Here is a 101580-nt window from a genome sequence, read left to right as displayed (position 1 = left end):
TCCAGACCCAAGAGAGGGTTCTTGGATCTTGTGCAAGAAAGCGTTAAGTGCGAGTCCACGGTGCAAAGCAAAAGCAAGTTTATCAAGAACATAAAGTGGTGAAAGTACAGCTACTCCTTAGAGAGAGCAGGGTGTTCCCGAAAGTAAAAGATACACTTGTTTATATAAAGGATAAAAAAAAAAAGATCATGGGAGATGTGCTCTGTTGCAAGGGTTTGTGATAAATGATTAATTACTATATTATGTAAGAATCAATATCATCTTTATGAGACAGTCTCACTCTGTCACCCAGGCTGGGGTGCAGTGGCATAAACATGGCTCACTGCAACCTCCACAGGATCAAGTGATTCTCCTGCCTTAGCCTCCAGAGTAGCTGGGATTTGAGGCATGTGCCACCACATCTGGCTAACTGTTGCATTTTTAGAAAAGAAGGGTTTCACCATGTTAGCCAAGCTGGTTTCGAACTCCTGACCTCAGGTGATCCGCCCACCTCGGCCTCCCAAAGTGCTGGGATTACAGGCCTGAGCTACTGCGCCCTGCCCAATAAAGCAAAATTAGGAATGCTTCTGTTCTCAAAATATCAGGATATCTGGACACTTGGAAGTCTGGGTCTGTTTAGTAAATATTATCAATCTGTTGCCTTAACTGTAAACATCTAGAGACTAGGAATACCTAACTTTCTGGGAATGCAGCCTAGCAAGTCTCAGCCTCATCTTCCTAGCCCTCACTCAACACAGAGTGGCTCCAGTTTATAACCCCTCTGACATAGTCTCTCTCAGATGTGAAAAGTTGCTGCAGCACCTGGAAATCACAGCAATGGACATCCCTTCATAAAAGCTTCTGGAGAGGGCCTGGTGGTTCACTCCAGTAATCCCAGGCCACTAGGAGGCCGGATCCCTTGGGCTTGAGTTCTAGACCGGCCTAGGCAACGTGGGGAGACACCGTCTCCATTTTTTAATTATATATATATATGTGTACACACGCATACATATATATACACACATACATATACATACATACATATTATAATGCTTCTGCGTTTGGCAACTGAGATTATTTGGTGAGTGTGTCTTTCTTCATTCCTAAAAACCTGTCACATTGCTCTCACAGAGCTTTGTGATACCTGAAGAGGCAGGCAATGGGATAAAGATCAGCATTCTGGGAAAAGGTTCCACAATTTTATTAATTATACACGATCTGTGCCTGCCCTTTTAAACAAATGGGAGGAATCAGACAACGACCTCGGCTTTACACCTGTTCTCCAAGAGGCCCCAGTAGTTTCCTACTCTAAGCCGCCCCAGGAAAGCTCCAGATCAATTAATCCGCCGGAACAGCCCGGGGTTTGAGGTGGCCCCTGGAATCCGCCCTCCCGCCGCACCTCCTCCTCCAAGCAGTTCCTTCCTTCCGGCCAGAAGCTCAGGGCTCCGCCCACTTCCGCAATTCCGAAGCCACCACCGGAAACACCTGGCCTCAGCCAATAGTCAGCTTCCCAAGGAAAGGTTACCTCTGACCTCAGAGTAATCAGAGACAGTGGGACGCACCCCTCGCGATAGGTGAGGTTGAAGCTGCCTCCGCCATCTTGGAGATGGGAGAAGGGCGATGGCTGTGGTCCTTCTGCTAATGCAAACAACAAAACGGGCACACTAGTCACTCCCGAGGGAGGCCACCATCACTGTAACTGTTGGCCAAAGCTACAAAAGAAACGAGGGTGTCCAACCGAGCGCGGCGACACTGAAAGCAGCTTCCCCTGCCTTCTGCGGCGGCAGAAGTGAAGTGCCTGAGGACCACCGGAAGGATGGTGCAGTCCTGTTCCGCCTACGGCTGCAAGAACCGCTACGACAAGGATAAGCCCGTTTCTTTCCACAAGTGAGGACCCTGCGCACCTCGTGGGGCCGGTCCCAGCCGGGGTGGGGGCGCGCGGCCGGCGGGGCCGGGGGCGGAGCCAGGCGCGTGTCCGCGCGAGGGGCGGGCGGGGTCTGGGGCCGGCCGCGCGGGGCGTTTCCCGCCGCGTCCCGTGGGGAACCGCCGCCCGGCTGCGCGTTCTCGGCGCGCGTCGCCGTGAAGGCCGTTTCTTGCGCTCCTGAAGCAGGCCCTGGGTGCAGGCTTCGCTCGCGGCCTGGGTTGACGACTGCGGAGCCCGCGGGCAATGCCCCGGGTGGCGCGGATTTTGCCAGCACCAGGGTCACAGACCAGCCAGGTGGAATAACGTCTTAGGGGTGAATTTGAAATAGAAACAAAGGCCTTTAAACGAAGAAATTACTACCTTTTTCGCCCTTACGGTGGATGGGAAGCCAGCATCGTAGCAATTAAGGGTTGATTTTTTGCCTGGGAAATCAGGGAGAATTTTTGCCCCCAATCTCTAAGAACTAAGCTTTAAGGACCCTAAGTTTTGGAGAAAGCTTCAGGTACTGCCAAGATAAATCGTTCTTTTCAGCCCACAATATTGATAATATGGACAGTTACAACATGGATCATAATAAAATGGCTCACACTGACCTTTATTTATTATGGCATTACGTGTGCATAGAGGAAGCCCTTGCGGAGGAAACTCACCACAGCTTTCAGAGCTGTTTTATCCAGTAGATAGCGCAGTTAAGAGTGCTAGGATCAAAAATATTCTCTTGAAAATGGGAAAAACGTGCAAAGTTGAAATTACTATCAAACGCTTGTAAAATGTGACATAATATTTTCATTCATCTGAATTTTAATTACATTTATGTTAAGTTTTCTTTGCAAGATTTCCTCATGACTATACGCGGATGATAGCTAAGAAATCAGATCCAGGGGTAAACTATACAAGTTAGCCATAGGTAATTAGCTAATTATCTTTTATAATTAGGTAAGTAATTACAAAAGCAAAATGTTAAATAGTCTTTAAATTTATTTATATGTTTTGGTGTGGGGCCATCTATGTTTACTAGAGGAGTTTCCATGCATTTTTTAAATGTTTGCTATCATGTGAGATGGACCCTATAGAAATAAGAGTGTGTAGAATATAGGGAGGTCTCCAGAGTAATGATGTTACCCCCTCGAAGTGGATAGAACATGTTCAGGATGTCCCAATATTATCTCTTGATTTAATTGGAATTTCTGTAAACATGTACTTTAAAAATGTAGGAATAGGTCAGGTGATGGTAATAGGATTACATGCACAGCTCCCCAGCCCACATTTCTGATGGCGTGGCAGAAGGAATCATAAAATGGAAAATGTTTCATCAGCACTGGAAACTAGTTAAGGATGGTATTCACAAGTCAGAAGTAACTGTGTTTTTGGCCAGGCGTGGTGGTTCACGCCTGTAATCCCAGCACTTTGGGAGGCCAAGGTGGGCGGATCACCTGAGGTCAGGAGTTCGAGACCAGCCTGGCCAACATGGCAAAACCCTGTCTCTACTAAAAATACAAAAATTAGCTGGGAGCGGTGGTGCACGCCTGAGGCAGGGGAATCACTTGAACCCAGGATATGGAGGTTGCAGTGAGCTGAGATCTCGCGCTGCACTCCAGCTTGGGTGACAGAGGGAGACTGTCTCAAAAAACAAAAACAAACAAAAAAACACTGTGTTTCTACTAGATGTTAAAACAGATGTGAATTGAATCAAAAGAAGGGCTAACCTGAACCTTATCCCTTATCTAAAAGAGCAGGTGTTGGGAGAAGATGGGAAAGATCTTAACAGAGAAGCTCACAAACAGCTGTAAATTTATTGTCCTTGAGACAGGAGGCCCTGCGTACTGAATTTTACCAGCTAATGCTACCATAGTTTATACCTATAGAGGCCATTTCCAGCTGAGATATTTTAGTGGTAACACTTCTCCCAGCTTCTACATAGTGGCAGTAGAGAGAGCTATGTTGTACAAAGAAAAGGGACTCATAAAGATCTCTTAATAGCAGAGTGAAGCTCTAGCATACTGAACATGGAAGAGAAACTGTAGAACATAAATTCACAATGTTCTTCTCTTTGTTTTTTTTTTTCTCCTAATCCCCCCAGTTTACCAGATCCTTAACTTGGAAGAGTAAAACTAATAAATGTAAACTCTCACTTTCCTCCTTTACCTGAGCCTGATGGACATCCCAGTTGATTAGAAAATACTTTTCTCTCATCATTACCTGCCTTTAATTTAATTCAAATTTAACCTATTCATATTTGTCAGACTGATGCTAAAAGAACTAGAATAGAAGCCTCTTTTTCCCAGTACATAGATACAAATGTGCAATCTTTGTCTTTCTGTGCAGCACACAGAAAATTACTGGTAAAAAATAAGAAGACAGATTATTTTTTTCTTTTTGAGACAGGGTATGGCTCAAATATATCTTATATTTATCAAATATATCAAATATATCTTATATTCACTTATATTCAAGTGAAATAATCTTGGCTCACTGCCCCCTTGATCTCCCTGACTCGAGTGATCCTCCCACCTCAGCCTCCTGAGTACCTTGCCACAAACCACCATGCCCAGCTAATTTTTGTATTTTTTTTGTAGAGTCAGGAGTTTGCCATATTGCCCAGGGTAGTCTCAAACTCTTGAACTCAAGCAATCCCTTGGACCTTGGCCTCCCAAAGTGCTGGGATTATAGGCATGAGCCAGAGGCACATTTATTCTATAGCATGTATTTGAGCCTTTTAGTGAACTCAGTATAAAAAAGTTAAACATTAATAAATGACATAGGCTGAGCACGGTGGCTCACACCTGTAATCCCAGCACTTTTGGGAAGCCAAGGTGGGTGGATCACGAGGTCAGGAGTTCAAGACCAGCCTGACCAAGATGGTGAAACCCTGTCTCTACTAAAAATACAAAAATAAGCTGGGCGTGATGGAGGGCACCTGTAATCCCAGCTACTCGGGAGGCTGAGGCAGAGAATTGCTTGAACCCAGGAGGCGGAGGTTGCAGTGAGTTGAGATTGTCACACTGCACTTCAGCCTGGGCAACAGAGCAAGACTCTGTCTCAAAATAAATAAATAAGTGGGATAAATAGATAACTAAAGCTAATCTTGAATCCAATATAATACCATTGTAACATCTTTAATACCAATATAAGATATATCCTAAACTGGAAAGTTTGGATGCCTTTATTTATTTTAAAAAATCAGGTCAGATAATTGAATTATGCCTTCTTCTTAGGTTTCCTCTTACTCGACCCAGTCTTTGTAAAGAATGGGAGGCAGCTGTCAGAAGAAAAAACTTTAAACCCACCAAGTATAGCAGTATTTGTTCAGAGCACTTTACTCCAGACTGCTTTAAGAGGGAGTGCAACAACAAGTTACTGAAAGAGAATGCTGTGCCCACAATATTTCTTTGTACTGAACCACATGACAAGGTAATATGCATTTTAAAATATTGGGTTGCTTTCTGTTTATAAAATTAATGTGTTCATTGATTAAAATTTTGAAAATTCAGTTAGCATTAAGAGAATAAATACCTGGAACCTTGTAGTTAACAGTGATACACTTCTGAAAAACCCAAAATGTAGTTTATTAAAGATAAATATCCTCATAGTAAGAAACTCAGTCCAGCTTTGTAACTTATTTAAAAATCACTCTGTACCAGCAGTTATATATTGATAAGTTATGGCTTTTCTTTATCGGTGACACTTTAGTTTCAAAGCATTTTTTCTCCTCAGTGCTTAGTATTTAATTAGATCTAATTATTCATTTTATTTCTTTCTTACATTGTCCTTCTATTTCTGGTAAAAAAGTTTATTCAAACTGAAACCTCTTATTTTGGAATGTTTCTATACCACTGATTCACACACACACAAAAAAAAATCTAGCATTTCTTAAATTCCACAGCTTCTTTTATTTTATTTTTAGTTTTGTTTTTTTTTTTTTTTTATGACAGAGTCTCTCTCTGTTGCCCAGGCTGGAGTGCAGTGGCATGGTCTTGGCTCACTCCAGCCTCCACCTCCCGGATTCAAGTGATTCTCCTGCCTCAGCCTCCCGAGTAGCTGTGATTACAGGCAACTACCACCATGCCGGCTAATTTTCATATTTTTAGTAGAGACGGAGTTTCGCTATGTTGGCCAGGCTGGTCTCAAACTCCTGACCTCAGGTGATCTGCCCGCCACTTCCACCCAAAGTGCTAGAATTACATGTGTGAGCCACCGTGTCCAGTCAGTCCACAGATTTTTTTTAAACTGTTATCTTTAGTAATAAATTCAAACATACTCTGTATTTTTGTTTTAGAAAGACGATCTTCTGGAGCCACAAGAACAGCTTCCCCCACCTCCTTTACCACCTCCTGTTTCCCAGGTTGATGCTGCTATTGGATTACTAATGCCACCTCTTCAGACCCCTGTTAATCTCTCAGTTTTCTGTGACCACAACTATACTGTGGAGGATACAATGCACCAGCGGAAAAGGATTCATCAACTAGAACAGCAAGTTGAAAAACTCAGAAAAAAGCTCAAGACCGCACAGCAGCGATGTAGAAGGCAAGAACGGCAGCTTGAAAAATTGAAGGAGGTTGTTCACTTCCAGAAAGAGAAAGATGACGTATCAGAAAGAGGTTATGTGATTCTACCAAATGACTACTTTGAAATAGTCGAAGTACCAGCATAATAAAATGAAATGTGTATTGATTTCTAATGGGGCAATACCACATATCCTCTTCTAGCCTGTAGAGGAGTTTCATTTAAAAAAAAAATAACACTTGTTACTTACATAAAAACAGTTCAGAATATTTTTTTAAAAAGAATTCGATATATACTGTAAAATTAAAAATTTTTGTTTGTAGTTTCAGGTTTTTTACATTTTAACAAAATATTTTAAAAGTTATAAGCTAACCTCAGACCTCTAAGTTGGTTTCAAGATTGGAGTTTTTTGTTTTTTTTTTTTTTTTTTTTTAGTATTTATAGAAATAATGTAAAAATAAAAAGTGTAAAGAGAATGAGAACAGTGCAGTAAAGGGGTGATTTAAGTTTAAAACTTAATACTGTTTTATTGAGAGAACTAGTTATATTTTAAATCAGAAGTATGGGTCAGATCATGAGACATAACTTCTCAGAATATATGTATATGTACATATTCTCATATGTAAAGTCACAGGGTTCATTTATCTTTTTGAATCAGTTATCAAGGATAAAAGGATAAACTGGCAAGTCAGTACCTAAAAAAGAAAAAAAAATTATTGTCTACACAGCAGAAAAGAGTCCTTCCATATCAGAGTGGATTTTTTTTTAAATGGGCTCCTATTTTTTCTCCTACTGTCTAGCATTATAAAATTAGAAGTGTATTTTCAATGGAAAAAACATTCTTCAATAACTAAGTAAGGCATTGTTATCAGTGAAGTAATAAAACTGAGGCCTGATCTATGATAAGCTTTTTTCTAGGATACTCAGTTCCCCAACTATAGTTACAGATCTGCTTCAAGTCTCTGACAAATGTGTTGTGTTAGTAGAGTTTGATTTGTATCATATGATAATCTTGCACTTGACTGATTTGGGGCAAGGCTTCACATAAAAAAATTATTTCTTCACGTTTAACACAAGTTAGAAATTATATCCCATTTACTTAAATGAGTGATTTATATTCAAAAGCAACCTACTATGTAGTGTTTATTTTACTGAATGTTGAGATTTAAACACTGAGATTTCTGTTCAAACTGTGAGTTGTGTTCTGACTTTGTGAGAAATTTTACACATATTTGAAATGAAAATATGTTCCGAGTAAACAAATATTGCTATAGGAGTTATCTATTTAGATTTAGAATTACTGTTCCAATGATAATTATTACTTCTATATTTCAAAGTACACTAAGATAGTTGAAGAGTAATAGACCCTTTAAGACAGTATTAAAGGTGTGAAACAATGACGTTCAAAGTGTCTTTTGTAGAACTGGTTTTCATTGTAATTCACTGCCATGCTGCCAGTGGATAGCACTGTGATTCATGGAGATTTGATGTTTTAAGAACCAGTATCTCAAATATAGAAATAATGATCAGAAAATTACTTGAAGTTACAGAGTCTGATAACATCATTTAGCACTAAAGCTAATCAATTGGAAGACTTTTACAGGTTATTCATGGAACTCATAACTGTTTTTAGAAGATACAATTCAAGAAGTTTGGTTTTATAAGTCATCTTTCTAGCAATTCCTGGAAAGTATTCAGGAATATTTAGGTTTATTCCTAAATATCTTGAAAAGTATATACCTTCAACCTAAATACTCTTCTACATGAAAGACAAATACTGTGTGTGTGTCCCAGAACGAAGAATCCAGGTTAGATTATAAAAATGGAAATCATAATTACTTAGCATCTTAGCATTATTATTTAACCTCAAGCTACTTTCTTTTCACAACAGACAAATCCCCATGTGGAGAGAACTGAGCAAGCAGCATGTATAGAAACTGCTTTTATTTAAATAATTTATAGTAGTTAAACAGAAGTTTGAGGTGCAGGTGCTTATTTCTGAATTGTCTATTGTATTGTTTAAAACATTGCCAAGAAAAGGTAAAAATGGGTTCTGTTCAGGCATGGTGAAACAGTCTGACATAGATACAGGGATAATCTTTTAATGCTGCCTTATAATGCAAGTATAAAGGTCACTTGAAATGCTACTTGGCTTGAATTATCACATTCCAATTGAAGTTTTAAGTTTTTAAAAAGTAATTTAAATGTTTACTAATTGTATACCAGTTATATGTACTGAAAATAATTCTGTTGTTGCAGTGAGAACACAGCAAAACTTTGTACTTGGAAATCCAAGTACTGGGGATTTTTTTTTTCTTTCAACTGTAATTTATATGATCTCTTTCTTAGAAGTATAATAATAATGGTGATGGCAAATGAAAGTTTTACATGACAGGGGCTTTTTAGCTTGCATTAATATTTTGTAACCATCTTTTAGTACTAAAAAAGTATACATGTGTTGCCAGGCGTGGTGGCTCATGCCTGTAATCCCAGCACTTTGGGAGGCAGAGGTGGGCAGCTCACCTGAGGTCAGGAGTTCGAGACCAGCCTGGCCAATACAGTGAAACCCTGTCTCTACTAAAAATATAAAAATTTAGCCAGGCGTGGTAGTGAATGCCTATAGTCCCAGCTGCTCCGGAGGCTGAGGCAGGAGAATCGCTTGAACCTGGGAGGCAGAGGTTGCAGTGAGCCAAGATGGTAACACTGCACCCAGACTGGGCAACAAAATACATATATATATACATGTGTACACATACCCAACATATAGCTTTTGTAAAGTTGGGAAGAAGCAATATAATATATTTTAAAATCCATTTGAGTTCAGAATTTTAAAAAGATAGTCCACTCTGAATAGCATTTAAAGAAAAAGAATAGATTTTCTTGCTTTGTTAATACTCTTCCTGTGATTTGGATGAGTAATGTATGTTGGATGACCAGTAAGTGAAGAACATTGCTCTTGGCTGATGGTAACTAGTGTTGCTTGGCATTATGATTTTATATAGTCTTGTGTTTTAAAGTACAATCACTCACATGAAAGAAAAAGATGGAAGAGGAAACAACAGTGCTTTGGAAATAAGCAGAACTATTATACTTAAAAGTTATTGAAAAATTTGCTCCAGGTAACGTTCTCTTACAATTCTATGTCTTTTTAAACCTTCAATATAGCTTTATTCTACTGAGATTTTTCTAAATGATAAATATTTTTTAAATTAAAAATCTGTTGAATTTTTATTTGTTCTCTTCAAATTCACAGTATTTTATGTCTTGAGATTATATAAATTTTATTTTTAAAATATCCTAAGGGATACAAATAAACTATTGTTTTAGTTTTTGGTGAGGTAAACTATAGAATACAAACAAGAATTTAATAGAAAAATGACTTCCAGAGTGTGCTGGCAAGAAAAAATATTTTTAAAAATAACCATTTAAAATCTCTGCAAATTGTCCTAAGGGAATGTAGCAAATGAAATAAGGAAAGTGTAGTAAATCTCCATAAGAACATTGAGTCTGTGGCATCATAGACCCATTTTCTCCCTAACCAAACCCGCTATCCCAACTTAGTGCTATAGAAGTTCTACTCTGAAGCTCCATTCAATCTTCTTGGATGTGATCAAGAAGATGGTACTCCCTCAACTCCCAATCAAGGACTGTGGTATCTTCCAGGGAGGGGCTGGTCGCCACTATTCTCATGTCCTAGCTTTGTGTGGCAGAGACTAAATTCCAGGAGTGTCCAGCCAAAAGGTCAGGGACTCCCTACCCCCAACTTCCACTCAAGGTGGAGGCTCTACCATAGGTATGGCAGGCCAACACACAGGGTCTTTGATCACCCTCTCCATACCTCACTCAAGGTGGATTTTCTATGCCAGGAGAAGTAAGCCAAGGAAGACCAAGGGCTCTTGTCTCAACTGAGCTCATAAAGTAGGCATGTAACTCCCAGAGAGGCAGGCCACTGTCCTCACTCCTGACTCCAGAGCAATGGCTCAGATTTTCCCAAGGGAGATGCAGGTTATAAGAACAGAGAGCTCTGAAGCTATTTGCAAAGGAAATGACAATTTGGAACAGTGTGGGAAAGTTCAAGCCTAAGGATGCTCTCGAAAACAGTGGAGAATTGAGTGGTAAGCAAAAGAGGAAGTTAGTAGCTTCACAACAGCCAAATTCTAGGCTAGTAATTTACCAGAGAGCACCAGAGAAAGACCCAGCTAAGAAGGGCCCTCCTGGGGTCAGATCAGATCTCAAAAACTAGCCTCAAAAAAATAACCCCTGCAAAGGGGCCCAAATTTAATAGGATCACAGTGTGGAGCAATTCATGTGTCGGCATTGTCAAAAACAATAGGGCAATCAGCTGGAAATTGGAGGCTAACAGCTGAGTGTAATACCAACAAAGGCAGTTAGGAAAACAAGCAGTCAAAGGCAGTCCTGCTGAAAATACTGTTTTGTTTTGTTTTGTTTTGTTTTGTGAGATGGAGTCTCGCTTTGTAGCCCAGGCTGAAGTGCCCTGGTGTGATCTTGGCTCACTGCAACCTCCACCTCCCAGGTTCAAATGATTCTCCTGAATTACCCTCCTGAGTAGTTGGGATTACAGGTGGGCACCACCATGCCCAGCTAATTTTTGTGTTTTTAGTAGAAATGGGGTTTCACCGTGTTGGCCATGCTGGTCTTGAACTCCTGACCTTCTGATCCTCCCGCCTCAGCCTCCCAAAGTGCTGGGATTACAGGCATGAGCCACCAGGCCCAACCAAAACTACTATTATACCTGGTGACTGTGTATACCTAAAGCGGCACCTTTTAAGGAATGAAATTAGAGACTTCACACTGAAGAAGACATAAACAGCCAAGTAATGAAATAAAGGTGCAAACAGGGCCAGGCACAGTGGCATATGCCTGAAATCCCAGCACTTTGGGAGGCTGAGATGAGCAGATTGCTTTAACTCAAAAGTTTAATACCAGCCTGGGCAACATGGTGGAAACCCATCTCTTAAAAAAAAAAAAAAACTGACCGGGCACAGTGGCTCACGCCTGTAATTCCAGCACTTTGGGAGGCCAAGGCAGGTGGATCATGAGGTCAGGAGATAGAAAACATCCTGGTCAGAAAGAGAAGAAAAAAAAAAAGAGAAAAAAAAGGAAAAAGAAGAAAAAAAAAGAAAACATCCTGGTCAACATGGTGAAACCCCGTCTCTACTAAAAATACAAAAAATTTAGCTGGGCGTGGTGGCGCACGCTTGTAGTCCCAACTACTTGGGAAGCTGAAATAGAATTGCTTGAACCGAGGATATGGAAGTGGCAGTGAGCTGAGATCATGCCACTGCACTACAGCCTGGGCAACAGTGCCAGATTCTGTCTCCAAAAAAATAAAAATAAAAATTAGTTAGGTGTGGTGGCATGTGCCTGTCGTCCCAGCTACTCAAGCAGCTGCAGTGGGCAGATGACTAAGTCTGAGAGGTCAAGGCTGGAGTGAGCCAAGATCACACCACTGCACTCTGGCCTGGGTAACAGTCAGACCCGTTTCAAAAATAAGGAGCAAGCAATGATAGCAAGCCTCAGGGAATGAGGGTGAGTGGGTGGCTGGAATCAGTGTCTAGACGTCCTATAGTATGTGATCTAAAACATCCAGTTTTCAAAAAAAAGTTATGAGATGTGCAGAGAAAAAGGAAAATGTTTCATACACGGGGGGAAAAATGCTTGCACCAGAAATAGTCTGTGAGATGGCCAGATGCCAGACTTAATAAGGATTTTAATAAAAACAGCCATTATAAGGACATTCAAAAGAACTAATGGAAACCATGCCTAAAGAGGCAAAGGAAGGGATGATGACAATATCTCAACAAAAAGAAAATATCGAGGAGATACAAACAGAAAAGAACTAAATGGAAATTCGGGAGTTGTGCAATATCAGAATGAAAAATTCACTAAAGAAGCTCAACAGTAGTTCAAGCTGGCAGAAGAAAAATCAGTGAACCTGAGGTACAGATCATGCTATCTGAAAAACAGAAAAAAAAAAAGAATGAAGAAAAATGAACCGAAGCCCAGAGAAATATGGGACACCATTAAACCCACCAAATATGCATAATGAGAGTACTAGAAGACGAGGGGCAGGGGAGAGCAGGAAAATATTTGAAGAAGTAATGACTAGAAATTTCTCAAGTTTGATGAAAAAGCACACATTCAAGAAGCTTAATAAAGACCAAGTCGAATGAATGCAGAGATCTACTCCCAGACATAATAGTAAAAAATGCTGAAACAATTCAAAAGTAGTTAACAGAAAAATGACTAGTTACAAGGGCAACAAGATTAACAGCTGATGTTCTCATTAGAAAAAATGGAGGACAAAAGGCAGTGGATGGCATATTCAAGGTGCTGAAGGGAAAACTCAATCAAGAATCTTATAGGTAGCTAAATTATCTTTCAAACATGAAGTTAAAGGGATCTGATTCTGGGAAGATGGCAGAGTAGGAAGCACTGGAAATCTGTCTCACTGCCTAAATGAGACTGGCAAAATTTGATGTAACTATTTTGGAACTCGAGTCTATTGAAGGCTTGCAACTTGTAGGGGTAAGGTTTGGATTACAAACTGGGATTAATTTTGGTCAATATCAGCTCTTGGCCTGGTGGCAGTTACCCATCTTCCATCCCCAGCCCCATGGCAGGAGTGTACAAGCTACAGGAGCAGCTTGCATGTGACTTGACTTACGGAAGCCAAGGTGGGCAATATCCAAAATCCAAATATCAGGATTAATGTCTGATCACTGATTGCTGCTCTGATCATGGAGATGCAAACACAGGTGAACAGCCATTGTTACATCCACCCCACGGACAGTTGCAAGCCCCTTCTCCTTTAGCTAAAGCAACTTCCAAGGAAGTTAAATGGTTGGTGTCTTCCCCTCACCCCCTTCGTTTTTCTCTTTTTCCCCTTTTGAGAGCCAGGCATTAAAGACCAGGGCATTAGAAAACAATTATACATATGAGGGGGAATTAGAAAGTCACTGTGCTTACTTAGAGAAGTGTGAAGGTTCAGAAAAGACCTGATATGTTAAATTTACACCTCAGGCTAATCCTTGCCACAGAGACAGCCTAACACCATAAAAGCCAAAACAAGACAAAAATAACAACAAACCTTGGAGAGGGGAGAGAACCTAATTTCCAGGGTTTACCACATCATAAGATTCAAATGTCCAGTTTTCAACAAAAATTACAAGGCATACAAACAGGAAAGTATGACCCATTCAAAGGGAAAAGATAAACCAACAGCAACTATCACTTAGAAGGCCCATGTGGCATACCTATTAAACAAAAATATTAAAATAATTTCATTAAAGATACATAGAGGAAGTATCTTTAATGGAAGAAACTCAAGAAAATGATGTATGAACAAAATGGAAATATCAATGAAGAAATAGAAAACCTTGGCCTATTAGTCTAAATCTTTATTAGTCTAAAGGCTAGTATTATTGTAACTTTGGTTTGTAACTTCACATATTTTCTATATAAGAGACTAATGCATTAAAAATAATTATGAGTTTAGGCCGGGCGCGGTGGCTCAAGCCTGTAATCCCAGCACTTTGGGAGGCCGAGACGGGTGGATCACGAGGTGGAGAGATTGAGTCAATCCCGGTCAACATGGTGAAACCCCGTCTCTACTAAAAATACAAAAAATTAGCTGGGCATGGTGGCGCATGCCTATAATTCCAGCTACTTGGGAGGCTGAGGCAGGAGAATTGCCTGAACCCAGGAGGCGGAGGTTGCGGTGAGCCGAGATCACGCCATTGCACTCCAGCCTGGGTAACAAGAGCGAAACTCCGTCTCAAAAAATAATAATAATAATAATAAATAATAATTATGAGTTTTTATTTTTGGACACACAATGTATAAAGATGTAATTTTGAAATATCAATAAATGAGAGGGGATGTTATGGTAACAGTTTTTGTATGGATTAAAGTTAAGCTGGCATAAATCAAATTACAATGTTATAACCGTACAATGTGAAGTGTAATCCCCATGGCAACCACAAAGAAAATAGTTATAGAATTATACACAAGAGAAAATGAGAAAAGAATTAAAATATTTCACTATAAAAAAATCCACTGAACACCAAAGAAAATTCTAATGCAGGAAGTAAGGGACAAAAAAAGCTGTAAGGCATTTATAAAACAAAGGGTGAAATGTCAGAAGTAGGTCCCTCCTTGTCAATAATTACTTAAATGTATTGGATTAAACTTTCCAATCAAGAGACAGAGATTGGAGGAATGGATTTAAAAAAAAAAAGAACAAGACCCAGCCAGGCATGGTGGCTCATGTCTATAATCCCAACGCTTTGGGAGGCTGAGGCAGGTGGATCACCTGAGGTCAGGAGTGGAGACCAGCCTGGTCAACATGGTGAAACCCTGTCTCTACTAAAATACAAAAATTAGCTGGGCATGGTGGCAGTTACCTGTAATCCCAGCTACTCCAAGGCTGAGGTAGGAGAATTATTTGAACCTGGGAGGGTTGCAGTGAGCCAAGATCATGCCTTTGCACTCCAGCCTGGGCGATGAGGAAAACTCCATCTCAAAAAAAAAAAGAACAAGACCAACTATATGCTACCTGTAAGAGACTCATGTTAGGTCCAAAGACACAAACAGGTTAAAAGTGAAAGGATGGAAAAAGATATTTCATAGAAATAGTAATCAAAATGAGCTGGGGTGGCTGTATTAACAGAAGACAATGTAGAATTTAAATCAAAAAGTTACAAGAGACAAAGCAGGCATTATATATTAATTAACAAGTTTAATAGCAAAAGACATAGCAATTATAAACATTTTTGCACCTAATAACAGATCACCAAAGTACATGAAACAAAAATTGGCAGAATTAAAAGGAGAAATAGACTACAAAAAATGATCTACAAAAATGAAGATTAAATAGAAACATTCTCAGAAAAATAAAAACAGAATCTGTTGCTAGCCAACCTACATTAAAATAAAACACTGGAGGAAGCTCTTCAGGCTGAAAGCGAGTGACACCTAACAGTAATCCAAAAAAAAAACAAAGATTGCCAGTAAAGATAATTATACGTAATTATAAAAGACACATAACTGCATCTTTTTTCTTAACTTATTTAAAAGCAACTGCAAAAACTATGTATATAATTTTAGTGTTAGGCCTGTAATATAATGTAATATGTTTGATCATAAGAAGTGGATGAGAAGCAAGCTGTAGTAAAATAAAGAAATAACATCAGATGAGAACTTAAATCTATAGGAAGAAATGTGGAGAAACATAATAAATCACAGATTAAACTATACATACTTGCTCATCCTTTTTTTTTTTTTTTTTTTTGAGACGGAGTTTTTCGCTCTTGTTACCCAGGCTGGAGTGCAATGGCGTGATCTCGGCTCACCGCAACCTCTGCCTCCTGGGTTCAGGCAATTCTCCTGCCTCAGCCTCCTGAGTAGCTGGGATTACAGGCACGCACCACCATGCCCAGCTAATTTTTTGTATATTTAGTAGAGTCGGGGTTTCACCATGTTGACCAGGATGGTCTTGATCTCTTGACCTCATGATCCACCCGCCTTGGCCTCCTAAAGTGCTGGGATTACAGGCGTGAGCCACCAGGCTCGGCCTGCTCATCCTTTTTTTGAGCTTCCTTAGAAGATATAAAATAATTACAATAATAACTATAAAAATGCATTACTGGTTTGTAACATGTATATCAGTAATATTACAAAATGGGATAAGAGGTAATAGAACTATATACAGCAAAATATCTCACTGGTAAGTTGAAGTAAATTATTATTTTTTTTTGTATTACTTGATTTTATTTTACTGAAGTAAATTATAATAAGCTATATATGATAAGCCCTATAGCAACCTCTTAGAAAATAAGTCTAAAGTGTGGTGAAGAACATCATTAAAATAATTAAAATCTTAAACTAGAAATGTTAATGTAAAAGAAAGCAGTGAAGGAGGACTAGAGAAATAAAACATGAGGCATAGAAAATAAAAGGCAAAATGGCAGAGGTAAATTCAGCTATCCCAATCATAGCATCTAATGCTAATGTGAACTGATCTAATCAAAGGGCAGAAATTGTCAGACTGGATAAGAAAAACAAATTCCAATTATATGCTGTCTGCAGGAGACACACTTTAACCTTGTGATAAAAATATGTTGAGAATAAAAAGATGGGGCCGGGCACGGTGGCTCACACCTGTAATCCCAGCACTTTGGGAGACCGAGGCGGGTGGATCATGAGGTAAGGAGTTCAAGACCAGACTGGCCAACATGGTGAAACCCCATCTCTACTAAAAATTACAAAAATTCACTGGGCATGGTGGCTCATGCCTATAATCACAGCTACCTGGGAGGCTGAGGTAGGAGAATTGCTTGAACTAGGACCAGGGAGGTGGAGGTTGCAGTGAGCCGAGATTGAGCCATTGCACTCCAGCCTCGGCTACAGAGAGAGACTCCATCTCAAAAAAAAAAGAAAAGAAAGAAAATAAAAAGATGGCCAGAGCAGTGGCTCACGCCTATAATCCACGCACTTTGGGAGGCTGAGGCGGGCAGATCACAAGGTCAGGAATTCAAGACCACCCTGGCCAACATGGTGAGACCCTGTCTCTACTAAAAATACAAAAATTAGCTGGGCTTGATGGCACATGCCTGTAATCCCAGCTACTCAGGAGGCGGAGGCAGGAGAATTGTTTCAATTGGGACCCAGGAGGCAGAGGTTGCAGTGAGCTGAGATCACACCACTGCACTCCAGCCCAGGCAACGGAGCAAGATTCTGTCTTAAACAAACAAACAAAAAAGTAAACAAGCAAGGAACACGGAAGAGCATGTTTTCTCATACAGGTAGTTCTAAATTTTGAGACTCTGTGTCAAAAATTAATTAAATAAATAAATAAAATGTTATTCCATATAAAGGGAATTTTGTAAAGATAACAGAATCAATCTCTCAGGAATATACAAGAATTATAAACATATATGCAACTAACAATGAAGCCCTAAAATACATGAAGCAAAAACTATATATATAATTTTAGTGTTACAAACCAAAATTCTGGTTAATTTTGTACATTGGAGGTTCTAAAAACAGAAGAGCCTGTAATCCCAGCACTTTGGGAGGTCGAGGCGGGTGGATCACGGGGTGAAGTGATTGAGACCATCCTGGTCAACACGGTGAAACCCCGTCTCTACTAAATATACAAAAAATTAGCTGGGCATGGTGGTGCGTGCCTGTAATCCCAGCTACTCAGGAGGCTGAGGCAGGAGAATTGCCTGAACCCAGGAGGCGGAGGTTGCAGTGAGCCGAGATCGAGCCATTGCAGCCTGACCAGAAAACCTGTACCCTCAAACATCATGCCTCCCCTAAAGAGTAAAGAAAGAAAAAGGTCTCATTTCTAGATGCTAGACCAAGTTTGTCCAACTCGAAGCCTGCAGGCCACATGCAGCCTAGGACAGCTTTAAAAGTGGCCCAACACAAATTCATAAACTTTTTTTCGTTGTTGTTTTGAGACAAATTCTTGCTCTGCCGCCCATGCTGGAGTGCAGTGGCGTGGTCACAGCTCACTGCAAGCTCCACCTCCCAGGTTCAAGTGATTCTCCTGCCTCAGCCTCCCGAGTAGCTGGGATTACAGGCATCCGCCACCACCCCCAGCTAATTTTTGTATTTTTAGTAGAGAAGGGATTTCACCACATTGGCCAGATTGGTCTCAAACTACTGACCACAGGTGATCTGCCCACTTCAGCCTCCCAGAGTGCTAGGATTACAGGCGTGAGCCACTGCTCCCAGCCCATACACTTTAAAACATTTTTTTTTTTTGAGATGGAGTCTTGCTCTGACGTCCAGGCTGGAGTGTAGTGGCACGATCTTGGCTCATTGCAACCTCTACCTCCCAGGTTCAAGCAATTCTCCTACTTCAGCCTCCTGAGTAGCTGGGATTACAGATGCCTGCCACCACATCCAGCTAATTTTTGTATTTTTAGTAGAGATGGGTTTTCACCATGTTGGCCAGGCTGGTCTCAAACTCCTGAGCTCAAGTGATCCACCCACCTCAGCCTCTCAAAGTGCTGGGATTACAGGCATGAGCCACCACGCCTGGCCGTGTTAGTGTATTTTATGTGTGGCTCAATTCTTCTTCCAATGTTCCCCAGGGAAGCCAAAAGATTGGACACCCTTGGCCAGGCTCAATGGCTCATGATGTAATCCCAGCACTTTGGGAGGCCAAGGCGGGCAAATCACAAGGTCAGGAGTTCAAGACCAGCTTGACAAACAGCGAAACCCTGTCTCTACTAAGAATAAAGAAATTAGTTGGGTGTGGTGGCACACGCCTGTAATGCCAGCTACTTGGGAGGCTGAGGCAGGAGAATAGCTTGAACCCTGGAGGGGGAGGTTGCAGTGACCGAGTTTGAGCTGCTGCACTCCAGCCTGGGTAACAAGAGCAAGACTCTGTCTCAAAAAAAAAAGACTGGACACGCTGTCCTAGATATATATGGTGAAGAAAACCATGCTTACCAAATATGACAGCAGTCTCTCTAAAATGAAACAATCTGGAAAACCATGGCTTAAATAGGGTTTCAGACTCTTAAGAATAAGAAATGGTTACACATTTCTTTTTTTTTCCATCAACATTGGCTGGCATAACAAAATAGAAATGGTTACACATTTCTAATGTGCTGAATTCCAGCTTCCCCTAAGGAAATATTTCAAATACTAGAAGCAACTTGGAGACGCATGAACTTATTTGCACAAATTTCAGACACGTGGGAAATTTACAAATATTTGTGCAAAATTGAGTAACATTTAAGAAACTGATCTCCAAACACTACTCACCACTTCTTGGAGTAATTTTCTACCAAAGCTTCTGCTGAGGCCCTTTCACTTAAAAGCTGCTGGCAGATGAACTATGCATCTGGCGACAGAGAACAGGATTTTCTGTTCTGTACTGACTCCTCAGGGAAGATTCTCAAGGTTGAGCTGCAAGCTGTATGCCCTCGAACTTGCTTCTGATGTCTCTGCAGAATAGGTTCACAGCTATGAACAAGCATGAGTTTAGTTCAATCATAAATAGACACACACAAAATCCGGACAAATAATTGCCCTAAGCCATCTTCAGTGCACTGCAGACTTAGTCTACATTTTTAGAACATGTCTAGAAAATGTTAAGTAAAAAAAAATCCTCATTCACAAAGATGTTTCAGAGGCCAAAACATGTAGATGACAAATCCAAATTTCAACACCTCCATCATCTTTTTTTTCTTTGCTACTCCCCACCCTGTTACCTACTTCTCCCCACTGTATTCCCATCCTCTTTTCCCCATCATCTCCTTTTCATTCTCTCTCCCCAAGTTCGTCCTTCCATCCCCTCTCCCTACCCCTTTTCCCCACCCTCTCTTCCCACCAATTTCTTCCAGGCCCTCCTCCTCCAACAACATTTTTTTTTTCCCTGAGATGGAGTCTCACTGTGTCACTCAGGCTGGAGTTTGTTGGCACGATCTCAGCTCACTGCAACCTCCGCCTCCCAGGTTCAAGCAGTTCTCCTGCCTCAGCCTCCCGAGTAGCTGTGATTACAGAAATGCACCACAACACCCAACTACTTTTTTTGTACTTTTAGTAGAGATAGGATTTCACCATATTGGCCAGGCTGGTCTAGAACTCCTGAGCTCAGGTGATCCACCTGCCTTGGCTTCCCGAAGTGTTGGAATTACAGGCATGAGCAAGCAACTGTGTATGGCCGTTTTAAAAAAGCTATTATTACTCTTAACTGAAAAATATTTGGTCAGGCAAGGTGGCTCATGCCTGTAATCCCATCACTTTGGGAGGCTGAGGCAGGCGGATCACAAAGTCAGGAGTTCGAGACCAGCCTGGCCAATATGGTGAAACCCGGTCTGTACTAAAAATATAAAAATTAGCCTGGTATGGTGGTGGGCACCTGTAGTCCCAGCTACTTGGGAGGCTGAGGCAGGAGAATCATTTGAACCTGGGAAAACAGAGGTTACAGTGAGCTGAGATCATGCCATTGCACTCCAGCCTGGGCAACAGAGTGATACTCCATCTCAAAAGAAAAAAAATTCATAGAAGACTTTCACAGCACTTTGGGAGGCCAAGGCAGGAGGATCATTTGAACCCAGGAGTTGGAGACTACAATGAGCTATCATCACATCACTGCACGCCAGCCTACATTACCTTAAAACTTGATATTTTGAGTTACTTAAGTTGTAAGTTGCTTCAGTATTGATCTGTATTCTTTCATATTTTTATTTTTATTCTATTATTTCTTTTTTTACAGACAGGGTATCATTCTGTTGCCCAGGCTGGAGTGCAGTGGCACAGTCATAAATCACTGCAGCCTTGAACTCCAGGGCTCAAGCAATCTTTCACCTTAGCCTCCTAATTAGCTAGAACTACAAGTGTGTGCCACCACACCTGGCTAATTAAAAATTTTTTTTTGTAGAGATATGGTCTTGCTATGTTGCCCAGACTGGTCTCGAACTCCTGGCTTCAAGTGATCCTCCTGCCTCAGCCTCCCAAAGTGCTAGGATTACGGGTCCTTGTTTTGTTTTGTTTTGTTTTTTTGAGACAGAGTCTCGCTGTTGTTACCCAGACTGGAGTGCAATGGCACCATCTCGGCTCACCACAACCTCTGCCTCCTGGGTTCAAGCAATTCTCCTGCCTCAGCCTCCTGAGTAGCTGGGGCTACAGGCGCGCACTACCATGCCCAGCTAATTTTTGTGTTTTTGGTAGAGAAGGGGTTTCACCTTGTTGACCAGGATGGTCTCAATCCCTTGACCTCATGATCCACCTGCCTCAGCCTCCCAAAGTGCTGGGATTATAGGCGTGAGCCACCATGCCTGGCCCTTGTTTTGTATTTTAATTGAAATTGAAGTTTAAAATATTTTTTCTTTTTTGAGATGGAGTCTCCCTGTGTTGCCCAGGCTGGAGTGCAGTGGCACAATTTCAGCTCACTGCAGCCTCCACCTCCTGAGTTCAAGTGATTCTCCTGCCTCAGTCTCCAGAGTACCTGGGACTACTCGCCTGGTCTCCTTTTTTTCTTAAGTACAGTTTTTCCTTCCATTTAAAAATACAAGTACAGGCAGATGTGGTGGCTCACACCTGTAATCCCAGTACTTCAGGAGGCTGAGGTGGGTGGATCACTTAAAGTCAGGAGTTCGAGACCAGTGTGACCAACATGGAGAAACCTCATCTCTACTGAAAATACAAAATTAGCTGGGTGTGGTGGCACAGTCCTGTAATCCCAGCTACTCAAGAGGCTGAGGCAGGAGAATCACTTGAACCTGGGAGGCAGAGGTTGTGGTGAGCTGAGATCTCACCATTGTACTCCAGCCTGGGCAACAAGAGGGAAACTCTGTCTCAAGAACAAAACAAATCAAAACAAAACAAATACAAATTTTTACTTATTAAACTTCATGTTTCAGCTTCTTAATTAAAACATGTTAGTCTGAAACAAGATGATTAAAAAATGGGCAAAAGGGGCTGGGCTTGGTGGCTCACGCCGGTAATCCCAGCATGACTGGGAGGTTGAGGCAGGTGGATCACTAGGTCAAGAGATTCAGACCATCCAGGTCAACATGGTGAAACAAAAATTAGCCAGGCGTAGTTGTGTGCGCCTGTAGTCCCAGCTACTCACGCAGAATTGTTTGAAACCGGGAAGTGGAGGTTGCAGTAAGCCGGGATGGCGCCACTGCACTCCAGTCTGGCGAGAGAGCTACAATCTGTCTCAAAAAAAAAAAAAAGGCAAAAGACCTGAGTAGACATTTTTTCAAAAAGGATAAACAAATGGCCAATAAGCACAGGAAAAGCTGCTCAATATCACTAATCGTTAGGGAAACGCAAACCAAAACCACAATGAGATACTTTTTCTCACCCAGTAAGATGCTTGCTATCAAAACATAGACAATAATGCATGTAGGCAAAGAGGTAGAGAAATTGGAGCCCTCGTGCACTGCTGTAGAAAACAACAGGGCAGTGCCTCAGAACATTAAACAGAGAATTACCCTATGATAGAATCCAGCAAGTCCCCTTCTGGGTACAGAAAAGAATAAAAAACTGAGACTTGGCCGGGCGCGGTGGCTCAGGCCTATAATCCCAGAATTTTTGGAGGCGAGTGGATCACCTGAGGTCAAAAGTTGGAGACCAGCCTGACCAACATGATGAAACCCTGTCTCTACTAAAACAAAACCAAACAAAACAAAATTAGCTGGGTGTGGTGGTGCATGCCTGTAATCCCAGCTACTTGGGAGACTGTGGCAGGAGAATCGCTTGAACCCGAGAGGGAGAGGTTGAAGTGAGCTGAGATTGAGCCATTGCACTCCAGCCTGGGCAACAAGAGTGAAACTCTGTCTTAAAAACAAACAAACACAAAAACAAAAAATGACCTAGACTCAAAGAGATATTTACACATCCATTTTCATAGCAACAGTCTTCACAATAACCAAAAGGTGGGAGGAACCCAGGTGTTCAACAGATGAACGGATTATCGGATTATCCAGCCTTAAAAAGAAGGAAATTCTAAAAACTGCTGCAACATAGATGAAACTTGAGAACGTTTCGCTAAGTAAAATAAACCAGCCTCAAAAAGAAAAGCTGAGTGTAAACTTTGGCCCTTTATAAGGAGAAACATTTAAATAATTAGACTTGACCAAGAACGTCAGGGACCGCTTTGTGAAGTAATGAGTTTGCCATCCCTGGAAGTAATAAAGAAGACCTTAAATGATCATTGGCTTGGAACATTGTGAAAGGAATTCCTGGCTTGAGAGGAATGCTGTCTGTCCATGCTAAAACAAGGTGGTAGATGGCAGGTAAACTGGGGAGGAGGGAGCAGGGGCAGGGCTTGTTTGGAAAGAAAGGAATTGGCCTGGTGTGGTAGCTGACGCTTTTAATCCCAGCACTTTGGGAGCGCAAGGAGGGCGGCTCACGAGATCAGGAGATTGAGACCATCCTGGCATGGTGGAACCCCTTCTCTACTAAAAATACACACACACACACACACACACACACAAATTAGCGGGGTGTGGTGGTGTGCGCCTGTAGTCCCAGCTACTCAGGAGGCTGAGGCAGGAGAATCGCTTGAATCTGGGAGGCAGAGGTTGTGGTGAGCCGAGATTGCACTACAGCACTCCAGCCTGGGTGACAGAGCCAGGCTCTGTCTCAAAAAAAAAAACAAAGAAAGGGAAGGAAGGAAGGAAGAAAAGAGGGAGGGAGAGAAGGAAGGAGGGAGGGACAGAGGGAAGGAAGGAAGGAAAAGAAAGAGAGAGAGAAAGAAAGAAGAAAGAAAAAGAAAGCAAGGAAGGAAGAAAGAGAGAGAAAGAAAAAGAAAGAAAGAAAGAAAGAAAGAAAAAGAAAAAAAGAAAGAAAGAAAGATAGAAAGAAACAAAGAAACAAAGAAAGAAAGGAAGGAAGGAAGGAAAGAAAGAAAGAAAAAGAAGGGGCGCCTCGCCTCTCCCGGTCCGTCCACATTGCTGACGCCCCGGGGGCTGGGGGGAGGGAGGGACGGGACAAGAAGCCTGCCCGGCTCGGCTCGGGGTAGGGGCGTCTTCCGAGGAGAGGACGGGGGAAGGGAGACACAAGCCGAGGAGGCCTGGACCGCAGAGTGGGGAGCCTTCCTCCCCCCCACCCCCGCTCCTCCAGTGGGCCTCGGATTTACAGCGGCTGCACCTAACTGGGAGGGTTAGGTGGTTTATTTTATGGATGAGGCTGGTTTATTTTATGGATGGGAAGGTGGATAGTCCGGGTTGTGGGAGCAGGGAGTGCATAAATCGGACGGTGGGCAGTAGGGGACATGGGAGCAGAAAGTGCATGGATGAAAGGGTGGGTATTAGTGGGCTGTAAGAGCAGGGATTGCATGGATAAGCAGCCCTGATGCTGCTCTGACGGTGGGTAGTCAGGGGTTGTGGGAGCAGCGAGTGCATGGATGGGAGGGCCGTTACTCAGGGCCTGTGGGAGTGTGAAGTGCATGGATGGGAGGGTGAGTAGTCAGGCTCTGTGGGGGCAGGGAGTGAATGGATGAGAGGGTGGGTAGTCAGGGGCATGAAAGCTGCGAGTGCATGGATGGGAGGGTAGGAAGTAAGGGGCTGTGGGAGCAGGGAGTGCATGGATGGGAGGGTGGGTAGTCAGGGGCTGTGGGAGCATGGAGTGCATGAAGGTGAGGGTGGGTAGTCAGTCGCTGTGGGAGCAGGAAGTACATGGATGGGAGGATGGGTGGTCAGCGGTAGTGGGGCACAGGGAGCGCATGGATGAAGGGCTCTCATGCTGCTCTGAGGGTGGTAGTCAGGGTCTGAGAGGCACAGGGAATCCATGAATGGGAAGGTTTGTAGTCAGGGGCTGTGGGAGCAGGCAGTGCATGGATGGGCAGCTCTCATTCTGCTCTGAGTGGGGGTAGTAAGGAGCTGTGGTAGAAGGAAATGCATGGATGGGAGAATAAGTAGTCAGGGGCTGTGGGAGCAGGGCATGCATGGATGGGATTGTGGGTAGTCAGAAGCTGTGGGAGTAGGGAGTGCATGGATATGACGGTGGGGGGTAAGGGGTTGTGGAAACAAGAAAGTGCATGGAAGTGAGGGTGGGTAGTCAGGGGTTGTGGGAGCAGGGAAAGCATGAATGTGAGGGTGGGTAGTCAGGGGTTGTGGGAGCAGGGAGAGCATGAATGTGAGGGTGGGTAGTCCAGGGCTGTTGGAGCAGAAAGCGCATGGATGTGAGGGTGGGTACTCAGGAACTGTGGGAGCAGCTAGTGCATGGATGTGAGGGTGGGTAGTCAGAGGCTGTGGAAAGCTGTGGGAGCAGGGAGTGCATCAGTGGGACGGTGCATAGTCAGGGAATGTGGGAGCAGAAGGTGCATGCATGGGAGGTTGGGTAGTCCGGGGCTGTGGGAGCAGGCAGTGCATGGATGTGAGGGTGGGTAGTCAGGGGCTGTGAAAGCAGAAAGTCCATGGATGTGAGGGTGGGTAGTCTGGGGTTGTGGGAGCAGGGACTGCACAAATAAGAGGATAAGCAGTCAGGGGCTGTGGGACAGGGAGTGCATGAGGTGAGGGTGGGTAGTCAGAAGCTGTGGAGCAGGAAGTTCATGGATGGGAGGATGAGTAGTCAGGGGCGGTGGGGCACAGGGAGCGCATGGATGCAGGGCTCTCATGCTGCTCTGAGGGTGGTAGTCAGGGGCTGAGAGGCACAGGGAATGCATGGATGTGAAGGTGGGTAGTCAGAAGCTGTGGCATCAGGGAATGCATGGATGGGCAGCTCTCATACTGCTCTGAGGGCGGGTAGTCAAGGGATGTGAAAGCAGAAAGTGCATGGATGGGAGGGTGGGTAGTCCTGGGCTATAAAAGCAGGGATTCCATAAATGAGCAGCTCTGATGCTGCTCTGAGGGTGGGTAGTGAGGGGCTGTGGACGCATTGCGTGCATGGATGGACAGCTTTCATGCTGCTGTTAGGGTGGGTAGTCACGGGCTGTGGGAGCACAGAATGCATGGATGGGAGGGTGGGTAGTCAGGGGCTGTGGGAGCAGGGAATGCATGGATGTGAGGGTGGGTAGTCAGGAAATGTGGGACCTCGGAGTGCATGGATGTGAGGGTGGGTAGTCAGAAGCTGTGGGAGCACAGAGTGCATGGATGGGCAGCTGTCATACTGCTCTGAGCATGGGTAGTCAGAATCTGTGGGAGGAGGGAGTGCATGGAAGTGAGGGTGGGTAGTCGGGGGCTGTGGGAGCAGAGAGTGTATGGATGTGAGGGTGGGTAGTCAGGTGCTGTGGGAGCAGGGACTGCATGGATGGGAGAGTGGATAGTCAGGGGCTGTGGGAGCAGGGAGTGCATGGATGTGAGGGTGGGTACGAGGCTGTGGGAGCAGGGAGTGCGTGGATGGGAAACAGGGTAGTCAGGAGCTGTGGGAACAGGGAGTGCATGGATCGGCAGCTCTCAAGCTGCTCTGAGGGTAGGTAGTCAGGGGCAGTGGGAGAAGGGAGTGCATAGATGGGAGGGTGGATAGTCACTGGCTATGGGAGCAGGGAGTGCATGGATGGGAGGGTGGGTAGTCAGGGGCTGTGGGAGCAGAAAGTGCATGGATGGGAGGGTGGGTCATCAGGGGCTATGGGAGCAGGGAGGGCACAGATGGGAGGGTAAGCAGTCCGAAGCTGTGGGACAGGGAGTGCAAGGAGGTGAGGGTGGGTAGGCAGGGGCTGTGGAAGCAGGGAGTACATGGATGGACAGCTCTCATGCTGCTCTGAGGGTGGGTAATCAGGGGCTGTGGGAGCAGGGAGTGCATGGATGGAAAAATGGGTAGTCAGGGGCAATGGGGCACAGGGAGCGCATGGATGAAGGCCTCTCATGCTCCTCTGAGGGTGGTAGTCAGGGGCTGAGAGGCACAGGAAATGCATGAATGGGAAGGTGCGTAGTCAGGGGCTGTGGGAGTAGGCAGTGCATGGATGGGCAGCTCTCATACTCCTCTGAGGTTGGGTAGTAAGGGGCTGAGGGAGCAACAAGTACATGGATGGGAGAAAGGGAGTGCATGGATGTGAGGGTGGGTAGTCAGGAACTATGGGAGCAGGGAGTGCATGGATGTGAGGGTGGGTAGTCATGGGCTGTGCGAGCAGGGAGTGAATGGATGGGTAGCTCTCATGCTGCTCTGAGGGTGGATGGGTAGCTCTCATGCCACTCAGAAGATGTGGGAGCACTGAGTGAATAGTTATGAGGCTGGGTAGTCAGGGGATGTGAGAGAAGAGAGTGCATAGATGGGAGGGTGGGTAGTCAGAGGCTGTGGGAGTAGAGAGTATATGGATGTTAGGGTGGGTAGTCAGGGCCTGTGACTACTATTAATAAATACTGTAAGAGTAGAAAAACGCTAAATAAAAATTATGAGTTCTAATAAAGTAATAATCTAACTAAAATGTGAAGAGAAAGAAGAAAGTGAAATAAGTTCATTGATTTCTAGATGCTAACAGGTAGATGTGAAATAACATCTTTTGAAGCAGACACACCAAATAGTAGAAAAACAAATAAGGAAAAAGAGAAATAAATTTTTAGAATGATATTAGTACAGGGAAACCTAGTAGAACAAAAACACAAACCTTCAAAACTCCACTCTTCCCTAGCAATTTAAAACATTTAAAAAGAAAAATGAAACACATAAAAACCTTAAACACATAACACTAAAAAGACATAAAAAAGAAACACAGTTAAAAAAAAAAAAAAGTAAATAGAACAAAATACACCAATAAATAAATGACTAAAAAGATGGCAAAGTTGAGATGAAACATGTTGACTATATTAATAAATACAATGAATTTGTGTTTCCCCACTAAAAGAAAAAGAATTTCCAGGCCAGGTGCAGTGGCTCATACCTGTAATCCCAGCGCTCTGGGAGGCTGAGGCAGAAGGCTTGCTTGAGTTTAGGAGTTGGAAACCAGCCTGGGCAACACAGGGAGACTTTGTCTCTGCTAAAAATAAAAAACATTAGCTGGGTGCGGTGGTGTGCACGTGTAGTCCCAGCTACTTTGGAAGCTTAGGCAGGAGGATCCCTTGAGCTGGGGAGGTCAAGGCTGCAGTGAGCCAAGACTGGGCCACTGCACTCCAGCCTGGGTGACAAAAATAGACCTTGTCTCAAAAAAAAAAAAAAAATCTGTACAGGCTCACAACACAAAAATTAATTTGGTGCCATATAGAAGAAGCATACCTGAAACAATGTGATTCAGAAAGGCTGAAAATAGAGATGAGTAAATGTATTTCCAGAGAACAGAAACAAGAGATTCTGATGCAACACAAGGTAGGATTTAGTTTCAAAAAACTTGCAGAACAGCAACACGATAACAAATAAAAATTGTCTACTTTAAAATGTTAAAGGCCACAATTTACAATGAAGATATGCCAGGCACGAGTACCTACCCAAATAGCACAGCAACTAACCTCTTTTTTTTTTTTCAGTAAAACGTTTATTACTGCATATGTGTTATATTAAATTTACACGATGATATATAAAACCACATACTGTTTATATTATACAGTAATTTAACATCAACAGGAATATCAACACAAGTATTACTCATGCACAAAACATGCATATATCGGTATACAAAAAGCAATTTCACACACTACTGCTTACCAAAAAATTTCTTTTTTTTTTAAAACACAGCCCTTCCACGTAGGATCAGTGGTCCAATTTGGACTGGCGTGCACTAATATGTTCAGGTCAATGCTTAGGTGGCATAGCGCTCAGTGAGCAATTCTGGGATTGGAGTCATGCCCAAGGGTTCTTTCATTAAAAGTGAATGTCCCTGTGCCTGAGGACCAAAATTTTATCCCCAAAGCAAATCCTCCAAGGAATAAAAGGTTGGATCGTCTACAAATTAGGGAGGGGAAAGAAAGCACCAAAATGTTAGATAAACGGCCCTAGAAGGGGTTATTGGGAACAGGGCCTAGGCACCAAGTGTGTCACAAGTTTTTGTGGATCCTTTTAAGTCCCTATCCAGGTTGCCATCTCTGGATTTAAGGTCTGGCCTCCAAGTCATGAGTCCAGTAATAAGAACACTTCTGAGAAGAAAACCGAATGAGGATACAGCTGAGAAATGTAGACTACAAAATACTATAGAATACAATGACTGCCCCTTGTACCTACTTCACACTATTGTATGTGATGCCCCTCAACAGGAAAACCCTCGTGGAGACACTGCCCCGAAGACTCAAGGAGCAAATACAAATTCAAAAATCCCATCCACCTGACCTTGGGATCAAAAGGTCTCATCCCAACAAAACCTGAACATGAAAACCTGTACCTTGATGGATGCTCAGAAAGGTTACAATACAAAACAGCTGGTACCACAAAACTCACTATCGCCACCATTAAAACGTCAACATTTACTTCTAACTAACAAAACATTCTTTACCTTCCCTTAAAGACACTAGCGTCCATATGTGATGAAGATGAGACAATAATTTATCTTGGTTTTAATCTTAAAAGAAAAGGGTGCCATGAAAGTATTAGACAAAAATCAAAACACCACCTTTTTTATTTTGCAAACTAGGGGGAAAAAAAGGACACTTTCTACACCAATGACATCACTCAAACCGACGTCATCAGTTTCAAAGAGCCAGACAGAAAGTGGAGGATCTTCTTCCTGAGGTTATGTGAGGCCTTAATCTTTTTTTTTTTTTTTTGAGACGGACTTTCACTCTTGTTACCCAGGCTGGAGTGCAATGGCGCAATCTCGGCTCACCGCAACCTCCGCCTCCCGGGTTCAGGCAATTCTCCTGCCTCAGCCTCCTGAGTAGCTGGGATTACAGGCACGCGCCACCATGCCCGGCTAATTTTTTGTATTTTTAGTAGAGACAGGGTTTCACCTTGTTGACCAGGATGGACTCGATCTCTTGACCTCGTGATCCACCCGCCTCGGCCTCCCAAAGGGCTGGGATCACAGCGTGGGCGCGAGAGCCACCGCGTCCGGCCCTTGGTTTTGTTTTAGACGGAATCTCATCCTGTCGTCCAGGCTGGAGTGCAGTGCTGCCATCTCGGCTCACTTCAACGTCTGCCTCCCGGGTTCAAGAGATTCTTCTGCCTCAGCCTCCTGAGTAGCTGGGACTACAGGCGCATGCCACCACGCCCGGCTAACTTGAGCATTTTTAGTAGAGGCGAGGTTTCACCATATTGGCCAGGCTGGTCTCCAACTCCTGGCCTCGTGATCCGTCCGCCTTAGCCTCCCAAAGTGTTGGGCTTAGAGGCGAGAGCCACCGCGCCCGGCCACAAACTGTCTTTTAAGAACAGGAAGTCGGGCCGGGCGCGGTGGCTCAAGCCTGTAATCCCAGCACTTTGGGAGGCGGAGGCCGGTGGATCACGAGGTCAAGAGATCGACGTTTCACCTGGTCAACATGGTGAAACCCCGGCTCTACTAAAAATACCAAAAATTAGCTGGGCATGGTGGTGCGCTCCTGTAGTCCCAGCTACTCGGGAGGCTGAAGCAGGAGAATTGCTTGAACCCAAAAGGCGGAGGTTGCGGTGAGCTGAGATCCTGCCATTGCACTCCAGCCTGGGTAACAACAGCGAAAACTCCATCGCAAAAAAAAAAAAAAGAGCAGGAAAAAGAAAGGTAATATATATTTTAAGGAGGTCCAATTTTAGGGGAGATAATAAGCTTGGGTTAGGCGTCTGAAGTCAAAAGAAATGCGGTAAAAGAAACACACATGCAAACTCCAGCAGACACCAGCTAGACTTGAGTAGAGAGAGCAGGTCCACGCTGGAAAGTTGCAGCTGCGAGGGAGGGCGAAGGTGGACTACAGTCACGCCGTAAGCCCTCTGCTTGACAAGCAAAGTAGGCGAGACTCACGGATGCTGCTGGTGTGACGGCGGTCGTGGTAATGGTGGTGATGGTACTGGCAGCTAACAGATCTTGAGCGTGCCAGGCCGAGCCGAGTCCTCTACGGGCAGAATGTCGCTGCTCACCGACAGCAACCCCAAGAGGACCAGGTGATTTAGTGATCTAGCCTCCTCCCGCGGTGCTGGGCTGACTTCACCTTCTCCGGAACACACGTGCCAACCTCTGTCCCGGGAGGGAGCCGGTCTCCGGCCCTGAGGCGGGGAAGGGCTCCCCTTACCGGAGAGGGACGCGGCAGCCGAGGGGCGGCCAGGGCTCGGTCTCTCCCGCTCCCGCCCCGCCCCTCCCCAGGCAGCCGCCCCTCGCCCGCCAGAGGGTGACTCCGCGCGTCCCGGGCGCGCCCACCCCGCGAACTGGGCCTGGCTGCACTCGCCTCCCCCTAGATCCCCGCCCTGCCGGCTCGCGCGCCTGGCGGCAGCGTGCGGGACGGTGGGGGCGGGGTCACGTTGGGCGGCGTAGAAAACGGCGGGCGCGCGCACGTCCTGACGCAGCCTGGGCCGGCGGCGGCGTCAGGAGCTGGAGGAGCCTATGTAGAGGGGTTTGGAGTCGCCGAGCCTTGCGATCGCTGAGTAGTAGGGAGCTGGCCTTTTCCCTAAAGGCCGGGGGCCTTCGTCGGGGCGCGAGTGCCGGGCTCCGGCGGCGATGCGCGGCCTGCGGCCCGGGACGCCCCAGGGATGATGCGCCGGCGTCAGGAGAGAACATCGCCGCGCCCCGCGGATCCGCGGCGGGTGGAGCCGGTGCTCACCGCCGGCGGTGGAACGGTCCGCGCCCTCCCGGACTACCCGGACTACTCAACGTCACATCCATGCTCTTCCTGCTTGCACAGCTCCTGACGACCCACCCTCCCGACCATGCACTGCCTGCTCTCACAGCCTCTAACGACCCATCCTACCATTTCTGCCCTCCCTGCTCCCACAGCTCCTGACTAAGCACCCTCACATCCATGCACTCCCTGCTCCCACATCCCCTGACTACCCACCCTCTCATCCATGCACTCCCTGCTCCCACACCCCTGACTACCCACCTTCCCATCCATGCACTCCGTGTTCCCACAGCCCCTGACTACCCACCCTCACATCCATGGGCCCCTTTATACCACACCCCCTGACTACCCACCCTCAGAGCAGTATGAGAGCTGCCCATCCATGCATTCCCTGATGCCACAGCTTCTGACTACCCACCTTCACATCCATGCATTCCCTGTGCCTCTCAGCCCGACTACCACCTTCAGAGCAGCATGAGAGCCCTGCATCCATGCGCTCCCTGTGCCCCACGGCCCCTGACTACTCATCCTCCCATGATGAACTTCCTGCTCCACAACTTTTGTCTACCCACCCTCACCTCATGCACTCCCTGTCCCACAGCCCCTGACTGCTTATCCTCTTATTTGTGCAGTCCCTGCTCCCACAGCCCCAGACTACCCACCCTCACATCCATGGACTTTCTGCTTTCACAGCCCCAGACTACCCACTCTCACATCCATGCACTTTCTGCTCCTCCAGCCCCTGACTACTTACCCTCCTCTCCATGCCCTCTACGCTCCCGTAGCGCGACTACCCACCCTCACATTTATGTACTTTCTGCTTCCACAGCCCCTGAATACACACCCTCACATTCATGCACTCCCTGCTCTTACAGCCCCTGACTACCCACCCTCAGAGCAGCATAAGAGCCCTTCATCCATGCTCTCCCTGTGCCCCACATTCCCTGACTAACCACCCTCCCATCCATGCACTCCCTGCTCCCACAGCCCCTGACTACCCACCTTCACATCCATGCAGTTTCTATTCCCACAGCCCCTGACTACCCACCCTCCCATCCATCCACTTGCTGATCCCACAGCCCCCGACTACTCACCCTCACATTTATGCACTCTCTGCTTCCACAGGCCCTTGTTACCCACCCTCCGAGGAGCATGAGAGCTGCTCTTTTATGTACTCCCTGCTCCCACAGCCCCTGATTACCCACCCTCACATCCATGCACTCCCTGCTTTCACAGCCCCTGACTACCCTCCCTCAGAGCAGCATGAGGGCTGCTCATTTATGCACTCACTGCTCCCACAGCCCCTCAATACCCACCCTCCCATCCATGCACTCCCTGTTCCCACAGCCCCTGATTACCCACCCTTTCATCCATGCACTCCCTGCTCTCACAACCCCTGACTACCCACCCTGGCATCCATGCACTCCCTGCTCCCACAGACCCTGACTACCCACCCTCCCATTCATGCACTCCCTGCTCCCACAGCCCCTGACTCCCCACCCTCCCATCCATGCACTCCCTTCTCTCACAGCCCCTGACTACCCACTCTCCCATTTATGCACTCCCTGCTCCCAAATCTCCTGACTTTCCACTCTCCCATTCGTGCAATCCCTGCTCCCACAGCCCCTGAATACCCAGCTTCACTCCCTGCTCCCGCAGCCCCTGACTCCCCACCCTCTCATTCATGCAGTCCCTGCTTTGACAGCCCCTGACTACCCAGCCTCACATCCATGCACCCCGTGCTCCCACAGCTTCTGACTACCCACCCTCACATCCATGCACTTTCTGCTCCCACAGCCCCTGAATAGGCACCCTTGCATCCATGTACTTTCTGCTCTTTCAGCTGCTGACTACTGACCCTCAGAGCAGCATGAGAGCTGTCCATTTATGCACTCCCTGCTCTTACAGCTCCTGAGTCCCCACCCTCTCATCCATGTACTCTGCTCCCTTGGCTTCTTCCTACCCACCCTCCCATCCATGCACTTTGTGCTCCCACAGCCCCTGACTACCCACCCTCAGAGCAGCATAAGAGCTGTCCATCCATGCACTCCCTGCTTACACAGCTCCTGACTACGCACCGTCCCATCCAGACACTCCTGCTCCCACAGTTTCTGACGACCCACCCTCCCATCCATGTACTTTGTGCTACCACAGCCCCTGACTACCGACCCTCACATCCATGCACTTTCTGCTTTCCCATCCCCTGACTACCCACCCTTTCATCTATGCACTGCCTTCTCCCACAGCCCCTTAGTTTCCACCCTCACATCCCTGCACTCCCTGCTCCCAGAGCTTCTGAATACCCACCCTTAGAGCAGCATCAGAACTGCCCATCTATGCACTTCCTACTCCCACAGCCCCTGACCACCCACCCTCACATCCATGCACTCCCTGGTTCCACATCCCCTGAGTACCCACCGTCCCATCCATGCATTCCCAGTGTCTCTCACCCCGTGACTGCCTCCCTCAGATCATCAGAAGTGCCCTCCTTTCATGAGCTTTCTGTGCCCCACAGCCCCTAAGTACGCATCCTCCCATCCATGCAGTTTCCGCTCCCACAGCCCCTGACTACCCACCCTTTCATCTATGCACTCCCTGCTCCCATAACACCTCACTACACACCCTCACACCCATGTACATCCTGCTCCCACTGCCCCTGAGCACCTACCCTCCAATCTATGCATGCCGTGCTTTGACAGCCCGTGACTACCAAACCTCACATCCATGTTCTTCCTCTTCCCACAAGCCCTGACTACCCACCCTCACATCCATGCACTCCCTCCTCGCACAGCTTCTGATCACCCACCACCATGTTTATGCACTCTGTACTCCCACAGCTTCTGACTACCCACCATAGCATCCATGCAGTCCCTGCTCCCACAGCCCCTGACTACCCATTCTCAGAGCAGTATGAGAGTTACCCATCCATGCACTGCGTGCTCCCACAGCCCCGACTACCCACCTTCCCATTCATGCATTCCCTGTGCCTCTAGCCCCTACTACCACCCTCAGAGCAGCATGAGAGCCCTTCATCCATGCGCTCCCTTTGCTTCACATTCCCTGACTAACCACCCTCCCATCCATGCACTCCCTTCTCCCACAGCCCCTGACTACCCACCCTCACATTTACGCAGTTTCTGTTCCCACAGCCCCTGACTCCCCACCCTCACATTTACGCAGTTTCTGTTCCCACAGCCCCTGACTACCCATCCTCAAATACATACACTCCCTGCTTCCACAGCCCCTGACTACCCTCCCTCAGAGCACCATGAGGGCTGCTCATTTATGCATTCCCTGCTCCCACAGCCTCTGACTACCCACTCTCACATCCATGCACTCTCTGTTCCCAAGCCCCTGATTACCCACCCTCACATCCATGCACTCCCTGCTCCCACAGACCCTGACGACCCAGCCTCCCATCCATGCACTTTCTCCTCCCGCAGCCCCTGACTCCCCACCCTCCCATTTATGCACTCCCTGCTCTCACAGCTCCTGACTCCCCAGCCTCACATCCATGCATTCCCTGCTCCCGCAGCCCCTGACTCCCCACCCTCTCATTCATGCACTTTCTGCTCCCACAGCCCCTGAATAGGCACCCTTGCATCCATGTACTGTGCACCGACAGCCCCTGACTACTTATCCTCCCATCCATGCACTTCCTGCTCCCACAGCCCCTGACTACCCACCCACACATCCATACACTCTCTACTCCCAGAGCCCCTGACTACCCACCCTTCCATCTATGCACTCCATTCTCCCACAGCCCCTGAATACCCACCCTCCCATCTATGCACTCCCTTCTCCCACATCCCCTGACTACCCACCCTCACATCCATACACTTCCTCCTCCCACACACCTGACTGCCCACCCTCTGAGCAGGATGAGAGCTGCCTGTCCATGCATTCCCCTATTCCACAGCCCCTGACTACCCTTTCTCAGAGCACCATGAGGGCTGCTCATTTATGCACTCCCTGCTCCCACAGCCTCTGACTACCCATGCTCACATCCATGTACTCTCTGTTCCCACAGCCCCTGATTACCCACCCTCACATCCATGCACTCCCTGCTCCCACAGACCATGACTACCCATTCTCCCATCCATGCACTCCCTGTTCCCGCTGCCCCTGACTCCTCACCCTCCCATCCATGCACTCCCTGCTCTCACAGCTCCTGACTACCCAGCCTCCCATCCATGCACTTTCTGCTCCCGCAGCCCCTGACCCCTAACCCTTTTATCCATGCACTCCCTGCTCTCACAGCTCCTGACTACCCAGCCTCACATCCATGCACTCCCTGCTCCCGCAGCCCCGACTCCCCACCCTCTCATCCATGCAGTCCCTGCTTTGACAGCCCCTGACTACCCAACCTCACATCCATGCACCCCCTGCTCCCACAGCTTCTGACTGCCCACCCTTATATCCATGCACTTTCTGCTCCCACAGCCCCCGAATAGGCACCCTTGCATCCTGCTCTTTCAGTTGCGGACTACCCACCCTCAGAGCAGCATGAGAACTGTCCATCCATGCACTCATTGCCCCCACAGCCCTTGAGTCCCCACCCTCTCATCCATGTACTGTACTTTCACAGCCCGTGACTACCCACCGTCACATCTATGCACTTCCTGCTCTTCCAGCCCCTGAGTACCCACCCACGCATCCATACACTTTCTGCTCCCACAGCCCCTGACTACCCACTCTCCCATCTATGCACTCCATTCTCCCATAGCCCCTGACTACCCACCCTCCCATCTATGCACTTTCTTCTCCCACATCTCCTGACTACCCACCCTCACATCCATGCACTTCCTCCTCTCACACCCCTGACTGCCCACACTCTGAGCAGGATGAGAGCTGCCCATCCATGCATTCCCTGCTTCCACAGCCCCTGACTACCCTCCCTCATATCCATGCACTCCCTTCTCTCACAGGCCCTGACTACCCACATTCAGAGCAGCATGAGAGCTGCACATTTATGCATTCCTGCTTTCACAGCCCATGACTACCCATCCTCACATCCATGCACTCCCTGCTCCCACAGCTCCTGCCTACCCACCCTCAGAGCAGCATGAAAGCTGCTCATCCATGCATTCCCTGCTCTCACAGCCCATGACTACCCACCCTCACAACCATGCACTCCCTGCTTTCACAGCCCCTGAGTAACTACCCTCCCATTCATGTACTTTCTGGTCCCACAGCTTCTAATTACGCACCGTCACATCCATGCACTCCCTGCTTCTGCAGCCCCTGACTACCCATTCTCCCATCCATGTTGTTTCTGCTCTCACAACCGCAGACTACCTACCCTTTCATCCATGCACTCTCTGCTGCCACAGCCCCTGACTACCCACCCTGAGAGCAGCATGAAAGCTGCCCATCCATGCACTCCCTGCGTCTACATTTCCTGACTACCCCACCCTCTCATCCATGCACTCACGCCTCCCTCAGGCCCTGACTATCCACCCTCACATTCATGCACTCCCTGCTCCTACAGCCCCAGACTACCCACCCTCCCATCCATGCACTCTGTGTTCCCACAGCCCCTGACGATTCACCCTCACATCCATGCCCTCCCGTATCCCACAGCCCCTGACTACCCACTTCAGAGCACCATCAGGGCTGCGCATCCATGCAGTCTCTGCTCTTACAGCCCACGACTACCCACCCTCCCATCCATGCACTCTGTGTTCCCACAGCCCCTGACGATTCACCCTCACATCCATGCCCTCCCGTATCCCACAGCCCCTGACTACCCACTTCAGAGCACCATCAGGGCTGCGCATCCATGCAGTCTCTGCTCTTACAGCCCACGACTACCCACCCTCCCATCCATGCACTTTGTGCTCCCACATCCCCTGACTACCGACCCTCCCATTTATGCACTCCCTGCTCCCACTGCCCCTGACTACCTACCCTCACATCCATGCACTCCCTGCTCCCACAGCTTCTGAATACACACCCTTCGAGAAGCATGAGAGCTGCCCTTTTATGCAATTCCTGCTCCTGCAGCCCCTGAGTACCCACCCTCATATCTATGCACTCCCTGCTTCCACAGCTCCTGACTACCCTCCCTCAGAGAAGCATGAGAGCTGTCCATCCATGCACTCCATGCTCCCACAGCCCCTGACTACCCACCTTCCCATCTATGCATTCCCTGTGCCTCTCAGCCCCTACCACCCTAAGAGTAGCATGAGAGCCCTTCATCCATGAATTCCCTGTACCCCACATCCCCTGAGTACCCACCCTCCCATCCATGCATTCCCTGCTCCCACAGGCCCTGACTACCCACCCTCCCATCCATGCATTCCCTATTCCCACAGTGTCTGACTACCCACCCTCACATCCATGCACTCTCTTCTCCTAGAGCCCCTGACTACCCACCCTCAGAGCAGCATGAGAGCTGCTCTTTTATGCACTTCCTGGTCCCACAGCCCCTGACTACCCACCCTCCCATCTATGCACTCTCTGCTCCCACAGTCCCTGACTACCCACCCTCACAACCTTGCACTCGCTTCTCCCACAGCCCATGACTACCCACCCTCAGAGCAGAGTGAGAGCTGCTCTTTTATGCACTCCCTGCTCCCACAGTCCCTGACTAACCACCCTCCCATCCATGCATTCCCTGTGCCTCCCAGCCCCTGACTCCCACCCTGAGAGCAGCATAAGAGCCCTCCATATATATGCTCCCTGTGCCCCACAGCTCCTTACTACCCATCATCCCATCCATGCCCTTCCAGCTTTCACAACCCCTGACTACCCACACTCCCATCCATGCACTGCTTGCTCCCACAGGCTGTGACTACCCAACCTCCCATCCATGCTCTTCCTTATTCCTTAGCCCCTGACTACCCACCCTCCCCGACCATGCACTACCTGTTCCCACATCCCCCGACTACCCATTCTCCCATCCATGCACTCCCTGCTCACACAACCCCTGAATACCCACTCTCACATCCATGCACTTCCTGCTTTCACAACCCTTGACTAACTACCCTCCCATTTATGTACTTCCTGGTCCCACAGCCCCTGACTACCCACCCTCACATCCATGCACTTTCTCCTCCCACAGCCCCTGACTACCCACCTTCCCATGCATGCACTCCCTACTCGCATAGCCCCTGACTACCCGCCCTCACATCCATGCACTCGCTGCTCCCACAGCCCTTGACTCCCCATTCTCTCATCCATGCACTTTCCCACAGCCGCTGACTACCCACCCTGACATCCATGCACTCCCTGTTTTCACAGCCCGTGACTACCCAACCTCCCATCCATGCACTCCCTGCTCCCACAGCCCCTGACTACCCACTGTCAGATCAATGCACTCTCTGCTCCCACAATGTCTGACTACCCACCATCCCATACATGCACTCTCTGCTTTCATAGCCCCTGACTACTCACCCTCCCATCCATGCACTCTGTGCTCCCACATTCCCTGACTACCTACCCTCTTATCCATGCACTTTCTGCTCCTCCAGCCCCTGACTGCTCCTCCAGCCCCTCCTCTCCATGCCCTCTACGGTCCCATAACCCGACTACCCACCGTCACATTTATGCACTCTCTGCTCCCACCGCTTCTGAATACACACCCTCACATTCATGCACTCCCTGCTCTTACAGCCCCTGACTACCCACCCTCAGAGCAGCATGAGAGCTCTTCATCCATGCACTCCCTGCTCCCACAGCCCCTGACTACCCACCCTCCCATCCATGCACTCCCTGCTCCCACAGCCCCTACCAACCTTCACATCCATACACTCCCTGCTCCCACAGCCCCTGACTACCCACCCTCCGAGCAGCATGAGAGCTGCTCTTTTATGTACTCCTGCTCCCACAGCCCCTGACTACCCACCTTCTCATCTAAGCATTCCCTATGCCTCACAGCCCCTGACTAACAGCATTAGAGCAGCACGAGAGCCCGTTATCAATGAGCTTTCTGTGCCCCACAGCCCCTGACTACCCATCTTCCCATCCATGCACTTTTTGCTCCTGCAGCCCCTGACTACCCACCGTCCCATTCATGCACTCCCTGCTCCCATAGCACCTCACTACCCACCCTCACACCCATCCACTCCCTGCTGCCACAGCCCCTGAGTTTCTGCCCTCGAATCTATGCACTCTGTGATCCCATAGCTTCTGACCGCCCACCCTCATATTCATGGACTCCCTGCTCCCATAGCCCCTGAGTACCTACCCTCCAATACATACACTGTGTGCTCCCACAGCCCCTGACTACCCAACCTCACATCCATGCTCTTCCTGCTTTCACAGCTCCTGACTACCCACCCACCCGTCCATGCACAGTACCTAACTACCCACCCTACCATGTCTGCACACCCTCCTCCCACATTCCCTGACTCCCCAGCCTCCCATCCATGCACTCCCTGCTTTCACAGCCCCTAACTACTCACCCTCACATCCATGCACTCCCTTTTCCCACAGCCCCTGACTATGCAGCCTCACATCTCTGCACTTACTGCTCCCACAGCTTCTGACCACCCACCCTTACATCCATGCACTTTCTGCTCCCACAGCCCCTGAATAGGCACCCTTGCATCCATGCACTCCCTGCTCTTTCAGCCGCTGACTACCGACCCTCAGAGCAGCATGAGAGCTGTTCATTCATGCACTCCCTGTTCCCACAGACCCTGACTACCCACCCTCTCATCTATGCACTGCCTTCTCCGACAGCCCCTGACTACCCACCATAACATCCAAGCATTTCCTGCTCCCACAGCTCCTGACTACCCACCCTCAGAGCAGCATGAGAGCTGCCCATCCATGCACTCTCTGTTCCCACAGTCCATGACTACTGTATCTCCCATCCATGCACTTCCTGTTCCCACAGCCCGAGTACCCACCCTCACATCCATGCACTACCTGCTCCCACATCCCCTGACTACCCAACCTCCCATCCATGCACTCCCTGCTCCTACCCAACCCCTGACTACCCCCGCTCCCATACATGCACTTTTTTTTCCCACAGCCCCCCGACGACCCACCCTCCCATCCATGCGCTGTCTTATCCCACAGCCCCTGACTACCTATTCTCAGAACAGCATCAGGGCTGCCTATCCATGCAATCTTTTCTCTTGCAGCCCAGGACTACCCACCCTCCCATCCATGCACTTTCTGCTCCCACAGCACCTCACTACCCCGCTTCACATACATGCGCTTTCTGCTCCCACAGCCCCTGACTACCCGACCTCCCATCCATGCACTCCCTGCTCCCATGGCGCCTGAATACCCACCCTCACATCCATGCACTTTCTGCTCCCACAGCCCCTGACTACCCACCCTCACATCCATACACTCTCTTCTCTCACAGCCCCTGACTAACCACGGTCATATCTATACACTCCCTGCTCCCACAGCTTCTGACTACCCACCCTCAGAGCAGCATGACACCTGCCCATTCGTGCACTCCCTGCTCCCGCAGCCCATGACAACCCAGCCTCACATCCATGCACTCCCTGCTCCCATAGCTCCTGATTACCCACCTTCACATTCATTCACTCCCTGGTCCCACATCCCCTGACTACCCACCTTCCCATCCATGCATTTCCTGTGCCTCACAGCCCCTGACTACCACCCTGAGAGCAGCATGAGAGCCCTGCATCCATGAGCTTTCTGTGTCGCACAGCCCCTGACTACCCATCCTTCCATCCATGCACTTCCTGCTCCCACACCCCTGACTACCCACCCTCAGAATAGCATGAGAGCTACCCATCATTGCACTCCCTACTCCTACAGGCCCTGAATACCCGCCTTCAGAGCAGCATGAGAGCATTCCCTGCTTTCGCATCCCATGTCTACCCATCCTCACATCCATGCACTCCCTACTCCCACAGCCCCTGACTACCCACCCTCAGAGCAGCATGAGAGCTGTTCATCCATCCAGTTCCTCCTCACACTGTTCCTGACTACACACCTTCTCATCCATGCATTCCCTGTGCCTCACACCTCCTGACTAGCACCTTCAGAGCAGCATGAGAACCCTCCATCCATATGCTCCCTGTGCCCCAGAACTGAATACCCATCGTCCCATTCAAGTAGTCTCTGCTCTCACATCCCGACTACCCCCCACATCCATGCACTCCCTGCCCCGACAGCCCCTGACTACCCACCCTCACATCCATGTACTCCCTGCTGCCACAGCCCCTGCTACCCCCCTGCCATCCATGCACTTTCTGCTCCCACCATTCCTGAATTCCCACTGTCCCATCTATGCACTCCCTCCTCCCACAACCCGTGACTCCCCACCCTCCCATCCATGCCCTCCCTCCTCCCACATCCCCTGACTGCCCACCCTCACATCCATGCACTCCCTTCTCCCACATCCCCTGACTACCCACTGTCCCTTCCAGGCACTCCCTGCTCTTATAACCCCTGACTGCCCACCCTCATACCCATGCACTTCCTGGCTCCACAGCCCCTGACTCCCCACTGTTCCATCCATCCACTCCTTGCTCTTATAGCCCCTGACTACCCACCCTCAAACCCATGGACTCCCTTCTTGTATAGCCCCTGACTACCCACCTCCTAATTATGCAGTCCTTGCTTCCAGAGACCCTGACTACTCATTGTCCCATCCATTCACTTCTTACTTCCACAGCCCCGGACTACCCACCCTTCGATTCATGCACTCCATGCTCCACCTCATGTGGCCTAAATTTCCTATATATATATATTAATTATAATTTTTTTCTTTTTCTTTCTGAGACGGAGTTTCACTCTTGTTACCCAGGCTGGAGTGCAATGGCCCAATCTCGGCTCACCGCAACCTCCGCCTCCTGGGTTCAGGCAATTCTCCTGCCTCAGCCTCCTGAGTAGCTGGGACTACAGGGTTGATACTGATTTTCATATGACAACGTTCGGCAAAGGCCTCCCTGCATTTGAAGAGCAGGTTTTCATTTATATGTATTTTTGGGAGAAAAAGTAATAAAAGTTGTAAATATAAACACACAGACACACACACACACACACACACACACACACACACTATGAAATGTACCTCAAGGCCTCTCCTGAGGCACTCAGCCATTGACTGTGATAAGGCTGTGCAGCTGAGGTGCATGAATTTCATGTGTATGCAACACGAGAGATATTCCCAGGAAGTTAAGCTTCATACTAGGAAATGTCTGTGTAGGTGTATTTGTTTGTTGTAAATGCTTAAGGAGTGATCAGAGACTATGGTGGGGAGGGGAAGCTGTTCTTCCAAAGAGAAATTCGCTCACATTTTCTAATCAATTCTTCCTCCTTCCTTCACTTCCCTGTAGTGGAAATGTGGGGGAGACCAAAGCTGCGATTCCAGTCCACACCAGAGCCCAGAAAGATTCCCAGGACCCGGGAGATGCTTCCTGAGCATCAGGAGCCTGTGGAACGCAGGAAGGATGGTCCTACATGAACCAGGAGGAACGACAATTGTCTGTAGTAAAAGATGAATGACAAAGGCAGGAAGGCACAAGAAGGCTCCCAGGTCGGCCCAGGTGAGATGAGAGGGTCAGTTCTTATGAAGCATGTGTGGTGTCCCACAGAAGCCCCCAGGGGTCTGTTGTGGGCGCCACTGTGTCTGAAGTGTGTGTGGTGGTGGGGGTGTCAATGTAGGGCCTTGAAGCTCATTTTTCTCGAAGGAGCAGGAGCATGAGGCTGGCTCTGGGAAGCCTCGTCCTCGTTGAAGCAGGCAGGTGGATGGGCGATTGGATGAACGACAGTTGAGAGCTGAGCCCACAGAGTGGAGGAGGAAAGAGAGGCGCATGGATGGAGACGCAGACACAGTCCACCAGAGCCTGGGAACCCCCACACCTATGCGCTCCTCTTGTTTATCCGGAAAGGAGAGCATCAGGTTTGAGGAGGAATGGAACCTGAAACAAACCTCTTCCCTAGATGTGGAATTAATGAGACCCATTGCCTCTGCTCTCCGGTCCCTGTTCGTCACACAGAGTGCACCTACTGAGCTGGCAGTGGCCTGATGGCAGGTGATTCCTTGTGTGCCCAAGCCCAATCACATAGTCAAGGCGAGACCCACTTCTCAGGCTTAGGGTCCCTGCAAATGAAGCATGAGGACCCCCATGCTTCTCAATGATCCTAGCAGGCATCCCTGGGGTCTCCACTCTTGACAAGTTAACCCAGTTGACCACATTAGAGAGTGTCAGGGACTGTCATGCCTCCCCAGTGACAATATCATAAAGGAAGAGACCGTAGACGGAAGATATGCTCTTGAAGCGCACATTCATGAGAACAGACCCAAATAAACTCAGATGGTCTCACTCCCATTGAGGCTATATAGAATGCATGACAAAGATACACATGATTTTCAAGGCCACTTTTCAAGTATTACGTACATTTATCACATAGTGATTAAACAGTGCAGTCTCTAATCCTGAGTTTCTGCTGCCCAAAAGATGTCTAAAAGTATAATGACAACTCTTCCTCCAGGGCTCAAAGCATCTTTCCTATCAGGTACAGGCCAGACATCAGGCCCCAGGGGTCTGGAGCGGGCAGGAGGTGAAGGACAGGACATGGTGTGAAGCAAACAGACATGAGTGAGATCAGAAGAGGCTGCTGAACGCTGGACTGGAGCCAAGCATGGGGTGCCCAGACCCGCTCTCCACTCACAGGAGCTGGACCTCGGATCGTCTCAAGCCACTCCTGGCTTATGGTGGGTGCGCACATGTTCCAAAACCCAGGACGGTAAAGACTGTATTTGGGGCAGAGTAAGAAGAACTGGATCAGGGCAACATACAAAAGCTCTAAAGACAATAAGTAAAGGCTTCATTCTTGTTTTGAACATAATTTGTCAAAGTGTTTGTGTTTCTGTGGTTAAAATTATGGTCCTAATTAAAACAAAAAAAGTCATTTGTCATTTGTATTTTCATTACACTTTTTAGTTTTGTGAATTTCAAAGCTCTATCCCGGGTTGATGAAAGTAGAAAACGTGTAGGGTGTGGGGAAATGACAAGAACAGAGGAGATTCTGAAATAATCCTTAGGAAACCACCTGAATTCCTGGGAGAATTTCAGACTTTCCAAGGCTATGAAACTGGTGGGCTCAGGCCTAGATCTCTAAGGGGACAAGGAGAACAAAGTGACACCTGTGTCCCAGGGGACAGAAGAGAAAATGGAGCCAGGCCTGTCTCTGACAGGGTGAGCTGCTGGAGTAGGATCTGGTAGACCCAGTGGGGTGGAGGGACCCGGGGCTGGAGCTGAGGGAGGGACTGTGCTTCAGCCTCCTCCTCCCACTGCCCCTCCCCTGCACCCAGCAGCCCTTAGTGAGGAGGAGGCCCCAGCTATGTGATGCAGGCCTGGGCCCCAGTCCCTAGTCCCAAAGGGGATGCCCAAGGCTGTTGCTTGGTGAGACATTGCACTTCAGATGAAAAAAATGCTCTTTCATCTGAAGAGCCCTAGTGCCACGTGGCTGAGCCCCAGCTCCACTCTCCGGGTGATGGATCGTATCCTCACTGGGGTGTGGGCCTATTACTCCCCCACCTCCCCAGTGACCCACCCCCACCCCTACCCTACAGAGAAAGATTCTCTGGTTTTCCCCCACTGGTTTCCACTTTTCCTAAGCAATGAGAGACGCTCCTGGGATGGAAATGTCATGATCCCTCAGGGCAGGGCAGGTGGGGTGAGAGCGCACAGAGGATTCCATGCCCAGCTCCCAAACCACCTGTGGGGTGGGCAGGAGGCTTCAGGGCACAAAGCAACACCGGGCTTAGTGGTGAGGACAGGCCCAGGAGAGGGCCAGGGCTCTATGGGAGATAGGCCCCGGCCGTGGCTCATCAGCCCTTCCCGGGGCAGGTGCTGGCGCCCAGTTTCCTCTGTGTGGGGTGATCTGGAGCTGTGTGGAGACCCTGCCTGCCAGGAAGGGAAGTGGTAAGGGGCGGCAGCCAGTCAAGCCAGGGCACACATCCTCTCCTGAAATCTGCTTGGACAGGCCAGGACCACAATGGAGAAAGCGGGCCTGGCTCCAGGCTGCAGAGAGGCGCTGAGGCCCTAGGGGAGCCTGGCAGGATCTGGCTAATCCTGAGCTCTGCTTCCAGCAGGGTCTTGCCCTGTAACCCAGGGGACAAGGCCAGCCAAGACATGGTCACTGGGTGCCAGCCAGCGCCTGGGCCAGGCACCAGGTGGGAAGGGCTCTGGCAGATCAGCCACGCATGCCCCACAGGCCCACGGTGGGGCCCATCCAGGGCCACATACCTGCCCCCAGGAGCAGGACATCCGTGGGGCTAGAGTCCAGCTAGACGGGTGGTGAGCCTCGCCCTGTGCCCTTTGATTCAACTTGTAGGTGCTCTTGCTGGGCTCCTGTGCACTGCCCCACACCCTGCTCTGTCACCAGCCCCACTGTGATGTCATAAGAGCCCAGCTGCCCAGTTGGCCCAGCCGTCCAGCTGGCCACAAACTAGTGGGTGTATACACTCAGTTGTAGTAGACTCACGCATATACTGTCCCTTACTGACATTTTACCTTTCATCTGGGAATTTCCCACAATATGGGAAAACGCTTTTTTTTACCGGTTCCACCGCAGGCCCTGGCAGCAGTGGCAACCCCAATGGTCTCCTCTTGTTCCTTTGAACTTTTAGGCTGGCCGGGTTCACCCTGCAGCTCCTGCGTGTGTGCCTCAACAGGGAACCCGATACCCTGCTCGATTTTTGAGTCATCACGGAGGTCTTCAGTCCCGTTTTGCATCCGGAAGGAATTTCACCCCAACCTCGAGCGCCCTACGGCGGGCCCTGCCCCTCTGGTGTGGAGGCCACCCTCAAGGAAGAAAGTCCTGCTGTCTGCAAGGCACTTGGCCCACAGAAGCCCCATGAGGCTGCCTTCTCTACAAGTGCCGGCTCCGATAGAGGTGACAGAAGAAGAGCCGGGAGAACCAATGGAGGCAACAGCAGAAGAGCCGGAAGAACCAATGGAAGAACCAATGGACGATGAGGTAGAGACCCAGGGGCAGGAGGAGGAGAAAGGGGGCCCCGTAGCAATGAACCAACAGCATCTACCTCGAGGCCCCTGGAGACTCAGGGAAACCTCGCTTCCCTCGACTGCAGTCCCAGGGCCTTAAAGGGAAGTGTCCAATCCAAGGCCCATGGAGTGCCCAGTGCATACAGCCCTGCAGGAGGCGTCCTTCCCTTTGGGAAGCCTGACCCAGCTCCAGCAGTGCTCCCTGGCCCAGTTCCCGGCTGCTCCCATTGGCCAGAGAAGGCGGCATCTCAGGTGCTGGAGAAAGAGCAGCTACCCAGCTCCTCAGGCTTGCAGATCCCGGGGAAGGAGACCCAGTGCAAGGATCCTGCAGCTCCAGTAGTAGGCAGCTCCCCTCCACCGAGAGCTGCCAGCCAAGCAAAATGGCCAGGGCAACCCCAGCAGCTGCCACTGGTCCCTGCTAAGCAATGGAGGTGGGGCAGAGACGAGGGGCCCTCACCCGCTAAACGTCCCCGCCTATCCTTGGAAGGATTCACAAACATGGGGGCGATAGGTAGCAATGCATGGATGAGGAGACTGAAAAAGCGACGTGGGAGGAAAAAGAACTTTTGGTAAACGGCAGTGCCAGCCGGCCCATCTTCCCACCTCCTCACCTCACCCACCTCCCTGCCCCAGGCCACCTACATGTCACAGGTCCCAGCTCCTCCTCCTACCTTTGACTTGGCCCACACGGCTGCTGGGCCCCTCATCCTGCCCGTCCCCACCAGCTTCCCCAACTCCTCTGGCCTCCACGCTGTCACCAGGCCCGACGACATCCTCAGAGCCTTTTGGATCACACTCAACCCTGAGTGCCGCCAGGCCACCGGAGCCCTTGCCTCCCCTAAAATGCCGTGCACCCCGGACACATGCGCTTGTTCTTCCTTCACCACAGCCCCATGGGCTCGCGGCCTCCTCTCCACCCCCACGTGCCTCCAGCCTGGTTGGAATTCCATGTGGCTCCACAACACGCCCCGGCCCCCACAGCTCTCCTCCACACCAGCAGGGGCCGCCGGCTCCAACCACGGTGATCTCTGGCCTTGGGTGCTCCGGCAAGCCCACCGGGGACCTCTCCTGGTAAAAGGAGGCTGCCACCACGTGGGGCCTCTCCACTTGCTCACATGGCAAATTCCAGCAACAGCATCTTCCCGACCACCCCCCAGAGCCTTCCTTCTGGGGAGACCCCACACCCCAGAAGATGGAGGCAGGTGAGTGCACATTCATCCACCCTGACGTGCAGAAGCTGCTGGATGGAGATGCTCATCGCCAAGAAGGCAGTGATGAAGCTGCGACAGAAAAAAGCAGGGACGGGGTGGACTGCCCGCAGATGACACCACTGCAGAAGGAGTGGGACGCCATGACTCCGCATCCCTTCTGGAACCAGAGAGCCCAAGAGCAGCAGCCACCCTGTCCACAGAGGGTCTCTGACGCCACAGCAAATGCAGCCAGCTCTTCTGGCCGCCCTTGCTTATCTAGTGAAAGGAAAATGAAATTTACTCTTCATCACCCCATTTGGGGTGCCTTTTCTCAAACAGTCACTGGGAGTTTGCCACCAGAACCTAGTATTCCCAATGGCCAACCCAAAGCTATCATCTCCTCGTAGATGGAAATAAGCCAAGACTTCAGGTGGCATGTCTGTGGCAGGGAGCGTGTCCACATGACTGATGGCCAGAAGGCCCCGTCTCGGAGGAGGATGCCAGAGGCATGGCTTGGCAGCTGCTCCTCTACATCCACCTGCACTATGAGCTCGAGCTCACTGACCACCTGTGCTCTCAGGCACAGCTGCCCTGGACTGTCAGCAACACAGACTGTGGACACCGAGGGGTTACTAGTGGTCCCCAGAGTCCCTGATCTCCTCAGATCCACCTCAATGCTTCCCGAATTTGGGAGAGCAGGCAGGACCCCTGCGTGTCTTCTGCCTGATGCTTCAGACTCCCTGGGAATTCCCTCTGGGGCGGCAGCGGGTCTCCAGGTGGCCAGAATCTGCCAGGCGAGCCATGGGGCTGCTCCTGGTCGGTGGCACTCCTTCCTCGCTACCATTGCTCTGGGAAGCTCAGGCCTGGCGGCAGCCCCAAAAACCATGGAAGCTGACTTGGGACTGCAGGGGACCGGCCTCTCCTGGGGAAGGTGGGCAGTGGGTTCACTCAGGACAGCCTGAGACTTTTGGAGGAGTGAGGGCAAAACCCTCTTCCACTTTGGTCGCTTTTGCAAGGGCCATTCAAGATACTCCTTTACAGTAGGGGTGGAAGAATGTGCCCCCTGCTGGGGTGTAAGGCAAGATGCCCCATAGCCCCTAATCTAGGGTAAAGAAGAGCACAGTAGGCTTGGGACACAGGGTGAGAAGTGGGCCTGGGTCTGGATCCCAGCCAGAGGTGGGGGCTGGGGCCGGGGCCTGGCTGGAGTGAGGCTGTGCCACATGGTGGGGCTGGGGTGGTGCCTGGGAAAGCTGTGAGGATGCCTCAACGTCACCTTCACGTGGAAGAGAAGTGGCAGCTTCGGGTTATGATACCCTGTGCCTGTTTCCAGAGGAAGCCTCCTTCGAAACCCAGGCTGCGACCACCAGGGACTCGCTGTTGAAAGAGGGGAGAGCTCAAATGTAATACACTCAGAGTATACCCTTTTAAGCCAAGGCCTCTATTAAAATGTTCTTATGTATACAACCTAGTGAGTGGAGAGGACTTTTTTTTCTTTTTTTCCTGAGACAGGCTCTCACACTGTCCTCCAGGATAGGGTGCAGTGGTGTGATCTAGGCTCATTGCAGTCTTCACCACCCAGACTCAATCAATCCTCCCCCATCACTCTGCCATATAACTGAGATAAAAGGCACAGGCCCTCTCCAGGGATTTCTCATGTTGGCCAGGCTGGTCTAGAAATCCTGGACGCAAGCGATCAGGAGTACATGGATGAAAGGGTGGGTAGTCAGGGGCTGTGGGAGCAGGGAGTGCATGGAAGGGAGGGTAAGGAGTTAGGGACTGTGGGAGCAGAGTATAAATGGATGGGAGCTCTCATGCTGCTCTCATGGTGGGTAGTCAGGGGCTGGAGGAGCAAAAAGTACATGGATGTAAGGATGTGTAGTCAGAGGCTGTGGCTGCAGGGAGTGTATGGAGGGGAGGTTGAAAAGTCAGGAGCTGTGGGGGTAGAAAGTGCATTGATGGGAGGGTGAATAGGCAGGGGCTGTGCAAGCAGGGAGTACATGTATTTGAGGGCGAATAGTCAAGGGCTGTGGGAGCAGGGAGTGCATGGATGTGAGGGTGGTTAGTCAGGGGCTGTGGAAGCAGCGAGTGCATGGATGAGAGGGTGGGTAGTCGGGCTGTGGGAGCAGCGAGTGCATGGATGAGAGGGTGGGTAGTCGGGCTGTGGGAGCAGGAAGTGCATGGATGAAAGGATGGGTATTCAGGGGCAGTGGTGCACAGGGAGCGCATGGATGCAGGGCTCTCATGCAGCTCTGAGCATGGTAGTCAGGGGCTGTGGAGGCAGGGAGTGCATGGATGGGAAGGTAAGTAGTCAGGGGTTGTGGAGGCAGTGAGTGCATGGATGGGCAGCTTTCATGCTGCTCTCAGGGTTGGTAGTCAGAGGACGTGGGAGCAGGGAGTGTATGGATAAGAGTGTGGGAAGTGGGCGGCTGTGAGAGCAGGTAGAGCATGGAAGGGAGAGTGGCTAGTGAGGGGCTGCAGAAACAAGGAGTTCATGGATGTCAGCGTGCATAGTCAGGTTGTGGGACCAGGAAGTGTATGAAAGGGAGGGTAGTTACTCGAGGGCACTGAATACAGGAAGTGCATGGATGTGAAGGTGAGTAGTTAGGGGCTGTAAAAGCAGGGAGTGCATGGGTGTGAGGGTGGGTAGTGAGATGCTATGGAAGCAGGGAGTGCATGAATGGGACAGTGGGTAGTCAGGGGCTTTGGGAGCAAAAAGTGCATGGATGGGAAGATGGGTAGTCAGGGGCTGTGGGGCACAGAAAGCTCATGGATAACGGGCTCTAATGCAGCTCTGAGGCTGTTAGTCTGGGGCTGTGAGGCATAGGTAATGCTTGGATGAGAAGGTGGGTAGTCAGGGGATGTGGGAGCAGGGAGTCCATGGATATGAGGATGGGTAGTCATGGGCTGTAAGAGCAGGGAATGCATGGATGAGAAGCTCTCATGCTGCTCTGAGGGTGGGTAGGCAGGAGCTGTGGGAGCAAGGAGTACATAGATGTGAGGATGGGTAGTCATGGGCTGTGAAAGCAGGAATGCATAAATGTGCAGCTCTCATGCTGCTCTGAAGGTGGGTAGTCAGGGCCTGTGGGAGCAGGGAGTGCATGGATATAAGGGTGGGTAGTCAGGGGCTGTGGAAGCAGAAAGTGCATGGATGTGAGGGTAGGTAGTCAGGGGCTGTGGGAGCAGAAAGTGCATAATAAAGCAGCTCTCATGCTGCTCGGAGGGTGGGTTTTCAGGGTCTGTGGAAGCAGGGAGTGCATGGATGTGAGGGTGGGTACTCGGGGGTTGTGGGATCAGCAAGTGCATGGATAAAAGGGTGGGTAGTCAGAGACTGTGGGAACAGAAACTGCATTGATGTGAAGGCGGGTAGTAAGGGGCTGTGGGAGCAGGGAGTGCATGGATTAAAGGGTGGTTAGTCAGGGAATGTGGGGCACAGGGAGCACATGGATGAAGGGCTCTCATGCTGCTCTGAGGGTGATAGTCAGGGGCTAGAGGCACAGGGAATGCATGAATGGGAAGGTGGGTAGTCAGGGGCTGGGGAAGCACGCAATGCATGGATGGGAAGCTCTCATACTGCTCTGAGAATGGGTAGTCAGGGGATGTGGGAGCAGAGACTGAATGGATGGTATGGAAGGTAGTCAGGGGCTGTGGGAGCAGAAAGTGCCTGGATGGGAGGGTGGGTAGTCAGGGGCTGTGGGAGCAGAAAGTGCATGAATGTGATGGTGGGTAGTCAGGGGCTGTGGGAGAAGGGAGTGCATAGATGGGAGGGTGGGTAGTCAGGGTCTGTGGGAGCAGGGAGTGCATGGATGGGAGGGTGGGTAGTCAGGGGCTGTGAGAGCAGGGAGTGCATGGATGGGAGGATGGGTATTGAGGGGCTGTGGGAGCAGTGAGTGCATAAATGAGCAGCCCTCATGCTGCTCTGAGGGAGGGTAGTCAGGGGCTGTGAAAGCAGGGAGTGCATGGATGTGAGGGTGGGTAATCAGGGGCTGTGGGAGCAGGGAGTACATAAAAGAGCAGCTCTCATGCTCCTCGGAGGGTGGGTAATAAGGGCCTGTGGAAGCAGAGAGTGCATGAATGTGAGGGCGAGTAGTCGGGGGCTGTGGGATCAGCAAGTGGATGGATGGGAGGGTGGGTAGTCAGGGGCTGTGGGAATAGAAACTGCATGGATGTGAAGGTGGGTAGTCAGGGGCTGTGGGAGCAGGGAGTGCATGGATGGGAGGGTGGTTAGTCAGGGAATGTGGGGCACAGGGAGAGCATGAATGAAGGGCTCTTATGCTGCTCTGAGGGTGGGTAGTCAGGGGCTGTAAGAGCAGGGAGTGCATGAATGTGAGGGTGTGTATTCAGGGGCTGTGGAAGCAGAAAGTGCATAAATGTGAGGGTGGGTAGTAGGGCTACAGGAGCGTAGAAGGCATAGAGAGGAAGGTAAGTAGTCAGGGGCTGGAGGAGCATAAAGTGCATGGATAAGAGGGTAGGTAGTCAGGGAATGTGGGAGCAGAGAGTGATGGATGGGATGGTGGGTTGTCAGACACTGTGGGAGCAGAGAGTACATTGATCTGAGGGTGGGTAGTCAGGGGCTGTGGGAGCAGGGAGTGCATGGATGGGAGGTTGGGTAGTCACCGGCTGTGAAAACAGGGAGTGCATGGATGTAAGGGTGGGTAGTCAGCGGCTGTGGGAACAGAAAGTGCATGGATGAGAGAATAGGGAGTCAGGGGCTGTGGAAGCAGGGAGTGCATGGATGTGAGGGCGGGTAGTCAGGGGCTATGGGAGCATGGAGTGCATGCATGGGAAGGTAGGTAGTCAGGGGCTGTGGGAGCAGAAACTGCATGGATGGGAGGGTGGGTACTCAGGAAATGTGGGGTACAGGGAGCTCATGGATGAAGGGCTCTCATGCTACTCTTAGGGTGGTAGGGGCTGAGAGGCACAGGGAATGAACGAATGGGGAGGTGGGTATTCAGGGGCTGTGGGAGCAGGGAGTGCATGGATGGGCAGCTCTCATACTGCTCTGAGAATGGGTAGTAAGGGGCTGTGGGAGCAGGAAATGCATGGATGGGAGTATGGGTAGTCAGAAGCTGCGGGAGCAAAAGTGCATAAATGAAATGGTGGGTAATCAGAAGCTTTGGGAGTATGGAGTGCATGGATATGAGGGCGGGTGGTCAGGGGCTGTGGGAAGAGGGATTGCATGGATGTGAGGAGGGGTAGTCAGAGATTGTGGGAGCAGGGAGAGCATGGAGATGAGGGTGGGTAGTTCTTGCTGTTGGAGCAAGAACTTCATGGATGGAAGGATGGGTAGTCAGGGGCAGTGGGACACAGAAAGCGCATGAATGAAAGGCCCTCATGCTGCTCTGAGGGTTGTAGTCAGGAGCTGAGAGGCACAGGGAATGCATAGATGGGAAGGTGGGTAATCAGGGGCTGTGGGAGCAGGGAGTGCATGGATGGGCAGCTCTCATACTGCTCTGAGGGGGGACAGTCAGGGGATGTGGGAGCAGAAAATGCATGGATGGGAGTGTGGATAGTCGTGGTTTGTAAGAGCAGGGATTGCATGGATGGGAAGATCTGATGCTGCGGTGAGGGTGGGTAGTCAGAAGCTGTGGAATAAGGGTGCGCATGGACGTGAGGGTGGGTTGTCAGGGGCTGTAGAAGCAGAGAGTGCATGGACGTGAGGGTGGGTAGTCAGGGGCTGTGGGAGCAGGGAGTGCATGGACGGACAGCTCTCATGCTTCTCTGAGGGAGGGTAGTCAGGGGCTGTGGAAGCAGGGAGTGCATAGATGTGAGGGTGGGTGGTCAGCGGCAGTGGGAGCAGGGAGTGCATGGATGGGAGAATCGGTAGTCAGGGGATGTGGGAGCACAAAGTGCATGTATGGAAGGGTGGGTATTCGTGGGCTGTAAGAGCAGAGATTGCATGGATGCACAGCCCTGATGGTGCTCTGAAGTGGGTAGTCAGGGGCTGTGGGATACGGGAGGGCATGGATCTGAGGGTGGATAGTCAGGGGCTGTGGGAGGAGTGAGTGCATGGATGAGAGGGTGGGTAGTCTGCAGTTGTGAGAGCAGGGAGAATATAGATGGGAGAATGGGTAGTCGGGGGCTGCAGAAGCAGGAGTACATGGATGTGAGGGTGCGTAGTTAGAAGCTGTGGGACCAGGAAGTACATGAATGGGAGGGTAGGTACTCAGGGGCTGTGAAAGCAGGGAGTGCATGGTTGTGAGGGTGGTTAGTAAGGGGCTGTGGGAGCAGAAAGTGCAGAAATAATAGGGTGGGTAGTTAAGGGCTGTGAAAGCAGGCAGTGCATGGTCAGGAGCTACGAAAGCAGGAAGAGTATGGATGTGAGGTTGGGTAGTCAGGGATTGGGAGCACGGAGTGCTTGCATTAAAGGGTAGGTGCTCAGGGGCTGTGGGAGAAGGGAGTACATGGATGTGAGGGTGGGTAGTCAGGGGCTGTGGGAGCAGGGAGTGCATGGATGCGAGGGTGGGTAGTCAAGGGCTGTGAAAGTAGGGAGTGCATGGATGTGAGGGTGAGTAGTCAGGGCCTGTGGGAGCAGGGAGTACATGGATGTGAGGGTGAAAAGTCAGGGGCTGTGGGAGTATGAAGTGCATGGATGGGAGGGTGGGTAGTCATGGGCTGTGGGAGCAGGAAGTGCATGGATGGACAGCTCTCATGCTGCTCTTACGGTGCATCGTCAGGGGCTGTAAGAGCAGAAAGTGCATGGATGCGAGGGTGCCTATTTAGGGGCGGTGGGAGCAGTGAGTGCATGAATGGACAGCTCTCATGCTGCTATGAGGGTGGGTAGTCAGGGGCTGTAAGAGCAGAAAGTCCATGGATGCCAGGGTGGCTATTCAGGGGCTGTGGGAGAAGGGAGTGCATGGATGTGAAGGTGGGTAGTCGGAAGCTGTGGGAGCAAGGAGTGAATGTATGTGATGCTGGGTAGTCATGGGTTGTGGGAGCAGGGAGTGCATGGATGGGAGGGTGGGTAGTCAGGGGCTGTGGGAGCAGGGAGTGCATGGATGTGAGGGTGGGTAGTCAGGGGTGTGAAAGCAGAGAGTGCATGAATGGGAGGGTAGGAAGTAAGGGGCTGTGGGAGTAGGGAGTGCATGGATGGGAGGGTGGGTAGTCAGTTGCTGTGGGAGCAGGAAGTACATGGATGGGAGGATAGGTGTTCAGGGGTAGTGGGGCACAGGGAGCGCATGGATGAAGGGCTCTCATGCTGCTCTGAGGGTAGTAGTCAGGGTCTGCGAGGCACCAGGAATTCATGAATGGGAAGGTTTGTAGTCAGCGGCTGTGGGAGCAGGCAGTGCATGGATGGGCAGCTCTCATTCTGCTCTGAGTGGGGGTAGTAAGGAGCTGTGGTATAAGAAAATGCATGGATGGAAGAATCAGTAGTCAGGGGCTGTGGGAGCAGGGAGTGCATGGATGGGATTGTGGGTAGTCAGAAGCTGTGGGAGTAGGGAGTGCATGGATATGACGGTGGGTGGTCAGGGGCTGTGGAAGGAAGAAAGTGAATGAATGTGAGGGTGGGTAGTCAGGGGTTGTGGGAGCAGGGATAGCATGGAGGTGAGGGTGGGTAGTCCAGGGCTGTTGGAGCAGAAAGCACATGGATGTGAGGGTGGGTACTAAGGAACTGTGGGAGCAGGAAGCGCATGGATGTGAGGGTGGGTAGTAAGGGGCTGTGGAAAGCTGTGGGAGCAGGGAGTGCATCAGTGGGACGGTGCGTAGTCAGGGAATGTGGGAGTAGAAGGTGCATGCATGGGAGGTTGGGTAGTCCGGGGCTGTGGGAGCAGAAGGTGCATGGATGTGAAGGTGGGTAGTCAGGGGCTGTGAAAGCAGAAAGTCCATGGATGTGAGGGTGGGTAGTCTGGGGCTGTGGGAGCACAAATAAGAGGATAAGCAGTCAGGGGCTGTGGGACAGGGAGTGCATGGATGGGAAGGTGGGTAGTCAGGGGTGTGGGAGAACAGTGCATGGATGGGAGGGTGGGTAGTCACGGGCTGTGGGAGCAGGGAGTGCATGGATGTGAGGGTGCGTAGTCAGGGGCTGTGGGAGCAGGGAGTGCATGGATGTGAGGGTGGGTAGTCAGAAGCTGTGGGAGCACAGAGTGCATGGATGGGCAGCTGTCATACTGCTCTGAGCATGGGTAGTCAGAATCTGTGGGTGGAGGGAGTGCATGTAAGTGAGGGTGGGTAATCAGGTGCTATGGGAGCAGAAAGTGAATGGATGTGAGAGTGGGTACTGAGGCTGTGGGAGCAGGGAGTGCGTGGATGGGAGACAGCATAGTCAGGGGCTGTGGGAAGCAGGGAGTGCATGGACGGGAGGGTGGGTAGTCAGGGACTGTGGGAGCAGGGAGTGCATGGATGGGAGGGTGGGTAGTCAGGGGCTGCGGGAGCAGGCAGTGCATGGATGGGAGGGTGGGTAGTCAGGGACTGTGGGAGCAGGGAGTGCATGGATGGGAGAGTGGGTAGTCAGGGACTGTGGGAGCCGTGAGTGCATAGATGTGAGCAGGGGTAGTCAGGGGCTGTGGGAGGACCACGTGCAGGGAAGGGAGGGTGGGTAGTCAGGAGCTGTGCAAGCAGGAAGAGCATGGATGTGACGTTGAGTAGTCAGGGTAGTCCGGGAGGGCGCGGACCGTTCCACCGCCGGCGGTGAGCACCGGCTCCACCCGCCGCGGATCCGCGGGGCGCGGCGATGTTCTCTCCTGACGCCGGCGCATCATCCCTGGGGCGCCCCGGACCGCAGGCCGCGCATCGCCGCCGGAGCCCGGCACTCGCGCCCCGACGAAGGCCCCCGGCCTTTAGGGAAAAGGCCAGCTCCCTACTACTCAGCGATCGCAAGGCTCGGCGACTCCAAACCCCTCTACATAGGCTTCCTCCAGCTCCTGGCGCCGCCGCCGGCCCAGGCTGCGTCAGGACGTGCGCGCGCCCGCCGTTTTCTACGCCGCCCAACGTGACCCCGCCCCCACCGTCCCGCACGCTGCCGCCGGGCGCGCGAGCCGGCAGGGCGGGGACCTAGGGAGAGGCGAGTGCAGCCGGGCCCAGTCCGCGGGGTGGGCGCGCCCGGGACGCGCCGAGTCCTGCTCTGGCGGGCGAGGGGCGGCTGCCTGGGGAGGGGCGGGGCGGGAGCTGGAGAGACCGAGCCCTGGCCGCCCCTCGGCTGCCGCGTCCCTCTCCGGTAAGGGGAGCCCTTCCCCGCCTCAGGGCCGGAGACCGGCTCCCTCCCGGGACAGAGGTTGGCACGTGTGTTCCGGAGAAGGTGAAGTCAGCCCGGCACCGCGGGAGGAGGCTAGATCACTAAATCACCTGGTCCTGTTGGGGCTGCTGTCGGTGAGCAGCGACATTCTGCCCGTAGAGGACTCGGCTCGGCCTGGCACGCTCAAGATGTTAGCTGCCGGTATCATCACCACCATTACCACGACCGCCGTCACACCAGCAGCATCCGTGAGTCTCGCCTACTTTGCTTGTCAAGCAGAGGGCTTACGGCGTGAGTGTAGTCCGCCTTCGCCCTCCCTCGCAGCTGCAACTTTCCAACGTGGATCTGCTCTCTCTACTCAAGTCTAGCTGGTGCCTGCTGGAGTTTGCATGTGTGTTTCTTTTACCGCATTTCTTGTGACTTCAGACGCCTAACCCAAGCTTATTATCTCCCCTAAAATTGGACCTCCTTAAAATATATATTACCTTTCTTTTTCCTGCTCTTTTTTTTTTTTTTTTGCGATGGAGTTTTCGCTGTTGTTACCCAGGCTGGAGTGCAATGGCAGGATCTCAGCTCACCGCAACCTCCGCCTTTTGGGTTCAAGCAATTCTCCTGCTTCAGCCTCCCGAGTAGCTGGGACTACAGGAGCGCACCACCATGCCCAGCTAATTTTTGGTATTTTTAGTAGAGCCGGGGTTTCACCATGTTGACCAGGTGAAACGTCGATCTCTTGACCTCGTGATCCACCGGCCTCCGCCTCCCAAAGTGCTGGGATTACAGGCTTGAGCCACCGCGCCCGGCCCGACTTCCTGTTCTTAAAAGACAGTTTGTGGCCGGGCGCGGTGGCTCTCGCCTCTAAGCCCAACACTTTGGGAGGCTAAGGCGGACGGATCACGAGGCCAGGAGTTGGAGACCAGCCTGGCCAATATGGTGAAACCTCGCCTCTACTAAAAATGCTCAAGTTAGCCGGGCGTGGTGGCATGCGCCTGTAGTCCCAGCTACTCAGGAGGCTGAGGCAGAAGAATCTCTTGAACCCGGGAGGCAGACGTTGAAGTGAGCCGAGATGGCAGCACTGCACTCCAGCCTGGGCGACAGGATGAGATTCCGTCTAAAACAAAACCAAGGGCCGGACGCGGTGGCTCTCGCGCCCACGCTGTGATCCCAGCCCTTTGGGAGGCCGAGGCGGGTGGATCACGAGGTCATGAGATCGAGTCCATCCTGGTCAACAAGGTGAAACCCTGTCTCTACTAAAAATACAAAAAATTAGCTGGGCATGGTGGCGCGTGCCTGTAATCCCAGCTACTCAGGAGGCTGAGGCAGGAGAATTGCCTGAACCCGGGAGGCGGAGGTTGCGGTGAGCCGAGATTGCGCCATTGCACTCCAGCCTGGGTAACAAGAGCGAAAGTCCGTCTCAAAAAAAAAAAAAAAAAAAGATTAAGGCCTCACATAACCTCAGGAAGAAGATCCTCCACTTTCTGTCTGGCTCTTTGAAACTGATGACGACGGTTTGAGTGATGTCATTGGTGTAGAAAGTGTCCTTTTTTTTTTCCTAGTTTCCAAAATAAAAAAGGTGGTGTTTTGATTTTTGTCTAATACTTTCATGGGACGCTTTTCTTTTAAGATTAAAACCAAGATAAATTATTGTCTCATCTTCATCACATATGGACGCTAGTGTCTTTAAGGGAGGGTAAAGAATGTTTTGTTAGTTAGAAGTAAATGTTGACGTTTTAATGGTGGCTATAGTGAGTTTTGTGGTACCAGCTGTTTTGTATTGTAACCTTTCTGAGCATCCAGCAAGGTACAGGTTTTCATGTTCAAGTTTTGTTGGGATGAGACCTTTTGATCCCAAGGTCAGGTGGATGGGATTTTTGAATTTGTATTTGCTCCTTGAGTCTTCGGGGCAGTGTCTCCACGAGGGTTTTCCTGTTGAGGGGCATCACATACAATAGTGTGAAGTAGGTACAAGGGGCAGTCATTGTATTCTATAGTATTTTGTAGTCTACATTTCTCAGCTGTATCCTCATTCGGTTTTCTTCTCAGAAGTGTTCTTTTTACTGGACTCATGACTTGGAGGCCAGACCTTAAATCCAGAGATGGCAACCTGGATAGGGACTTAAAAGGATCCACAGAAACTTGTGACACACTTGGTGCCTAGGCCCTGTTCCCAATAACCCCTTCTAGGGCCGTTTATCTAACATTTTGGTGCCTTCTTTCCCCTCCCTAATTTGTAGACCATCCAATCTTTTATTCCTTGGAGGATTTGCTTTGGGGATAAAATTTTGGTCCTCAGGCACAGGGACATTCACTTTTAATGAAAGAACCCTTGGGCATGACTCCAATCCCAGAATTGCTCACTGAGCGCTATGCCACCTAAGCATTGACCTGAACATATTAGTGCACGCCACTCCAGATTGGACCACTGATCCTACGTGGAAGGGCTGTGTTTTAAAAAAAAAGAAATTTTTTGGTAAGCAGTAGTGTGTGAAATTGCTTTTTGTATACCGATATATGCATGTTTTGTGCATGAGTAATACTTGTGTTGATATTCCTGTTGATGTTAAATTACTGTATAATATAAACAGTATGTGCTTTTATAACTGAAATCATAACAAACAGCCTCTCAGACCATCGTGCAATCAAGTTAGAACTCAGAATTCAGAAACCAACCCAGAACCGCACAGCTTCATGGAAACTGAACAACTGGCTCTTGAATGTTGATTGGATAAACAACGAAATGAAGGCAGAAATAAAGAAGTTCTTCGAAACCAATGAGAACGAAGACACTACATGCCAGAATCTCTGGGACACATTTAAAGCAGTCTCTAGAGGACAGTATATAGCAATAAGTGCCCATATGAGAAGAATGGAGAGATCCAAAATTGACACGCTATCATCAAAATTTAAAGAGCTAGAGGAGCAAGATCAAAAAAACTCATAACCCAGCAGAAGACAAGAAATAACTAAGATCAGAGCTGAACTAAAGGAGATTGAGACACGAAAAACCCTCCAAAAAAATCAATAAATCCAAGAGCTGGTTTTTGAAAAGATCAACAAAATAGACAGACCACTAGCCAGATTGATTAAAAAGAAAAGAGAGAACAACCAAATAGATGCAATAAAAAATGATAAAGGGGAAATCACCACAGATTCCACAGAAATTCAAACCATCATCAGAGAATATTACAAACAACTATATGCACATAAACTAGTAAACCTGGAAGAAATGGATAAATTCCTGGACTCCTGTGTCCTCCCAAGCCTAAACCAGGAGGAAGCTGAAACTATGAATAGACCAATAAGGGCAGAAGTCGAGGCAGCAATTAAGAACCTACCACACAAAAAAGCCCAGGTCCAGACGGGTTCACAATCAAATTCTACCAGACACACAAAGAGGAGCTGGTACCATTTCTTCTGAAACTATTCCAAATAATCCAAAAAGAGGGAATCCTTCCCAAATCATTTTATGAGACCAATATCATCCTGATACCAAAACCCGGCAGAGACCCAACAAGAAAAAAAAACTTCAGGCCAATATCCATGATGAACATAGATGCAAAATATTCAATAAAATATTGGCAAGCCGATTGCAACAGCAAATCAAAAAACTTATTCATCATGATCAAGTAGGATTCATCCCGGGGATGCAAGGCTGATTCAACATACGCAAGTCCATAGACGTAATTCACCACATAAACAGAACCAAAAACAAAAACCACATGATTATCTCAATTGATGCAGAGAAGGCCTTTGACAAAATTCAACAGCCCTTTATGCTAAAAACCCTCAATAAACTCGGTATCGATGGAATGTATCTCAAAGTAATAAAAGCTATTTATGACAAACCAACAGCAAATATCATACTTAATGGGCAAAAACTGGAAGCATTCCCTTTGAAATCTGGCACTAGACAAGGATGCCCTCTGTCACCACTCCTATTCAATATAGTACTGGAAGTTCTAGCCACAGCAATCAGGCAAGAAAAAGAAATAAAGGGTATTCAAATAGGAAAGGTGGAAGCCAAATTGTCTCTATTTACAGACGACATGATAGTATACGTAGAAGACCCCATCGCCTCAGCCCAAAAACTTCTGAAACTGATAAGCAACTTCAGCAAAGTCTCAGGATATAAAATCAATTTGCAAAAATCACAAGCCTTCCTCTACACCAATAACAGACTTAAGGAGAGCCAAATCAAGAACGAACTGCCATTCACAATTGGTACAAAAAGAATAAAATACCTTGGAATACAACTCACAAGGAACGTAAGGGACCTCTTCAAGGAAAACTACAAACCACTGCTCAACGAAATCAGAGAGGACACAAACAGATGGAGAAACATTCCATGTTCATGGTTAGGAAGAATTAATATCGTAAAAATGGCTATACTGCCCAAAGTAATTTACAGAATCAATGCTATACCCATCAAGCTACCATTGACTTTCTTCACAGAACTGGAAAAAACCACCATGAACTTCATATGGAACCAAAAGAGAGCCCGCATAGCCAAGTCACTTCTAAGCAAAAAGAACACAGCGGGTGGCATCACACTACCGGATTTCAAACTATACTACAAGGCTACAGTAATCAAAACAGCATGGTACTGGTACCAAAACAGAGATATAGACCAATGGAACAGAACAGAGGCATCGGAGGCAACACAACATATCTACAACCATACAGTCTTTGATAAATCCGACAAAAACAAGCAATGGGGAAAGGATTCACTGTTCAAATCGTTCTGGGAAAACTGGCTAGCCATGTGCAGAAAGCAGAAACTGGACCCCTTCCTGACACCTTACACCAAAATTAACTCCAGATGGATTAAAGACTTAAACATAAGACCTGGCACCATAAAAACCCTAGAAGGAAATCTAGGCAAAACCATCCAGGACATAGGAGTAGGCAAGGACTTCATGAACAAAACACCAAAAGCATTGGCAACAAAAGCTAAAATAGACAAATGGGACCTAATGAAACTCCACAGCTTCTGCACAGCAAAAGAAACAGTCTCTAGTGTGAATCGGCAACCAACAGAATGGGAAAAAATTTTTGCAGTTTACCCATCTGACAAAGGGCTGATATCCAGAATTTACAAAGAACTCAAACAGATTTACAGGAAAAAAACAAACAAGCCCATTAAAAATTGGGCAAAGGACATGAACAGATACTTTAAGAAAGAAGACATATATGAGGCCAACGATCATATGAAAAAATGCTCATCGTCACTGGTCATCAGAGAGATGCAAATCAAAACCACATTGAGATACCATCTCACGCCAGTTAGAGTGGCAATCATTAAAAAATCTGGAGACAGCAGATGCTGGAGAGGATGTGGAGAAAAAGGAACACTTTTACACTGTTGGTGGGAGTGTAAATTAGTTCAACCATTGTGGAAGACAGTGTGGCGATTCCTCAAGGCCTTAGAAATAGAAATTCCATTTGACCCAGCAATCCCATTACTGGGTATATATCCAAAGGACTATAAATCGTTCTACTATAAGGACACATGCACACGAATGTTCATTGCAGCACTGTTTACAATAGCAAAGACCTGGAATCAACCCAAATGCCCATTGATGATAGACTGGATTGGGAAAAATGTGGCACATATACACCATGGAATATTATGCATCAATCAGAAATGATGAGTTCGTGTCGTTTGTAGGGACATGGAGGAATCTGGAGAACGCCATTCTCAGCAAACTGACACAAGAACAGAAAATGAAACACCGCATATTCTCACTCATAGGCGGGTGATGAAAAATGAGAACACATGGACACAGAGAGGGGAGTACTAAACACTGGGGTCTATTGGGGGGAAAAGGGGAGGGCCAGTGGGAGGGGGAGGTGGTGAGGGATAGCCTGGGGAGAAATGCCAAATGTGGGTGAAGGGGAGAAAGCAAACAAAACACACTGCCATGTGTGTACCTATGCAACTGTATTGCATGCTCTGCACATGTACCCCAAAACCTAAAATGCAATAAAAAAAACAGTATGTGCTTTTATATATCATCGTGTAAATTTAATATAACACATATGCAGTAATAAACGTTTTACTGAAAAAAAAAAAAAACAGGTTAGTTGCTGTGTTATTTGGGTAGGTACTCGTGCCTGGCATATCTTCATTGTAAATTGTGGCCTTTAACATTTTAAAGTATACAATTTTTATTTGTCTGTTATCGTGTTGCTCTTCTGCAAGTTTTTTGAAACTAAATCCTACCTTGTGTTATATCAGAATCTCTTGTTTCTGTTCTCTGGAAATACATTTACTCATCTCTATTTTCAGCCTTTCTGAATCACATTGTTTCAGGTATGCTTCTTCTCTATGGCACCAAATTAATTTTTGTGTTGTGAGCCTGTACAGATTTTTTTTTTTTTTTTTTGAGACAAGGTCTATTTCTGTCACCCAGGCTGGAGTGCAGTGGCCCAGTCTTGGCTCACTGCAGCCTTGACCTCCCCAGCTCAAGGGATCCTCTTGCCTAAGCTTCCAAAGTAGCTGGGACTACATGTGCACAGCACCGCACCCAGCTAATGTTTTTTATTTTTAGCAGAGACAAAGTCTCCCTGTGTTGCCCAGGCTGGTTTCCAACTCCCAAACTCAAGCAAGCCTTCTGCCTCAGCCTCCCAGAGCGCTGGGATTACAGGTATGAGCCACTGCACCTGGCTTGGAAATTCTTTTTCTTTTAGTGGGGAAACACAAATTTATTGTATTTATTAATATAGTCAACATGTTTCATCTCAACTTTGCCATCTTTTTAGTCATTTATTTATTGGTGTATTTTGTTCTATTTACTCTTTTTTTTTTTAAATGTGTTTCCTTTTTATGTCTTTTTAGTGTTATGTGTTTAAGGTTTTTATGTGTTTCGTTTTTCTTTTTTAATGTTTTAAATTGTTAGGGAAGAGTGGAGTTTTGAAGGTTTGTGTTTTTGTTCTACTAGGTTCCCCTGTACTAATATCATTCTAAAAATTTATTTCTCTTTTTCCTTATTTGTTTTTCTACTATTTGGTGTGTCCACTTCAAAAGATGTTATTTCACATCTTCCTGTTAGCATCTAGAAATCAATGAACTTATTTCATTTTCTTCTTTCTCTTCACATTTTAGTTAGATTATTACTTTATTAGAACTCATAATTTTTATTTAGCGTTTTTCTACTCTTACAGTATTTATTAATAGTAATCACAGCCCCTGAATACCCACCCTCACATCCATATACTCCCTGCTCCCACAGCCTCTGACTACCCACCCTCCCATCTATGGACTCTCTTCTCTCACATCCCCTGACTACCCAGCCTCATATCTATGCACTTCGTGCTCCACATCTTCTGACTACCCACCCTCAGAGCAGCATGAGAGCTACCCATCCATCCACTCCCTGCTGGCACAGCCCATGACTACCCACCCTCACATCCATGCACTCCCTGCTCCCACAGTTCCTGACTACCCACCCTCACATGCATGCACTCCCTTTCTCCCATCAATGCACTTGTTACACCCTTAGCCCCTTACTACCCAACCTCAGAGCAGTATGAGAGCTACCCATCCATGCACTGCCTACTCCCACAGCCCCTGACTACGCACCTTCCCATTCATGCATTCTCTGTGCCTCTCAGCTCCTGACTACCACCCTCAGAGGAGCATGAGAGGCCTTCATCCATGCACTTCCTGTGCCCCATTGCCCCTGACTACCCATCCTTTCGTCCATGCACTTTCTGCTCCCACAGCCCCTGATGATCCACCCTCAGAGCAGCATGAGAGCTGTCCATCCATGCACTCCCTGCTTCCACAGCCCCTGCCTACCCACCCTCCCATCCATGCAGTCTCTGCCCCCACAGCCCCTGACTATGCACCCTCCCATCCATGCATTCCCTGCTCCCACAGCTTCTTACTGCCCACCCTCACATCCATGCACTCCCTGCTCTTACAGCCCCTGACTACCCACCCTCAGTCCAGCATGAGAGCTGTTCATCCATGTACTCCATGCTCCCACAGCCCCTGACTACCCACGCTCCCATTCATGCACTCCCTGCTCCCACACCCCCGGATTACCCACCCTCACATCCATGCACTTTCTGCTCCCACAGCCCCTGACTACCCACCCTCACACCATACACTCTCTGCTCCCACAACCCTTGACTAATCACCCTCACATCCATACACTTCCTGCTCCCACACCGACTACCCGACCTCCCATCCATGCACTCCCTGCTCCCACAGAGCCTGACTACCCACCCTCACATCCATGCACTTTCTGCTCTCACAGCCCCTGACTACCCACCCTCACATCCATACACTCTCTGCTCCCACAGCCTCTGACTACCCACCCTCCCATCTATGCACTCTCTTTTCTCACAGCCCCTGACTACCCACCCTCATATCTATGCACTCCATGCTCCCACATCTTCTGACTACCCCACCTCAGAGCAGCATGAGAGCTGCCCGTCCATGCACTCTCTGCTCTCACAGCCCGTGACTACCCATTCTCACATCCATGCAGTCCCTGCTCTCATAGTTCCTGACTACCCACCCTCACATCCATGCACTCCCTGCTCCTACATCCCCTGACTACTCACCTTCCCATCCATGCATTCCCTGTGCCTCACAGCCCTTGACTACCAACCTCAGAGCAGCATGAGAGCTCTCCATCCATGAGCTTTCTGTGCCACACAGCCCCTGACTATCCATCCTCCCATCCATGCACTCTCTGCTCCCACAGCCCCTGACTACCTACCCTCCCTTCCATGTACTCTCTGCTCCCGTAGCACCTCACTACCCACCCTCACACCCATGCACTCCCTCCTCCCACAGCCCCTGAGTACCTACCCTCCAATCCATTCACTCCATGCTCCCACAGCTTCTGACTACACAACCTCACATCCATGCTCTTTCTGGTTTCACAGCTCCTGACTCTGCACCCTTCCGTCCATGCACTGCCTGCTCCCACAGACCCTAAATAGCCAGCCTACCATTTCTGCACTCCCTGCTCCCACAGCCCCTGACTACTCACCCTGAGAGCAGCAGGGAAGCTTTCCACCCGTGCACTCCCTGCATCTGCAGCCCCTGACTACCCACCCTCACATCCATGCACTCTCTTCTCCCACAGCCCCTGACTATCCACCCTCACGTACATGCACTCTCTGCTCCCACAGCTTCTGACTACCCACCCTGGTATGAATGCACTTTCTGCTCTTACAGCCCCATAGTACCCACCCTCAGAGCAGCATGAGAGCTGTCAATCCGTGCACTCCCTGCTTCCAAATCCCATGCCTACCCACCCTCCCAATCATGCACTTTGTACTCCCACAGCCGCTGACTCCCCGCTTCACATCCGTGCACTCACTGCTTTCACAGCCCCTGACTATCCACCCTCCCATCCATGCACTCTCTGCTCCCACAGCCCCTGACTACCCTTGCTCACATACATGGCCTTTCTGCCCCCACAGCACCTGACTACCCACCCTTCCATCCATGCACTGCCTGCTGCCACAGCCCCTAACTACCCACCCTATTTTTTCTGCACTCTCTGTTCCCACAGCCCCTGACTACCCCCACTCACATCCATGCACTTCCTGTTTTCAGTGCCCTCGAGTAACTACCCTCTCATTCATACAACCTGGCTATCCACTCTCACATCCATGAACTCCCTGTTTCTGCAGCCCCTGACTACCCACTCTCCCATCCATGCTCTACCTGCTATCACAGCCGCTGACTTCCCACACTCTTATCCATACACTTTCTGCTCTTACATCCTCTTACTACCAACCCTGAGAGCAGCATGAAAGCTGCCCATCCATGCACTCCCTGCCTCCACAGCCCCTGACTACTTACCTTCCCATCCATGCACTCCCTGCCTCCACAGCCCCTGACTGCCATGCTCAGAGCTGCATGAGAGCCCTGCATCCATGCGCTCCCTGTGCACCACTGCCCCTGAATACCCATCCTTTTATCCATGCACTTCCTGCTCCCACAGCCCGACTACCCACCCTCTCATCCATGCACTTCCTGCTCCCACAGCCCGACTACCCACCCTCTCATCCATGCACTCCCTGCTCCCACAGCCCTTGACTATTCGCCCTCAAATACATGTACTCCCTGCTTGCACAGCCCCTGCCTATTCACCCTCCCATCAATGCACTTTCTACCCCCACAGCTCCTGACTTTTCAACCTCCCCTCCATACACTCCCTGCAGCCACAGCCTCTGACTACACATCCTTACATCCATGTACTTTTTGCTCCTCCAGCCCCTGACTACCCACCATGAGAGCAGCATGAGAGCTCCCATCCATTTATACTCTGCTCCCACAGTCCCTAACTCCTTACCCTCCCTTCCATGCACTCCCTGCTCCCACAGCCCCTGACTACCCACCCTTTCATCCATGTACTCCTGATCGCTTGCGTCCAGGATTTCTAGACCAGCCTGGCCAACATGAGAAATCCCTGGAGGGGGCCTGTGCCTTTTATCTCAGTTATTTGGCAGAGTGATGGGGGAGGATTGATTGAGTCTGGGTGGTGAAGACTGCAATGAGCCTAGATCACACCACTGCACCCTATCCTGGAGGACAGTGTGAGAGCCTGTCTCAGGAAAAAAAGAAAAAAAAGTCCTCTCCACTCACTAGGTTGTATACATAAGAACATTTTAATAGAGGCCTTGGCTTAAAAGGGTATACTCTGAGTGTATTACATTTGAGCTCTCCCCTCTTTCAACAGCGAGTCCCTGGTGGTCGCAGCCTGGGTTTCGAAGGAGGCTTCCTCTGGAAACAGGCACAGAGTATCATAACCTGAAGCTGCCACTTCTCTTCCACGTGAAGGTGACGTTGAGGCATCCTCACAGCTTTCCCAGGCACCACCCCAGCCCCACCATGTGGCACAGCCTCACTCCAGCCAGGCCCCGGTCCCAGCCCCCACCTCTGGCTGGGATCCAGACCCAGGCCCACTTCTCACCCTGTGTCCCAAGCCTACTGTGCTCTTCTTTACCCTAGATTAGGGGCTATGGGGCATCTTGCCTTACACCCCAGCAGGGGGCACATTCTTCCACCCCTACTGTAAAGGAGTATCTTGAATGGCCCTTGCAGAAGCGACCAAAGTGGAAGAGGGTTTTGCCCTCTCTCCTCCAAAAGTCTCAGGCTGTCCTGAGTGAACCCACTGCCCACCTTCCCCATGGGAGGCCGGTCCCCTGCAGTCCCAAGTTAGCTCCCATTGTTTTTGGGGCTGCCGCCAGGCCTGAGCTTCCCAGAGCAACGGTAGCGAGGAAGGAGTGCCACCGACCAGGAGCAGCCCCATGGCTCGCCTGGCAGTTTCTGGCCACGGGGAGACCCGCTGCCGCCCCAGAGGGAATTCCCAGGGAGTCTGCAGCATCAGGCAGAAGACACGCAAGGGTCCTGCCTGCCCTCCCAAATTTGGGAAGCATTGAGGTGGATCTGAGATCAGGGACTCTGGGGACCACTAGTAACCCCTTGGGGTCCACAGTCTGTGTTGCTGACAGTCCAGGGCAGCTGTGCTTGAGAGCACAGGTGGTCAGTGAGCTCGAGCTCATAGTGCAGGTGGCTTGCACTAGCTAAGCAAGGGCGGCCAGAAGAGCTGGCTGCATTTGCTGTGGCATCAGAGACCCTCTGCGGACAGGGTGGCTGCTGTTCTTGGGCTCTCTGGTTCCAGAAGGGATGCGGAGTCATGGCATCCCACTCCTTCCGCAGTGGTGTCATCTGCGGGCACTCCGCCCCTCTCCCTTCTTTCTTCTGTCGCAGCTTCATCACTGCCTTCTTGGCGATGAGAGTCTCCAGCAGCTTCTGCACGTCAGGGTGGATGAATGTGCACTCACCTGCCTCCGTCTGCTGGGGTGTGGGGTCTCCCCAGAAGGAAGGCTCTGGGGGGTGGTTAGGAAGATGCTGTTGCTGGAATTTGTCATGTGAGCAGGTGGAGAGGCCCCACGTGGTGGCAGCCTCCTTCCACCAGGAGAGGTCCCCGGTGGGCTTGCCGGAGCACCCAAGGCCAGAGATCACCGTGGTTGGAGCCGGCGGCCGCTGCTGGTGTGGAGGGGAGCTGTGGGGGCCGGGGTGTGTTGTGGAGCCACACGGAATTCCAACCAGGCTGGAGGCACGTGAGGGTGGAGAGGAAGCTTCGAGAACATTGGGCTGTGGTGAAGGATGAAGAAGCGCATGTGTCTGGGGTGCACGGCGTTTTAGGGGAGGCAAGGGCTCCGGTGGCCTGGCGGCACTCAGGGTTGAGTGTGATCCAAAAGGCTCTGAAGAGGTCGTCGGGCCTGGTGACAGCGTGGAGGCCAGAGGAGCCGGGGAAGCTGGTGGGGACGGGCAGGATGAGGGGCCCAGCAGCCGTGGGCCAAGTCGGAGGTAGGAGGAGGAGCTGGGACCTGTGACATGTAGGTGGCCTGGGGCAGGGAGGTGGGTGAGGTGGGGAGGTGGGGAGATGGGCCAGCTGGCACTGCCGTTTACCAAAAGTTCTTTTTCCTCCCACGTCGCTTTTTCAGTCTCCTCAGCCATGCATTGCTACCTATCGCCCCCATGTTGTTTGTGAATCCTTCCAAGGATAGGCGGGGACGTTTAGCGGGTGAGGGCCTCTCATCTCTGCCCCACCTCCATTGCTTGGCAGGGACCAGTGGCAGCTGCTGGGGTAGCCCTGACCGTTTTGCTTGGCTGGCAGCTCTCAGTGGAGGGGAGCTGCCTACTACTGGAGCCGCAGGATCCTTGCACTGGGTCTCCTTCCCCGGGATCTGCAAGCCTGAGGAGCTGGGTAGCTGCTCCTTCTCCAGCACCTGAGAGGCCGCCTTCTCTGGCCAATGGGAGCAGCCGGGAGCTGGGTCAGGGAGCACTGCTGGAGCTGGGTCAGGCTTCCCAAATGGAAGGACGCCTCCTGCAGGGCTGTGTGCACTGGGCACTCCATGGGCCTTGGATTAAACACTTCCCTTTAAGGCCCTGGGACTGCAGTCGAGGGAAGCGAGGTTTCCCTGAGTCTCCAGGGGCCTCGAGGTAGATGCTGTTGGTTCATTGCTACGGGGGCCCCCTTTCTCCTTCTCCTGCCCCTGGGTCTCTACCTCATCGTCCATTGGTTCTTCCATTGGTTCTTCCAGCTCTTCTGCTGTCACCTCCATCGGGGCCAGCACTTGTAGCGAAGGCAGCCTCACAGGGCCTCTGTGGTCCAGGTGCCTTGCAGACGGCATGACTTTCTTCCTTGAGGGGGGGCTTCCACACCGGAGGAGGCAGGGCCCACCGTAGGGCGCTCGAGGTTCGGGTGAAATTCCTTCCGGATGCAAAACGGGGCTGAAGACCTCCGTGATGACTCAAAAATCGAGCAGGGTATCGGGTTCCCTGTTGAGGCACACACGCAGGAGCTGCAGGGTGAACCCGGCCAGCCTAAAAGTTCAAAGGAACGAGGAGACCATTGGGGTTGCCACTGCTGCTGGGGCCTGTGGTGGAACCGGTAAAAAAAGCTCCTGCATTTTCCCATATTGTGGGAGATTCCCACAGACAAAAGGTAAACGTCAGTAACGGAGAGTATACGCGTGAGTCTACACCTGAGTATACACCTGCTAGTCTGTGGCCAGCACTGTGGCACTGGCTTCTTATGACATCACAGTGGGGCTGGTGACAGAGCAGGGTATGGGGCAGTGCACAGGAGTCCAGCAAGAGCACCTACAAGTTGAATCAAAGGGCACAGGGAGAGGCTCACCACCCGTCTAGCTGGACTCTAGCCCCACAGATGTCCTGCTCCTGGGGACAGGTGTGTGTCCCTGGATGGGCCCCACCGTGGGCCTGTGGGGCATGCGTGGCTGATCTGCCAGAGCCCTTCCACCTGGTGCCTGGCCCAGGCGCTGGCTAGCACCCAGTGGCCATGTCTTGGCTGGCCTTGTCCTCTGGGTTACAGGGCCAGACCCTGCTGGAAGCAGAGCTCAGGATTAGCCAGATCCTGCCAGGCTCCCCTAGGGCCTCAGCGCCTCTCTGCAGCCTGGAGCCAGGCCCGCTTTCTCCATTGTGGTCCTGGCCTCTCCAGGCAGATTTCAGGAGAGGATGTGTGTCCTGGCTTGACTGGCTGCCGCCCCTTACCACTTCCCTTCCTGGCAGGCAGGGTCTCCACACAGCTCCAGATCACCCCACACAGAGGAAACTGGGCCCCAGCACTTGCCCTGGGAAGGGCTGATGAGCCACGGCAGGGGCCTATCTCCCACAGAGCCCTGGCTCCCTCCTGAGCCTGTCCTCACCACTAAGCTCGGTGTTGCTTTGTGCCCTGAAGCCTCCTGCCCACCCCACAGGTGGTTTGGGAGCTGGGCATGGAATCCTCTGTGCGCTCTCACCCCGCCTTCCCTGCCCTGCCCAGAGGGATCATGAGATTTCCCATCACAGGAGCGTCTCTTGTTGCTTAGGAAAAGTGGAAACCAGGGGAGGAAAACAAGAGAGAATCTTTCTCTGTAGGGTAGGGGTAGGGGTGGGTCACTGGGGAGGTGGGGGAGTAATAGGCCCACACCCCAGTGAGGATAAGATCCATCACCCGGGGAGTGGAGCTGGGGCTCAGCCACGTGGCACTAGGGCTCTTCAGACGAAAGAGCATTTTTTTCATCTGAAGTGCACTGTCTCACCAAGCAACAGCCTTGGGCATCCCCTTTGGGACTAGGGACTGGGGCCCAGGCCTGAATCACATAGCTGGGGCCTCCTCCTCACTAAGAGCTCCTGGGTGCAGGGGAGGGGCAGTGGGAGGAGGAGGCTGAAGCACAGTCCCTCCCTCAGCTCCTGCCCCGGGTCTCTCCACCCCACTGGGTCTACCAGATCCTACTCCAGCAGCTCACCCTGTCAGAGACAGGCCTGGCTCCATTTTCTCCTCTGTCCCCTGGGACACGGGTGTCACTTTGTTCTCCTTGTCCTCTTAGAGATCTAGGCCTGAGCCCACCCGTTTCATAGCCTTGGAAAGTCTGAAATTCTCCCAGGAATTCAGGTGGTTTCCTAAGGATTATTTCAGAATCTCCTCTGTTCTCGTCATTTCCCCACACCCTACACGTTTTCTACTTTCATCAACCCGGGATAGAGCTTTGAAATTCACAAAACTAAAAAGTGTAATGAAAATACAAATGACAAATGACTTTTTTTGTTTTAATTAGGACCATAATTTTAACCACAGAAACACAAACACTTTGACAAATTATGTTCAAAACAGGAATGAAGCCTTTACTTATTGTCTTTAGAGCTTTTATATGTTGCCCTGATCCAGTTCTTCTTACTCTGCCCCAAATACAGTCCTCACTGTCCTGGGTTTTGGAACATGTGTGCACCCACCATAAGCCAGGAGTGGCTTGAGACGATCCGAGGTCCAGCTCCTGTGAGTGGAGAGCGGGTCTGGGCACCCCATGCTTGGCTCCAGTCCAGCGTTCAGCAGCCTCTTCTGATCTCACTCATGTCTGTTTGCTTCATACCATGTCCTGTCCTTCACCTCCTGCCCGCTCCAGACCCCTGGGGCCTGATGTCTGGCCTGTACCTGGTAGGAGAGATGCTTTGAGCCCTGGAGGAGGTGTTCTCATTATACTATTAGACATCTTTTGGGCAGCAGAAACTCAGGATTAGAGACTGCACTGTTTAATCACTATGTGATAAATGTACGTAATACTTGAAAAGTGGCCTTGAAAAATCATGTGTATCTTTGTCATGCATTCTATATAGCCTCAATGGGAGTGAGACCATCTGAGTTTATGTGGGTCTGTTCTCATGAATGTGTGCTTCAAGAGCATTATCTTCTGTCTACAGTCTCTTCCTTTATGATATTGTCACCTGGGAGGCATGACAGTCCCTGACACTCCCTAATGTGGTCAACTGGGTTAACTTGTCAAGAGTGGAGACCCCAGGGATGCCTGCTAGGATCATTGAGAAGCATGGGGGTCCTCATGCTTCATTTGCAGGGACCCTAAGCCTGAGAAGTGGGTCTCGCCTTGACTACGTGATTGGGCTTGGGCACACAAGGAATCACCTGCCATCAGGCCACTGCCAGCTCAGTAGGTGCACTCTGTGTGACGAACAGGGACCGGAGAGCAGAGGCAATGGGTCTCATTAATTCCACATCTAGGGAAGAGGTTTGTTTCAGGTTCCATTCCTCCTCAAACCTGATGCTCTCCTTTCCGGATAAACAAGAGGAGCGCATAGGTGTGGGGGGTTCCCAGGCTCTGGTGGACTGTGTCTGTGTCTCCATCCATTGGCCTCTCCTTCTCCACTCTGTGGGCTCAGCTCTCAACTGTTGTTCATCTAATCGCTCATCCACCTGCCTGCTGCAATGAGGATGAGGCTTCCCAGAGCCAGCCTCATGCTCCTGCTACTTCAAGGGAAATGAGCTTCAACGCCCTACCTTGACACCCCCCACCACCACACACACTTCAGACACAGTGGCGCCCACAACAGACCCCTGGGGGCTTTTTTGGGACACCACACATATTTCAGAAGAACTGGGCCTCTCATCTCACCTGGACCGACCTGGGAGCCTTCTTGTGCCTTCCTGCCTTTGTCATTCATCTTTTACTACAGACAATTGTCGTTCCTCCTGGTTCATGTAGGACCATCCTTTTTGCGTTCCGCAGGCTCCTGATGCTCACGAAGCATCTCCTGGATCCTGGGAATCTTTCTGGTCTCTGGTGTGGACTGGAATCGCAGCTTTGGTTTCCCCCACATTTCCACTGCAGGGAAGTGAAGGAAGGAGGAAGAATTCATTAGAAAATGTGAGCGAATTTCTCTTTGGAAGAACAGCTTCCCCTCCCCACCATAGTCTCTGATCACTCCTTAGCATTTAAAACGAACAAATACACCTACACAGACATTTCCTAGTATGAAGCTTAAGTTCCTGGGAATATCTCTCGTGTTGCATACACATGAAATTCATGCACCTCAGCTGCACAGCCTTATCACAGTCAATGGCTGCCTCAGGAGAGGCCTTGAGGTACATTTCATACTGTGTGTGTGTGTGTGTTTATATTTACAACTTTTATTACTTTTTCTCCCAAAAATACATATAAATGAAAACCTGCTCTTCAAATGCAGGGAGGCCTTTGCCTAACATTGTCATATGGAAATCAGTATCAACCCTATAGTCCCAGCTACTCAGGAGGCTGAGGCAGGAGAATTGCCTGAACCCAGGAGGCAGAGGTTGCGGTGAGCCGAGACCGCGCCATTGCACCCCAGCCTGTGTAACAAGAGTGAAACTCCGTCTCAAAAAAAAAAAAAGAAAAAGAAATTACAATATATATATATATATATATATATGAAATTTAGGCCACTTGCGGTGGAGCAGGGAGTGTATGGATCGAAGGGTGGCTAATCTGGAGCTGTGGAAGTAGGAAGTGAATGGATGGGACAATGAGTAGTCAGGGTCTCTGGAAGCAGGGACTGCATAATTAGGAGGGTGGGTAGTCAGGGGCTGTGGAAGAAGGGAGTCTATGGGTTTAAGGGTGGGTAGTCAGGGGCTATAAGAGCAAGGAGTGGATGGATGGAACAGTGGGGAGTCAGGGGATGTGGGAGGAGGGAGTGCATGGATGAGAGGGTGGGTAGTAAGGGGCTGTGGATGAAGGAAGTGCATGGGTGTGAGGGTGGGTAGTCAGGGGCTATAAGAGCAGGGAGTGCATGGATGGGACAGTGGGTAGTCAGGGGATGTGGGAGAAGAAAGTGCATGAATGTGAGGGTGGGTAGTCGGGATGTGGGAGGGGGGAGGGCATAGATGGGAGGGTGGGGAGTCAGGAGCTGTGGGAGGAGGGAGTTCATAGATGGGAAGGTGGGAATTCAGGAATGGTGGGAGCAGTAAGTGCATGGATGGGAGGGTGGGTAGTCAGAGGCTGTGGCAGCAAGGAGTACATGGATGTGAGGGTGGATAGTCAGGGGCTGTTGGGGCAGGGAGTGCATAGATGGGAGGGTGGGTAGTCGGGATGTGAGAGCAGAGACTGCCTGAATGGGACGATGGGTAGTCAACAGTTCTGGGGCACAGGGAGCATATGGATGGAGGGTTCTCATGCTGCTCTGAGGGTGGTAGTCAGGAGCTGTGAGGCACAGGGAATACATGGATGGGAAGGTGTGTAGTCGGGAACAGTGTGAGGAGAAACTGCATGGTTGGGCAGCTCTCATGCTGCTCTGAGGGTGGGTAGTCGGGCTGTGGGCGTAGGGAGTGCATAGATGTGAGGATGGGTAGATATGGGATGTGGGAGCAGGGAATGCATGGATGGGTGGCTCTCATGCTGCTCTGAGGGTGGGTAGTCAGGGGTGTGGAAGCAGGAAGTGCATGGATGAAAGGGTGGGTAGGCAGGGGCTGTGGGATCAGGGAGTGCATAAATGGGAGGGTGAGTAGGCAGGGGCTGTGGGAGCAGAAAGTGCATGGATGGACAGCTCTCATACTGCTCAGATAGGGGCTGTAAGAGCAGGGAGTGCATGCATGGGAGGGTGGGTAGTCAGCGGCTGTTGGAGCAGGGAGGGCATGGATGAAACAATGAGTAGTCCAGGGCTGTAGAAGCAGGGAATGAATGGATGTGAGGGTTGATAGTCAGGGGCTGTGGGACCAGGAAGTGCATAGATGCTAGAATGGGTAGTCAGGGGCTTTGGGAGCAGGCAGTGCATGGTCAAAAAGGTGGGTAGTCAGAGGCTGTGGAAGCACGGAGTGCATGGATGAGAGTGTGGGTAGTCAGGGGGTGTAAAAGAAGGGAGTGCATGTTTGTGAGGGTGGGTAGTCAGGTGCTATGGGAGTAGGGAGTGCATGGATGGGAGGGTGGGTAGTCAGGCTGTTGGGCAACGGGATTGTATAAATGGAGGGCTCTCAGGCTGCTCTGAGGGTGGTAGTCGGGCTGTGTGGCACACGGAATGCATGGATGAGAAGGTGGGTAGTCAGGGGCTTTGGGATCAGTGAGTGCATGGAATTCAGGGTGGGTAGTCACGGGCTGTGGGAGCATAAAGTGCAAGGATGGGAAGAAGGGTAGTCTGGGGCTGTGGTAGCAGAGAGTTTATGGATGTCAAGGTGGGTTGTCAGGGGCTGTGGGAGAAGGGAGTGCATGGATAGGAGGCTGGGTAGTCAGCGACTGTGGGAGCAGGGAGTTCATGGATGTGAGCGTGGGTTATCAGGGGCTATGATGAGAGGGAGTGCATGGATGGGAGGGTGGGTAGTCAGGAGATAAGGGAGCAGGGAGTGCATCGATGTGAGGGTGGGTAGACAGGGTATGTGGGAACAGGGTGTGCATGAATGGGCAGCTCTCATGCTCTCAGGGTGGGTATTCACGGGCTGTCAGAGAAGAAAGTGCATGGATGTGAGGGTGGGTAGTCAGGGGATGTGGGAGCAGGAAGTGCAGGGATGTCAGGGTGGGTAGTCGGGCTGTGGGAGGAGGGAGTGCATGGATGTGAGGGTGAGTAGTTAGGGGCTGTGAAAGCAGGGAGTGCATGGATGGGAGGCTGGGGAGTCAGGGAATGTGGGAGCAAGGTGTGCAGACATGGTAGGGTGGGTAGTTAGGTATGTGGCAGTAGGCAGTGCATGGACGGGTGGGTGGGTAGTCAGGAGCTGTGAAAGCAGGAAGAGCATGGATGTGAGGTTGGGTAGTAAGGGGCTGTGGGAGCACACAGTGTATGTATTGGAGGGTAGGTACTCAGGGGCTATGGGAGCAGGGAGTCCATGAATGTGAGGGTGGGCAGTCAGAAGCTATGGGAGCACAGAGTGCATAGATTCGAGGGTAGGTACTCAGGGGCTGTGGGAGCAGGGAGTGCATGGGTGTGAGGGTGGGTAGTGAGGTACTATGGGAGCAGGGAGTGCATGAATAAGACGGTGGGTAGTCAGGGGCTGTGGGAGCAGAAAGTGCATTAATGGGAAGATGGGTAGTCAGGGGCTGTGGGGCACAGAAAGCTCATGGATAAAGGGCTCTCATGCTTCTTTGAGGCTGTTAGTCAGGGGCTGTGAGGCACAGGGAATGCTTGGATGAGAAGGTGGGTAGTCAGGGGATGTGGGAGCAGGGAGTCCATGGATGTGAGGATGGGTAGTCATGGGCTGTGGGAGCAAGGAATGCATGGATGAGCAGTTCTCATGGTGCTCTGAGTATGGGTAGGCAGGAGCTGTGGGAGCAGGAAGTGCATGGATGTAAGGATGGGTAGTCATGGGCTGTGAAAGCAGGAATGCATAAATGTGCAGCTCTCATGCTGCTCTGAATGTGGGTAGTCAGGGCCTGTGGAAGCAGGGAGTGCATGGATGTAAGCGTGGGTAGTCAGGGGCTGTGGGAGCAGGGAATGCATGGATCGACAGCCCTCATGCTGCTCTGAGGGAGGGTAGTTAGGGGCTGTGGAAGCAGGGAGTGCATGGATGTGAGGGTGGGTAATCAGGGGCTGTGGGAGCAGGGAGTGCATGAATGTGAGGGTGGGTAGTCAGAGGCTGTGGGAGCAGGGAGTACATAAAAGAGCAGCTCTCATGCTGCTCGGAGGGTGGGTTGTCAGAGGTTGTGGAAGCAGGGAGTGCATGGATGTGAGGGTGGGTACTCAGGGGCTGTGGGATCAGCAAGTGCATGGATGGGAGGGTGGGTAGTCAGGGGCTGTGGGAGCAGGGAATGCATGGATGGGAGGGTGGTTAGTCAGAAAATGTGGGGCACAGGGAGCGCAGGGATGAAGGGTTCTCATGCTGCTATGAGGGTGATAGGGGCTAGAGGCACAGGGAATGCATGAATGGGAAGGTGGGTAGTCAGGGGCTGTGGAAGCACGCAGTGCATGGATGGGCAGCTCTCACACTGCTCTGAGAATGGGTAGTCAGGGGCTGTGGGAGCAAGGACTGCATGGATGGTATGGTGGGTAGTCAGGGGCTATGGGAGCAAAAAGTGCCTGGATGGGAGGGTGGGTAGTCAGGGGCTGTGGGAGCAGAAAGTGCATGGATGTGATGGTGGGTCGTCAGGGGCTGTGGGAGGAGGGAGTGCCTAGAAGGAAGGGTGGGTAGTCAGGGGCTGTGAGAGCAGAGAGTGTATGGATGTGAGGGTGGGCACTCGGGCTGTGGGAGCAGAAAGTGCACGGATGTGAAAGTGGGTAGTCGGGCTGTGGGAGCAGGGAGTGCATGGATGGGAGTGTGGGTAGTCAGGGGCTTTGGGAGCAGGGAGTGCATGGATGAAAGGCCCTCATGCTGCTCTGAGGGTTGTAATAAGGGGCTGAGAGGCACAGGGAATGCATAGATGGGAAGGTGGGTAGTCAGGGGCTGTGGGAGCAGGGAGTGCATGGATGGGCAGCTGTCATACTGCTCTGAGGGTGGATAGTCAGGGGATTTGGGAGCAGAAAATGCATGGATGGGAGTGTGGATAGTCGTGGTTTGTAAGAGCAGGGATGGCATGGATGGGAAGTTCTGATGCTGCGGTGAGGGTGGGTAGTCAGAAGCTGTGGAATAAGGGAGCGAATGGACGTTTGGGTGGGTAGTCAGGGGCTGTGGGAGCACGGAGTGCATGGATGGATAGCTCTCATGCTTCTCTGAGGGAGGGTAGTCAGGGACTATGGAAGCAGGGAGTGCATAGATGTGAGGGTGGGTAGTCAGGGGCTGCAGGAGCAGGGAGTGCATAAAAGAGCAGCTCTCATGCTTCTTGAAGGGTGTGTATTCAGAAGCTGTGGGAGCAGGGAGTGCATGGATGTGAGGGTGGGTAGTCAGGGGCAGCGGGAGCAGAGAGTGCATGGATGGGAGGGTCGGTAGTCAGGGGATGTGGGAGCACAAAGTGCATGGATGGGAGGGTGGGTAGTCGTGGGCTGTAAGAGCAGAGATTGCATGGATGCGCAGCCCTGATGGTGCTCTGAAGTGGGTAGTCAGGGGCTGTGGGATATGGGAGAACATGGATGTGAGGGTGGGTTGTCAGGGGCTGTGGGAACACGGAGTGCATGGATAGGAGGGTGGGTAGTCAGGGGCTGTAGGAGCAGGGAGTGCATGAATGTGAGGGTGGATAGTCAGGGGCTGTGGGAGGAGTTAGTGCATGGATGAGACGGTGGGTAGTCAGAAAGTGTAGACGCAGGGAGTGCATGGATGGGCAGCTTTCATGCTGCTCTCAGGGTGGGTAGTCAGGGGCTGTGGCAGCAGAGAGTGCATGGATGAAAGGGTGGGCAGTCTGTGGTTGTGAGAGCAGGGAGAACATGGATGGGACAATGGATAGTCAGCGGCTGCAGAAGCAGGGAGTGCATGGATGTGATGGTGTGTAGTTAGAAGCTGTGGGACCAGAAAGTACATGAATGGGAGGGTAGGTACTCAGGGGCTGTGAAAGCAGGGAGTGCATAGTAGTGAGGGTGGTTAGTCAGGGGCTGTGGGAGCAGGGAGTGCATGGTCATGACAGTGGATAGTCAGGAGCTGTGAAAGCAGGAATGGATGTGAGGTTGGGTAGTCAGGGGTTGGGAGCACAGAGTGCTTGCATTGGAGGGTAGTTGCTCAGGGGCTGTGGGAGCAGGGAGTGCATGGATGTGAGGGTGGGTAGTCAGGGGCTGTGGGAGCAGAAAGTGTTTGGATGAGAGGATGGGTAGTCAGGGGCTGTGGGGCACAGAAAGCTCATGGAAGGAGGGCCTCACGCTGCTCTGAGGGTGGTAGTCAGGGGCTTTGAGGCAACGGGAATGCATGGATGGGAAGGTGGGTAGTCAGGGGATGTGGGAGCAGGGAGTGCATGGATGTGATGGTGGGTAGTCAGGGGCTGTGAGGCACAGGGAATGTATACATGGGATGGTGAGTAGTCAGGGGATGTGGGACCAGGGAGCGCATAAATGTGAGGGTGGGTTGTCAGGGGCTGTGGGAGCAGGGAGTGCATGGATGGGTGGGTGGGTAGTCACGGGCTGTGGGAGCAGGGAGTGCATGGATGGGTGGGTGGGTAGTCACGGGCTGTGGGAGCAGGAAGTGCGTAAATGTGAGGGTACCTTTTTAGGGGCTGTGGGAGCAGGGAGTGCAAGGATGGGAAGGTAGATAGTCAGGGGATGTGGGAGCAGAAAGTGCATGGATGGGAGGGTGGGTAGTCAGGGGCTGTGGGACCAGGGAGTGCATAGATGTGAGGGTGGGTAGTCAGGGGCTGTGGGAGCCGGGAGTGCATAGATAGGAGGGTGGGTAGTCAGGGGCTGTGGGACCAGGGAGTGCATAGATGTGATGGTGGGTAGTCAGGGGTTGTGGGAGCAGGGAGTGTATAGATGTGAGGGTGGGTAGTCAGGGGCTGTGGGACCAGGGAGTGCATAGATGTGAGGGTAGATAGTCAGGGGATGTGGGAGCAGAAAGTGCATGGATGGGACGGTGGGTATTCAGGGGCTGTGGGAGCACGGAGAGCATGGATGTGAGGGTGGGTAGTCAGGGGCTGTGGGAGCAGGGAGTGCATAGATAGGAGAGTGGGTAGTCAGGGGTTGTGGGACCAGGGAGTGCATAGATGTGAGGGTGGGTAGTCAGGGGCTGTGGGAGAAGGGAATGCATGGATAGGAGGGTGGGTAGTCAAGGGATGTGGGAGCAGGTAGTTCATGGATGTGAGGGTGGGGACTCGGGCTGTCGGAGCAGGGAGTGCGTGGATGGGAGATACAGTAGTCACGGGCTGTGGGAACAGGGAGTGTATAAATGGGCAGCTCTCATTCTGCTCTGAGGGTGGGTAGTCAGGGGCTGTTGGAGCAGAGAGTGCATGGATATGAGGGTGGGTACTCAGAGTCTGTGGGAGCAGAAAGTGCCTGGATGGGAGGGTGGGGAGTCAGAAGCTGTAAGAGCCGGGAGTGCATGCATGGAAAGCTCTCATGCTGCACTGAGGATGGGTAGTCAGGGGATGTAAGAACAGGGAGTGCATGGATGCCGGCGTGGGAATTCAGGGTCTGTGGGAGCAGGGAGTGCATGGATGGGAGGGTGGGTAGTCAGGGGCTGTGGGATCAGGGAGTGCATGTATGTCAGGGTGGGTAGTCAAGGGCTGTGGGAGCAGTAAGTGCATGGATGTGAGGAGGGGTAGTCAGGGGCTGTGAGAGCAGAAAGTGCATGGATGTGAGGGTGGGTAGTCAGGAACAGTGGGGCACAGAAAGTGCATGGATGAAGGGCTCTCATGCTGCTTTGAGGGTTGTAGTCAGGGGCTGAGAGGCACAGGGAATGCATGGATGGGAAGGTGGGTAGTCGGGAGCTGTGGGAGCAGAGAGTGCATGGACGGGCAGCTCTCTTACTGCTCTGGGGGTGGGTAGTCAGAAGATGTGGGAGTAGAAAATGCATGGATGGGAGAATGGGTAGGCGTGGGCTGTAAGAGTAGGGATTGCATGGATGGGCAGCTCTGATGCTGCTCTCAGGGTGGGTAGTCAGGGGCTGTGAATGCACAGAGTGCATGGATGGGAGGGTGGTAAGTCAGGGGCTGTGAATGCATGGAGTGCATGGATGGGAGGGTGGTTAGTCAGGGGCTGTGGGATCAGGGAGTACAGAAATGGTAGGCTGGGTAGTTAGGGTCTGTTTGAGCAGGCAGTGTATGGACGGGGAGGGTGGGTAGTCAGGAGCTGTGAAAGCAGGAAGAGCATGGATGTTAGGTTGGGTAGTCAGGGGCTGTGGAAGCACAGAGTGTATGGATTGGACGGTAGGTACTCAGGGGCTGTGGAAGCAGGGAGTGCATGGGTGTGATCCTGGGTAGTGAGGTGCTATGGGAGCAGGGAGTGCATGGAGGGGAGGGTGGGTATTCAGGGGCTGTGACAGCAGGAAGAGCATGGATGTGAGGTTGTGTAGTCAGAAGCTGTGGGAGCACGGAGTGAATGGATTGGAGGGTAGGTACTCAGGGGCTGTGGGAGGAGGGAGTGCATGGGTGTGAACCTGGGTAGTGAGGTGCTATGAAAGCAGGGAGTGCATGGAGGGGAGGGTTGGTAGTCAGGGGCTGTGGGAGCAGAAAATGTTTGGATGGGAGGATGGGTAGTCAGGGGCTGTGCGACACAGAAAGCTCATGGATGCAGAGCTCTCATGCTGCTCTCAGGGTGGTAGTCAGGGGCTGTGAGGCACAGGAAATGCGTGCATGGGAAGGTGGGTAGTCAGGGGATGTGGGACCAGGGAGTGAATGAATGTGAAGGTGGGTAGTCAGAAACTATGGGAGCAGGGAGTGCATGGATGTGAGGGTGGTTAGTCAGGGCTGTGGGAGCAGGGAGTGCATGAATGGGCAGGTGTCATGCTGCTCTGCGGGTGGGTAGTCAGAAGCTGTGGGAGCTGGGAGTGTATAGATATGACCGTGGGTAGTCAGGGGCTGTGAGAGAAGAGAGTGCATAGATGGGAGGGTGGGTAGTCATAGGCTGTGGGAGCAGAGAGTGTATGGATGTGAGGGTGGGTAGTCAGGGACTGTGGGAGCAGAAAGTGCATGGATGTGAGGGTGGGTATTCAGGTGCTGTGGGAGCAGGGAGTGCATGGATGGGAGGTCAGGTAGTCAGGGGCTGTGGGAGTAGGGAGTGCATGTATGTGAAGGAGAATAGTCAGGTGCTGTGTGAGCAGAGAGTGCATGGATGGGAGGGTGGGTAATCCTGGGCTGCAAGAGAAAAGACTGCATGGATAGGCAGCCCTGATGCTGTTCTGAGAATAGGTAGTGAGGGGCTGTGGGATAAGGGAACGACGCATGGATGGGAGGGTGGGTCATCAGGGGCTGTGGAAAAAAAAGTGCATGTATGGGAGGGTGGGTAGTCAGGGGCAGCGGGAACAGGGAGTGCATGGATGGGAGGGTGGGTAGTCAGGGGATGTGGGAGCAGGTAGTGCATGGATGTGAGGGTCGGTACTCGGGCTGTGGGAACAGGGAGTGCGTGGATGCGAGATACAGTAGTCAGGGGCTGTGGGAACTGGGAGTGTATGGATGGGCAGCTCTTATGCTGCTCTGAGGGTAGGTAGTCAGGAGCTGTGGGAGCAGGAAATGCTTGGATGTTATGATGGGTAGTCAGGGGCTGTCGGAGAAGGGAGTGCATAGATGGGAGGGTGGGTAGTCACAGGCTGTGGGAGCAGAGTGTATGGATGCGAGGGTGGGTAGTTAGGGGCTGTGGGAGCAGAAAATGCATAAATGTGAGGGTGGGTAGTCAGGGGCTGAGGGAGCAGAGTACATGGATGAGAGGGTGGGGTCTCAGGGGCTGTGGGAGCAGGGAGTGCGTGGATGAACAGCTCTCATGCTGCTCTGAGGGTTGGTAGTCAGCGGCTGAAAGAGTAGGGAGTGCATGCATGCAAGGGTACCTATTTTGAGGCTGTGGGAGCAGAAAGTGCATGGATGTAAGGGTGGGTAGTTAGAAGCTGTGGGAGCAGTGGGTACAGAGATGTGAGGCTTCGTAGTCAGGGGTTGTGGGAGGAGGGAGTGCATGGATGTGAGGGTGAGTAGTTAGGGGCTGTGAAAGCAGGGAGTGCATGGATGGGAGGCTGGGGAGTCAGGGAATGTGGGAGCAGGGTGTGCAGACATGGTAGGGTGGGTAGTTAGGTATGTGGCAGTAGGCAGTGCATGGACGGGTGGGTGGGTAGTCAGGAGCTGTGAAAGCAGGAAGAGTATGGATGTGAGATTGGTAGTCAGGGGCTGTGGGAGCATGCAGTGCATATATTGGAGGGTAGGTACTCAGGGGCTATGGGAGCAGGGAGTTTATGAATGTGAGGGTGGGCAGTCAGAAGCTATGGGAGCACAGAGTGCATAGATTCGAGGGTAGGTACTCAGGGGCTGTGGTAGCAGGGAGTGCATGGATGTGAGGGTGGGTAGTGAGGTGCTATGGGAGCAGGGAGTGCATGAATAAGACGGTGGGTAGTCAGGGGCTGTGGGAGTAGAAAGTGCATGGATGGAAAGATGGGTAGTCAGGGGCTGTGGGGCACAGAAAGCTCATGGATAAAGGGCTCTCATGCTGCTCTGAGGCTGTTAGTCAGGGGCTGTGAGGCACAGGGAATGCTTGGATGAGAAGGTGGGTTGTCAGGGGATGTGGGAGCAGGGAGTCCATGGATGGGAGGATGGGTAGTCATGGGCTGTGGGAGCAGGGAATGCATGGATGAGCAGCTCTCATGCTGCTCTGAGGGTGGGTAAGCAGGAGCTGTGGGAGCAGGGAGTGCATGGATGTGAGGATGGGTAGACATGGGCTGTGAAAGCAGGAATGCATAAATGTGCAGCTCTCATGCTGCTCTGCAGGTGGGTAGTCAGGACCTGTGGGAACTGAAAGTGCATGGATGTAAGGGTGGGTAGTCAGAGGCTGTGGGAGTAGAGAATGCATGGATGGGCAGCTCTCATCCTATTCAGAGGGTGGGCAGTCAGGGGAGTGGGATGAGGAAGTGCATGGATGTGAGGGTGGGTAGTCATGGGCTGTGAAAGCAGGAATGCATAAATGTGCAGCTCTCATGCTGCTCTGCAGGTGGGTAGTCAGGACCTGTGGGAACTGAAAGTGCATGGATGTAAGGGTGGGTAGTCAGAGGCTGTGGGAGTAGAGAATGCATGGATGGGCAGCTCTCATCCTATTCAGAGGGTGGGCAGTCAGGGGAGTGGGATGAGGAAGTGCATGGATGTGAGGGTGGGTAGTCATGGGCTGTGAAAGCAGGAATGCATAAATGTGCAGCTCTCATGCTGCTCTGAATGTGGGTAGTCAGGGCCTGTGAGAGAAGGGAGTGCATGGATATGAGGGTGGGTAGTCAGGGGCTGTGGAATCAGGGAATGCAAGGATGGGCAGCTCTCATCCTGCTCAGCGGGTGGGCAGTCAGAGGTGTGGGAGAAGGAAGTGCATGGATGTGAGGGTGGGTAGTCAGGGGATGTGGGAGAAGGGAGTGCATAGATGGGAGGGTGGTAGTCGGGCTGTGGGAACAGAGAGTGTATGGATGCGTGGGTGGGTAGTCACGGGCTGGGGGAGCAGGAAGTACGTGGATGTGAGGGTGGGTAGTCGGGTTGTGGGAGCACAGTACATGGATGAGAGGGTGGGGACTCAGGGGCTTTGGGAGCAGGGAGTGCATGGATGGACAGCTCTCATGCTGCTCTGAGGGTGGGTAGTCAGCAACTGAAAGCAGGGAGTGCATGGATGCAAGGGTGCCTATTCGGGGGCTGTGGGAGCAGAAAGTACATGGATGTTAGGGTGGGCAGTCAGAAGCTGTGGGAGCAGGGGGTGCATGGATGTGAGGCTGGGTAGTCAGGGGCTGTCAAAGCTGGGACTGCATGGATGAGAGGGTGGGGAGTCAGGGGCTGCGGGAGCAGGGAGTGTATGGATGTGAGGCTGGGTAGTCAGGAGCTGTGAGAGCAGGGAATGCATGGATGGGAGGGTGTGGAGTCAGGGGCTGCGGGAGCAGAAAGTGTATGGATGGGAGGGTGGGTAGTCAGGGACTGTGAGAGCAGGGAGTGCATGGATGGGAGGGTGGGTAGTTAAGGGCTGTGAAAGCAGGAAATGCATGGATGTGACGCTGGGTAGTCAGGGGCTGTGAGAGCAGGGAGTTCATTGATGTGAGGGTGGGTAGTCCAAGGCTGTGGGAGCAGGGTCTGCACGGATGGGAGGGTAAGTAGTCAGGGGCTGTGGGACAGGGAGTGCATCAGGTGAGGGTGGGTAGACAGAAGCTGTGGAGCAGGAAGTTCATGGATGGGAGGATGGGTAGTCAGGGGCAGTGGGGCACAGGGAGAGCATGGATGCAGGGCTCTCATGCTGCTCTGAGGGTGGTAGTCAGGGGCTGAGAGGCACAGGGAATGCATGGATGTGAAGGTGGATAGTCAGAAGCTGTAGCAGCAGGGAGTGCATGGATGGGCGGTTCTCATGCTGCTCTTAGGGTGCGTCGTCAGGGGTTGTAAGAGCAGAAAGTGCATGGATGTGAGGGTGCCTCTTTAGGGGCTTTGGGAGTAGTTAGTGCAAGGATGGGAGGGTAGAGAGGGGCTGTGGGAGCAGAAAGTGCATGGATAGGAGGGTGGGTAGTCAGGGGCTGTTGGATCAGGGAGTGCATGAATGGACAGCTCTCATGCTGCTCTGAGGGTGGGTAGTCAGGGGCTGAAAGAGCAGGGAGTGCATGGATGCCAGGGTGGCTATTTAGGGGCTGTGGGAGCAGGGAGTACATGGATGTGAGGGTGGGTAGTCAGAAGCTGTGGGAGCAAGGAGTGAATGTATGTGAAGCTGGGTAGTCATCGGTTGTGGGAGCAGGGAGTGCATGGATGGACAGCTCTCTTACTGCTCTGAGGGTGGGTAGTCAGGGGCTCTAAAAGCAGGGAGTGCATGGATGCCAGGGTGGCTATTCAGGGGCTGTGGGAGCAGGGAGTGTATGGATGTGAGGGTGGGTATTCAGGGGCTGTGGAAGCAAGGCGTCCCTTATCCGCAGGAACTGGGGCCCAGCGCCCAGTCGGGGGCGCCCAATTCGAGGCGGGGGAGGCAGCCTCGGGCGCGCCGGGATTATCTGGGACGTGGGGGGCGGGCGCGGAGATCGCCACTCTGGTGGAGCCGCTCCTGCCTGGGGGTGGGGGCCCGCTCTTGCAGGTCGAAGAGCACGGGGTGCTGGTGAGGAAGAAGCCGCCGCCGTTCCTCAGGCCAAGGGCGAGCCCGGGACGAACGACGTCCGCGGGGGTGGGGAGCCGAACGGCGGCGCTCGGAGACCCCGGCCGCCTAGCGCCAAGCCGCACAAGGAGGGCACCCAGCAGCAGGAGCGCTAGAACCTGTGGCCTCTGCAGCCGCTGGGCGCCGAAGGCCCAGCCGTCAGGGACGGGGAGGAGGGCGGCTGCGAACCAGGCGTTGGCGGAGGAGGTGCCGGAGCCTCAGGCGCGGGGCGCCGGGACTTCGTGGAAGCCCCTCCCCCCAAGGTGAACCCGTGGATTAAGAACGCAGTGCTGCCGGTCCTGATCACCGTGAACGGACAGTGCCTCCCAGAACACTCTGCCCCAGCCAAGGTGGTGAGAGCAGCTGTTCCTAAACAGCACAAAAGCAGCAAGGTTGGTGACTTTGGAGATGCAATCAATTGGCCCACACCTGGAGAGATAGCCCACAAGAGTGTGCACCACAGTCCCACAAGCCTCAGCCTGCCCGTAAACTGCCACCCAAGAAGGACATGAAGGAACAGGAGAAAAGAGAAAGGAGCGATAGAGAGTCCGAAAACCAAATCTGACGAATCAGGGGAAGAAAAGAATGGAGATGAGGATTGCCAGCGAGGCGGGCAGAAGAAGAAAGGAAACAAACACACGTGGGTTCTATTACAAATTGACATGAAGCCTGAAGTGCCCAGAGAGAAACTGGCTTCACGCCCCACTCGCCCGCCGGAGCCGAGATACATACCTGCCAACCGCGGAGAGATCAAAGGGTCTGAGCCGGCCACCTGCGTGCCTGTGCCCCACCCCCACCCCAGCCTGGCAACCAGAGATCAAACCGGAGCCTGCCTGGCACGACCAGGATGAAACATCGACCCATTCTGACTACCAGTTTGGCTAGTCAAACTGGTAGTTTGATGGTGTGGAGGGGCCTCGTACCCCCAAGTACATGAACAACGTCACCTACTACTGTGACAATGTCAGCGGCACCGAGCTTTACAGCATGGATCAGGAACTGCTCAGACTACATCAAGTGCCAGATTGAATACTACTTCAGCCTGGACAATTTAGAGCAAGACTTCTTCCTCCGAAGGAAAATGGATGCTGATGATTTCCTACCCATCACTCTTATTGCTTCCTTCCACCGAGTGCAGGCCCTTACCACTGACATTTCACTCATCTTTGTGGCCCTAAAAGACAGCAAGGTTGTGGAGATTGTTGATGAGAAAGTTCATAGGAGGGAGGAACCAGAAAAGTGGCCTCTTCCTGGTCCCCCAATAGTGGATTATTCATAGACTGATTTCTCCCAGCTTCTCAACTGCCTTGAGTTTGTCCCCGATCAGCACTACCAAGTCAGCACTACCAAAAGGAGACAGAGTCGGCGCCTGGCTCTCCTTGTGCAGTCACCCCAGTGCCAACCAAAACAGAAAAGGTCAGCAACCTAAAGACACTACCCAAGGGCCTGTCTGCCAGCCTGCCTGACCTGGATTCCAAGAACTGGATTGAAGTGAAGAAGAGGCCTCAGCCGTCCCCAGCACGGCCCGAGAAGTCAGAGGAGCTCAGATTTACCCACCCAACCTCTCTGCCTCAGCAGCTGCCCTCCCAGCAGCTGATGTCAAAGGATCAGGATGACCAAGAGGAACTGGATTTCTTGTTTGATGAGATGGAGCAGGTGGATGGGTGGAAGAACACCTTTACTGCCTAGTCTGATGAAGAATCTGACTATGAGATTGATGACAGGGATGTCAACAAGATCCTCATTGTCACCCAGACACCACATTGCATGCACCGGCACTTGGGGGGGACCGCACAGGCAACCACACCTCCTGTGCCAAGATGAGTGCTGAGCTGGGCAAGGTCATTAATGATGGCCTCTTCTACTATGAGCAGGACCTGTGGGCTGAGAAGTTCGAACCTGAGTATTCCCAGATCAAGCAAGAGGTTGAGAACTTCAAAAAAGTCAATATGATCAGCCGGGAGCAGTTTGACACACTGACTCCTGAGCCCCCTGTGGATCCCAACCAGGAAGTTCCTCCTGGGCCACCTCGGTTCCAGCAAGTTCACACGGATGCGCTGGCCAACAAGTTGTTTGGTGCTCCTGAACCCTCCACCATCGCCCACTGTCTATCAACCACCGTCCCAGAGTCACCAAACTACCACAACACTGGGACCCCCCGCACTCCCCGGACACCACAGCTCAAAGACTCAAGCCAGGCATCACGGTTTTACCCAGTGGTGAAAGAAGGACAGACACTGGATGCCAAGATGCCTTGAAAAAGAAAGACAAGACACAGTTCAAACCCACCCTTGGAGAGCCATGTGGGCTGGGTGATGGATTCCCATGAGCACAGGCCCCGTACTGCTTCCATCAGCTCAAGCCCCTCAGAAGGGACACCTACAGTTGGCAGCTATGGCTGTACTCCCCAGTCGTTGCCCAAGTTCCAGCATCCTTCCCATGAACTGCTCAAGGAAAATGGCTTCACATAACACGTCTACCATAAGTATCATAGGTGCTGCCTTAATGAGCAGAAACGCTTGGGCATTTGCCAGTCTCGGGAGATGAACACACTCTTCCACTTCTGGTCCTTCTTCCTCTGAGATCACTTCAACAAAAAGATGTATGAGGAGTTCAAGCAGCTGGCTCTGGAGGATGCCAAAGAAGGCTACAGATATGGTTTGGAGTGCCTTTTTCGATACCACAGTTATGGCCTGGAAAAGAAATTCTGGCTGGACATATTCAAAGATTTTCAGGAGAAAACGGTGAAGGACTATGAAGCTGGCCAACTGTATGGCCTGGAGAAGTTCTGGGCCTTCTTGAAATATTCCAAAGCCAAAAACTTGGACATTGACCCCAAACTGCAAGAATACCTCTGCAAATTCCGACGTCTTGAAGACTTCCGAGTAGATCCCCCCATGGGTGAGGAGGGCAACCACAAGTGACGCTCAGTGGTAGCAGGAGGTGGCGGTGGTGAGGGCAGGAAGCGGTGCCCTTCTCAGTCTTCCAGCAGGCCTGCCGCCATGATCAACCAACCCCCTACACCACCCACTGGCCAGCCCGTCCGGGAAGATGCCAAATGGACAAGCCAGCACTCGAACACACAGACTTTGGGAAAGTGAAAAACTCCTTAGCCCTGGGGCTTGAGAAGAAGGGAAAGGGGTGGGGTGGGTAAGAGTCCATGGGGGTGCCCAGTCCCAGTAGAAGGGACAATGAAGGGACAGGCCTGAAGCTACTAGGACAGGCCTTCGTGCTGAGTAGCAATGTGTTCACCATTTGAGCTATCAGAGTTACCCTGGGCAGGAGCCTCTTACATCCCCTTCCCCTCCTCTCTCCATGACTCTTAACATCCAAGCTTTTTCTAAGGGTGGGGGGAAGGGGGAAGATTATATATATGTGTCTGTGTGTGTGTGTGTGTGTGTGTGTGTGTATATATATATATATATAGAGAGAGAGAGAGTTTTAAATTATTGATAGTTCATCTGGATTACCAAAATCACTCTGCAGCCCTGCCCACGGCTAGTAGGCGGAAACCCTAGTCCCCACCTCTAATCTCCTCCTGCTCCCCCTCGAGCCAACTATGCAGTCCACAAGAAGGCCCTGCGGGCACCATTGCCCAGCACTGTCCCATAGAAGGCTCTGGTGATAACCTTGGGCCCCAGGAGCATCGGTCCCTCAATCATCTGGGGTTTGTCATCACCATGTACTCTCCCTGCTATCACCATCATGTCCTTCTGCCATCTTCTGGGAGAAGGAAACCAAAGGATCTAAAACTGGGGTTTGGGGGGAGGTTTTAGCCTCTCCCTACTCCCCTTGACCCACACCCTTTACTCCCCAGCCCAGAGAGATGCTGCTTATACCAGGAAAGACTATTGAAAGATGATTGATTTTATTTTTCTCTGACCTTTCCATCCTTGAGAAAATGGAAAAAAAAAAAAGACAAAACCAACCATAAAAGACCAAAAAAAAAAAAAAAAAAAATCAGAAAACCCCCTCCTAATCCACAGAAAGTTATGTCCTTCTCCTTTTGGAAATAATATTTTTTTTAAAAGTTGCCTTATTGTGGAGCGGGAATCTGAAATACCCAAATGCCTGTTCTCCTCAGTGGAGTCAACCCGAAGAGCTCCCACCTTCTCTGGATGTGCCTGGGCTTGGACTGGCTAGAATTTTTCTCTGGACTGTTGCATGTACAGTGTCTCCATCCTGGAGGCAAGAGAGTTGGGGGTGGCTCAAATCAGAGCCGTACCTAAGATATCCCTGATGTTGCATCATTTGTAGCTGACGTCCTGTACACTGCTGCCACTGTTGTGTCCTTGCTCTGCTTGCTGTTGCCTCATGCCAGGCCCCGTCCTGCTATGACACCCTTCATCCTATCCTGGGAACCCCAAGGCCAAGTTTCCTTCGAACTGTTGGAGAACAGAGTTGGCCTGTATCTGGAACACACTCGTCCTCAGCTTGAACGTCTTCCTCCACCCAGAGTGGAAAGGTGAACACCTGCAGCTGAGGCTTGGAAACATTTGTGCTGCTCTGAAAGATCTCTGAGACCTCAAGGAGGCTCTGTCTCTCTTAAAGGGTGGAGAAAGATGCCATTCTCTTCCTAAGGTCTGGTGGAGTCTCCCCATCTTGCATACCCTTCTGCAAGCCATCTATCTATGCTCACTCTCCAATTGACCCACCTGGGAACAAGGGATGAGGAGGAATTGGGGGCTGGGGGGAATCCTGCCAGTTGGTGAAGTCCTGTGGTAGGAAGGTATATGTGGACATAGAGTATACCTGATTCTCTTCAGCCACTGACTGCTTGGGTTGGGCTGTAAATGACAACGGAGTGGCTGGAGTCTGCTGTTGTCAGAAGGCAGGGAGAGGATGATGAAGGACTGACCCACACGAACTGGGATGTGTGCTGAGTATGGGCATGACTGCATGTTCACTCTCAGGGGGATCTGGGTAACATGGAGGAGTTCACGGTCCTGTTGCTCACTTACTGCAATGTGCTTGGCTCTCCTTTTCAGCTGGTTCCTCTGTTGGGCCCAAAGGTTGGGAGTAGGAGACAGTATCCCAGGCTGACAAAGGCTTCCCCTTTACCTTGAGTACCTTGTTAAATTTTAGCTTGTGCCCTTCCCCAACTTTGCCCTCCTAGTGGTTGGTATGTGGGAAGCCCATCTCAGTTCCTGTGACTTCATGTCTCAAACCAAGGATAAGCGTCTGGTCTCTGCTATGATGGTGGTATCTGAGGCCTTTCCCTGCCGTCTGGTGCCTGCCTCACATTGTACCAGACACTGGATTCCTGGACTCCCTTCTCCTTTCTTTTCTTTCCTTCAGGTCACACAGCCCTGTACCGTATCCAGCATCACAGAAACCTCAGTGTTTTTTCTCTGCTGGTTTGGGGGCACAAGGAAGCCCTAGGGTGTGGGGAAAGGCTGTTCTTACCTAGAGTTTACTCCCAGGCCAGGGGGCTGCCATCTTCTTCACAGACGTCCCTGAAAGGAAGCCCCTTTGGGGAAGGGAGGTGAGGACTCCACCTCAACATAGGCTGGTGGCTGGAGTGGGGAGCTTTTTTTTTCCCTCTCTTCTTTCCTTTTTTTTGTGACGTTAGGAGTTCATGTTGCAAAGAGTAGTTTACATCTTCACTTTCTGAAGACACTTGAATTTAGGACCGATGTATCTGTGACAAGCATGCCAGAAGTGGCGGGGGTCATCAGGGCTAGCCACTTCACACCCACCATCCTCCCATGGGGATCCAAGACCTGAGACACAAAGCAACAGCCTGCCCAGATCCCTTTGTTCATCCTGTCCCTTCCAAGGTTGGTCCATGCCAACATAACCTTTGGGCATCAGAAATCAGCAGGTCTGTGTGCCTCAGCCATGTTAAGGGGCAGGTTTCTCTTCTGTCCTCTCCTGCACCTGGGAGCAAAGGCACTACCATTAGAGAAGGACCATACAGCCCTGCCCCAGCTTGGACCCCTGGGGCTCAGATAGAGGTGCTGAGCCCCTATGCCAAAGTTGTTAAACGTTTTTGTTTTGTTCCATTGTAGCTCTTTTTTTCCCTTTCCTGGTGATTGATTTTATAAAAGAAAGTAAGCTGCTTAGAAGGTCCTGGAAATGAGGAGGAGAGACAAGGAAGATGACTAGTTAGGGAGGGAGAAGGTTGTTTTTTGCCCAAAAAAAAGCCTGGATAGAGTGATCTGAATTATCTGGCACCCTCCTGAATGGAACCCCAGAGTACCTCCCGTGTGGAAGAGTCCCTGTATTTTCCTGACACCCACCCTCTCCCCCTTCAGCCATGTTGATGGCAAAGAAGATAAGAACTTGGAGCCCATTTCTCACTGGAGAGGAAAACTTGTCATCTGGCTTTGCGGAGAAGGTTCCACCTTAATGCTCGTAGTACATTGTCTTCATTATGTGCTAGGATATCATATTTAAAAGGACAAAAAAATGTAAAATACTTGAATGAGCTTGTATTATAACATTAATATTTTTGAGAGTATCTGCTTTGCAGGCTGAAGTGGTTCATTCATTATTCTAGTCCTGCTTTAGTCCTTTGTAATTTGTGGTAATTATGCTTTTCTTTTAATACAAAAAATATATAAAAATACACACTTGAAAAGGCAAAAAAAAAAAAAGGAAGGAAGGAAGGAAATCAGTCACTTTAAAAACTGCTGTGGCCAAGCTTCAAGCTCCAGGATGCTCAGTGTCTTCCTGTATGTTGTTGACCCAGGACCTTCCCTCTTGATAAAATACTGCAGTCTCTGGTGACCCTAGGCATCCCTGAGGTCCCTGAGGTTTTGGTTTCTGGGTGGCCTCAAGGTAATTTGTGGTTCTGATTTTCCCTGATTTTTTATTTTTCTTTTTCTGTTTTTCCTTTTTTAGAGACAGGGTCTCCTTCTGTCACCCAGGCTGGCATGCAGTGGCACAATTTTACTTACTGCAACCTCTGCTTTCCTGGCTCAACTGTCAGGCGTACCGCTCATGTTAAGAGACCACCAGGCAGGCTTTGTGTGGGCAATGAGGTCATTTTATTTCCCATTTGTATGCAAGTGGGCCAAGTCTGAGAAAGGAGTTAGGTGAGGGGAGTAGGAAAGGGTCTGGTTATAAAGGTTGGGGCAAATGGTCAGTTAAAGGTGGTAATCTATTTTGGGGAGGGGAAGGGCATCATGGGATGCATGGTCACAAAGGTAGGGGTTATCTATTACAAACAGGCATGATCATAAGGGTGGAGGTTATCAGTGGCAAGCAGAGGGGAGAGTGAGGTAAATTACATAGTTACAGGGTTGGGTATCTTGAGGAACCTAATGTCTAGGGGAAATCTTCACAAGCCTGAGCAGGAACAATGGTGGAACGTTGCAGGGGGAGAGCAATCAGTTGAGGCAGGAGCTAGTTGTTTCACTGCTCTTTGTGGTCATCAAGTTACTTCAGACTCTCTGGCTCCTGGAGACTATCAAAGGTGTATGTACTGGTCACCAAGGCTATAATGACCAGGCTTGGACTTGGAGGCCTGACACAAACAATCCTCAAATCTCAGCCTCTCGAGTAGCTGGCACCACAGTCACAGACCTGGTAGAGACAGGATTTCACCATGTTGCCCAGGCTGGTCTCGAACTCCTGGGCTCAAGTGATCTGCCTGCCTGTACCTCCCAAACTGCTGGGATTGCAGCATGAGCCACTGTGCCCACCAACTGTGATTTTTTTTTTTTTTGGTTGCCATTGTTTTGTTTCTTGAGATGGAGTCTCTCTCAGTTGCCCAGGCTGGAGTGCAGTGGTCTGATCTTGGCTCTCTGCAATCTCCACCTCCTGGATTTAAGCAATTATCCTGCCTCAGCCTCCTGAGTAGATGGGATTAAAGGTGTCCACCACCACGCCCAGCTAATTTTTGTATTTTAGTAGAGACGGGGTTTCATCATGCTGGCCAGTATGGTCTCGATCTCCTGACCTTGTGATCCACCCACCTCGGCCTTCCAAAGTGCTGGGATTATAGGCATGAGCCACCGAGCCCAGCCAAGTGTGATGTTTTCAACATGGGCCTCAACAGAAGGGCATTATGATTTCACCAGGAGGAAGTCTCACCCAGTTCCTCCTGTATGGATATTAATCATTCTTTCTGGCTGCCCCACATCTGAGTCTCCTGTTTATATTTGGAGAATCTCTCTTTTATGAGTACTGGCCAGAGACAAAGCCTGCTTGATACTCTAAAGGCCAAAAACGCCAGATGTGTGTTTCCCATCTTTGTGGCAAGGGCATTAGTACCCACGATAGCCTTTGTATGGGAAGCTAATAATGCACAAAGGTGAGAGACAGTCTCCAGCAGGGTTTACAACCCAGGAAGACAGAGTTCTGGTCAGTATTGGCTGGGATGCTGGAGCAGCGGGGGAGGGGGGGACAGGGCTGTTGGTAGTGGGAGCAGCAGCATCCCTGCCTTGGAGGGCTGGGGTGGTGGTGGTGGAGTGATGTCCACGCTGTAGCATTTTTCTGCATGATTTTGGGCATTCATCTGGCTTCTTGACCTCAACTTGTTTCTTCCGTCCTCTCAATGATTCTTAACCATGTTAAATGTTTAATAAATTATATTATTTCATACCACTCATTATGAAAGAAAAAATGTTGCCAATTTAATAATAGTAAAATGCCTTACTACCAGGAATTTTAAAATATACAGTCATCAAAAGTATTTTTAGACTTATTTAGACTTAAGGCCTTATTATATATCACTTGTCGAAACAATAATATCAAAAGAGGCAGGGCGTGGTGGCTCATGCCTATAATCCCAGCACTTCGGGAGGTTGAGGCGGGTGGATCACCTGAGGTCAGGAGTCTGAGGCTAGTTTGGCCAAGATGGTGAAACCTCATCTCTACTAAAACTATAAAAATTAGCCAGGCATAATGGCAGGTGCTTGTAATCCCAGCTACTTCAGAGGCTGAGGCAGGAGAATCGCTTGAACCTGGGAGGTGGAGGTTGCAGCGAACCCAGATTGTGCCATTGCATTCTAGCCTGGGTGACAAGAGCAAAAATCCATCGAATATGGCCGGGCGCGGTGGCTCATGCCTGTAATCCCAGCACTTTGGGAGGCCGAGGCGGGTGGATCACGAGGTCAAGATATCGAGACCATCCTGGTCAACGTGGTGAAACCTCGTCTCTACTAAAGATACAAAAAATTAGCTGGGCATGGTGGTGTGTGCCTGTAATCACAGCTACTCAGGGTTCTCCTGAACCCAAGAGGCAGAGGTTGCAGTGAGCCGAGATCGCGCCATTGCACTCCAGCCTGGGTAACAAGAGCAAAACTCCGTCTAAAAATAAAATAAAATAAAATAAAATCCATCTAATATATATATGGAGCTGGATCACTGCTCAGCTTGCTCACACAGATGCATCAAATGGCCCTGCCAGCTGACGAGGCACAGGGGATTTGGGCTTCTTTCCTACATTCACATCTAGGGAATTTTGGGAAAATTTCAATAACTGATCAACTTCTGGCTTGGGACAATTGCTGGATACTGAGTGATGACCACTGGCTAGTTCCTCTGTCACTTTTTATTTGAAACTCTCTTTCCTGACTTTTGGAACATCGATTTTTCATGGATGTCTAAAAAAATCGCTACTGAAGTTTTTTCTTGAGGACTTGACAGGGGCATTGGGTCAGAGTAAGTCATTTGGAGGGCCAAGTGTCTTATGTCTATATCATCTAATACAAGATGCCTGGAGGATTAATACTTGCTCATCCTGGGACTGCTGGCTGTGCTGATATGATAGAGGATGCTGACGATCTAAGGGAAGGCTGTTTAGTGCTTTACCAATATACTTACAGTTAAGTCATTTGATAGTTCTCACCAATAAAAAGACAACCACGCAGAATGTAATTAATGCATACACACTGGATGAGATAACTCATTTTTGCTGTCATTTTACCCTAAGAGAGATCTAGACAACTGCTTCTGATTACAAGAGTTTCATGATACTTCTCCATGGGTCAAGATTTGTAAGTAAGCTCTTCGCTCATTTATTAATCTAGAAATACATGGCCTGTGAGTTTCCAGATAAACAATATTCTTCATGTATACCTCATGGTCCCAGTAATGGGTGGATCTATGACCTTTTTTCATGAAGGACTCACAGAGAGAGGCTAATGAACTTACCCAAGTTCTCACAGCTAGCAAATGGTATAGATGGGATTTTTGAATGTGGGCTCCAAATGTCAAATTTCTTCTTTTTTTTTTTTGAGACAGAGTCTCTGTCACCAGGCTGGAGTGCAGTGGTGAAATCTTGGCTCACTGAAACTTCTGCCTCCCAGGTTCAAGCAATTTTCCTGCCTCAGCCTCCCAGGTAGCTGGTACTTTAGGCACATGTCACCACGCCCAGCTAATTTTTTTTTGAGACAGTTTTGCTCTTGGTTCCCAGGCTGGAGTGCAATGGTGCCATCTCAGCTCACCGCAACCTCCGTCTCTTGGGTTCAAGCAATTCTCCTGCCTCAGCCTCCAATAGCTGGGATTACTGGCATGTGCCACCATGCCCAGCTAATGTTGTATTTTTAGTAGAGACGGGGTTTCTCCATATTGCTCAGGTTTGTCTCAAACTCCCAACGTCAGGTGATCCACCCCCCTTGGCCTCCCAAAGTGCTGGAATTACAGGCATGAGTCACCGCACCTGGCCAATTTTTTTGTCTTTTTAGTAGAGACAGGGTTTCAGTGTGTTGGCCAGGATGGTCTTGATCCCTTGGCCTCATGATCCACCCGCCTCAGCCTCCCAAAGTTCTGGGATTACAGGCATGAGCCACTGCACCCAGCCTCTTGATTCTTACAAATGCCATCAGCTGCCCACTGCCTCTTATTTTTTGCAAAAAAAAGTATAACATAATCTCTCATACTTTACAGCATTTCTTCATTCCAAGCCTGGATGTTGCTGAAATGTTATTACACAAAGCACGTAAGTGACCATTCAGAACAGCATGAGATTAGAGGCCATAGTGAGTGATTTTGACAAGTCGAATGGCCTGCTGTTTTATGCCTTCTTGCCTTTGATGGGCTCCCCAGCAGCAGGGCAATGCCTCTGACTTTGTGGTCTCCCAGTGGACCCTTTCTATCCCCTCCTCTCTGCTCCCCTGAACTCTGTGGAGACTTTTTGTCAGACTACCTGTAATATGTTACTGAACTCAGTTATTTATCAAGTTTCTCTACAAAACCTGACACTTGAATATAAGGTCAAGTCTTATTCACCTTAGTCCCCTACCAGAGTGCACAGCACGCAATAGGAATTCAGCAGTTAAACTGTTCAGAAAAGGTATCCAACACATGGAAATAAGGCAAAGGATGACTGCGTGTCCCTTCCATGCCAAGCCAGAGTGCATCTAATGGGCCCCTTCAAAGACTGTTAAGTTCTCTAAGAAACTGTACCTTTTGTTTAATTTGCTATTTACTTTTGAGATCCAGGACTAAGTCTTTGAAGTTGCATGCTAACTGGCAGATTTTTGTGAGTATGGATACGTACCATTTCTTTCAGAAAAGAGAGAACTCCAAAGGTTGCAGTTTTATCACAGGCAGGATATTAATCTGTTTTGTCTAATGTAGCCACTGTATTCCAACACGCCTTTCAAACACTCTGAACCAGCTTTATCATCCTGCTGGTTCCCTCATGAACAAGTTAAAAAAATCTTTGACATATGCTCACTTTATATTCATGTGAAAGTCATGCTTTAATGAAAAAAAAATTAGCCCAGGCAGCATGGCAAGTCCCCATCTCTATTAAAAATTAGCCAAGCATGGTGGTGCATGCCTATAGTCACAGCTACTTGGGAGGCTGAGGTGGGAGGACTGCTTGAGCCTAAGAGCCTAATAATCTTAGCTGCAGTGAGCTAAGATTATGCCACTTCGGCCGGGCGCGGTGGCTCATGCCTGTAATTCCAGCACTTTGGGAGGCTGAGGAAGGTGGATCACGAGGTCAAGAGATCGAGACCATCCTGGTCAACATGGTGAAACCCTGTCTCTACTAAAAATACAAAAAATTAGCTGGGCATGGTGGTGTGTGCCTGTAATCCCAGTTACTCAGGAGGCTGAGGCAGGAGAATTGCCTGAACCCAGGAGGCGGAGACTGCGGTGAGCCGAGATCGCGCCATTGCACTCCAGCCTGGGTAACAAGAGGGAAACTACGTCTCAAAAAAAAAAAAAAAAGATTATGCCACTTCACTCCAGCCTGGGCAACAGTAGACCCTCTCTCTTAAATAAATAAATAATAAAAAATATACAATTTGACAGGGTTTTTTTTGACAGTTTTGGAGGCCCCACCAGAATGTTCACATGGATTTTATCTGTCAGTATCAATTAAACTGTGGTGCCCAAGAAATGAATGACACGGATTGTTTTAGCTCTGGACACATCTTTCTTTAGCTCCAGAATGAATACCAAGTGGAAACAGAACTTGTCCTTCATTGAGTCTCTGATTTTTCCTCTCTTTTTTTTTTCCCCTCTCGGATTCAATGTTTTTTACTTTGTTTATAGTTCTTGGTGAAGTCTGTCAGTCCTTTAATGATTTGGGCTGTGATCCTTTCCATGGCTGGGTCCAGGGACTGGTGTATGGTGGACTGTACATGCCTTTGTGAGTAGCAAGAGAACATTCTCTGTTTATATAACTACACTTTGGACGTGGCAAAGTATTCCTCATTGGCAGCAGCAATATCTGACCATCTATTTTATGTTCTGACCATTTGGTAATCTGTTGAGATGCTGGTATCTATTCTTTGTTGGATAAGAGATAACAAAGAATCTGTTTTTGTTTATTTGTTCATCTATTTGTGACTCTAAATTAATTATGAAGATACCTTGTCATTTGGACTGATGAATTTTTGTTTTACTTTTTTCTTTCTTTTTTTTTTGGAGACAGGATCTGGCTCTGTCACAGAAGCTGGAGTGCAGTGGTATGATCTCCTCTCACTGCAGCCTCTGCCTCCTAGGCTCAAGTGATCCTCTCATCTCAGCCTCCCAAGTAGCTGGGACTATAGACACGCCACCACACATGGCTATTTTTTTTTTTTTTAACTTTTGTAGAGACAGGGTCTTGCTATGTTGCCCAGGCTGTTTTCAAACTCCTGACCTCAAGTGATCCTCCTGCCTCAGCCTCCCAAAGTGCTGGAATTCCAGGCATGAGCCACCATGCCGGGCCCCTCTTTGTTTACTTCTGACCCATGACTGATGCTGTAAAACCGAAGCTGTGAGCACTCTGGGTGTTTGCTATAATTGAGAGAAGTCCTTACTTTATGTGTGTGTGAAATAATTTCCTACCTCTGAAACGTATTCAGAAATTAGATGATGGTCTCTTAAAATTGGAGTTCTGGCTGGGCGTGGTGGCTCATGCCTGTAACCCCAGCACTTTGGGAGGCCACGGCAGGTGGATCACTAGAGGTTAGGAGTTGAGACCAGCCTGGCCAACATGGCAAAACCTTGTCTCTACTAAAAACACAAAAATTTGCCGGGTGTGGTGGCACATGCCTGTCATCCCAGCTACTTGGGAGGCTGAGGCAGAAGACTCACTTGAACCCAGGAGGTGGAGGTTGCAGTGTTCCGAGATTGCCCCACTGCACTCCAGTCTGGGTGACAAAGTGAGACTCTGTCTCAAAAAAAAAAAAGTCATTTTAAAACAATGCACTTAAAATGCTTTAATAATATGAAATACCTAATGAATGAATCTAACCACAAACGTTCAAGGTCCCTACAGAGAAACTTATAAATCTTTATTCACAATGACTTAAATAGATTTTATTTGTGTATAGAAAGCCTCAAGAGCAAAACTTCTCAAGTGGATTTCTATGGCCCATGCAGACTGAGTCCACCAGGCTCATAAAATCATAGAGATAGCATTACAGACCCACCTGAATACAAAAATCCAAAAATCAGACAATAGCAAGTGGAGAGGAGGATGTGGAGCTGTGGGAACTTTTATGCACTGATGGTCAGAGAATAAATTGCTACAACTATTTTGGAGCACAAGTTAGAAATGACAAGAAAGACTTCGAGATGTGTTTATGACAAAGCAATTGCATTAGTTCTGTCTACCTAATAAATCCAACACTTGCATAAGGAGACATATTGTGGAATGTTCAGAGAAGCAGTGCTGATATTAGTAAAAAATTAGAAGCTATCTAAATGCCCATTAAAACAAATATGGCTGGGCATGGTGGCTCATGCCTGTAATCTCAGCAGGGAGGCCAAGGAGAAAGGAGTCCTTGAGCCCGGGAGTTTTCGACCAGCCTGGGAAACATAGTGAGACCCCATCTCTACCAAAATTTAAAAAAAAAAGAAAAAAAAAAGCCAGGTGTGGTAGTGGTGCAAGTCCCAACCACTTGGGAGGCTGAGGTGGGAGAGCTCTTGAGCCTGGGAGGTCGAGGCTTCAGTGAGCTATGGTGTGCACTGCACTTTCAGCCTAGGCCACACAACCAGACCCTTCTCAGAGAAAAAAAAAAAAATGAGTATGAATAAATAAATGATGGCAGCTCTATAAAGAGAATTCTAGATAGCAGTGAAAATGACTATAATGATAAATAATGACTCTCATAAACATACTGTTGGTTTCGAAAGTAACCTACAGAAGATTCTAATAATTATATCATTTATATACGTTTTATGCAAAACAATACCAGTGTTGCTTAGTGATACATACATATGGAGAACAATTATAAACAAATGTATTGGGATGATAATTCTAAGTATTGGATACTTTTGAGTAGGAGGGAAGTGCAATTAGGGAGGGTATGCAGGAGATTCCAAACTTCATTGGTAGTATTTTATTTCTTGGCCAGGCGAGAGGTGGCTCACACTTGTAATCCCAGCACTTTAGGAAGCCGAGGTGGGCGGTTTGCTCAAGGTCAGGTGTTTGAGACCAGCCTGGCTAACATGGCGAACACCCATCTCTACCAAAAATACAAAAATTAGCTGGGCATGGTGGCATGAGCCTATAGTTCCAGCTACTCAGGAAGCTGAGGCAGGAGAATCTCTTGAACCCAAGAGGTGGAGGTTGTAATGAGCTGAGATTGGTGAAACCCACCTCTACTAAAACTCCAGCCTCCTGGGCAACAGAATGGGACTCCATCTCAAAAACAAAACAAAACAAAAAAAAAAAACACCACAAATGTCAACGAGCACATCACCCAGCTTAAGAAATAATTTTCTCTGTCACCAAGGCTGGAGTGCAGTGGTGCAACCTCAGCACACTGCAGCCTCCACCTCCCAAGAGTTCAAACGATTCTCCTGCCTCAGTCTCCCGAGTAGCTTAGATTACAGACATGCATCACCAGGCTAATTTTTAAATATTATTTTAACAACTTCTAATATACCACATCTTATTCAAAATTTTAAAATTGCAAGCGACAGCCAGTAGGGGGCAGGGGAAGCTTGGTATTTGCTGTGTCT

General features: G+C 50.2%; 1 protein-coding gene, 4 long non-coding RNA genes and 1 pseudogene across 10 annotated transcripts; 4 read left to right on the top strand and 2 right to left on the bottom strand.

Moving 5' to 3' along the window:
* Positions 1-1526: 1526 nt before the first annotated feature.
* THAP1 (THAP domain containing 1) lies at positions 1527-9622 on the top strand. Of its 2 annotated transcripts, XM_002757017.6 has the most exons (3): positions 1527-1866; positions 5119-5314; positions 6180-9622. In XM_002757017.6, the coding sequence occupies exons 1-3, from the start codon at positions 1796-1798 to the stop codon at positions 6552-6554; spliced, it is 642 nt and encodes a 213-aa protein (XP_002757063.1). In that variant the 5' UTR covers positions 1527-1795; the 3' UTR covers positions 6555-9622. The 2 variants fall into 2 exon arrangements, with proteins under 2 accessions (XP_002757063.1, XP_008977664.1); XM_008979416.5 differs by lacking the exon at positions 5119-5314.
* LOC128929448 (uncharacterized) lies at positions 6178-31137 on the bottom strand. Of its 2 annotated transcripts, none has more exons than XR_008475983.2 (3): positions 30553-31137; positions 19214-19414; positions 6178-16026 (listed from the first exon to the last, which is right to left on the bottom strand). It is a non-coding gene; the product is annotated as an uncharacterized LOC128929448 (long non-coding RNA). The 2 variants fall into 2 exon arrangements; XR_008475984.2 differs by having other exon boundaries at positions 19214-19395.
* A 61-nt stretch (positions 31138-31198) lies between these two features.
* On the top strand, positions 31199-44102 carry LOC118146817 (uncharacterized). Of its 3 annotated transcripts, none has more exons than XR_008475982.2 (5): positions 31199-31504; positions 42251-42409; positions 42783-42992; positions 43390-43481; positions 43966-44102. It is a non-coding gene; the product is annotated as an uncharacterized LOC118146817 (long non-coding RNA). The 3 variants fall into 3 exon arrangements; XR_008475980.2 differs by having other exon boundaries at positions 43143-43481; XR_008475981.2 differs by having other exon boundaries at positions 43137-43481.
* On the bottom strand, positions 43817-45780 carry LOC144578983 (uncharacterized). The gene is made up of 2 exons (XR_013525684.1): positions 45702-45780; positions 43817-44203 (listed from the first exon to the last, which is right to left on the bottom strand). It is a non-coding gene; the product is annotated as an uncharacterized LOC144578983 (long non-coding RNA).
* A 10847-nt stretch (positions 45781-56627) lies between these two features.
* On the top strand, positions 56628-72544 carry LOC118146670 (uncharacterized). Its single transcript, XR_013525685.1, has 3 exons — positions 56628-63463; positions 67526-67626; positions 72055-72544. It is a non-coding gene; the product is annotated as an uncharacterized LOC118146670 (long non-coding RNA).
* A 7822-nt stretch (positions 72545-80366) lies between these two features.
* Positions 80367-92698, top strand: LOC108587930 (la-related protein 1 pseudogene; annotated as a pseudogene). Its single transcript, XR_008475979.2, has one exon. The product of XR_008475979.2 is annotated as a la-related protein 1 pseudogene (transcript).
* The last annotated feature ends 8882 nt before the right edge of the window (positions 92699-101580 follow it).

This window comes from Callithrix jacchus, chromosome 13 (assembly GCF_049354715.1).
Source record: "Callithrix jacchus isolate 240 chromosome 13, calJac240_pri, whole genome shotgun sequence".
Taxonomy (NCBI): Eukaryota; Metazoa; Chordata; class Mammalia; order Primates; family Cebidae; genus Callithrix; species Callithrix jacchus.
Note: the sequence above shows the minus strand (reverse complement) of the source record. Positions and strands in the feature narration are given on the sequence as shown.

Excerpts from the sequence above, each read along its gene's own strand:
- THAP1 (XM_002757017.6), top strand. The coding sequence starts at position 1,796 with ATGGTGCAGTCCTGTTCCGCCTACGGCTGCAAGAACCGCTACGACAAG. Across the intron at positions 1,867-5,118 it reads AAGCCCGTTTCTTTCCACAA|GTTTCCTCTTACTCGACCCA; the intron begins GTGAGGACCCTG and ends CCTTCTTCTTAG. Across the intron at positions 5,315-6,179 it reads GTACTGAACCACATGACAAG|AAAGACGATCTTCTGGAGCC; the intron begins GTAATATGCATT and ends TTTTTGTTTTAG.